General features: G+C 53.9%; 18 protein-coding genes across 18 annotated transcripts; 8 read left to right on the forward strand and 10 right to left on the reverse strand.

Moving 5' to 3' along the window:
* Nucleotides 1-6,239: 6,239 nt before the first annotated feature.
* On the reverse strand, nucleotides 6,240-6,755 carry MYCGRDRAFT_97795 (uncharacterized protein; the record flags this gene model as incomplete). Its single annotated transcript, XM_003847158.1, has 1 exon — nucleotides 6,240-6,755. The coding sequence occupies one exon, from the start codon at nucleotides 6,753-6,755 to the stop codon at nucleotides 6,240-6,242; it is 516 nt and encodes a 171-aa protein (XP_003847206.1).
* A 2,731-nt stretch (nucleotides 6,756-9,486) lies between these two features.
* On the forward strand, nucleotides 9,487-10,246 carry MYCGRDRAFT_97796 (uncharacterized protein; the record flags this gene model as incomplete). Its single annotated transcript, XM_003847098.1, has 3 exons — nucleotides 9,487-9,980; nucleotides 10,069-10,155; nucleotides 10,240-10,246. The coding sequence occupies 3 exons, from the start codon at nucleotides 9,487-9,489 to the stop codon at nucleotides 10,244-10,246; spliced, it is 588 nt and encodes a 195-aa protein (XP_003847146.1).
* A 1,794-nt stretch (nucleotides 10,247-12,040) lies between these two features.
* MYCGRDRAFT_97797 (uncharacterized protein) lies at nucleotides 12,041-12,592 on the forward strand (the record flags this gene model as incomplete). The annotated part of the gene is made up of 2 exons (XM_003847099.1): nucleotides 12,041-12,045; nucleotides 12,148-12,592. 2 exons carry the CDS (start codon nucleotides 12,041-12,043, stop codon nucleotides 12,590-12,592), a joined length of 450 nt encoding a protein of 149 aa, XP_003847147.1.
* Nucleotides 12,593-19,692: 7,100 nt separating this feature from the next.
* On the reverse strand, nucleotides 19,693-21,022 carry MYCGRDRAFT_97798 (uncharacterized protein; the record flags this gene model as incomplete). The annotated part of the gene is made up of 4 exons (XM_003847157.1): nucleotides 19,693-19,850; nucleotides 20,191-20,237; nucleotides 20,526-20,538; nucleotides 20,920-21,022. The coding sequence occupies 4 exons, from the start codon at nucleotides 21,020-21,022 to the stop codon at nucleotides 19,693-19,695; spliced, it is 321 nt and encodes a 106-aa protein (XP_003847205.1).
* A 468-nt stretch (nucleotides 21,023-21,490) lies between these two features.
* MYCGRDRAFT_97799 (uncharacterized protein) lies at nucleotides 21,491-22,453 on the forward strand (the record flags this gene model as incomplete). The annotated part of the gene is made up of 4 exons (XM_003847100.1): nucleotides 21,491-21,504; nucleotides 21,561-21,620; nucleotides 21,785-22,021; nucleotides 22,201-22,453. 4 exons carry the CDS (start codon nucleotides 21,491-21,493, stop codon nucleotides 22,451-22,453), a joined length of 564 nt encoding a protein of 187 aa, XP_003847148.1.
* A 2,642-nt stretch (nucleotides 22,454-25,095) lies between these two features.
* On the reverse strand, nucleotides 25,096-25,795 carry MYCGRDRAFT_97800 (uncharacterized protein; the record flags this gene model as incomplete). Its single annotated transcript, XM_003847156.1, has 3 exons — nucleotides 25,096-25,336; nucleotides 25,585-25,626; nucleotides 25,683-25,795. 3 exons carry the CDS (start codon nucleotides 25,793-25,795, stop codon nucleotides 25,096-25,098), a joined length of 396 nt encoding a protein of 131 aa, XP_003847204.1.
* Nucleotides 25,796-28,532: 2,737 nt separating this feature from the next.
* Nucleotides 28,533-30,163, forward strand: MYCGRDRAFT_97801 (uncharacterized protein; the record flags this gene model as incomplete). Its single annotated transcript, XM_003847101.1, has 3 exons — nucleotides 28,533-28,964; nucleotides 29,432-29,493; nucleotides 29,839-30,163. The coding sequence occupies 3 exons, from the start codon at nucleotides 28,533-28,535 to the stop codon at nucleotides 30,161-30,163; spliced, it is 819 nt and encodes a 272-aa protein (XP_003847149.1).
* A 5,634-nt stretch (nucleotides 30,164-35,797) lies between these two features.
* On the reverse strand, nucleotides 35,798-36,280 carry MYCGRDRAFT_97802 (uncharacterized protein; the record flags this gene model as incomplete). The annotated part of the gene is made up of 2 exons (XM_003847155.1): nucleotides 35,798-36,147; nucleotides 36,238-36,280. 2 exons carry the CDS (start codon nucleotides 36,278-36,280, stop codon nucleotides 35,798-35,800), a joined length of 393 nt encoding a protein of 130 aa, XP_003847203.1.
* A 5,838-nt stretch (nucleotides 36,281-42,118) lies between these two features.
* Nucleotides 42,119-42,892, reverse strand: MYCGRDRAFT_97803 (uncharacterized protein; the record flags this gene model as incomplete). The annotated part of the gene is made up of 2 exons (XM_003847154.1): nucleotides 42,119-42,468; nucleotides 42,535-42,892. 2 exons carry the CDS (start codon nucleotides 42,890-42,892, stop codon nucleotides 42,119-42,121), a joined length of 708 nt encoding a protein of 235 aa, XP_003847202.1.
* A 1,023-nt stretch (nucleotides 42,893-43,915) lies between these two features.
* MYCGRDRAFT_29565 (uncharacterized protein) lies at nucleotides 43,916-44,122 on the reverse strand (the record flags this gene model as incomplete). Its single annotated transcript, XM_003847153.1, has 1 exon — nucleotides 43,916-44,122. A coding segment is annotated over one exon (207 nt), but the record flags the coding sequence as incomplete, so codon positions are not given.
* A 631-nt stretch (nucleotides 44,123-44,753) lies between these two features.
* MYCGRDRAFT_97804 (uncharacterized protein) lies at nucleotides 44,754-46,823 on the reverse strand (the record flags this gene model as incomplete). The annotated part of the gene is made up of 4 exons (XM_003847152.1): nucleotides 44,754-45,086; nucleotides 45,389-45,423; nucleotides 45,551-45,599; nucleotides 46,581-46,823. 4 exons carry the CDS (start codon nucleotides 46,821-46,823, stop codon nucleotides 44,754-44,756), a joined length of 660 nt encoding a protein of 219 aa, XP_003847200.1.
* A 13,444-nt stretch (nucleotides 46,824-60,267) lies between these two features.
* MYCGRDRAFT_97805 (uncharacterized protein) lies at nucleotides 60,268-62,322 on the forward strand (the record flags this gene model as incomplete). Its single annotated transcript, XM_003847102.1, has 1 exon — nucleotides 60,268-62,322. One exon carries the CDS (start codon nucleotides 60,268-60,270, stop codon nucleotides 62,320-62,322), a length of 2,055 nt encoding a protein of 684 aa, XP_003847150.1.
* Nucleotides 62,323-64,843: 2,521 nt separating this feature from the next.
* MYCGRDRAFT_97806 (uncharacterized protein) lies at nucleotides 64,844-66,032 on the reverse strand (the record flags this gene model as incomplete). The annotated part of the gene is made up of 4 exons (XM_003847151.1): nucleotides 64,844-65,047; nucleotides 65,266-65,576; nucleotides 65,627-65,810; nucleotides 65,970-66,032. The coding sequence occupies 4 exons, from the start codon at nucleotides 66,030-66,032 to the stop codon at nucleotides 64,844-64,846; spliced, it is 762 nt and encodes a 253-aa protein (XP_003847199.1).
* A 1,099-nt stretch (nucleotides 66,033-67,131) lies between these two features.
* Nucleotides 67,132-67,596, forward strand: MYCGRDRAFT_97807 (uncharacterized protein; the record flags this gene model as incomplete). Its single annotated transcript, XM_003847103.1, has 1 exon — nucleotides 67,132-67,596. One exon carries the CDS (start codon nucleotides 67,132-67,134, stop codon nucleotides 67,594-67,596), a length of 465 nt encoding a protein of 154 aa, XP_003847151.1.
* Nucleotides 67,597-72,219: 4,623 nt separating this feature from the next.
* MYCGRDRAFT_97808 (uncharacterized protein) lies at nucleotides 72,220-72,741 on the reverse strand (the record flags this gene model as incomplete). The annotated part of the gene is made up of 2 exons (XM_003847150.1): nucleotides 72,220-72,385; nucleotides 72,473-72,741. 2 exons carry the CDS (start codon nucleotides 72,739-72,741, stop codon nucleotides 72,220-72,222), a joined length of 435 nt encoding a protein of 144 aa, XP_003847198.1.
* A 1,448-nt stretch (nucleotides 72,742-74,189) lies between these two features.
* On the forward strand, nucleotides 74,190-75,200 carry MYCGRDRAFT_97809 (uncharacterized protein; the record flags this gene model as incomplete). The annotated part of the gene is made up of 1 exon (XM_003847104.1): nucleotides 74,190-75,200. One exon carries the CDS (start codon nucleotides 74,190-74,192, stop codon nucleotides 75,198-75,200), a length of 1,011 nt encoding a protein of 336 aa, XP_003847152.1.
* Nucleotides 75,201-78,510: 3,310 nt separating this feature from the next.
* On the reverse strand, nucleotides 78,511-80,039 carry MYCGRDRAFT_97810 (uncharacterized protein; the record flags this gene model as incomplete). The annotated part of the gene is made up of 2 exons (XM_003847149.1): nucleotides 78,511-79,686; nucleotides 79,836-80,039. The coding sequence occupies 2 exons, from the start codon at nucleotides 80,037-80,039 to the stop codon at nucleotides 78,511-78,513; spliced, it is 1,380 nt and encodes a 459-aa protein (XP_003847197.1).
* Nucleotides 80,040-88,850: 8,811 nt separating this feature from the next.
* Nucleotides 88,851-90,708, forward strand: MYCGRDRAFT_83174 (uncharacterized protein; the record flags this gene model as incomplete). Its single annotated transcript, XM_003847105.1, has 2 exons — nucleotides 88,851-89,222; nucleotides 90,467-90,708. The coding sequence occupies one exon, from the start codon at nucleotides 88,982-88,984 to the stop codon at nucleotides 89,138-89,140; it is 159 nt and encodes a 52-aa protein (XP_003847153.1).
* Between the last annotated feature and the right edge of the window lie 10,409 nt (nucleotides 90,709-101,117).

Here is a 101,117-nt window from a genome sequence, read left to right on the forward strand (position 1 = left end):
TGTTTGTGAGGTTTCTTGCTGCCGGTGCTTTCCCAAAATCAGCTGTAGACTGATGAACATGAACTGGTATTTCGATTGGTGGCGGGCATATCACCATCCTCTCCAAGAGAGAGAGATCTTTGACCGTCAGGGAAGAATATGTGGATCGTGCTGTGCCGTGCGTGTGGGATGGAAGTCAACGAAAATCCGTGTAAAAGATCTCGCAAAGCGGAGGGAGTAAAGTGCATGGAGAAGGGAAGCCTAGCAGAACCAACCAGGAAGATCACTGCCCGGTCATAAAGACCTTGTTTTTGCTGCGACCTGCCAGTCCGTACTTTGCGAGTCGGCATACGCGGCCAGTGTCTAGCGGTCAACGGAACATGTCTCACTTTGGCCCGCCGGCTGGGATTGGGAGCTGTGATGATCACGAAAAACATCGGAGCCCTCGGATAGTACTTGCTGCAAAGGCTGAAGATCTGGTTCGCCTCGCGCGGTGTGGAGAGAAAGACAAATGTACATGTGAGGTAATTGATGGCTTGCGGCGACCAGACGGTGCTGAATTTGCCAGTCCAGGCGTGCGTGTCGCTCTCCATCCACCTCATCGCTTGCTCTGCAGCAGGCAAACCTGCCCAGGCGGTGAATCTCATCGATGTCAGTCCTAAGATATTAGTGCAGAAGCAGTATCGTAATGGTGCTTCATATTTTCCCGAAGCGAGTAAAGCTTTCCGCCATTCCCGCCATTAGGTCTCGCTTCTTCAAGGGGTCAACCCCGTCGGAGATGGAGTAAGACGGACGTAGCTGGTTTGCCTATCTCGAAAGTTGTCATGACGGGCAAAGTCTCTCCTGAATCGGATTGGAGTGGTCGGAAGGTGGTGAGAGACGTCGTGGGCATGGGTTTCTATCACTTGAATCGACTCGGTATCATAGTTTCAAGCCCGTGTATCCGCCTGAAGACGACCCTGCGGACTTCTCTCTCGACCACGATGTAGGGCAACATGTCCGGCTGGCAGAGTTATTTACTGAGTCCACCATTCACCTTAGTCCGCTGTACCGGTATCTGAAGGGAGGAATATGATCTGACGGTGACGTTGTTGAGTGAGATTGACGACGATCATGTCAGAGCTTGGAGAAGCAGTATGATCGGGCTGGATCCAGCAAAGAGTTGACATCCGAGCGACTTCGAAGTTGTGCTGCTCCCAATTGCAGGTATCGGTGGTGCCGGTGGGGACCTTGGAGAGCGTGGCGGCGATAGTGAGAGCTTGGAGATGTCCTAGGTCCGCGAGCGCAGTAAATAGGGACTCGTTGCACGCTTTCATTGAATGTAATATACTGACAAGTAGTGTAGCCGCACCATCGGGCCCAGTTCGCCGCTCAATCTGTACGATCGTCAGCCATCGCGATGTGGTACTGTTTTCTTCTGACGTAGCTCTCTCGATGACTCTCACGACCGTCGACGGCAAGCAGCTCGCCTGCAGGGATACGGACGCCTCGAGTACATGTCCCATCTCGAGGTTTCGTGTTAGTTCAAGCTAATCCGTCGAAGCACATCAACCCACAATGGAGCAGCTGCAAGAGCAGTCGCTGGCTCTGCGCAAGTTCTCTGGGAGATGCAAGAAGCGGTCAGTAAAGATCTAGTCTTGCAACGAACTCATGACCTGACACGGCAATCCCAACAGGCAGATAGAGCAAATGCTGTGCTCTGCGCAGATCCTGCGCGAGTCAGAAGAATCAGTACATCTCAATTCGCCTTTGTCGCTCTCGTTTTCCGAACCTGCTTCTGACCACGCCTGTAGATCAAATAGATCAACAAGAACTCGTCTCCCGCCGCATCGCCATGTTCTCCTCCGCATCGCCATGTCCTCCTCCGCATCGCCATGTCCTCCTCCGCATCGCCATGTTTTCCCCCGCATCGCCACGATCGTGTCCTTCGTCGTGCGCTGTATCGTCCGAAACGTCTTGCCGATGTCGTCCGAAGCGTCTTGCCGATGTCGTTCGAAACGTCTCGCGAATATCATTCGAGATGTCTTGTCCTATACCGATTTGCAAGAGTCGCGGTCGCATCGCATAAGGCTCGGAGGTCGGGGTCGCATCGCTGTAGGAGTTGCTAACAATGTCTGTAGGGTGTAATAGCGGGAGAATGTTAGCGGAAAGGTAACCGTGTAGGAGAGATCTGGCCACTCAGAGAGAAGAGCATCAAGGAGCAATCGTGCGCAAGGCAGACACCTCACCTCGAGTAGTTCGGAGGTTCGCTGCACCCTAGATGCCAAGACCGTCAAAGCGAATGACATTCTGCAAGCATTCCAGAGTGACATTTTGCAAGCATTCTAGCGAATGATTCTAGCGAATGACATTAAGCACTCCAGGATGAAATTTTGCAAGCATTCTAGCGAATGACATTTTGCAAGCAAAGCTTCGGAATGGCATTTTGCAAGCAAACATTGGATCCTACCAGCACCAATTCATCCGGGAGCAGGCGACGAGTGATAAGCTTTGTCTTTCCGGAGCAGCTGCTTGTTCTCTGTGTTCAACGCACTTGGAGACTCGGTAGGTCTTTGTCGAAGATGTATGTGGCTGACACGTTGGGCGACTGCAAGGAAGCGCAAATTCACGCCGCACGTGGTGGGAGCCGGACATGTCGATTCCAAGACAAAATGGCAAATCGTTCTCGTGACGCTGAAGTTTGAAGATTGCGAAGCATGCTCATCTGACGCTTTCCGTCGGTGCTGTGGGAGCAGGCATGGAATGCGAACGCGCAGTACCACGCCTGTCAGCTTGACAGGCCCGAAACTGTCGACACCGCTTCCGCCAGCCGCCGCTCATATTCAGAGACCGTTGGCGAGGAACTCAGCACCTGCACCTCCCCAACAAAAGTCAGATTACTATACCATTGCTGCCTTTGCGAGGCGAATGACCCACCGCATACTCAACACGTTCATTAACTCCCCACCAGAATGTATCCTGGAGAAATCGACTATACGACAACCTTCGCCGGATGAACGCCTTCGGCGACTTGAGCCGCAGCACTTGCTCGCCTGCCTTCTAGGCCGAGTTGGCGTATGCTCTGCTACTTCCAGAAGCTGCCAGTCACGGGAGTGATTGCGGGATGCTCTGTCATGTCGCAGGTCAACGCGACTCAGCAGACTTTCAAGGCTCGTCATTGCACTGATGCTTCTCAAGTCAACTTGCTACGACCGCACGATAGATCCGTGCACTTTCTCGCATCAACACTGCGAAGACTATCCCGTTCAACTCGCAAGCAAATCACGAGAAGGCTGCGTGGTATGGCTTTTTGGAAGCTCTATGTGTAAGACAGCGCTTCTGTCTAGAACGACGAATGCTGCAGCTCACCCGCTTGCACAGGGAAAATGCGTAATAGCAAAGCTGACTCGTCCGGACTTGCCACAGCGGTTCTTCAATTGACTCATACTCCGGTCATCAACTACAAACGGCTTATCACGCCCTTGCCCGCTGCGATACGTCTTGCAGGCCAACGATGAGAGACGGCCAGTGTTGCCTTGAGCCAACTACATGCTGCCCGAAACTATGCATGTTGTCGATAATCCCCGGCCTTCCTATCCCCCCGCCTACGCTTACGAGTTGCTCATCAAATGCGAAGTTCTGATGGCACCCATCCCTCTGGACTCGCAGAAAACATTTCCGACGGTTTCATACCTCAGCCACGTCCACCGATTAACATTCCATCCCAGGGAGAACTCCAAGATAGCGATCGCGCCTACAGTGTCTTATTTACGATAGCGCCTTACCTATGCATCTTCCCTTCTTCTTTTGTTCTCACCAGCCATCTACTAACTGATAGACAGAGCTCCAGTCGAAGACGATGGCATCAGCGAGGACGGCGATGATAACGAGACCGAGCCTGGCATCTACTAGGATAGCGGCGATGATAGCTTTCGAGGTGCGACCGGATGGTGGGGCACACCGGCGAGTCTTTGGAGCCGATGGTTGTCGGCGATGGGATCGCTGGAGGTGCTAACAATGGAGCAGTTGTCGAGGATTGTGAGGATGGAGCAGGCTCTCGTGAGCGTGCTCTCCAATCGTTCTTGGGGCACGAGCCATGGAAGCTGCAACGGCTACGTTAGCGACCGCCGGTTGAAGCAGTCAGTACCCTCTCCGTGATGCTTTGCTTTAAGCTCCTTCGGCTTCTTCACTCGCCCAGTGTGACATGGCACTGGCATTCTGAGCTCGAATGGGTCCTTTGGTGGGAGGCGAAAGTGCAATGGGGTCCTACTGAGGAGCAATTGTGTGCAAGGTCCATTAAAACAAAGCCCTCCTAGGCAGTCCCGAAGTTCCACTTACCTTAGAGCTGGTCTTAATTAGGATTAACTGACTGGTCAGAGGCCCTTCTTCCCGACAATTAACTAGCCAGCCAATACCGCGCACGAACAACATCACGTCCGATCCCTTCCCCCGTCCACCGCTAATCTCTCCACCTCGACATCTTCCGCCTCCAAACCTTCGGGTCACAGTACACACTTCACGAGCTGTGAAAGAAAGTGAGAGGTCGATGACGCTCACGTTGGTGGAATTGGTTGAAGTGGAGGAGGGGAAGTTTTGATAGCATGGAGTTTGCTAGCGATCGGCGAGGAGGTTTGGGGTATACGACTTTCCGAAATGTCATTTTGCAATGTTGTTCCAGCAGAATGTCATTCTGGGATGACATTCTGAACCTTAGCAAAAGACCAAGAAGCGACCGGCTACGACGCACTCGACAATCCGTCCAGCTTGGGAACATCAGATCGGCCGTCAACCACACAGGAGTCCTCATTATTTCCAGCCGCCAGTCCGATCTCATTAGCCAAGCCCGTTCTCTCTTCCCAAGCTCGTCGTATGCAGCCCCTCTCAGCAGCCATCGAGTCTCGGCAGGATGTCTTCTTTCTTGCCCTAGCCAACCCATGGTGCTGATGAAGAACAATCGCCGTGGCTCGCATCGACGCCGCCTTTCAAGCTCATCGCGCTTTCGCTGCGCGCAAAAATGCCGATCGCTCCCGCCGCGGGCACGAATCTCCACAGATTCGTTCCTCATCACGACTAACGTCTTTGAAGAATGGAAAACTGCTCTTTGGCCTAGTCGTTCCTCCAAACACCCTACTCGGCTTCGACTTAAACATCCGAGACACCCATCGAACGTTACGAGAAGCTTGCAGGAAATGTTACCGATGAAATAAGAGCCTTGAGCTGCGCCAGCGCACGGCGACGATGGCGGCGGGGACCCGCGTGCAGGACCATCTACAGCATGACGACATCGCTCCAGTCAAAGAAGGACAAATACCGAACAGAAAGTAACGAGAGAGACTGACGATGTCTTTACAGCGTTACACCTGAGCGCATCGGATCACACGTCTGATTTTACATCGCATTGTACGCATACTCTGAAACTCTGGAGCCTTCAAATGTCCAGCTCCGTTGTTGTTGCTGAATGGACAGCTTTCTGGTGATCAGATCCTTGGCCGCACACAGCGCCATCAGCCGGCAACTCTTTCGCGATAGCTCGCCGCGCAAATTCGAAGCAACTCAACTTCTCGAACGATTCGCGATCATGCCAGGACTTTTCCGTAGCACGAACGACAACGCCACCGGCTTTGGAGGGAGCCAAACGTCTCGGCTGGAGGCCCGATCACGGCTACGTCCACCTCCGTGCCAATCAATACCGAGTTCGACGCAAGATCTGCTGGAGGACCCGGTGCACCAGTCTCGATGGGTATCAAGGGTCGTGGGGCCACCACCACCACCACATTATCGACGGGACGTGAATGTGGGTTCGGGAGAATTGAAGCTGATGCGTAGACCGGAGAAGAGAGCGTAGAGTTGTGGGAAACATCTATACTCGACCCCTTGCGGATGGTGACAAGTTTGTCAGCCTTGACAAACTCTTTCCTGGCCAGCGATCCGAGCCGAAAGCTACCTGATTCACTACCTCTTTCACTGATATGATTCATTATGCGGTGGTTTGCGTTATTGCTATCCACCGACATTCAACAGACGAAGCGGGCAATCCAACTTGCCCCTTGCACACGTTACATCACCTTGAAGCGTCGAGGAATTCTCAACCCTCTGTCTTGGCGTTGAATTGTGAGGACACACTCGCCTCGGATTCCGTCTTCGCATCGTTATTGGTCTGAGATATTCCGGCGACCAACCAACGGGTTCATGTCCGGGGCGTGGACGACTCGGCCAGGAACAAGAATGGGGAGACATGATGTGTGAGATTCCTGTGAAAACGATAGTGATGCCGGTGAATCTTAATACATGCCCGCGACCCGGCCTCTGCGACTTTGCTTCTTGGAATTAATGAAGCCAGGAGCCCTGGTGGTGTCCAAGGACTGTGCAATTTTGTCCGCCTGCTGTGGCTCTCTGGGCAGCTTCTGCATCTCCTCTAGCAGAAGCTGACAGCTGCCAGCCTCCTCGCCCATCGCCCATCGCCCATTTGTTGGCGACGCATTGCTTTGAAGCACGCGTCCGAAGTATGTTGTGAAAAACTCCATGCCGCTGTCATGGACCAGCTTCCTGATCTTGTCCGGCCGGAATGGCTTGCAGCACAATTCGTACCTCTGCTGCTCCGCTGCCGCTGTCGGTCGTGCTGAGTGGAGGCGAATTCGGAGGATCTCAGAAGTCGCACCAGCACCTTTGCTCCGGGTGAGCTTATGAGGAACGATGCAAAATCCCTGCAGCTTTGCGGCTTCGCAGTCCGTCGAGCATTGCCGCAGCCTACATGTGCCTGCTGCAAATGCTTTGCAGACGCGGGAATGCACACACATTTTGCCCCATCGATCGATATCGGTACGCTGCATCGAAGCAACACGACACCAGTGACCTCGGATCTCGAGATTTCAGGGAGGGTTCAGGTATCACCACAACGCCCTGCGTTGTCACGCGCACTTTGTGCAGGATCTGAGGGCGTTGCGGAATCCGAGTGTCACGACACGGCGCGATGGCCAGCGGCCCACAGACTACTTCAGCGCCGCACCATCAATGATTGTAGGAGCGGGCTTCAGATCCGCCCGTGTGATCGGACGAACGAGCTTGGTAACGTTGAAAGTAAGGAATGATCTTGGATGTCGGCGTACTCATCTCGCACGAGATTCGAGGCATACTGGCGATTCTCGCTGGCGACGGAGGTGATAACAATCGTGTGTGATTGACGCCGATGTCCGGAGATCCATGCTTGCTAGGAAGCAGATCGAAGTTGGGTCAAACCGGCATGTTGTGTTTGGGATGTAGCCACGCTTCCCATTCAACATGGACCGCAGTGGACAAGAAGTTGCGGTAGAGCAAGTCGTGAGGTGACACACCGCCACAAGCTGACGAGTGAGAGTCGGGCAGGGCAGGTGTCTGAGGACAGGACACGGAGCCATATGCCGTGACTCCGCCGTGTAACGCTCGAGGCTGATGTAGTCAACGTCAGAAGGACGAAGACGAAGTGAATCAGCACTTACTCCCATGCCCGCTCATCTTCACCCGTGATCCCACTATCCTCCTCCTCATATCCCTTTATATTACACTCCTCCCATCCTCTCACACTCTCGTCCTCCCTCGCCTCTCGACTGCTTGTAACCTCCACCTCCGACTATCGTCTCGACTCTTCACTCTGTCCTCTTCCTCGCGCCTTTCCGGCTGATTCGTCTGTAGAGACGAACAACCTCTATCCGTTTCCTCTCAGCAGATGAGTTCGCCGTTTCCACCACGGGCTTGTGGAACAGGTCTCGATCGAGGCGCTTGTGTATCCCTTTAAAGATCATGCCCAGTGCCGGCTGGATCCTGGATAGCACGGCCGTGGACATCAATGATGGCAAGAAGGAAGCGGTGGAGGTGTATCCGTGAGGGTATTCCAGATTCAATCTTGCCGCGATGTTTGCTGGGCGCCCGCCGCCCGGAGCTGCTCGTCCAGCACGACATATTGATCACTTTGGAGTCGCTGGCGGTCGGTGGTGAGAGAATTGAGGCCGGCGGAGCTTCTCGCAAGCCTTGACTCAGGCAGGTGCTTAGAACTAGTCATTGCGGAATTTCCACCACCTGCACGATCCAACGAAGATTCATGTCGACCGCCATAAAGATGTGCAATCTGCACGCGAGCAATGCTTGAAGGAGCCGACCCGAATATCGATGACACGATCAAATCGATGCCGGAGAGTACAGGTAAGCGGTCTGGAAGTCTTTTACTTTGCTTTCATGGCGGTTTGCAAGTGGGACTCTGAAGTTTTGTGTGGATGACCGATGGAGTTTAGGATGTATGTAAGAAGGATAGAGGCCGCGGGATCTAACGAAAGTCAGCTAGGACTGCGTCCTTTGGCAAATCGTTCTCGGCATAGACAGGCATTCCTTCATACCGATGATCGACTCGAACGGACCGCTTCTCGCGCATCCATTCGCCATCTACTTCCGCTGTGAAATGAGGCAGTGCCGGACCAGGACAATTCCGGATGCGATCCGACTAGTATCACCGAACAGCGAAATGTATTACTCAAGGCTTGTGTGCGCGTGGTTGATGCCCCCGGAGTCGAAATGACCACCTTGCAGACCAGCTGGACAATTCTTTCTCCGAGTTATTGAATCTCCGGACTCGGATAGATGCTACTACCTAGCAGCATTGTGACTAAGAGAAGGCGACGGCAATTGCTATTCAACATCGTTGTGTTGAAGAGGCACTTGCGAACTTAACATACTCTGACTCTAATTAGAATCGCGACGAACAACAATACCTCGAGGAGGAACTCTACCGAGCACAATCCACTATCCGCTGCTAAGCGGCCAATCTCTCCACGCTCTATGTCGACAAAGACGAATGGTCGGATGCCATTCGTCGACTTCCAATGAGAATGGTCACAAGCTGAATCTCACCTCGCCCTTATCGCCTATCGCCTATAATAGCACGGTAACGCCAAGCCCACACGCGAAGAAGACGGCGCAGCTGGAGGATAAGTTGTTGAAGTTCTTAGCAAGCGGTACCAAGCCATCGGCTACGCCATCATCAACGACCCTTACTGAGATGATGAACACAGCGACATTGAACCACAGCTTCGGGACAGCAAGCTCTACCAGCCAATCCTTGCCAATTTCAATCAAGCTGACGCCAAGAACGGCTGTCCTACTGTTGTTTGCTGGAATATGGTGCTCCTGCTGCGGCGATCCGTGCCTGAACGAAGGAGAATGGTGCTTCGAAGGAGTCTTTGCCTCTACCAGAGCAACTTTGCGACCTTGTTCGGATTTTGAGTGTTGAAGCGCATCTTGAGCTTCGTCTACAACCATATCTCGAATCCAAAGCTGCCCTGTTGTTGGGCATTCTCTCCTTCACAGACATCACTGTTGCCCTCACGGTCTCCATGCTGGCGCGGCAGGGCGTCTGTGACACCAAACACGAGTGAGTGTGGAATAAGACTTGTTCAAGCTGAGGAGGGATCACTAATGTTGTTACATAGAACAATCTCGACCACTCAATCACCCTACTTGTCCCTGCCCTATATACCGGAAGCCCTCGGGGCAAAGTCCAACATGGAGAAGTCCGACGGAGTGCACAGCGAAGCCAGCAAGTCGGACGATATTGCTGTGTCACCCGCGGAGGCCTATGTCAATAGCAAATCCACCTCTATTGCTACGTACGTCGCCAACAACGATGCTTGTCTCGAGCGCACCAAGGCCAAGCTCGGCTCCCTGACCAACAAGACTTCACAGTGTACCACTGACGACGATAGTCGCGCTGTTGGGAAGAAGTCCATTGTAGCCACCATCGTCCACCACTACGACAATAAATTTCGGGACATGGCCGATACAGCACATGGACAGCAGAAGTACTTGCGCAAGCACTCCAAAGCGGTCAGCGACAACTGCATAGCCTTCGACGAGCACACCACCCGTCTGGAGAAATGCCCACGATTCCGTCTTATATCTTATCTTCACCCCTTCTTACCATGCGGAAAGGATAAGCCAAATGTGCATCCATGGCGGAGTCACGAACCCGAAGATCGCGAATGTCAACGACCACGGCGGTACATGAACCTTGATACGCTGATACCCTCAAGCCGGTCTTCCTTGTCCTTTCTATGAAGCTACTTTGAAGTTCTTCCGATCATCCAGCTCTTCACGCAACCCTTTATACAACGCCCGACTTGCCGACACCCGGAAGCTGGATCCTCTCAAACCCAGCAAAACCTGCTTGTATGGGTGCGTGCAGATGATGCTGTTGGACTTGCTAGCTAGACACCGCCAATCACAAACGCCAAATGACTGCTACGAGCAATTGACCAGACCATAGTAGCTTGGACCATTCCACTACCGTGCTCCGGACGGTTTCGACCAGAGATCTGTGTTGTCCGAATGATGTTGCGATGAAAACCAGGGGCCAGTGGCGGCGTGCAGGGATCATTGCAGGGATTATTGCCGGAAGTGTTGGTCCGTGCACAAATTCCCCGCATTTCCCCGGCTCCGACCAAATCGCAGTGCACGGCCGAGGGAGGCCCACAACCGGAAGACAATCGGATGGTTATCCATTGACGATTTGTACATATGAGCTCCAGTTGGACTTGATCCAGAGGAGGTGGTCTGGCTTCTCTCCTCAAAGATAGCTTTCAAGCAGCTGCGACCTCAAGCTCCCACAAGACAAGTCGAGTCCAGAGTTTCTTGAAACCGCCGCACCTCTCAACTATCCTCGCTCCAACACTTAGACGACCGGATCCGTTACTAACGCCAATGACAGTGCCACATACTCAGTACTACTGGAGAAGGTGATTGGCTGAGCCGGCGGTGCCATCGGGTCAGAGGGAAAGCTGGACTTGGTGGTTCGGGCTCGGCGGACCAGGTGCTATTGGGCACGCTTCGTGGCAGAATCTACGCCACATCGCCTCCTGAATTCCGGTCGAGTTCATGATGTCGAAGTCGTACTTGGAAGAGTTGTCGTATTCTTGCTCGAACGTGATTAAGAAGGTGGTCGGTAGCGATCGGTCCATAGATTGAGGAGCGGCAACTGCACATAATCGCCGACTTGTCGAGGCCGAGCCTGAGAACTCGGTCGGGATGTGACTGCCATCGAAACGCCGCGATTGCATTGGCGTCGCTCGACAGTCCGCATGTGTTGATCATCATGTGTATCGGAGTCTCGGGCATCCTTCGCAGTTTGAGCTGAAGGAGCAGTTGCGGCGAAGAATAAGATGTTTGAATATACTCGTAGACGAGCCGCCTACGAAGTCCTGCAGGTTCGATGCGTCTCCGTCAATCGGGTAGATGGATGTCATCCATTTGACAAGGCATTTCATGTACGCGTCAAATGCCGGCAGATGCTCCAAGTAGCGGACGGTGTGATTCTTATGATGACGAAGATGGATGAGGAGCGTGAACGAATTGAAGGAACACCCGGCTTGATGACATCGAGCACTTGAAGCTCAGCTATGTGAAAGCGTGGTATATCGTACAGTGTTGCTTATCATGCTCTCGATCCCGTCGTATTTCATGGAGAACGACTTGCATCTGTTCCTCTCGCCTTGAAAACTGTGAAGGTATTCTTCATCATTCGACCTTGACTGTTGTGCACATGTAGGTCTCCTTGAACTTCAGAGCTCTCCTCCTTTGTCCTTGGTGTTCCTTGAACTTCAGAGCTCTCCTCCTTTGTCCTTGCTGTCCCGATCGCGCAGCAGCTCCCGCAGCTCTGCCTTAACAGCTGAACCCACGTCTGGGCGCATAAGAGCCTCGACCGGTTCGAAGGTATGCTTCCAGGTGACGGTGCGGAGACCCTGCTTGTCCTTCTTCTTCACGACCCGATCCACCTGCTTCTTGTACTTCAGATACTCTTGGTTGCTAATCGTGGAGGACTCCTAGTCGACTCTGACGCGCGATCCGTGGAGGCTGACTAGACGGCGGACTTGGAACGTGTCTCCGGAGGGAGTGTCCGTGGATGGGTGTTCGAGGTCAGACTTGGAGGTGCGCGCGCCGCTGCTCGAGTGTTCGTGTTGGTCGTCATGGCTGGTGCTGCTCGGGCTGCTGCTGTAGACGTTGGTTAGGGGTTCAACCTCGGTGCGCGGGTGGAGGCATCACATACGGAAGGTTCTTAGCCATGATGTGGTGAGTTAGTTGTGGTGTGATGCTGTGTCGTGTGGTGCGGCGTGGTCAATGTCGTAGGCGAGGACAGATTGGAAGACAGCTAGAGACGAACTCTCGGTCCAGCCCGCAGAGCCGCATCAGTCTTGGCGTGAACTTGTCGATGAATCAAGCTTCAATTCCTGAATGGACTTATCAAAGTGAAGAGCTTCCGAGAGCATTCGAAATCCTGCCGAGGAGCCAACCACTGAGGTACCTGGATCTGAGTGATGAGGGACGGGATTTTGCTGCAGTGATCTTTCCGAAGACGACCCTTGGAGCCAACGAACCCTCGATACTCCCGTCCAGTTCCACTGCGCAAGCACATGGCAAACCCATCGAGGCGCTCCGATCTCCCGTCATCGACGATCGCGCCCTCCTCATAACGTACTCATCATCTTCGCCTCGCACCCACCACTGGAGCGCTTCTGTGAAGCAGAGCCAAGGTCGGATTGGCAAGATTGAGGGTCTTGGGATCGAGAACATGGAGGGTGGGCTGAGGAAGATGCAAGTGAAAAATACGATGAAATAGAATACCGACATACAGAGAGAGTGACCACTTCACCCCACATCAACAAACGGATCATCCTCCATTTCGTCGACAACCAGCAACTGCAGATCTCACTGAAGTAACGGCTCGAGTACCGACAGGGTATCGCACATCATATTTCCGGCAGCGCTTGATAATGCGGAACCCCATCGTTGGAACAGTGTGCTAGCGGTGTCAAACCGGTATGACTGTCGTCAAAGATCTCCGACTCTGTCGTCCAACTCTACCTTGTTCGTCCATCAGCCCGTTGCGGCCTTCTGCACGGAGATGAGGCTTTGCATGTGCACAAAACTGTCATCGCGGACGACCTCGAAGTTCCAGCATGCTTTTATGATTTTTTTCACAGGGTAATATCGCGCGCCTCCAACGATCTTACCGCTTGTTGTCTGCAGATCGCAAGCTCAACATCACATATCAAGCCATTCGATGATCCTCCTTGCAGAACATCGTCTCGAGGTTTCTCCAGATATTCAGCCTTCTTCTCTCAAGAGTGCAACTTCCTAGACTCATGCTTCGCGCCTTGCAAAGGAGCCGGAGGATATACTGACTCCGTGGCTCACGGGCACGTGACACGAGAGCGTACATGACACGAGAGCAGACTTAGCAAGCTAGTATCCGAGATGCAGTGCTTCGATGCCACTCCACTGATTTGAAAGCTCGGAACATCACTACCGGGAAACTGGCATCAGATGCAGCAAGTGATGCATGTTCGATTGATGTACCATTTCGCAACCAGCTGTATCGAAAGGTAATTCTCTCCGCCGCCGCAACCACGCCAGTGAGTACTACTCTATGACTACAATGCTTTGGCCCTGTCATCTCTACCTGTTCTCTCCGCTATCCCAACGAACCAAGACGGCGGTTCAGACTCATATTGGTCTGCAGCTCCAACTTGGCGTCCATGCCCGACGGCAGATGCGTAAACCGAGCAGATCTATATTCCTTTGAGTCTCCACTCGGGCGCCCGTGGTGACGAGAAGTGCACACGCCGAGCACAGGTGGCAGCAGCAAGACCCTTCCCATGCCACGACCTACGGCACACCTTGGCGTTGGTTCCGGTAGAAGGTGTCGGTATCCAACCGCCCCCGGAAACCCCGTCCTAAGAATCACCTATGCACTTCGGCGGCTCTGGCTCGGAGGTTTCATAAGAATTGTCGCTGTTCTACGATTGATCCTGCGCCTTGCAGTGGTGAAATGTTGTTTCTCGTCACAGCGGTGGCGGATCAGGCCAGAATCATGCTTTGCGGAAATTTCCACCTGCAGGCTACCGGCATGTGAGTCATGCTGTGGTTTAGTGTGCACAAACGACGGATGCGATGGGCAGCGAGATTGCTGTAATGCTTCTGCTTCTTTTCGCTCCGCCTTCACCGTTGATCGATTACTTCCTGCTTGCTTTCGAACCACATTACTGCGGAAAATACTTACCGCCCCAGAAACGATAACAAGTAGGCTGAGTAGCTGCCAGAAGATGCTACACGGCATAGCTAACAGATGTGCAGCCTCGTCATAATGGACGCTGCAAACACCACCTCAGTGCTTTCGCTCTTCGCTGCCGGTGCCGGGCAGCAAGCCGTGGATCTTGTTGGTCACGTCTCTTTGGCTCCCGTCAACTATACTCACACGCTGGCTACGACCAAAATCGCCGCCGCCGAGAAAGCCGGCAACGACTAGCAAGCCCTCTAGAAGGCCATCAATAACCTTACAGCCTACGCCTTCGCCTATCGCGAATACCCTAATGCGCTGCAGCTGAACTTGATCGCTGCGATCCAGTGCGCTTACGAGCCCTGGGTGGCGATAATCGACGATCGGGTGGTCTTTGCTTTTATGCTGGTTCTTACGGGCATTATGCTCCTCGTTATCTTGTTCTAAACACTGCCAGCGGGTATAGAACCGGTCCCTTACACACACTCTCTCTCCGAGCTCTTCTAACATGCCTCGCAGCTATTAGGGCGCGCCGATCTAGCTACGCTCTCAGCCTTGTTCGTCATCGGAAAAGCAAGCTGGTCAGCATCGCGTCTGTGGGAAAGTGAAGCATCGCGTTTGTTGGAAAGTGCAAATTGAACGGAAGAGAGCGGGAATCGAATCAAGCAGGAGGTCGACAGGGATGAGACAGCTGGACGTCGCTAGTTCTTCCAAGACGAGCAAATGTTTTGGACTCTCCAAATTCTCCCAATTCTCCACAGAAGCCCTCATCCACAAAAGTCTTCAAGCCTCCTCCCAACGAGACCTCCTTCTCCTCCACAAAGGTCGTCATTTCTGCGAAGCCTGGTAGAGTCGTGCATTGAGACGGTACTCATCGGCGTCGTCAACATATGCGTCTTTGAACTTCGTAGCGACAGGTTAGGGCTTTATAGGCGAGGTGTCCATGGGTTGTCCGGAAACAGCTGGGGCTCGGTGAATGCCCGCCTGGCGTAGGATGGCGGCGCAAGCTCCGAGGCCGCGAGTGTGAGACTAAGAAGATACCGGCGAACCTCGACCGGAGGAGATGGCCAGGGACTGGGGAGCGAGAATACTCATTGACGACGCAGTGGGCAACGAGACCATTGCTGTTGGTACATGACCGGTATCTGCAGCACATTGAGGGTGCAATCGTAACACTTTAGGCGTGAGTGCCAGTCTCGGGTTCAATCAGCTAAGAGTGAGCCGTGCGAGTCACTCATACAAGAATGGGCTCGAGGGCAAAGAAGTAGGCCGGAACGAAATGGACTGCCATCTTTACCAAAAGTTATCAGACGAAAGCATTAACGATAACAGTTGAAATTCAATACCGCACGCAATCGCCACCCGCTGCACAAGTCAACATTTGAGCCTTCCACCTGAGGTCAAACATGTCTCTGCCTCGGGGCAATCATCCTCATCCTTACAGCTGCGCCCATATTCTTTCGCGCATGCAGTGTATGAACCTTCTCGGCAAGAGCCCGTCCGTGGTACTCCTCTTCCGTCAAACCAATCCGACTCTTGGCTCGTCGCGGCGTAGTGTCCGGTTTGGTGCCGTGAAGTATCGCTGAGAATCGTTGCTGAGAATCGTCGCTAAGGACCAAGTCAGTCGGGAGCGTGCGAGAAACCACAGACAACAGGCCGCGATGGTGTGGAGGTTATGGTCTACTCTCGTAGGAATGTCCGGCTCCAGTAGATGCCGACCAGTTTCGGGACGAAGGGGTTTGGAGCGGACATGGTGGAGAATGGCGCGGTGTGGTCGGATGGCGGTAGGCTCTGACGAGTCGTTCAGCTCGATCGTACGGAAGAAAGCAAGTCGTTTAAGTGACGTAAACCCTGAAGCCTAAGGCAGGTATCGTCAACTTTTTGTGGCCGTTTTAACTGGCAGCACCTGCAGCGAGGTAGGGTACTGCCACATTGCTTCCCGATGACTTACACCAAACCCAAAAGCAACGCCATGTATTGTAGAGGTTCCGGGTCAGGTGTCGCCGTCGCAGGTGTTGTGAGGTATCGCTACTCTTGCTCTTGACGGCAACATCTGGAGACAGTGTCATGCCCTCAATCTTGTCCTGTTCGCCTTCAAAGTCGCTAGCAGTCTGCTCTGGAGTGAGCTGCCCGGTCTAATTATCGCGGGAGGCAATGCTAGCCGTATCGTGATCGTCCGTGGAGATATCGGATAAGTCGTGGAGCATGTCGTATTAAGAGACTGCGAATGGCGCTCCAGATTCGGTTGGATTGTCCATCTTAGCTCTAGCTCCGAGAGTACTAAGAGCGGCAGGTGGTGTAGGAGATACTGGATAGTGGTAAGACGGATTGGAGGAGCCTCCGTGATCCAAATCACCGACTGACCGCGCACCTTCCTCGATGTTCTCATCATTACCGGCGTCAACGAATACGTCCGTATTGCCACCGCGACTACATTGACTGCTTCTCTGACTCTTCGTCTGCTCAACCATGCGCCTCACCGCTCTGTGGCCATCACAGAAATAACTTCTCCCACCGCTCGTACGGCGGCGACGGCGACTGAAGGGTTGAGAGCGCTGGTGCCATTGTCATTGTGCCAGGCGAGTCTCACCTGCACGTGTCCTGCGCTGCTTGGGGTGTGAAGGCGACTTGGGCGGACAACTCTGTGAGTGATTGCGATAGCAAGTCCGCTACGGCGGCAATCAAGAATCACTCCATTGCCGTTGTGGTTGTATCGTCCTTGATGTCTCGGATCTTGCGCTGCACATGTATTCTCCTACAAGAGATTCCCTGCCACATTTCGCCGCGATCGTGCTCCATGCTCCATGCTCCTTGCAATGTCCTCCTGCGGTGAGGATAAGATCCAGAGGTGAGCCTTTCGATGAGATTCTGAGGTGAGGGTCTGAGATATCCTCTGCAACGGGATGGGGTCGAGGCTTGGAAGATGAAATCCAGGCGGGAGGACGGAGGAGGAGGAGTCGTGGCGGGAGGATGGAGAAGGATTCTCGGCGGAGAGATGCAGTCGAGAAGGGAGATGTTTGATTTCGCCCTTAAAGTTTTGCTGATTGTCGTTCAGCGCGAGGATCGATCGAGGGAGCGCATGTCATCCGGTAGTGGACCCTGAACTTCCGGCTCGGAGGCGCCGATGAGAAGTCAAAATCTCTATTTCCACCGCACACGATCCCACTTGACTATCTTACGACGTTAACGACGGAAGCGACGACAAATTTCATGTTCTCTGTCCTCGACGACTCCGTCCCTCAGCGCGAGCGCCAGCCTCTCGATGGCCGCGACGAGACTCTGCATGGGAGCGCATCGGTGGACGGCAACTTCGCTGCCTGCGAGGCTGCTGCTCATCGGCACAGTTTGAGTCATGGATACGAGCTCGTGAAAGACTGTAAGAAGAGATACAATGGAGCAGAAGGGGCGCCAGACCGCCGAAGAAGCCCGACAAAGGGCACAAAGAAGCCAGGCTGCGCGTTCAGTGTGAGCTGACTTGTCGTGCTTCAAGGACAAGCTCGCCGAGAGCCAAGTACCCGAGCCTGGCTATGCGGACAACAACGCCGAGATCGACGGCGACTTCTCCGATGACGAATTCTACAAATGCTGGGCACGATATGGAACACGGCGCCGATGCGTATTGGCATGTCGGACCACCTGTTGCACACGACAAGAAAGCTGGGGTGAAGAGGAGATGAGCGAATCAAAGAAGAATGAGAGCTTGGTTAACAAGAGGAGAATGATGAGAGCCAGTGTCCTCCAACTGAACTTGGTCGAGGCGCAAACAATCGGGTGCTTTTAGATGAGGACTATTCTTCCGACGAGGACTTCCATCCCGCTCATCAATCAGGCCCTCAGGCAAGTTCGAGCGGAAGAGAAAGGACAGTACTTCGAAGGTGGATATGAGAGGATTATCGATACTCGCACAGTCCCCGGTAGAGCCTGCTGGAGAAGTGGCGCCTTTGATACTTCGGACCGGCGCAAAGAAGAAGCTTGCAGATCGAGACGTATCTGGAGAGCGAGCTATGAAGCCACCATCCCAAAACGACTTTACGTTCAGCCAGAGACCTGCTGCAGATCTGACTCGGTGCGAGAAAAATTCTTGCTGCTGCGTAGAGCGAACGAGCTGGAAGTCTTGTGGCGGGAGCCGGGCTCAACCTCTGGTCTCGGTAATAGTCGTGCGGTGACTATTAAGCCATGGACGGGGGAATGCAGGTGCCATGTCCATATCAGCAAAGGGCTTCGCTTTCGAGACCTTCTCCAACCCGTTCTCACCCGCCTTCGCATGGCTTCAACGCACGCACGCAATCCTCGCTCCTGGGGGACAAAAAAAGCGGATTAGCCAAGCAAGCCCTCTACAACTCGATTCGTTGAATACCCCCTCCAGCAGTTGAGAATAACTTTCAAAAAAAGCCAGACGACTCTCACAACAGTATCCTATATTGTGATCGAAAAATATACGTTGTTTTAGAGGGGTTTCGTAGTAGTAAATGGACTGTGAAGCCGATCTTGCTTCTGCAGCTAATTCGCTTTTTCTGTTACCCAGGAGCCTCGCGGCTTCACAACGCAAGGACTCCACCCCTTGCTCGATCCTCATTCCGACCCTCAGAAAGCATTCGACGACCCCCTTGCCTCGCAACGCTCCACAATGCCTTCGAAGGTCCAGACCAAGGCTCACGCAAGAGCTTGTCGCCGCTAGTACACGCATCAAGAGATACAAGATTGGACTGGCTCGTGCCTAGGCAGTCCTTCCATCTTCACCACTAGCATCTCCGCTGGAGGATACAGCTACTAAGCTGCAGTACTTCGAGCCTCTCTCTCAAGAGCAGAAGGACCACTATTTGGCTGAACATCTGCTTCCGTTGTCGCCAACATAGCCACTCGAGCTTCCATAGCTCGTGCGCGAACATCGACTAGCGTGCGCGTTCACGAGAACCACAGTCGTCAACACCAGCGACCGCTTAGTCGTCTCAACTTCCGGCATCGCCAACTCCAGCGACTGCTTAGTTATCGATACCCTCAGCAGTTCCAGCTTATTAACACCTCCGGCTTCTGCTCCGGCATCAAAGCCTCGCCGCTCTAACGCTTCACCGACCGGTCGCACTACTTTGAAGTCTCAGCTGGCTGCGCCGACTTCTTAATTTACCGCTCTCGAAGATCAGCTCGTTGCGAAGGCAGTCCTGCCTTCCAAGACTCCAATGCTCGATAACATTCGACAACGGCTGGATGCCATCCTTCCGCCAGCTCCACCAGTGCCAGTCGACGCCTCTCCGAGCCTTCCACCGACTTCGTCACCAGCCGCGGTTTCAACTCCACCAGTTGCGGTCTTACCGGATGTCGCTCCCTCGAGCACTCCACCATTGGTCACCGTCTCACCGAGCGCCGTTCTACTAGCGGCCGCTCGACCTGCACGAACTCTCCGCTCTCGACAACGCACTAACCCTAAGCACCTCCAAGCCCTCGCTCTGTCTATCACTTCTGCCGGTCGACAGCGCTCGATCATGCCACCAGGCTACAAGCCAAACTAGACACGCTTATCACCCACCACACAGCCGTCATAGGCAACACGGCACCACAGTCTCCTCGTCCACGGACAGGAGCACCCTTCAGGATGACATCTCCCTTGAAACAACACCGACACTGATCTACCTGTGTATGTCCAACGTCTCGAGAATACACCGTCACCGAACGCGCACACGAGCGCTGACCACACCGACATCCGCAGCTCCATCAACGACTGCGCTGGACTCCGTCTTCACCGCACGCACGACCGCCCCATCGATCCAACGCACGCGAACGCCTCTATCGGTACCGACAGCAGCCGAATCTGCTTCAACAACTTCTCGCAAGATAGCGCACTCAAACGCTCATGACCACTCTCAACCGCAGCTCCTTTACGATTGCGCTGAATTACATCCTCCACAACATCTGTAGCTCTATTACGACTGCGCCGGATTTACGACTTCACCGTTAGTCTAGGATTTACGACTTCACCGTCAGTCATTTCTACGACTACGCGGACACCGTCCCTTATCAATTGCGCGACTACTAGCTTCACGGCTCCGCACGACCGCACGACCGCTTTACCCTACGTAAGCACCTCTACTAGCGACGACCGCTCTACTAGCGACGAACGCGCCATTACTAGCGCCTTAAAAGCCTCGAACCCCTTCGCTTACGCCAGCGCATTAACCTCGACAGCTTCACACGCTCGCTGCCATCCTTACTAAACAGAAGCAAGAGCAGCATAACCAACAACACCGCGGTTTTACTACATCCGCTCCCTCTTCGCTCTCATTATTGTCGCCGACTTCGTCTTACCTTCTACCCTGAACATGCCGACGACATCTACTTGTCTTTGAAGCTAAAAGAGCTTCGGAGCATTCCTCCTCTTACGCCGAAGGCCTCCCCTTCGTCCCCCGCCGCATCGACTACTCCCGTAAACACGATATCGGCTACCTTCCCTCTAAGGGCATAGTCGGCTACATTTTTAACGCCTCCCCTCGCCGCTTACCTTAACTCCAACCCTAATCTATAAGAGGCAGATAAGTCCTTCCTCCGCAGGCGAAGTCGAAAGCTACTAGAGCCGCTGGTCGGTCGTACATTTAAGACATGCGAAGTATTTTCGAGGCTATCACTCGGCGGCGAGGAGAGCATTTAAGGTCGTGCGATCGAGACTAGCATGGCAGACATAGCATTATCCTGCTAAATTCCTCCTTTGCTGCGATGAAAGTATCCTATGTCTGACCCGTCTAACTGCTGCATTCTTCTGACACTCTTTTTATCCCTTGTATGTCTTGAGCGACCTGACGAAGTTGTAGACGGGAGTACAGGCATACCTAACGCAGGAGTTGAGGTGTTGTCCGGAATCTTGCCTGTAAGATGAAGTTAACATGGCAACGACACACTTCGTGCGGACAAGTTAGGTCTCAGTAGACTATCGGATAATGTGGTGGTCGGGTTGCGCGTGCGGACCTCGCGATGCAAGGGTAGGAGGCACAATGCCTGCATTTTGACATACGGTAGCGGGAGATGCGGTTCATAGACGATATTAACACAGGTTGCATGCCGACACCTACTTGCCGTCGAACTATTGCATACAACGGAAACATGCCTAGCTTAAGGAAAGCGGTCTATTGCAACTCGGAAGGCTGTAGGTATGTTTCCCGTATTGGCTGACGTCTGTCAGGATGAGCGACATGGGGTTGATCCGTCCTCCAAACAGGTTCGCGTGCTGGGTCTTCTCCCGCCAGAGTGTTCAGAGGCGACCGGCAAGCAAACAGCAGCAATGAAACACGTATGTAGTATGCCGGCACCTTGGGCACAGCACCACAAACGCGCCACGGCCTGTCAAAAGGTCCGTCTTCCCAGGCGGAATCTTCTCCTTTCTCCATTCTCCGTGCAGTATAGCCTAGTACCCGCCAGAGCACCTTCGTTCATCAGAACTGCCCATTCAACTTTACCAACGACATCTCAAAAATGGAAGCTCTAGCGTAAGGTGGCCCTGAGAAGCGACAGACCAGCGAATCAACTGATCGACGTACTCCAGACATGACGATGGCCGCCTCCAAGCAGGAACAACTCTACGAGGAAATTCTCCATTCGGAAGGTCGGTCTTCTTGCATTACAGCGAGGTCTCTGATGCTACCTCGGATACACTACCGCCTGGATCATCGCGAGCCTCGAGTAGCGAAGCTGAAGAAGGAGCCGTGACTACAGCCTTGTAGCAGCAGATTGCCGCGCTGGACGGTGCGTGGCTCGATACTAAGGAAGCTCTGGCCGAGGAGACTCTGGCCGAGGAGCGGGAGACTGTCCGTCGAATCGATCTCTGGAAGGATTAGTTCTGCATGGGCAAAATGGGCTGCACGTCGAAGACCTTGCCAGCCAGCGAGCCATTGTGGAGGCGCAGCAGACAACCATTCGTCTGCGGGCCGATTTGGTGGAGGTGCAGCGGGTGGACGATCTTCAGCAGGCCGCGAATACCCACGCAACGGAGATGTTCAACGCGGTGTGCGCGGAGAAAGATGTCCTCCAAGCTAGATTGGCGAAGTCGGAACAGGCGCCTATGACGATGGATCAAGCGATTTCTCTTCCCTTTGATGGTGTGGCAACAATCCTCGACTGGAACAACATGCCCTCCACGCTAGATTGATGGAGATGATCGAGGCGTACATTGCGATGATTGATAGGCCTTCTTTCTCGTTCTACAGCCGTGGCAGCGCCTCATCCGAGCCTGAGGATGAGGGTGGCCGGAAGCGCGAATCCGAACTGATGAGCTCCGACAATGGGCGCGATGTGCCGTTACAGACGGCGCAGAAGGATGCTCTCGCCGGCATAAAGAAGGGAATCAAGCGGTTGCAGGCCAGAGCCGCTTCGGGAGACCGCTCGACCAGGCAGACGGCGCTACAACAGCGGAAACTTGCGCTTATCAAAGGAAAATGAAGAAATTCGACATGTCACTGCCCGAGCTCATTCGCACGTGCTGTGAAGACTCGATGGTGAATGTGTCCCGCGGCGAGGCTGACGGAATTGTTGCCTCTTAGTACATCGCAGGATGGATGAAGAGTCTGCACTCAAGCATGGCAATGCCGGGAAGATAGCTTTCTCTTCTCCAGATGCTCTTCGTGGATAAATGGCAAAGGCTGTACAAGGGCGATCTAGCAGATCGCAGGGCTCACATAGCGAGCGAAGGGCGGGCGAAGTGGTTGGAAAGCGCACAGATGGGGACGAGGATAGGGATAAGGACGAGGATAAGGACGAGGAGGATGGTGACGATATTGAGATCAGGATGAGGTTTGCGGACGCAGCGAATGACGGCTCAGGATGAGTACTTAATAAAGGCATTTCACCCGCTGGCCGAGCAACTGATGCTTATATGCGAGGCGCTGCAATTTACGGAATGCGGTTGATGATCTGCTTAAAGTCGATGGACTGCTCACGGTCCATAAAGAGGAAGTAGATATTCTGTTCACGGGAGTGCCAGAGCTAGTGTTAGATGGCCGCGACTTAGTAACGAGCGAGTTTAGACAACGACTCAAGGGAGGTGTTGTTAGACATTCTGGAGGAGCTCGTGTTAGTCGGGAAAAGTAAGCTTGGGGGTGCAATACAATATGCACCTCATGCTCAGAAATTCGCGTGGTCTTGCAGACAAAAGCTATAGTACCCCTCTCCGTCTTGGTCTTGCAAGACGGCTCGGCGGATGCCATCAAGTACCTACACAAGCTCGCCTTAATTATTACAAATATTGTCTTTGGGTTTGTCGTTCGCTCGAATGGCTCCGACTGCTTCAGCTCGGTCGCATATTTGCCGGCGGTACGATCGATATCGCCGTCTCGGTCGGACATGGTGGATCTGGTGGCAGAGATTGCTAGGGGGAGATGATGGAAGTAGAGCGTGCTGAACGGCCAAGCAAGAAATGGGCTGGACTGTACTTCAGTGTCCTCGGCCTGAGCTTGGCCAAGAAGGATGTGAGCACGGTTGTACTCGCGAAGGGATTCGGTTGGTCCGTAGGTAAGGCGCTCGAGCTCTGCGAGCAAATCGGTAGGTTGTTCGTCGTCGGTCCCTAGCAGTCTAAGAAGATCTTCTGAGCGGCCTTCCAGTCTTCGTCGGTCGGGTCATCGTTGTCAAGCAATTCCTTCCACTTCTGGCTGTTCTTCGCCCAAGCGATGAATTGGAAGCCACCGAGTCCAGCGTTGAGCTCCTGGATCAGAGCCTATGGCTCCGGGGTGTTGCGGCGGCGGAATCTACCCTAAGTACGGGTTATTGCCGTATAGGAGATGGCAAGACCAGCTTCCGAAGCATACCTTGATCGGTAGCGCCGTCTTCATGGCAATCCTTCGTACAAGTAACCGAGGATTTGAACCGTATCGGGGATAGAGTGGTGCGAGCTGCGTTGAGGTCACCAGGAGAAGAGCGCACAAAAGGTGACTTTGCTCACTATCGTGACCGTGAGGCATCAACGACTTGCCGGGTCCGAATCGAACATGGCTCCGCCTGTATATTCTGCTCAGTACATCGTGCCATCATAACACAATAATCTTTGCAACCTATTTCTTCCCATATCATGCTATGACTATATGCTCCTCTCCTCCAGAACTGCTCTTGCCAAATGCCGTCGCAATATGCTCTTTGGACGTCTACTGTGTGCTCAAATATCATTCTCCTTCGTCCAGACTCTTGTTCTCCGCCGTCTGATCGTAAGGCGTGCTGCTAGCGTAATGTGGTCGTCGAAACGTGAAAATCCGCAGTCCATCCTGCGGAGGGGTAGCTCGTGGGATCGCGTAGTTGGCGTCGATGACATCCTATCGGAGGATGTGGCGAGAGGTTGATCGGCAAACGTAGGCGACGACGCGGTGTCTGAAGCTTGCCAGAGTTGTGGAGCCCAGGTGAAGTGGACACGGAGTGGAACGAGGCGGTGCAGCTAATATTATGGGCATAAAGTGGTCGAGGGAAGTGACCAGTACGGACGCGACGCCGTAATGGCGCAAGCTGAGGTAATGCGCATTTTAAGAGCTCGTATGAAGGATTGTACAGTAAATTGAATCGTCGTTGGTTGTTTGGGGCCTAGGATGATGTCGCGCTCGGATCATCTCCACCCCCGCGGAGCTAGTCTAGCACTAGCGGCCGATCAGGTGCAAGCCCCCGATGGGGCTTAGCGGAGAAACTGAGGGGAACGCGACGCGATGACATTCTACCCGGCTGGACCGTATCTATGCGAAGGAGATGGCGCCAACTCCTTAGAAGTGGCGATGATTGGAAAGCTACTATGATACCCAACACAATCTGGCTGAAGACAGTGCATTCGATTATTGATGGCTCCAGATTACGCTCCGTCCACCCCTTCCCAACGACTTATCAAGTTCAAGTACTGCCGCACGCACCAATTCACATCCTCAGCGATAGTGCACTCATTACTCCATAGAGTCAATGGTCCCAACATCCCCAAGAACTGCGCTCGCAATTTCCCGCTCAACATCCCCGCCCAGCCCGGCCTTTTGAAACACCAGCATGATCTCGACCATCGCAACCAGTCGTGTAAGCAGCTGGTGTTGCCGAGCGAGTACATCTTCCGACATGCTCTTTACCTAGTGCTGTTTTCCCAGAAGATCTCGGTCAATCAAGCTCCACAGCGACTTCATATCAGAGTAATTCGTCATCGTTGGGACACGGCCCGCCAAAGAAGCGGAGCGATAGAAGACCGGCTCTTCGTGCTTGACCGCACCGTAGTTGGAGCACCCGGCGAGGAAAAGCATAACGCAGACGCAGATAACCACACGCTTCACGAGTGTTGGGGTGATCGTATTCTTCTCCTTCTTGTGAGGTCCGCTGGCAGACTCAATCGTATGTAAGTGACGGCTATGATTCTCTCCTTGCTCCTCGGGTGGCGAAATGTCTCGACAAAGCTCCGACTGCTGCTGCTGCGGATGGGCGGGCCCAGAGTCCAGGGACTAGGCTCGCTTTGTGGCTGTATCGTCTCGCTCGAACTTGGACCTCTTGCGTTGAAATTCCTCGGACATAGCACCCTTGCTAGGAGCAGAAGCAGCATCTCCAAGATAAACCTGAAGTCGACGTACCTTCTTGCCTCACGCAGAGAAGCTTCATAGTGCACTCTCCTTCTGATATAGAGACGCATCTTTATCCTCCAAAGCATTGTCTTGCTCCGCTATCGCACTCTTCTCCGTATCTTGCTCCGCTACCGCCCTCTCCTCCAAAGCAGTCTCTCGCTCCGCTACCGCCCTCTCCTCGCAATTTCTCAACGATCTGCCATTCGTCAAAGTCATCCATTTCGCCGGCTCCTCTGGGTCGTTAATAAAAGATATGCGCCGTCTCTAAATTTGTTGGGTCGCCTGAGAAGACGTCGAAGAACGACACCCGTCTTGGACGCCTCTAGTTGCGTGTGAAGTAATCCATTGTGACTGCGAAGATAGTGCACAATAGTCGACACCGCTTGTGGTATTGCCAAGTGACAAGTTCGCAATGTGCTTTAGCACAATGTCCCTTCTATCCTCGTGTTCCTGAACCTCTTTCGCGGTCTGACACTGCCTTGGTTGTACTGAGCTTAGCAGCGTTTTGTCGTGCTACAGAGACTGCAGAGAATCATGCGCGCGGTCCTCGATGCCGTTGATAATGTATCTTTGTGAAGCCGCTCGCGCGCGGGAAAAGGTGAGAATTCGTGGATTGTAGCGAGCCGGGTGCTGGGTATGCGCTTGAGGAGAACGGTGGGCATCAAAGAGAGGCTCCGATGCTTCAGATCTGGAGAAGAGATATGTGAAGTTCAGATCTCAAGGAGAATCTATACGGTATGTTTATGTTTGGTAAGACTTTGAGACTTTTCGTACCTAAGAATTCGGCACACCCCCGCCGAAGCCTCTTCCTTGCAAGTCCGAGTCCAGGATGACATCATTTCTGCACTCCCTCCTTGACATTTGGTTCTAATACCTCGTAGAGAGTCTTCTCTGCCCGCTCGAAGGAACTTCCCTACCTATAAGGTACTCACCTCTCCGGCGCGACCGCTCCGCTCGTTCCCACTCTACGCTTATGCAAGCGTCGTACCGACAACGTTCCATACGTGTGGCCCGCCGGTCTCGTCGGCGGACGAACAGGCGGAGCGACGTGCAGAGAACGCTCGTGGTCGTTTGATGCTCAATGCGCGAGAGGAACGGGCCATGAGAGAGGGATTGGCGACCTCGAGGCAAGGGAGGATGTGAACTGATGATGAAAGAGATGGAGATCATGAATCACATTGGATCATTGGATATTGCCGACTGTGCAGCATAGCGTTCAATGATATCCTGCATCCGGCGTTCGGAGAATCGCTCATACCAGAAGCTCCAAGCATATGGACACTGCGTACTTCTATGCGAGGCGGAGCAGCTGCGTCTATGAGTACTAGCGTATCTTTCAGGCATGCTGGACAGCTTCCGACGCGACCAGAGCGCAGATTTTGCTCGAGCGGCCATCAACGAGCTGGTCGAGATATAGAGTTACAGTACTCCCAGTTCGGAGAATCGTTGGGTGGAGAAGTGCACAAGCTGTAAGTCACAAGCCTACATATCGAGGGAGGATATTCTGACATTCTGATCTTGTGCATTTTCCTATTTGGGACTGATCGCGGGATGAGGTCCGTCGTCGTTGTCATCACTTCTTCTTGGAAGCCCATCTGCTTCTTCTTCCACCACGCACCCTCGTCTGGAGACGTGTTCTACGGAAATGGATTGGAAAGAGCCAATTGCTGCCGAAGGTTCGCCGCAGACCAAACTCGCTTCATTTACCAAGAGCCACCCGTGGACACGGTCGACCCGAACGACGAATCCGCGAACCTGTGAACTGTTCCATAAACCACGAAACCATCGGATTCCAAGATGCGACCAACCGATCCATGTAGTCCGCCAGGTGGTCTCTGCCTGCGACGGCTATCTCGGCCCCGACGTGGCTTGCCCTGTCCTCCGAACAGGTCGTCACCGGGTCTCGTCCTTTCAATTCCCATCGGGAGTGCTGCTACTGCTGGGTCGACACAGTGAGGAATCGCCAACCACCGCGAGTTCGCGTGCGGCTACCAATCTCGCCAGATCGGTCCCAAAGTCCCGGGTTGGGTTTGGCGGAAGAGGGCTTTCCTGCACCGCACTGCAATGCACGTCTGCATCGACCTTTCCGTCGTGTCCATTTGCTTCAGCGTTTGCCTCCCGACCCACTCTTGCGGAAAATGACACTCTAACCGCACGACCCCATGCGAACTGGCGTTCCCCAAGGTGCGAGAGTTTCGATTTACGCAGTCGCTCCGCCTCCAGCTGACAATGCCAATGCCAATGCCAATGCCAATACCAATGCCAATGGTATGGAAGTCGTCTCCGGCAGACTCGTTCTTTCTTCCTTCGCTATCATCACTCTCCGATGGATGTGTTTCAAATCTCGTCGACGGCGATAATTCCCTGGTCTCTGAACCCCAGCAACGCAACGGAACTTCTTATTCTCGCCTGCAATCTCCTCCATCTAGGATCTATCCTGCACCTTCCCGTGGAGGCGGGTGCCATGGCAGCTATCTTTGTTTCGACTCAGCGCCGGGAATCTGGATGCCCTGTGAGCAGCATCGCTGTGAGGAGGAGCATTCCTAACTGAAGTCCTGTCAATGGAGTCTGGGACCTGCGGGCTTCAGAGCAATCGTCCGTCGACTTCTTCCTCTTTCCTTATGCCTTCAAGGTCCTGCGGGTTAGTGTTCCATTATCAACAACACATATATTGTAAGTCCATCATCCTTCGGCCCCATCTCGCTCTCCTCTTACTGACTCTCCCTCTTGCTAGACCAACTATCTATTGGAAATCCTTTCGTTCTATCGGGTTCAATTCGATATTACAATACCAACAACACATTCATTGTGATTTTTTTTCCCTCACTACGTCCACTTATTTCAACTATTTCCTCTAGACAACTTGGGCCGACCAACGCCGCTCGAGCTTACATTTGGAATACGCTCGTTTTCCCCTTTCCACTTCTGCGCCATTACGAGACGAGCTGATAACCACAATGAATCCATATAGTCTCTCCGCTATTCACTCCAGAAACTGGCACCTCCGTTCTCCCGCTTTACTCAGAAGACAGCGACCCTACCTGATCACCTCGCCGCAGCCGCAAAGCAAATTCACCATCTTATCTGGACCCATTCCACCCTCGGAGCAGCAAGCTGGCACTGGGAAGGCTCTGGTCCTCCTGCCAACCAGTCCGCCTCTTCCTCTTACACTCCCAAGGAACAACTCGAAGGCGCCCTGCTCTCCGCCGGTCGATGTCACCGATCAAGAAGATTACGCGGGCTTCCTCGCGACCGGCGAAAGATGGGAGGACTATCGATGTCGCATGATCTCCCAAGAAGACGGACAGGATGTAAAGCAATCTTGGCTGAGTGGGTACAAGGGCGGTTCGAGCGTAGAAGAGGGTTTGGCAAGTGCGGCTCGAGGACTGGTATGAGGACGGAGCTGAAGGTCTGGCGAAGGTGATGTTGCCGGAGCGTGATGCGAAGAGGACCGGTGCAAGGGGTTGTGGACGAGATGGCAGATGATATTTTCGTATTCTCATCGCCGCGTGATGCAGGACTACGCTTGATTTCACCAGTCCGCGTCAGACCGTCGAGAAGCGGTGTTGAGACGTTTTCGAGTTTATCCAGCGAGTGCGATTTTTGACTAACAACAGGCTGTCCTGTGCAAGAGCGCGAGACCAAGAACTTTTCAACGATAAGATCAGTGCACGGCACGATCTCAGAAAATACCTCCGAACAGCGAATGCCAGACAATCAGACAGAACATCGAACGACAGCTTGTGTAACGACAGTGCAGAGATTTCACAGACGACTCAAGACGACTACAGTAACCGACGCAGACGATTAGGCCTCCGAGAGGCAATTGCCATATTACCGAAGATCAACAAAGCAGGCATCGTATCTGTATCCCGGAAAGACGCTCTCGGCGCTGCACAAAACTCAACCCTTCCAGCGGTACGCAGTGGACGACTTCGGAAGCATTCATTAGACACATATCATCTGTCAGTCGATGACGTCCGTCAAGCCAACGCTCTCATACCACCGGTGCCAACGAACCACCCGGCGCGGGCGCCAACGCCAACGTTCTTCGAGCTCTCACGAGACGAGCAGTCTACACGCAGCCGCTCTCACCGACCAAGAGACCTTCCGCACCGAGCCGGCCGACGGACGGACCGACTACTGCCCCAGATACAAACGACTCCATCACCATTCCGAGCCTCGGAAGGCATTGCAACAGAAGCAAGAGCCGAAGAAATGGCATGATACGCAGACTTGAGGGACATGATTAGTCCTTCAAAGGAACTCTCAAGAGGTTGACGCGAGAAGATGGCCGAGCGTCTTCGACAGACAGCAGATGATCGCACACTCCACACCATGGAGATGGCTGGAAGACTTTGACATGTTGAAAGCTGGAGCCGCAGCCGACTGCTCACATGACGAGCCGCAGGCGTACGTTGAAGCCGATCAAGTCACGGAGGCTATGCTCGAAACTGTGAGATCCCTCTCTATGAGGAAGTGCAAACGGTCTGCTACAGCTGTCGACGCAAAATTAGCCATCCAGCAGATCAACAATCTCGCACAAGCAGATGATGAGAAGATCAGCGAGAGTCGCGGAGATAGATAGAGGTAGCAATGCGCATCTTATTTGGGAAGGCTTGTTAAAAAGGCGAATAGGACCGGGTGGAGGATGTGAATAAAATTCCTGGGAAACGGCGACGGAACGTGCTAATAATACATGAGGCATTTTTGCCGAGATGTCCGAGATCTGGGAGACTGCTTTTCGCGAAATTAATCCAGGTCCAACTAATTTGGTAGCTCTCCATATGATTAGGAACGTACGACTTACCTAGGTTGTCAATTACGAGAGGTTTACAGCCTAGTCTGTTGTCGAGAGGAGTCCAGGTATTCGTACGGTGCTGCTAAAAGAATGGCAGCAGCATTAGACACGGCCCTATCGAAAGCTCGCCAGCATGGTGGAGTATCGACTGGGCAATCGCCTTGGATGTCGACTGTCGATGCGGTGGTAAGCCTTGACTGGGATGCCACATAGGCAGTGGAAGTAATGGAGTGATTGATGGCCTTACTTTGATAGTAGATCTGTACCCAAGTCGGTGGAATGAATTGCGTGCCAATCTGCAGGAGTCCAGCTTTTGTCTAACTGGCGCGGATGGAGCTTGATTGAGCTTTGAGACCTCTTCATCTGGCATTCGAAGCTCGCATTCCGGTTGACAGATTATGCTCTCTGGATTGGCAAGAGGACATCGATATAGGAGAAGCTGAACGACGGCCTCATCAAGTTGCTCAAGCCTCTACCAGTCCTGCTTGGAGGGACGGAAGATATGCACTCCAACGTGGAGGACCTTCAGATCTCAGGAAGGGCACATGAACCTCCGCAAATCGAAAGATCCGAATTGGCAGGGCATAGTTTTTCGTATAGCGGGTAGCAAGGAAGCTGTGGAATTGGCTAATCTTACTCATATTAACGACGGGCAAGGCCAGACAGGTTGGAACGGCTTACGTAGCATCGAGAAGACCACTTTTGGCGATGCTTTGTTGATGTGGTTGCAAAGTTGCGGCGTTACGGCGGGGGTTTTGTCAGAGGCTTGCTGAGTCGTTGTATACCCGATTCCATACTATTGATGAGGGCTGCTGGCTGCAAATCTCCCGGGCAAGCCTTGTGGCGTGACACCTCACTGGGATCATTCACCTGGAATAGTGCATCGATTTTGGAAGCGACGAATGACATACTTCTGGGCTAGAATAAGCTCCTTGAGAACGGCGCTCAGCGTGTGCGCCTAGTCTTGGGGGACCTACGCATGCAGGCTCGATCGCAGACCGATCTTGGAATTCCCGGTCGCATTCTCCGCTCTGGACGCATCCTCTCGGTTTCAACGCCTGGAGGGAATATCGCTGTGGAGCGTGATAGTCAAGATGGTTGCTAGTCCTCGATCACGGCTATCAACGATGACGCCTTGTGAGATCTCTCCATCTGCGTCTCCTCCACGCCGCATTTCGCGGCGACGAGGCGGAATCCTTCTGGCGAAAGGGCGGTATTCTGTTTGGCTTGACGCCGTCGGTTACCATGTCTGGGTTGTAGGATAGATGGACGTCCGATGGGAAACTCCATGCTTTCATCTCGAGGCGGATACAAGGCCCGGCCCGGTCTCTCAGGGTGTGCTTGCAAGCTTCCATAGGTGTTGATTCGATCGTCGAATGGATTCGTAGTCGTCCATTGCTCCGGCGATAATGGCGATTCATCTTTCGGAGAACGGCGAAACAGACGTGTTTCGACGCTAAATTGGATGCGATCTCGGACATCGCCCAAAGATCACGACTCACGGAGACCAGTTGGTCGTTGAAGCGAAACCCTCGAGCTTCTGTGTTGATGTCTTGCTTCTGCAGTCTTGCAGAGCATGAGTGAAACCAAGGATGAAGCCTGGCACTTTCCCAAGCCTGCAATGCTATCGTACGAAGCATCGCTGCCTTTGTCGTCGAAATTTTCGCCTGGCGAGTGCCAGCCGCCACTGCGGCTTTGCAGGTATCGGTAAGATGTTGTCGTCCTTGTTACGGGTCCGTGGAACGTGATGTGCTTGACATCTCCAGTCTGCGCGCTGCACTGCTGCATTTTGCGGGTGCATTTTGCAGGTCCAGGTCGCGTCCACCTGTGGTGGGCGAGTTGAGCAGCTCGAAACGGTAGGTGTTCTTCGGTGATAACAAACTTCCAACACTGTAGGCGACGAGGACAATGGTGACTGACGATGCATGAGTTGCAGAAGCAAATGTCGAAGCGTTGAAGTGCGCGTTCGAGATAAATTCGTAATTGTTCTTGATGCTCAAGGCGAGAGAGCTGTGAGGGAATAGGCAACAGACGGAGTTTGGAGCCAGTCGCCGTAGTCTAGGTTGCAGGTCGAGGCATGGCGGGAATTGCGATATCACGAATGTTGACAATGGACGTTGTCTTGCTCCGTGCTTCCATTTCTTCCTTTGCCTGGTCCAAAACTGTTATTCCACGAACTCGTAAACCCGAACTCGCAAACCCGTGGAATGTTCTCTTCGACTCTGTGGAGTGAGAACTGGCATATCGAACCTGCAGCACCCCGTGACATGCTAGCGGGACCTGCGCCATGTCGTCGAAGCTCGAAACTTTGTCTCTCGGACACTGTCACTTTTCAGGCGAAGAGAACAACCCAGCAATACGGGCGAAAGACACAGCACACTCCAGCACCAGAAAGGACGGTGACACGGTGCGGATTCCTTTGTCTTGAAAATTTCCAAGTGGTTCGCGCGCGTGGCTGGTGCACTCTTGATTGGCATTTCACTGTGGCGTCTCCCTTGCAGAGCAGGAGCAGCGTAACTTGCCGGCTTTCTAGCAAACTCCTCGATTTGTTCTGACACAGGTCCACTCTGAATCGCCTTCACCTGGTCCTTCAGCTCACCCAGCACCGTCCATGCCTTCCGAGTCGGAGCGGCATCCACCTCCGGGCGCAGCTTCTTCGGCACTCTGCTGTACTCTCCAAGGCTGCTTTCAACATGCTCTATACTCCATGCGCCTTGGTACTCCGTTCTTGTTCACTCACCAACGTACGTGTTTCGCTCCGCAATCATCTGGCGAAGCTGCTTGTCCTGTTCGGTTTCCATGGAGGTTGTTCCACTCTCCACCTCTCGTGCTTTCTGGGCAGGGTGCGAAGTACATGTAGTCTTCTAGAGCTGGCATGAATGACCATTGTGAATTGGGATGCGGATGTGATGTCCAGGTCGTGGACTGAACATTCTGTGAAAGCCGACATCATACTGCGTGCTCAACTCTTGGTCGTTATTAACTTCGTTGGCCCTGGCTTCGTGTCTTGTCTTTCCAAGTCGTTCTCCTCCCACATAGACATGCTCGTCTTTCCAAGTCGTTCTCCTCCCTCACAGTTATGCTCGTCCTTTAAAGTCACTCTCCTCCCTCACAGTTGTTCTCCCTAGTCGTTCTCCTCAGGTCAACGTCGGTCTCGGGGTGGAGGAATGTTAACGGATGCGGGCGATTCTTCGGTTGTTGAAGGCCGTGGAATCGTAGATTCGCGCCGTCCACGAGAGACAGGTCGTTATTTACTGGACGGTAGCAGGCGTGGTCTGGGATGCCTCTTTAAGTCATCCTTAACAGGCTTCCCTTTCATCGGCTCGGCTTTTCTAGGCGACATGTTGATACCCTTGTCGCCCAACGGTTCATGAGTGGAGGAAGCGATGTAGTTAATGGAGGAAAGGCTGCGAATAATCTCGAAGATGCCGCCGTTGATACTGTATTGCTGCTTTCTTTCGAAAGTGGGGGTATGCTTTCGATTTCGGATTCGGTAAGGAATGTGATGGTGGCCAGTGAAGTGGCTGTGTAGACATCCGCGTAGCCATGCCGAGGAAAGATACGGTACCAACGGCATTTTCAACGCGCAGGCCCGTCAGAATGAGGGTTGTTTGGCATGATGCATCGCGATCCACCGTATGCGAGGCCTTGGCTGGCTGACTCCTGCGAAGGGAGTTTGGAAGTTGAATTCGCGTATTGAGCATTCTCTTAGTACAGCCTGTACCGCTCCGTGGACTGGTCGTTGGTAGAGATTGACGGCGTTGGACCTGGAGCGAGGCGTCGTGGCATAGACAATGGCTGTCATAACGATCGCGATCGCGGTAATGGCACTGGCCACGTGGGTTAACGTTCTCCCCGGGCATGGCTTTTCAGCTCCAAGCGCGGCACGGGATGCAGGGGCATTCTTCATACAGCTGCAAAGTGTATGCTCCGATGACCTGGCTCCACGGTGGTTAGTCCGTCCTGAAGCACACGAAGAATGCTCTTGCGCTTGTCGAAACTCCTTTAATCCAGCCGTTTGCGGCCAGGTACCACCCTCTCCTTCGCGTCCACACGCTTGCCCATCTCCAACATGGCACTCACTCTCCAGTCACCCAAATCTGATCTTCAGACTATCCCGATCCTATGCGTTATACAGAAATTCGCCGCCTGGTGCACAACCCTTTTTGTTTCTTGCAGTGTTGGTTCTACGGTCGAAAGCAGCGCCGCTTCGGCAGGAGAGACCAGACTATTTGCTTCCAGGGTTGGGATCGGTGTGGGTGGGTTACGTGAGGCGAATGTTGATGGAGGGGAGGTGAAGGCATGCGGTAGTCTTCTGCCACGGCGAAGCCAATGAGTGACAATCAGGTGGTATCAAAGCCCAGTAGCTGCGAATCGCAGGCGACGGTCGTTCGTACAAAAGAGCCCTGTGGGGTTGGCACCTGTGAGGCGCTCTCGTTCCAAATATCCAGAATCAAGGACGCTAAGGATCGCCTCTGGTGAAGCACTCCCATTGGAGGGCCCTTCAGAACCCGACTGTGGCCAGCAAATATTAGGGATACCGATGTTCGAAGTTGCACATTCTATCGCAGCGGTGTTATTCTCGATCTGATCGCCTCCTGCACAGCGACGAGATGCTGCAGGCCTTGTCGAGTTAAAGAGTCTTGTTGCCGAGACCAGGGTTTTCTTCGGGATTTGATTGAGTGCGAGGATTAGCCTCGCAGCTTGTTCGACGACTACTCCTCGGTGACAATAGATCCCGTGATCTTGATTTGTTCGCAAAGGTTCTCGGAAAGTGCATGGCGAAGTTCCTCGACCACGCATTATCTAGACAGAACCTGACGATCCAGGACGAAAGCGTACACGTCTGGCTGGGTCAGACGATCTTCACAGCTGCCATTCCCGTCACGACATCCCTGATCCTCTGTAGCTACCACGCCCATCTGTCTGAACGTCTCGGTCCGGAACTGCGACGAGAGTCCTAACATTTGGATGGTCGGCGGACGCCCTCCGATCTCGCCGGGATGTCTTTGTCTTTTATCCGTCCGCCGCCGTACCGTCTGCGCTTCAAACTTCGTGCTTTGTCTCTTGCTGTACGTCGCGCAAGGCGTTGTTTAGCCGAGGACTTCGTTGCGACTGCACGAGGTTGATCGAACCGACCAGAGCATCGATGCTCGAAACTAGGCCGAGGTGTGCATGCGCAGTGGTGAAGCTAGTGATGTGATCGGATGAAGGTCACCGGCCGGGTCGATAAAGCCACTGCGCAGTGTCATTCCTTTTCACATTCATTCTGATCCGTCTTCATACGCTAGACGAGCCGCCTAAGTGTCTTCGCGATGCTTTGATGAACATGAATAGCCGCCATGACCCCGTGCGGTTCCTCGATGTGACGATCCAGCGGGAGAATCCATCTCCTTTGATTGCAAAGGCTGGGGGCCCAATTTAGTAGCGGGCGTGCGGGCCTCGGGTGGCGCGGGTCGCAGTAATGTCTTGCCCGGCGAGCCAGTGATTGATGATGGCGGCAGCAGGCAAAGATTCCTTGCGAATTTGAGGTTGCTTTAGCTCAGCCTCCTCGGCACAGGCTGCTTCTCCATCCTTGATGTCGACGTCCTCCTGCTCCACAACTTCTGTATGCCTCTGGTTTCCAGCCACTCGAACCGCGAGCTCGACCAAGGCTGCTCCAGACCGGTACGGACTATTAGCCGGGACTCTCAAAGACAAGCTCTGCACATCGCGTTGGAAGAAGCGGGCGGCGACGGCTTGTCTGGCGATCAGGTGGAGGGAGTGTGGAGCTGGAGGACGTCGTCGTCCAAGGCTCGAGAGGAGCAGAAGTAGAACTACGGACCGAAGTCCGGCCGTGAGAAGTCTTGCTGTGAGCTGACCAGACCAAGGCGAAGACCAATCCAGTCCAATCGACAGTTGCATTTCTGGACCAGCTTTGATACGAGCGTTAACGGTTATAGCATAGTATAGACGTTCTACGTATATTGCTTAGTCTGCTCTATAGCTATACTAATACCGGATTAGGTCCTAATAGCGGTAGTAAAGGCATAAAGTGAAAACGAGCTCTAACCCGCCGTAAGTTCAGGCCGGGCAGCGAGCTTTCTTTGGCGGATAGGAATAAGTATAAGTTTCGCTCTCCGGATCGCTAGCTATCCTACGACTATTATCTGCCCGAGGATATGCTCTAAACTCTACTTAGCATCGAGTAACAAGTTTTCTACTAGACAATAGGGTCCTTAAGTCTCGTAGCATAAGCACTTACGGCAATACTACCGTTCGTCTAGGTACCGTCTTCCTACCTCGTATTAGCTACTCGGAGTATCCCGTCGCGAGATCGTATAAATAGTTTAAGGGCAGAAGTCCCTACATAGAAGACCGACCTCGGAGTCTATACGGCTCTAACAGCGGTAGTCTATATAGCCTTAGCAACTCTCCGGACTTACCTCTTATCGTTAAGACCTTTCGCCTACGACGCCGAACTAGACCTCGACGACCTCCTACTACTACTATCTGCACCGGTCTAAGGTCTTAGCTCGCCTAGATGTCCTCTTAAGTTAAGATGCTATAGCAACTCGTTATAGAGGGTCCAATCCTTCCTCGTTTTCGAGGTCTACCGGCTATCGACTCTCTCGATAGCTTCGTTGATCCTACGCCACTAGTCGTCTCGCTAGTTGTTACATTAGCACCGAGGGGAGCTAGTTTCGTAAACTGCTACGCCTGTCGTAATAGCCGCTACGTTGTACGATAAGACGGTAGATGTAGACGACGCTGTTTAACAAAACGACATAGAACGGACGAGCTCTCGTAGCGCCGTTAGCTATCGACTACCTTGTTATCTGCCGGAAGAAGCTAGATCCTACTATAAGCGGCGCTACTTATTTGATATGCGCCGCCGGGAGGTAAGACTACTACTTAGCGTAGGAAGAGTAGATGCAAGTGCAGGTAGACCAGACGGTAGTCGAAGCCGAGTAGGAAGACTGTAGCGCTAGATTATAGATATAGACTCGGACCTAGAGCTATGAAGTAGAAGTTATCCTTTAGCACCGAATTAACTTACTAACGAATTCCGATGTACTCGTTTGTTTAACCAAAAGAAGCAGCTGACGTGTACGACGGTTCGCGATGATACCTAAGTAACGAATAGCCGTAGTAACAAGACCCGAAAAGCCCACCTCTAGTAGTGTGCGACGGGGATAGAAGGCGTGCAAAAAGTGGACGATGTTAAGGAAGCATTCTCCCTAGACCGAGTGCAGCTTTCGACTATGCTTGAATTTGAACTCCTTCGTTTGCCGAGTATATGCGGGCGAATCTGCGCTTGCCTGGCCCCATGATCTAAACCCTTTCTAACTCCAACATCTAGTTAGAAGATTTTAACAACTGACTAAGATCCGCAATGCGTCTATGGTCAATTCAAGCCATGCAAGTGTTTTCCTTGCATGTAGTCCAACCCTTCACTTGTCCGGCCAGCTCCTATGAAGGCTGCTAGTCCGGCTCTGGACCATGTTCGTCCTGCGTTGCATCACAACCGAGGTCACGCGGGTGACTGCTGGCACCGTCCTGAGGGAAAACGGTGAAGCCAAGGAATCGGTATCAATGTGCAGCTGGTGAAGTGGTCGTTGAGATCGAGTAGACGAAGCTAGGCGATGGTACGGCGGTGCACTGAACACGATGGCAGTTGTCCAGCTCCCATGCCCCGAGACCAATCTCTGCGCAGATGAGAGCGGATGAATGGAACGGTCTTGTTCTCTTCGTCGGAGCCAAAGTGTGCCTATTGGTGCTGAGTGGCAATTTCCTGCATCGGAGGCGCTCCATCTTGTCAAGAGGGATGGCTTAGGGGTATCGCCGGGAAGATTGTCCGTAGGATGACTCGACGAAGAGCCACTGAGTGAAGCCGACGCGTTGAACCACCTAAAACCTCATTCTCTGCAGCGAGCTTCCGCTCAGCAATTAAGCTGTTGTCACATCTCTTCCATGCGGGATGTCCTTTCTCTTCCGCTCCAAGCATGATTTCAGGCAGTGATGCCAGGCATTGTGACATTGTCGGTGGGACCTCGATGGTGTGTAGATGCGGGCGAGGGCTGAGCCATAAGCTCATCGATAGGAGGAGGAGGAGTACGTGGACCATCTGACGACGATTTTCATGCTCGGGTCGTCGTGCCACAAGCGGTGTAGCGAGGTGAGGTGAGGTAATGAAGGAGAGAGCGTTCACCCTTGGCAGTCGCCTCTGGTCTCGTTGCATGTGAGAACTTCGCCAAAGCGTAGCACATGTCGATGGACATGGTGGCTGGTGTTGTGAAGGTGAGCGCTGGGAAATGCTTTGAAAGATCAAGATACGCGGCAATGTCGGCAGGCTTCTGATGAGATGTCAAATCGTGCAGCTGAAGCAATACCGCATTTCATCTCTCACCAGACAAGTTGTTTCTTGGACGATAGTCATGGCAAGAGGTGCAGTGCCGTGGATGGAGCTGTGCCCCTTGAGGATCACGAGCATGTTGTCGGCAATGATGTCGGGTGGTTCCATGGACCCTTGGCAGTCGCCTCTGGTCTCGTCATATGTGAGAACTTCGCAAAAGCGAAGCACATGTCGATGGCCGTAGTGGCTAGTATCGTGCCAAAGCCAAGCAAATGTCAATGGCTATAGTGGCTGGTGTCGTAAAGGTCAGCGCTGATAGATTAGTGATTGTAGCAAATAGACCTTCGAAAGGCCGAGCAAGAAGACCCGACGTGTCGGTGATGCCGACTTTCTTGCATCTCACTGTCAATTGTGAAAGTGAAGGTCGTGAATGTGATCTTTGTAGTAGAAGAGCGACGCTTGCAAGCGTGGTCGTGGGCGACGGGAGAGTCGGCGGGGAAGTGAGGGATGCCCCGGTGGACTTGATAGATGTGTGAGACTCCTCAATGAACTCTGCACCAAGAAGATCCAGCCAAACTCCTCGAACAAACACTAATAGCTTCGCCGACTGCGAGCACTGTGGTTGCGACAATCACGCCTCAGCCAATTGCTGGACAAAGGTTCCCCAATAAGGGGCCGGCGCGTGGCACTCAAGCCCTTCGACGGAGAAGAAGCAGAGTCAAGTCGAGCGTCACGGTCAAGACTGGAACCAGAAGACGATGACGATCCTTAAAGGCCGCGATGCCAAGGACTCCGCTTGCGGGCTATGAACCGCCATTTCCAGGATGTCGAGTCGAGCTTCCCACCGGAGACAACAGCGGCGCCAGCGGTCGAGAAGCAGAAACCTCCAGGAGCGGATGACACATACTCGGAATTGGCACAACTCCCGAGCGTGCAAAGCGGTGCAGAAGATGAAGAGGAGCGTAAGGAAAGCAGTTAAGCGGACACACAAGCACCAGCAGGAAGATACCAGACTACTGCGGCCGAGCGATTCGATGATGGCCACGGTGAAGATGCCACATGAGAGCATCCTTCGTCGCCGGCGGCTGCGGCAGCGGAGAGGACACATGCGCGGACTGCGAGCTCTGCGAAGCTCACAGGGACTCGGCTTACATCTATCACCATCGACTCGAAACTGCCCACTGTGGAACCCTTTCGCGCCTTAAAGAGACCACTACCACGCCTGGTCTAACTTCTGAACCGGTCTCCTCGGCACACGAAGCTATGCAGTCCGTCGACGTCGATCACAAATTAAGAGAAAGCCATCATGTCGTTTCACGGATACAAGACCTCGAGTGGTCAGACTCGGACAACGCTGGACAACAGAGCAGTCATGGCGCATGCTTGGCAATGCCGAAGTCTACAGTCAAAGCACTCCATGCGGCCGCCATCACTAATCTTCGTAGCAGATTCTTTCGCAGTCCCTAGGAAGCTACCTCACTCTGCCGTTTTCCTACGTGGCGATGGGCTGAGAGGGAGGATGACAGTCGGCTTCTCGCTCCGCCAGTCGTCGGATGCGCGACATGCTTGGCGTTGGAGCTCAATGGACGATCCGATGTGGGTTTCGAGTGCAGCAATGGGTGCGCTTGCGGGACGACGTTAGGGACGACAGTTGAGATGCAAAGGACTTGAGAGGGTATAGCACCGGGACGTAGTGGACATATCGCGTGCCTGAGCTTCCTTCAGACGCCAGAGGTCGAGAACAGTGGCGCGAACACGGTTTCGCCTGGGTTGTGTAGATGCTATGTCCGTGGTCAAGCTGCCACGGTTGGAGAAGAAGGACCTGGTTCATAAAGAGTCTATAGGTACCGTTGAGGAACGAGACCAGCATTCCAGCCGGAATCATCTCTGTCAGAAGAGTCCAACCTCAGCGAACAGCAGGATTCCCACTTTCCACCCTTTCCCGAGGAATATAAATTCAGTCACCGGATCAAGCTCCCGGAGCTGTTCCAAGCATGCAGCGACCGGATCTGTCGATGCGCACAGAGAACTCTTAACAGACTCCAGGCAAGTCTTGTAACTAATAGCCTTCCTATCCTTAGCACCAGATGCCTTTCCAAACACCTTTCGGGCAGTTTCGGGTCACATGCGGGCATCACCGGTGAGGAGTTTAAGGTCGACTCTGACCGCGACATCGCACGTGAGGTGAGCCCAGACCGATTAGGTGCACATCTTTATTCGGCGTGTGGGCTGGTGGCGATGCTGAGAGGGCAGATGGTCGGCCATCGTTGGAGTCGCAACGACCTTTGGCGGAATAGCTACTCGATATAGTCGCCCGCACCAGCCTCTTCCTTCCTGTGCGGTTTAGCCATATTGACCACGGCGTGATGCATGGGAACTAATGTCTCCTCGCAGCAACAGAGAGCCTTAGTTCCGCACCCGTGGTCCAAGGTGTTAGCTGGGAACGGTCCTCAGCTTCGACTTCTCCGGCGACGGGTCGAGGTGTTGCCAACCAAGGTGGTCAGAGTGAAGGGCAGTCTCGGGCTAATCGACTCCAACAGGCTGGATCACCGGCCATCCTGCGAGCGGTCTTCGGGGACATCTTGCTGCATCCGCCCGCTGCACGACGCCTCGCTGAGCGTACACATTCTGGAGCAAATCACAAGCCGATGGGCCACTCGCACCAGGTCGTGTTCCTACGGAGCATTACATCCAACATCCAGAAGGCATTTTCTTCATCGCGGAGGGCAAGTCTCCTGCGCTCGCACGTCGCCTACTTGCTTTTCAACATAGTTGCATGGGCCTTTGCAACGTATTTGGCATCCAAGCCAAAACAGCGATTTCTGCCATAGTAAATTTGCATGGTGCACCCGCCAAATATGAGAATCTCACCCGTCAAATATCAGGTTCCAGCTGGGACCATCGAGCGAATGACATTCTGCAAGCATTCCCGCGAATGACATTCTGTAAGCATTCCAGAATGACATTTCGCAAGCATTCCAGAATGCCATTTTGCAAGCATTCCAGAATGACATTTTGCAAGCAAAGCTACGAACTGACATTTGAGCGATTCGGTACCTGGGTATCGTCTCGAAGTGCTGCCACTGCGATGTGTGGGCTTATCCGTCCGACTCGATCGGGACAGGCAAGATAACAGTAGGCGATGAGTCGGTGGAGTGGTGTGGGAGTTCGGAGATGCAAATGCTAATGTCTTGTCCATTGTAAGTTATCGATCTGGACTCGAATATGGCTCCGTCTTCCATTCATTACAATGTCTTCGATTCTGTCCGTCGCTCTCTGCCCCTCGATGCTATTCGATCTCAATTGCCCTGTGCCCTGCATCCGAATTTCCATGCTTCGTAAAAGCATTGTTAATCTCCATACCGCCGTGAGTTGGCGGTGGGTTGATCTTGCCAGCTTGGGAATGCTCATGAAGGGAATTGATGTATCCCACCTTGCCCTCCAACAAGATGCGAAAGGCCGCCTCGACACTGTTCGCACGCTTGGTCTGCTTGATGGCATCCGAGCATCCCGCGTTTGCGCCTCGGAATTGAGATGCACAAATGGGCCTGCGGAAATTGGTCGCATCGCTCCATAATGCTGGCCGCCTGCTGTCGGATGGCATCGATGGCATCCACACTCCTTTGCACGAGTGACCGTACACCCTCGTCCAGTCGCTGCAGAGAAGTTGAGATCCTAGCGTCTGCCTCGGCCACGATGTTCTTGGTCTGCTTCATCTGCCCATCCATTTGCTCAAGTTCAGACCGAAACTTGCGCACTGCGGTTCGCACGTCGTCGTAGGAAGTCGCTTAGCTCGCTACCGAGCTTTAGTCCAAGGTCTCACCTAAGCGTGCCAGCTCGGTCAGGGCTGTACTAGTGTCGTTTCGCGCCATGTCATCTTGAATGCGGGCTATAATGTAGCGGAAAGTCTGAAGTGTTGTGATTCTGGTGGAAAGAGGTCCCTCCTTGCTTTCGAGTAAGGCAGGGTAGGCGAACATGTCGTGTGGTCGCGCCATACTGCCCGGCTGTTCGTCGGAGCCAAGGTCGATCACAGCGTCTGGAGCCGAATTCTTTTGTCCATGTTTAATAGCAAGGATCGTAGCAAAGACATGCCGCAGAATTCGACAATCGATGGTGCTCGGGAGCGTTTCGCCGTACATGGCGCAGAGCGCAAAAGTCGTAATGTACACACCGCAATTCATTTTGTCCTTCTGTATTAAGTTTGTCCCTACAGTCTGGTACTTCCAAGACCCGTCGGCCGATGGCAACAACGGTGTGAACTATTCGACTGCTCTTCTCGAAGCTGTAAGATACGCTTGCTGCCCTAGCGGGTCGTACAGATCGACAGTTCTTTAAGCCGGACGCACCATCACAATTGTCCAGTGGGATTGGCCTTACCATATTGGTACCGCAAAGCCGTCGGCCTGGTGCTTCAGGTGTCGATATGCACGAAGTTCTTCCACTCGACTAGGAGACACAAGGCCTGTACCGACGCAATTCCATTACCGCGGTGCCATTAGTGAAAGGCACAAGGTGACGGTCTCTCCAGAGATCCACGTTTCGCGGGTGAGGATGTCAATCGCAGCAGCTGGCGTCATTAGTGGGAGTGCACGTGGAGTGATCTGTCGGATACGATGCGCAGGTGTGGTGAGGAGCTTGGCGACATCTTCAGTCTTTTGGATGCGGGCGGCGCGCAGGTGTCGTTGTCCAAAGTTAAGGAGGAATTTTCGTCTCGCGCCTGCCGTGGCAGTGACACACCCGTCGCAGTCGGGGTGCAGGCTGGTGAGTAATTGGTGGTTTCGGTGACCAGGAGAGGATTGGGCGGCGTCAAATAATCATTGATGGCGTCACCAAAGCTGTCCGACCCGGTATAGGGACCGGCGGCACAATACTCAGAGGCGCGCGACGGAGAATTCAACGAGGGCCGTAAGTCGGGTAAGCCTGCTCTGCCACGTACTTCGTCGCGTTCATCGTCCGTACCTCATTCCCAGGGCGAGCTATCGCGTGTCATGGACTATGGCGAACGGGGCATCGTGCAGAAGCTTCGTCACAGTGAATGCAAGGGCTGGATCGATCCGACAAAGGAGCAGAACCATGCCGACCCATCTCCACCTCCGGTTCGCCTTCGTTACGGGTCTCCTCGGTATCACCTATGAAGTGCTCTTCAACGTCTCGGTCGACAGTCTGCCCTTCCGGCCTTCAATCGCTGCGTTGCCGAGCTCGCGTTTCTTCTCTTGAAGTTCAAGAATCCGCTCTTCGACGCTGTTACGGATTTTCAAGCGGAAGACTTTGACGTCGATAGTCTGATTAAGGCGGTGGACGCGGTTGATCGCTTGTTCTTCGACGAACGGGGTGCTAGGCGGCTCGACAATGACGACGCTGACGACGCGGGAGGCAGCTGTCAAGTTGAGGCCGAGACTGCCGCACTTGAGCGAGCAGAGCAGGATGCGGGGAAGACACTCCGGCGTCCGCAAGTTCTTAGTCGCCCGATTATTGGTAACAATGTCAGAGACTCTTGTGCTGCCTAGATAAAGGTGCTGCAGGTAGCAAGGTGAATTGCTAGCAGACACGGACCCGGGCGGAATTGAGATCCCGGAGCGCTAGGCGTTTGTTGCTCTTATGTTTCTTTCGATGGCCGTCTTTATCAACTTCACATGTTTGGCTTCGCCCGTCTGCAGACTCGAGGATATGTGGCATAACCTTGAACCCAGGGATCGGCAGGCCATGCTAATCCTGCGGAATCGACGCAGCTAGTTAGACCGCAAGTAACCTCGGGTGTTTCAGAAAGTCGCACGATAGCGCTCGCTCCCCGAGGTCGCGGTAAATCTAGTAAGGACGGAGCGCCCAGTGACAGCTCTGTACCCCCTTGAGCCTCTTCTCGATCTCGGTCTGCGGTCTCTTCTTGCTGCCCTTTGGGCCTCTCCCTTTTCCTGTTCGTCGTCTTGCGCAAGAGAGCTCTGTCGCTCTTACTCGTACTACGCCGTCCAGATGTGCGAGTAAGGGTTCGGCAATAGCCATAGCGGCATACGGGTCTTCGTTGTCTGGCTGGTACGCTGGCGAGTTTCAGTATGCCTGTAAAAGGTCGTCGTAAGCTTGAAGGATATTGCCGTCGAGATCTGGACTGCGAATTGCGAGGAAGTCCTTGCGTGCTCGTTTTTCGACGGGATCTGGAGGCTCGTAGGATTGACCACCATAGCCGCGCATTAGCGCCATTTCGTCTTTCGTAGGCGACTGAGGCCTGATGATTCCATGTGAACGCATTCCAAAGGACCAGTACAGAGCGTTGTGAAGTAATTCCAAGCAGGTGCGGAAGGTGACGGGGAGGGAGAATAACGGTGAGGCCTCGGGATTCCAGACGTAAAGTTCGAAAGCGGGTTGAAAATTTGTCCCGCTCCACTAGCAGGTGAAGCAGCGGGAGAAGTCATAAAGAAGAAAGATCGGATCGAGGCCGGGGAGTGGTTGTCGCCGGCACTGTCGCTGGCACCGTTAGTGGCCCTGGCGGTACCTTGTCATTGCCATAGTCATTGCCTGCTGTCCACCCCTCATCGCTCGAGTCTCGTCCATTGCAGGGCACCGAGGAGACGGAAGATACCAGAATGAACACAACTGGAAACAATCATTCGTCAAGCTTCGACTAACTTTGAGAATCTCTTGCCCGATGTCTGGAGTTTCGCGGGCTACGGCATGCCTCCACGCACCTCGCCGTCATCTTCGCGTCGGCCTTCGTCGTCTTCTGGACAATCGCAGTCTTGCACCTCCTGAACATTATCTTCCGGCCTCCAGTCTCCCTCCTCTCGCCCGCCGACGTCCTCGTCGTGGTCTGGGATGGCCGTCAGTCCTCACTGCCGCCGGCAACCCACGTCTGGCTCTCGCCTCCCCGCCCACCTCGCCGCCATGCAGCGTATCGGCCTGCCGCGTCTGGTGCAGCAGATTCAGACTGTCAAAATCTTGTCCGCCTCGCGAACGCCAACCATCAAGCCACGAGGAATCTTCTCGCTAACACCAAACGACCTATGATGGATTCGGGGTCCGCCAGCGCAGGCAGCGACTTCCGCCTGCACCGCAAAACGAAGGCGTGGACCTCGTATCGCCGGCCGCTGTCCGTCAAACCTGGTTGATGGTCGTGCGCGGATGGTCACGAGGCTTTCCCCGTCAATAAAGATCGATCGAAACCTCGTGTCGGAGAGACATGTATCGCTGGCTGATGTTCTTGAAGGTCTGCTCGAAGTGATCTATGTCGTGTAGCACGGAGTCGTCGATGTCTTCTTCCTCCTCGTCGTGGACATGGTACCACCGCTTTCGTCCAGTCCTGGGTATCGTCCACGGTGCTGTTGCTCTCGCGATACCTCATGCCATCGTCTTCGTGCACTACCACAGCCTCGTGCGAGCGCCTGGTGGACAGCGCCACAATTGCCGAGGAGGGTTTCGCTTCTGTTCGTGGCGCGATTCCTGCCAGAGTGACTCTAATAGATAATCGCGCAGAGGACAAGAACCAGGACAAAAAGGAGGAGGAGGAGGAGGAGGAAAGGCATAGAGCGGATCATGAGAACCTTCCACAATCGCCATCTCTTCGCGCTACCCCAAGTCTCCGGTTGGTGATGCAAGTGCAAGTATCCAGTCCTCTTATCCAGGGTATATTGCTCCATCTCTTCATCTAATTCCCTTAGCTTGTCCGCCAGCCTTCTGTTGCTTCCTTCGAGCATTTTCTCACAGCCCTCCACGTTCAAAATGCGGGAGACTTCGACAAGAGTATAATCGGGTAGGTACTCCTGGCGCGATCTTCGACTTGCTAGCAGCGCGGCTTTACGCCTCGAGAGTTGCGAGAGTAGGCGAGAGGTGTCGTCGCGCTGGTCGTGGAGGAGCTGGGAGACGTCGTAGAGGTGCTGATACCTCGAGATAAGGCGGCGTTAAGTATCGAGGACGGCAGGGGAGGGAGGCATTTTTGCGGTCAGGGTGAGAGGCGCTGGCGGTGGCTTGCGAAGCGTTCGTTGGGATATTCCGATTGCGGCAGGAGACATTCCAGGGAGGGTGGATTAAACAAATGCGGTTGTCCGTCAAGCTGATCTTTGTTGAACGTGGCTCGGCTCGACTTGCTGTTTCGCACACAAACATGGTCTTGCTCCAAGAATCCATTGTGGTTGGTTGTGGACCGTGGTGTGATGTGTGGGACATGTCAACAGGATTCAGAAGGAGGACTTGGGACGATGCGACGAGTGAAGAACGCAATACCCGCCGAGCACGAATTGCCGCATTTGCTTCTTTCCATGTGTTCCTTTTTTGCGCTCTTTTTTTGTGTTGTTGTTTGTGTTGTTTCTTTTGTGTTCTCGTCGGAGCCGATGTGAACGCTGGTCTTGTGATGGTGCTCGGGGCGAGATATTGTGAGTAGGTAGGTGGAACGGGACTTGTTTGCGAGCTCGAACTACCTGATCCAGCCCGAGGCAGCAATGTCGTGACGAAGCGCCAAAGCGGCCAAGTCCGGAAGTTCGGAAATCTCGTTAGCGCAAAATCGCAAAATCGCATTAGCGCAAAATATGTCGAAGTGTTATATTTTGTAAGTCTCTAGATAGCTATATATGTCCCTAGGCTATACGAGGGCTATATAGAGTAAGGATAGAATATATAGAAATGCCGGACCGAGCAATATTGCGTATTTTAGTTATCGCGATATAGCAATATTGCGTATTTTAGTTATCGCGATATAGCGAAGATGCGACCTTTTTTTTTCCGCATTTTCGCTATGTCGAATTCTTGCCAAAAGTTATAGTATCGACAAAAGTCTTAGTCGTAAACTCTAAATTTCGAAGCTCGAAGTTCGAGATTCGAGATTCGAGATTCGAGATTTAAGATTTAAGATTCGAGATTCGAGATTTCGATAACGTACCTCCCTCGAGGCATATCTTTATTAATAACGAAGAAAGATAGCTACCTATATAGCGAGTACTTCTACGCCTTATAAAGTATATAGAAGAGTAGAATACGTCGTAGAAGGCCGGCCTCCTATATAGGAAGAGGCTGCCTTTCGAAGTAGGCATTTCTTAGAGGAGAAGGTATTTTGCGCTAATGCGATTTTGCGATTTTACGCTAACAGAATTTCCGAACTTCCGGACTTGGCCACTTAGGGCCTACCTAGTCGTCAACAATTGACGACGGTCGTCAAAAGTCGACGACACCAGTCCCGCGGCAGCCACGTCGTTCCTTCGCCTGTTCGACGCTGTGTTGAAATCATGGACTAGTTCCTGGCGGGCCTGTCAGTCCACGGCTTCATGTATCCGAATGGGTTTATGACCTTCAGCAGAACCCAAATGGCACTTCTTTCGTTCGCGTGTGCACCTCCATCATCGCGCCGCGCGGTTGCGTATTGTCTCCCACTTTTCCACGGCCGTGCGTGCTGTCAATCTAGTAAAGCAACTCCTCCAATTTTTCATGTGTCACCGAGTAACAAGCGTGAGTGGCGTATGTCGGGGAGGTAATGGCAACTGCGATGCGGATAGCGATCGAGGTAGCCTCGTGAGCGCGGTTGACCGGAGTAGTGATGTGGATGATGAAGTGCTTCGAGGTCGGCAGCACGGACGAGGACCGAGGCGAATTGTCCAGTGCTGGCAAAGGTGATTGCGGGAGCAGCGGCGCGGAGGATGGATTGGATCGAAGTTTGAGCCAGGTCGTGAACCCGGCAGAGCTCGGACATGGGGCAGGCAATGTGAATGCGCACTCCAGCAACCATACGAGCTCTTCGTCTCTGCACTGGACTGCACAGTAGCGAAACCGTAGGCAAAATCGCCACGAGCGCACAAGTCATACTTGGATTCATCGCGGGATTTGTACAAAGATCCGAAAAGTATAGACAGATCCTGCCTATTTTCATTATCCAGGACAGTTCGCTCCACCGTCACCGTAGAAGAGAAGTGTTATTGTATCCTTTCTCAAAGTACCGCTTGACTAGTTATTGTCCATCATTTCTACTCCATCATCCTGCCCAGCTTGCCAACAGATTTTACCCCGCGAATCGTTGATCGGACGCAAAGTTGTACTTGGAATCGGGGACGGAATCAAGATCGCGGCGGCTCGTGTCGTGTGGCAGGCGATACGGGTCAGGGAGGGTGAAAGCGAGAGCATGGCTTCGCCGGCGGAGAAGGGCGTGGATGAACCATCACAATAAAGAAGCACCAACCGACGGCTCAGCGAGCGATGTGATGTGCGACATAAATGCGAGAGGTTGAAGCTTTGTAGGTGATGCGGTGGTAGTTTGGGCAGAGTTTGAGCCGGTGTGTCCGTCTTTGGAACATTTCACCCTGAGGGAAACGGTCGTCAACTTTTGACGCCCATTTCAGCCTGAGGCAACCATATCGTCAACTTTTTGGACCATCGTCAACTTCGGCCAGCTCAACGACACATTTACGACACAACTTTCTGCATACTAAACAAGATATCTTCTAGTGAGCATCATATCGAATCGGCAAAATATGAAATCTTGCTGCCCTCCTCAAGATGCGTCTTCGTCCATCCGGATTTAAGCCCTCGCCGCCACCCCGACGCGACCGAGGAAGTCGCAAGAGTGAGAAGCGCCGTGTCGCCTGTACCATCAGGGTCAAGTTGTTGGAAGCGGCATGTTCTCGATGCTTGCGTGAATGCGAACTAATTGTGAAGATGACGCGGACGGGCAGCAGCGAATCAGCACCAAACGAGTTCATCAGGAGCAGCGCATTCTATGCGACTGGAGCTGGACAATTCTTCTACCCATCCTTTCCATCTCGACTTCGTCCCGCGACTCCGGCTCACCGCCGAACGCCAAAAATACCGAGTAGACATTCTCCATCGATCCACGACCATCTCATCTCCCTCGCTCACCACCGTGCTGCACAGCGCGCGAACGAAGCCATCGAAGCAAGAGTCGGCAGGAGAAAGCACGCGAGGAGAAAGAAAGCACGCAAAAAGGACGACGCAACAGCAGAAATGGGGACAGACAGCCGTAGATGTCCTGGGGTGACGCGAACAGCAGGGACAAATGCAGGTAGATACTGTAGCGTACGAGAACAAGTCAGAGCAGTACCCGCTGTGCCCAGTGTACTCCTAGTACTGGTCTTCCACTTTTCACTAGGTCGTCAAATGTTGACGAGATGCTGCAGTCACAACCGAGCAAGGATCGACATCACGGAACCGAGAGAGAGCGTCTGGGGCGAGCTTCGAAAGAGGTAGGACAGTTCCGCGCTCACGCTCATCAGCTCAAGCACTACCTGTAGCGAACGCGTTGTTCATATTCAGACTTTTTGGTTTTCTGATGCATACATGCACCCTGCTGATAACCTGCCGGCATTGAGGCATGAAACTTGCCAACGAACTTTCCCGCATTGCAGCATCTCGACGACATCTCACACAAGACCAAGATGCGACTCCAGCGTACAGAACTCGAGGCGAAGGTGGGACTGGTAGGAAAGCGGAAAGACCGTCTCTTATGAGCGCAATGCATCCGGTTCTGTTTGGAATGCTATGCCATCAGCATTGTTCGGACCGACACGGGAAGCTCAAGGAATCGAAGAACTCGGCGAACTTCCCATGCTCGGGCAGAATCTAATCAAATGCACTCGCCAAGCATGCGAGGACGAAAGTGTGAGCGCTGCAGAATGCCACCAAGATCAAGGCCGAGTGTGAAGCGTCTTTCCCTGTCCTTAGCTGAACGGCAAAATGCACCAGCCCAATCATTACACTTCCGCCCAGGATCTCAACATCCTTTCGCCCCACTTAACGGAAACACAACCGGAGAAGACGACGACATTGATCGAATCCCAAGGCTCCGATCCTTCCTCGCGGCGATGTGAAAGAGCGACGAATCGGGCGCCGATGTCGGTGTAGGTTGTTTGGCGCTTTGTGTCTTCAATCGTTCGCGGATTATTCTGGCGTTGCAAGTCGATCTCACGGTAAGAGACTCGGATTGTACAAGGTACAGTCGCTTGTCACGCTTCTAGCACCGCGAGAAGTGGAGCCGTCCGGGGTGGAGATCTCACGCTCAATCGAATACAGCGTTAACTCTGATTTCACTCGTGGTCGATCCTGGACAATGCCATTCATCCGGATGATGAGAGCAAGTTCGAGCTTTTCTAAGAGCTGCAAAACGCAGACCCATGCTTATCCTCAGGGAATCGAAGGCAACCGAGGAAAGACTCGGGATAGCAGATGCCCCCACGGCGCCTAGATCGGCATTCTGCAGCGCGATTTCGCCCTCGGCATCGACCTGTCCCTTCTACCTGACACGGTATAGCTTGGCTTTTGAACGCATTGCTGGACTTTTCTCGCTCGCCTATGGACTTGCAGACGTAGCGACGCAATCAGCCTGCGGGATATATCGGGACGTAGGAAAGTCATCGAGAAATGTTCACCCACTCCCCGGTTCTCGGGCGCGACGTCTCCCCAGTTCTAATCCGTCGCTACGAAGAAGAAGCTCGTTTTGAGGCCACTTACGAATCATCTACAAACTAACCCTGGCTAGCAAGAAAAGTCTTGGTTGGAACTGGAATCCTAGCATTGCACGTATCCGAGGAGGATCGAAAACGTTTATGCAGCACGCTTTAGCGTATCTCGCTAGGGAGACTAGTTTGTCTTCGACCGAGTAGTGCGTTTGGCTGGACAGGCGCGGACCTGTTCCGAGGATGGCTTGCGCCGCCAAGGATACACCTCCCGCGCTGTTTGTGCCTGTGGATAACGCCGCCGTCGCCGTCGGCGACGTTCCCGAGAACAACACTCTAGACTCGACCGCCGAGCATCGACTTCGACATCTCCGCAATTACCGCAGAAAGCGTCGATGTTGGTAACAGGTGGAAGGAAATGGGCGGAGATGGAGTTGTACGAGTTGAGGGACTCCTGTTCGCCAGGATTGGAGGGCGAGATACAACAGCAGGAGCGAAGTCAAAGACAGTTGGGGTGGGGAGATGGCACTCTTCGGCCGTGAAGGAGGGTAGACTGAGGCGCTGCGTAACCTGCAGCTGCCGGTGCTACTAGCTCGTTAGGGAGGGATGAGGGGAGGCGACATCCATCGGTGGTGAATGAGGGTAGGCTGAGGCGCTGCTCGATCTGCCGCTGCTGGTACTGCTCGTCAGGGAAGAATAAGAAGGGACGACATTATCGGTTATGAAAGAGGCTGGACAGGGCGCTGCGTGACACGGCTGCTGCTGCTGCTGCTAGCTCGCTGTTGGGGAAGAACGAGGGGTGGAGGAGAGACCGGCCGGGAGGAGGAGGAGGAGTATGATGATTTGATGAGGGGTAGAGCTCCGGTCGTCCCATCAATAGACAGATCACAGGCTGCACACGACGATGACGCCGACGGTGATGCCTCCGAGCTGGATACACACACGAGCCGGACGACAACCGCAATCAGGACGGTCAGAACTGCCAGCAGAGGACAAAGCTACTTGAAACGCCTCCGAATGCAACAAAGCGAGTCGCGACTTCTTTCTGCGTTCGATGAACTCGAAGAAAGTACACTTCCAGGACCCCGACTATGGCATATTGCTCAACCATTGTCTAACCGTCGAGCAGATTCCGGATCGCAGCCACCAAATTTTGCATAGTCGACGCCAAGCAAATCTTCGTCGTCAGCTTTATGGCTACTATCCCGGTCCTCTGCTCCACATACTACATAGCGAAGGCATTCGGAGTCCTCATGTCGGGTTGACGTTCAGGGAGCGTAGTTTGATAAAGCTCCTGGTGGTTCGCCATGGCCACGTAGTTACTCTCCCGCGGAAAACCATTACAGAAATGTATCCCGGCAGTCCCCGTCGCACCCGGAGTCCTCTTGATCCGAGGCAGCAAGCTCCTGGGCGGCCGTGGCAGCAGCAAAAGACCTGCTCGTCCGTCCTTGGGTCTAGAGAGGATCGCGAGTCCTCTGCATAGCGAGGTTACCTCCGATCCTTGCTACCTCTACTGTGGCTTCCCTCTTCCTCTAGCACGTCTAGAATTAACTTGTCACGGCCTAGAGAACGACAGTCGCAATCGATCATAACGACTCGCTTACCTCCGTGCCCTTGAACGAATCTAGAGCATTACCGCCGCGCGACTGCAGTGAACGACCGTCGAGGCTACCAGCCTCTCCGTCGCCTGTCAAACCTATCTTTAATCTGACCGATGTCATAATTTTGCCCTTCTATACCCTCGCTACTACCGGAAGCAACAAGCGCCGCAACGACATATCACAAACGAGAAGAGAATGTGGGCCGTCGGAGGAGAGGAGTAGGTGGCGCCTCTGTGGTTCAAGAAACGCCCGAGGAGTCTTTCGTTGCGTCGCCTTGTCCAAACACATCCTACGGAAGGGAAGCTCGCAGCTGTGCGTGACAAGAAACACACGCCGCAGATACGAAACGAGCCTGCGTTCTTGTATGAGAACTCGGAATCGATTCATACAGTATACGGCAAAGGTACTGCAAGCGCCAATCGTTGAACGGTGTGTTCCGTAAGATATTGCAGAGTCTAATAGCAATAATGCAGATGGTAACGCCTATCCGCATGTATGTGGAAGATCAACAGCATAGGCGGAGGAACAAGGAGGCGGCGGCGGCGGCGGAAGTCTTGCCTTTGTGATCCCTCTAGAGTCGGTTGGCGATCGGACTTTGATGCAGAGTTTAGCGTTCTCAATGATCCTGGTTGATATCTATCCGGTGCATGCGTCAGACCGATCGTTTTGGCATGCTCCTAACAAGCTTGCAGATGCGCGAGAAAGCCCGGGACGGACGTCCAGAAGCTCGCCGGAATCCTGCCAGACTTCCTTCGCCTATCCGAAAGCGGCCAGAAGCAGCTACGGAATAAGGCCGACGCCTCTTTTAGACAAGGATCGAGACAAGGTCACTTCAGATTCAACAATGTCCGCGACAATTTCCAATCCTGACAGCTGGGAGGAGATGGAATAAATTCCATCTACAAAGGACTGGCCTCGCCTAGACGCAATCATGATGCAGGAAGACTTTACTTCTGGGCCACGACGCATACTATCAAGAGAACAAGTGTTCAGGAGCTGCTTCTCACTATCAACGAGGTCCAGAGCTCGATGTCTCCTCTTGCTTGACTCGCGAAATCAGCCTCCATCCTCGATCGATCATCCTCCCGTGGCTTGATCCAACCCAGCCGCTCGCGAATGTAAAGCTACCCCATCGTTGTTGGACATGGCCTCCGCGGTCTCACCGCTTATCAAGCAACCTGGGCTCACAATGCCTGAACCTCCAGATCGATCTCTTCTCCGCGCTCGTGGTGCCCGGGCCGGAAAAGCGTGAGGCCGGGTGAATGGGGGACGTGAAGCGTGTGCGCAGCTCCTCGCAGACACGGCTTAAAGTCGCCGCAGCTTGCGATGCGAGCGGAGAGGATTGTGAAGATTGTTTCCACGTTGACGTCTTGGTCCAGGCGAGGAGCTTCCTTTGCGGGTGACTTGTGTTCGAGTTCCCCGTTCAAGTCGAAGATGGAGTTAGAAAAGTTGTGTCATGTCCTTTTTTCGCTGCGATGATGTCAAGCAAGGGGACGGATTGTCGACTACATCCCGTTTCGATGACCGGGAGCTGATGCTGATCGGAGCAGGTGCGTACATGGTCGTTTTTCCTGCCGAATCCGATGCCAGAATTGTGGCGGCTTGAAGGGCTGGAAACTGGACGTCTTTGCCGGGCTGCGAAGCATGGAAGAGATTCCCACCAGGAGTTCCATCACTACGAGTCGTATCGGCACCGCCGACAGTCTGCCCACGCGATACCCCTCTCGGGATCGTGCGATCTCTCTTCCGACACTTTCCTTCAGCGACAACAGCTCCCCTCTGTGGTTCTTCGCTCGGAAATCTTCTTACTCACCGCTACGCTCCTCCACCTCATCGAACTCAAACAGACCCACAACTCGCGTCCAACTGTCCGCGTTGTACCATTGAGCTGAGACCGGCCCGCTTAGAATACGCCTCTCTAACGTCTGCAGTGGAGAATTGGCACACCACACAATGATAGTTTCTACGGAAGCGCTCAACGGCAACCTGACGCACACGGGTAGCTTGCTTTCCTTCCATCAGCATGACGAAAGACCAACATACAATAGACTCCTGGGCTGATCTTCAATGTCAAGCTTCCGCATCAACTCGAAGACAGCATTGCCAAAGTCTTCTCTTTTCAAGCAATGAACGGCAACGGCAGATCTTCCCCAGTCTATCGGGATGGACGCTGGAGAATGTAACGGACGAAAGACAGGCTTGGAATACCCACACCCATCACCACCAAGTCCATCACCAAAATGCATCACCAGGCATTAGCAAAGCCAAGAGCCACGGGCTACCGGCTAGCCTGGGCGTCATCTGCAAGCAGGCATCGTCTCGAAAACAGCTTCGCCCAAGACCTCTCGTGCGACGCCTTGAACAAGGCGGAGAGGAGTCTTACCTTACTGCCATCTCGTCGCCGCCGTGTTGGACTAGCAGTGAAGAGATGCACACGAGAATGAAGAAGATCGAATAGACCTCTGCTCTGAACGGGCGTCAACTTTTGACGCCCATTATGTAAGCAATCCAAACTGTCGTCAACTAAACCGGGTAGGTACCAGGAATGGGCGTCAAGTTTTGACGCCCGTTTCTGTTTCTGCCTCAGGCATATGCAGTGTATCAAGCAACGTACCCTCTGCTTATCATGACGCGGTTATGCCGCCTAGATCGGGATCCGGAAGCGTTAAATGCAGGATCTTAGGCTTGCCCTAACGAGGTAGCCTGCGTTTGGCGTCTCGAACGAGGTAACAATGTTTTCGATCTGGCCGCGGACTTCGTCCAGCCCGTCCGAATTCATCGCGGGCTCGCCGCTTCTACCAACTTGACAGAGATTAATGCGTCCACCGAAGGAGTTCAGGAACAACGCAGACGACCCGCCCGGAGGGCCAGAAACATCGTCTAAAGGACGTGGACGATGAGACGAACGATCGAGGTGGCTTGAGCGCGGCTCCAAGGCGCTAGACTTCACGGTCCTTTGCCGCGTCCTCGAATGATCGACAGATTGGTCTTCTTCGACTTTCTTGGATGGTGCGAGAGTGTACGCTGGTCCTGCACGTCTTCGATTTTACACGCCCATCCACGACAAGATACTCTCCTTGCTGATATCAGTGAATCCATTGTTGATCTGGCGCCAACAGATTCGATAACGACAGCTCTCGCGATGTATCTGGCTCGGCGAGATTCCGCAATCCCTCTCGACGATTCCCTTACCCACCGCGCAAGCATCAGAACTTCTCGCGCCCGGCCCCATCCTATGCCATCCTTTCGCATCCGGTGCTTTGACAGTACCTTGGCCATCTGGCTCTTCATTGACCTCGTCTACGCCTCCTCCAAGTGTGTCATGCGATGCGTGGTGAAGAGACCAGAGTCTTTGCTGAAACCTTGAGGTTGCTCCGACTAAGCCAATGCAGCTCTGATACACTGTTAGTGCCAGGGCGGGTGCCGTTCTTGGCAGTCTTGGTACCGAGCATGACGACGTCTCAGGAAAAGAGGGAACCACCCCTTGCTAGTGCAGCCAGTCTCATCGTCGAGCTGCAGTTCTGGAGGCAGGACAATGACCCTGAATCTCTCGACACTGTACCACTCGACACCGAATCACTCCAGTGATGTCGCCCCAACACTTAAGTTTAGCTGCCAAAACAGCTGTTAGAGTTGCTACGACTCTTCAATGCGAGCAGAAAAATGCAGGAAGGCCAGTGGATACGTGGATCACGATTTGATGGAGACAGCAAGTTGCAGACATTGGGCAGTCTGCTGCTGGTCACTTTACTAATCATGGGCGTACTGGCGCGGTCCAGGGTGAGGACGATGAGGGAAAAGTCGATAACAACGGGAGTATCCACATTCGAAGTCACAACCATGGTTGACCCTTCAGATCGAACACCCAGAAGACATGAAACACTTAGGCATGGGATATCGCTCCTTCATGCAAGCCATCGCCGGCATTCCGGTCGGTTGCGAGTGCGGCGATGTACGACGTCATATCGGTCCAGACTACGAGAGAGCTGCAGTCTTTGGGATTCAGAAGGCCTCTCCGAGGAGTATGAAGTTGACGCCGCCGCTGTGCAGTCCGTTACTACCGAATCATCCTGATGCGGATGAGACTCGAACTTGCTGGTTGCTCCGCAGAGCTCGTTCCGCAGAAGCGACGTTGCCCTTGATCCAGGAGCAGCTCATTGGAAGATAAGGAGGTAAATAAAGCAGAGATCTCGTGGCCGCCGTCTAATAACCCTTAAGAACGAATGGAAGATTCTTACAGACACACATGCATCGACAAGACCCCTCGGTCGTCGCCAGTTCCCTTTGGATTCCTAGCAAGCAGAACGCTTGGTCTGGGTCGTCCTGGATGCTGACGATCCAGGGAAATACCTTCCGTATTGGCGATGAACCCAAGCTTGTCCATGAGATGCAGCTGGACAGCGACAGGCCGTGGAAGCATCGTCTGGGCCATCATCGAAAGGACGCTCACCAGCACAAATCATGTTCCCTTGCTGAGGTCGAGAACGCGCTTCAAGATCCCCGGCGGCATCATGTCCGTGTCTGTGCCGATGGGCGTACGGGAAGAAGGAGACGGACTGGCAGACTATGTCTCATCGACTGCCGCATCGAGTCTGCGGTGGATACATTGAGCAGAACTCTCATGCTGCGTTACGCACTTGGTATGCAAAAGAATCGAAGACTTCTCCTTGGAAGTGCTCAAGCGGACCCGAAGCTCCCGACATAAACTTCCTTGTCAGCCAACAGTACCGTCCTGTCCGAAGTTCTGAAGCAAGCCTCCTGCTTTCTCCATGTCTGTCTCTTCGCCGGGCAGCTATCCGCCACCGATCACAGCGGATGACCCACCACTATGCGCCACACTTCGACGACTGCTTCTTATCCACATCATTGACATGGGGGTCAAAGTCTGGAGCTGATGAACAAATCTGCTCAACTTTTCCTGCTGTTGCCTGCTCGCCCACGGTATTCACAGCATCTGCAGCCGACGAACAAATCTACCGAGCGATCGAGCTCGCACAGGACACTCGAAATCAACACCAGCACATTCGACGCAGAGAATTCCAAGCCCAAATCACGGAGAACAGCGCGACCTCGCCGCAGAACTCGACGGTGAGCCTGGCAAGAAAACTTGAAATGCTCGACGATGACAGCTAGCACGGGAAGGGCCTCTTCTTCCAAAGATTAGAGCCTCCATCGGAATGCTCCTGGCTTCCTACGCATCACATCTCGGTCGGATTGTCATTATATCCACATCTCCACATGTTTTGACTCCCCACTGTATGGGTTGTGCTTGATCGATCGGCCATGAACACCCATGGGGCGATGCGAAGCCCGCATCATCAGCAGCGACGGATCTCCGACGGCGGAAGATCAAGCATCCCATTCCTTCTTCAGGGTTCCCACATCACACATTCGACTCCGCCCGGCTCCCACTACTCCTGCATCTCGAAGTCCTCGCACTCGTCTGCTTTAACTAGCACCAGTACCACGATGCAGAACACAAGTCCGCCCGGACACCACTGGCGATGCTACCGACAGAGACTTTTCCTTGCACGGTACTTACCAAGTGACCCGTCGGTCCAGAGCTTCGCTCTGCGCCTCTCCAACTATCCTTCGCTCGATCATCTCACGTTGAATGGCCGTGCTTCTCCTTTTATTAGCCTGAACGATACCGAGTCGTTCAACCGGACTCAACTGTTCAGCAGCGTTGAGCTGCCCGATAAATCTACAAATCTACTTCGGAGTAAAACGTTGTCTTCCCTCACTCCCACGATATCCCGAACTTCACACCGCTGTCCTGCACCTCGCTCTGTGCGTCAACAGCCGCGCCTTCTCCGCTAGAGATGGCATCGTTACGGGATAGTCGTGCTGCTGCAATGACGTCTGGCGAGCTGCACACCGAAACGCTGTTTTCCCTGACCAGCGACTTCAGCACTCGCAGTGTCGGTACCCGCGACTATACACTAGTCATCTAGGCAGGGCCCTGTCGCCGTATTATAAGCAAGACCTCCGACCACAGAGTTCTTCGCCGAGTCGAAAGAAGCCACATACATGTATCGACACCATCTCACGTGTGTTCTCCTACGTCTTGCGCATGCACTGCGTATCCTCGACCTCCTAACGACCCTTCCGCAGCCGTTCCGCCTCTGGGACCCGCCAACTAAGCTCTGCCTGGTTGTCTTCTTCTTAAATCTCCGCTCGCAGACATCACTTCTAGTGATTTGTCCCTCCCGGTACGACGAACACGAAGCTAAAGCTGAAGAGAAGCTCTGCAAAGCTGCCACGTCAATGCATACTATAGCTCACACAACACACCACCACTACCCGGAAGCCCTGAACTTTATCCCTGTATCGTTATCTGCGAGTACTCGCGGATCTGCTCCCAGGCAAAACATTTATCATGGCACCTTTTTGATTCTCGGTATTCTCATCACTCTACAGTCCACACCCTAGAAGTGCAATCGCTTCCCTAAAGCTCATCGCTGAATCTACAGCTCTCGCAGGTCTCCGTACCGATGACGAGGACGACTCCGGACACGAGCAAAGAGAACCGGTCGCAATTCCGATCACTCAAAGCATATCCGCGAGACCTCCGGTCCGGCGTGTGAAATTAGCCGCATGATAGCTTTCTCCTCCTCGACGACATGGACACCCGAGGCACTCTGCGCCACGTACCGTATCCGGCGAAGAGGAAGATAGCACGTTTGTACAGCGATCACAAGGAGGTGAAGACAATATAGACCGACCGGCGCGAAGTCTCCTTCTAGGGAGAACGGCAGGCTGACGGGGAATCGTCAGTATTAGCGATACAACCGACGAGGATGGCGAAGTGGAGGGCGGAGAGAGTGGAGCTGGTGTCTTTGGCTTGTCACCAGACAGGTAGGTCCGGTCTGCGAGGAGGCCAAGTCAACGTCACAAAGCCAAGGGGGTACAGCACCCACTCTCGCACTTTGTGATGAAAGCATCATGTAGGTTGGAATCTTCATCTCCCGAGCGTGCAACAGTGTATCCTTTAACAGCTAATCGAGGTCCAGTCACGGCGATGGCACGAGCTTAATACGGCGCTTGCGGAGCAGTTGATTCATTACAGGGTACTGCTAGCGATGCAGTTGTCCTCCTGCAGACTTCCGTCTTCGACGATTCCGAGCCAGAAATCTCAACAGACACGGAGCTGGTCTCGGTGGGCCGTGGGATAAGTGCTGCGTGATTATCATGCATCGTGAAAAAGCACCCACATCTCCATGTCTGCATAGGAGATATGCAGGATGTGGGCGGGAGGTATAAAGGAGGTGCTGAACGGCCGTTGTGGGTGCAGGCTGTGATCAAGTGGAAACGGGCGTCAACTTTTGACGCCCGTTTTTGACGCCCAATTTAATCATGCCTGAGGCAGGAGCAAAAACGAGCGTCAAAAGTTGACGCCCAATTTTGGGCGTCAAAAACGGGCGTCAAAATTTGACGCCCGTTGCAGCCGTGTTGCATCGAACCGCCCAGCACTCACCACGCTTCCGCCGGCCGCGGCCCTGCAAACATTGACACGAATGCACAACTCCTTCGCCATTCCATCTTCTTCATCCCGCGTCCTCTTTCGGGTCGGTCGTAATGGCGAAATTGCGCCGCAGTCCGAACAGCAGGCAGAATGAAACTACTGGAACACGAGATCCTGAACAGCCTTTACTTTCCGAACAAAACGAACGAAGCACAGGTGAGGATGTCAATACCGCGACGACGGGATCTATGCTACAGGTCGTGGACCTCGTCCGCGACGCTACCGAGCACTCCATGGACAAAGCTCTTCGTGCCTGGGTGGCCGTCTACCTCGAGCAGCCCGTAGCTTCGAAACCAGCTTTCGCATCAGATTTCCTCGCCTCGTATCCTACTGATCACAAAGCTCTCACCAAGGCTATCGAATACGGCCCTCGATGCGGGACACTTGTCCGCTGGTTCGGTAGGAGCAGTTGGAAGATGCAGGCGCTGGAGGTGTTCGCTATCTTTGGGACGCGGTACGAGAAGCGTCTCAAGCAAGCCAAGATGATTGCTGGCATGTGCGAGAGAGAGAGGGGAGTACAGTTGGTACTGGAGATGGAGAAGAAGAGCGTCGGGAGCTACAAGGCGGTGGTCTCGATACTTGAGAAGGAGGGTTGCCACAGAGCAGAACAGAGGGAAAAGAGGAATGGCGTGCGGAAGGGTCAGAAAAGGGAGTCGGCTACAGAACGGAGGGTGGAAGAGCAGAGCGAGCAAGACATTGGAAAGCGGAGTGATGTAGACGTTAGCGGGCACAGTGATGGAGACGACAGCGATGAAGACGATGGAGGACATATTGATGGAGACGACGGAGTGCACGTTGATGGAGCCGTGGGAGGGCACAGCGATGAAGACGTTCAAGAGCAGGACGAGGACAGCCCCGAGCGTGGGCGTGGACGTCCAGAAGACTTGGACGATCTAAGTAGCGTTGGAGGCGACGGAGGTGACGGAGGTTTGGAAACTTCAGATGATGGGATTGATGGGAACGACTACTACGGCGAATATGCGCAGGGTTTCGGTTTCGTCGGTGGCAGTAGTGAAACGCAAAGCGCGATTTTCAAGCTGTCACCTTTGGTCTTCCCGCCGGCCGACGAGAAAGCTCATCATCATGACCAACAACACCTTGCGCAACACCACTCGCGAGCTTCAAGTCTGCCTCATCTACCTCGACCATCTCTTTCGTCTCTCCCATCGTTGCCTCCATCAAGGCTGCACGTCACATCAAGGCTGCACGTCACATACATTCACGCGCAGACACAAACAACACCAGACTCGTCTCCCACCACGACCTCGCCTCACATTACCACCGGCCCTACTATCACCAGGACGATGTCTCCCACCTCCACCATCTCCGGCCCGCCCGCTCGGCCAGGCCTCCCTTTGGCAGCCCCAGCAGCTAAGCGTCAGCGCACCGGCGCTTCACCTAAAGACGATGAAGTCCTTGTCGCTCTTGCTGGACTCCTCCAAAGCACCGGAATGGAAGAGGCGTATGCCAAGATCGCAGAGCTGGACGGTGGTGGCACACAACATCTGGCCCGGAATTGGGCCTTGAAAGGCGTCATCGAAAAAATACAAGCTGGTGAATCGCCTTCCACACCATCGTGTACACACACGCCCGACGGCTTGATACGGCAGCTGGAGACCGAGATTGCACGCGATAGCGAGGTTGACGGGAAAGACCGGGAGGCAAGCGTTCCACAAATAGCCAACGGTGCGGTGCGCAGAATGAAATGTCGAGTCGCCAAGCTCGAGGCGGCGCACCAAGCGCTTCAAGTCGTCCACAAAGTACAGTTCGAGATCCAGCAAATCCTGAAACCAGATGTTATTTCAATGGACCGCGAGGAGACGAGATTGGAGCAGCATTGTCGGAACTTAAGGCAAGGACTAACAGATCACGTCGGACAAGAAGACGGCGAGGTCGCTGCGACGGTCGCTGCGACGCTTAGAGGCGCGCTGAAAGAGGGAGAAGACAAACTCGCGGCGACTCGTCAAACACGGGAGAGAAATCGTCAGCTGTGGGAATTCGTTCGCGGTCAGCGTGATGAGTACGAAGACGCTGCTCGCCGCTGCGAAGCAACACTAAGCGTGGAGACGAAGCTACTGAGAAAATTCGAAGCAGTGCACGAAGAGTGAAATGTTATTCCTCGCCTCTCTGACGACTCGGCTGAACGGGACGAAAGATTAAGATCATGAGCGGAATGATGTAGATCAGCAACTATGATAGCATCTTCCATACTCTATGCTCCTCCCCTGCTTGCTGAACCCATCATAGCTGCTATTTTTCCCTGCGAAATGACGACTGGCATGTACATTGTCACAGGTGCTGGGTTCGATGTGTAGCAGATGGGTTTTCTTTGTCCCATGCAGCAGAATCAAAAGTGAAGCTTTGACATCCGGACCACCTTTAAGGCATCCTTTGGCCTCCACCATGTTATCCTTGATCTTGAACACGGGCAATCGGTAGGAACGCCGGAGTGACCGTGACAGCGCACCGTCAGGGCATTAAGGCTCGCCAAAGTACGAACCTGCCCATTAGAGAAGTTTGACGGCATCGGCACTGGAAAAGGCCTTGGGCAACCTCGAGCACCGCGTTGCGAGCCCGACGACCAGCGAAAAACGCCGGACCTCGCGAGCAACGCCATTCGACAGCAACAAGACCGGACAAATTCAGATGCGTTGAACCTCGACTTTTTTTGGGAGAGCATGGCCCGATTGGTACAAGCAGGATTAAGGTAGTGTCTGCTTGGATTTCCAACGAGTTTGCTAGCAAATTTCCGGCATCGCCGCGCTGAAAGAGCTTGGATGGAATGATGGCTCGGTCGAGAATCGGCCAGAGAATGATGTCGGAGGTTGAAATCGATGGGTAATGAGAGTCGCAGTTCCTAATACGCTTCCTTGAGGACAACTGTGAGGTAGCCCTTGCAAATGTTTGCTGCCTGTGGGTAACTGGTCGTCAGCAACGTTAAAGTTGCCGGGTCCATTTGGTATACGGCGAGATTCGATGGCAGACCCGTCGTATAGCAGCAGCATTCTTTCAATCGTGGATCAACGAGATTGTCTACGTAAGAAGTCAGATGCAGGTGGGGCGGAGAATGTTTGTTGCAATGCCCCCGAGGTCCGAAAATACAATCATCTAGAGAGCAGAGGAGCGACGAAACTCTCTAGCAGATGGGGCATAATACGATGCCGACGCCAAGGGACTGCTACGACGCTGACAGTTAATGCGTAGAACATTTCAAAATGTGTAGCGGTGTTACTCCTCTACCGCCGACTAATCTAAGACTTAGATCTCTCTCGTTTTAGCATCTTACTCGGAAAGCCGGATTACGGAATAGGTAGACTTTCTCTCGAAGCTAAGTCCTAGACAGATAGCATAGGTAACAGATACTACGAGTCGATGTAGTTCAACCTAGGCGTTAGCTCGCACCTCGTTACGAGCCTGGTCTTCCCTACACCCTAAGCGGCCGCTCTACTTATCGAGGTCCTTCTCCTTAACTCGCGTAATATTATACTAGAGCGTACATAACGTAAGTATTTTGTATACGACGGGGTTCATCGACTATAATTAAGAATTAGAGGCGGAATGGCGACTATCGAAGAAGAGGCATAAGATGTAGTCGAGACAGACTTTTTTTTTTTTAATAGCTGAACTATAAGCGAGCAGACGTATAGGATCGAACTAGCTAGCAGCGAAACTTCTACTTGCTCGTACCCCTATAAGACTAGAGTCTATGTGCTTTTAATTAACAAAGGCGCATGAGGTCTGTGTGATCTGCCCTGCGCACCGAGAGATCCAGGGCGCTTCCGGAAAAAAGGCTGATGATCTGGGACTGTCTGTCGTCCTTCTCGCGAGGCCACCGACAGATGTGTTGTTGCTCTCCTTTTAACCGCGCTGCTTGCTCTTCAAATCAGCACTTTTATCCCAGCCTCGAAACTGACATTAATATCGGAAAGCCGTGTCGACTAGTTTAATGCCCGGCTGCAGGGCTGACTTTCAGGTCGGTGGGAGTCGAAGTCTGGTTTTGTTCCGCCTGAGAGGTTGCGGTCAGGGCGGCAGAGGTCTCGAAGACGCCTCTATCGTTTTTTTTTATTGCAATGCAGGTGTCCTCAACCTTACGGAGCATGACCATCGACGAGATCTCTGCTCAAGGAGAGGTTATTCTGCCATTCTGATGACGGGTAATCGTAGCCCTCTTTGACCAGCGCATCAATAACAGCTTTTTTCGTCGAAAGCTATCAATATGTACGACAAGGAGTACGGAGAGGACTTGAGCAAGGAGAAGTAAGACATTGGCCTTAAGGTTGCCGTTAATGCTACAACAACATTGCTACTCGAGTCTACTGTCGTAGGGTCTTACTCTCCAAGGCCTCGATCGTTGCTTTGTGGGCAGGTACTCCGGTATAAGCAGCTAGTGTTCACCTGCTCGGAGGATAGCTTTCGGCGGCCGACTTTAACCTTGCCGATTGCTCCTTCGATCGGCGGCGGCGTTCGGCGAGCAAACAGAAGAAGTCTCTTAACGGACAATGGTCGCACCGCGATGCTCGGTTCTTCGCGCGGGTTGGAGTGCCTCGATCGGTCACGATGTTGTTAGTGACCGGCATCGTAGCTTTCCAGGCGTGGATGATGCGACTGCTGTGACCTCGAAACACCCCTTTAGCGTGGTGCATTAGGATAGAACCACGCATCCTGGCCTGCTGTGGACGGGTGAGGAGAGCCGAGAGGCACCCCGGATCCCTTCATGGGCGGAGCTTGAAGTAGGTGTAAGACGCGGCTAGTCGTTTGATGTTTGTCGATGCCGAGGAGGAAGAGGAGACCGAGAGCTCCACGGGCGTGGTGATTCCGCCGTCTTCTCCTCCTCTATCAAGAGGTATAGCTTCCATAGGCGTATTTGATCTCTGCCTCGATCTCTGCCCCCATCTCTGCCTCGATCTCTGCCTCCATCTCTGCCTCCCAGTCCTTTTCCACCACGTCCCAGCAGTCCACGCCACACAGGACGAGACGCGAATAATCCCACAACCCACCAAAGCCACATCCCATCAAGCCAGAAGATGAACCCCAGACCCCATCAAACCTACGTCCCTCGCAGCCAGAACATCGACAGTACGTAGCCGCCCTGCCCGATACACGATCCATTCTCCTCCTACGTCTTGTTCGATCCCTTGCCCACTTTGGAGAGGATGGCGGTAGATTTTGACGTTGTTGAGAATATACACGTCGGTTATATCTATTCCGGTCGGATCCCTGTGGACTCTGATGCTTTGTAGCCGGAAGGTGATCGGGTTGCGGAGGAGGAGGAGGTGGACGAGGAGGTGGAGCATAGCCATCTCGATTAGGTTGATTTTGTAATGTCGATATCGATAGCAACTGAACGCGGTCTTGTCTTTTTCTACTACATGATCATTTCTCGTTTCATCCCATCTTCCCTTTCCATCGCACTCTTCTTCTTCATGCCATTCTCCTTCTCCCTCTTCGTCGATGATATTGTCGGCGCGGAAGAGGATGCATGTTTGGAAGTTTTGACTAGGAGCTGATCAACCCAGTTGGCGTAGTGCCGGAGGAGAGGTCGGAGGTGCGAGCGAGGGGTGTCGAGGGTGTTGTGGATGTAGAGGATAAAGTTTACCTATTAGATCGTATGTTAGGAGGCGCTGGGTGTTGAATCTGTTCGAGGCAAAGGACGACGATGTAGGATGATTTGTTGTAGCACAGCATACGCACCGAAATGAAGGAGACGTTGTGGCTGTGGCTGTGCTGGAATGTACGGAGCTATGCCGAGACTTACTTGGTCTATCCAGTGTGGGCCACCAAGGGCAGGCGCCTCAAGCCTGTATGCTGACAACAACATCTTGCCCGGCCCACTTCAATCAAAAGAAGATGAAATCCTCTCAGTCCGGAACGACTTTGTAGCATTTCTAACATGTCCTCGAGCATGGACCGTGTCTTCTGGCGTCCCCTGACCCCACCCGAGAGAGATCTGTGCTCGTTAAGGTTCAGTTCCTTTGAATCCGCCGAGCTTAACCAGACTTCCTCTCTCCGACCGACTTCATCTCTCCACCAGACATCATCTCTCCGCCGGACATCATCTCTCCACCAGACATCATCTCTCCGCCGGACATCATCTCTCCACCGAACATCCTCTCTCCACCGAACATCCTCTCTCCGCCGAACATCCTCTCTCCACCGAGACATCATCTCTCCACCGAAACATCCTCTCTTCACCAGAAGTCCTCTCTTCACCAGACGTCCTCTCTTCACCAGACGTCCTCTCTTCACCAGACGTCATCTCTACACCAGACATCATCTCTACACCAGACATCATCATCTCTGCACACAGACGTCCCCTCTTCACACAGACGTCATCTCGTTTCCAGCCATGACAACTTTGAGGAGGAGAAGATCGAATTTCCGTGCGGCGAAACCTGGAGGAACCTGGAACATGGGTGACCTATACGATAGGCATTTTGGAAGGGGATGGATGGGGTGTTGGACAGGAGGAATGCTTGCGGGCGCAATATTCTCCCCGTTGCAGGATCTTTTTGTCGCACCATCTTTTTGCTCGCAGCATTGTTGTTACGGGATTTCTTCTGGCACCGAAAGGAGTACTGTCGGCGCAGAATTTGCTGTTACCAACTTTCTCTCGGGACTGCACAGCACATCTCCCAAACAACAATGGCGACATATATATATGGATATGCAACATCTGACGTCCGTCCTCGACCCTTGGAATCTTCATGGACCTTTATAATTATCCCTCTCGATTCTTGCCAATTCGCCACCAAGATTCTCTCACAGATCCCACCACCAGGAAATGTCCTCTCACCCACCACCCCGCCGCCCACAGTCCCCCCCGAGAACCACCATCCACGGTTTAATCCTCTCCAACTCCTGGCCTAGCTTCTCTACCCGAGGCACCCGACCACTACTACCAACTAATCGTCCCTACTATGGCCGAACCTCCATCGCCGACAAGCCCCAATCCTCCTACAACCTTGGACGACCGAAGCGCTACTGTCCCTCCACTCCATCCTTCGGACGATAGATTCGACAGTCCGCTCGGGCCATCCTCCGCTCTCTCCCAGTCTGATGACTCGCCTTTTCCCACCTCCTCAACCTCTCGCCCAGCTTCGCCTGCGCTCGACGGCATCATCACCGCCGCGACTAGCGCCGTCCCATTCCACGTCCGAGGCAAGGACTTTTTCGATGAGATTGAATGTCGATTGGCGGCGGCCAAGGTTCGGGCGGAGGTGACCGAGGATAAGGATTTGCTGTTAGGGATTGCGGAGGAGATTGCGGTGTTGCAGGAGCAGCTTGGAGGGCGGGATGATAATAGGGAGGGTGATGGGGAGGGTCGTAGTACGGATGGTGATAGAGAGGATGATGCGGGGGTTCGAAGGAAGGACGGCGCCTAGGATCTGAAGACGTCTCTGATGCATCACACCCCCAAGAACTACCGATTCGTCCAAACCGCCGATTGCGTCGTCAAAGAGTACCCTGAACAGTTGAGCCGAAGACCCCATTCTTGCCCACGACAGAAGTGGACCGCGAATTTCCTCCATGGCGAGTCCTCGCAGCACTTAGGACACCCCGACACACCTGAACTAACCCGTGCTGTCGCAGGGACCGAGCGAGACTAAATGCGATCGTCTAGCAGTTCTAATCTAGTCCGTCAGACGCACCGCGAAAGGTCTACGCTAGATGCGCCATCGAAGGAGTGCCGAGGCGACAACGATGAATCGATCAAGGACTACACAATCTCAAGCGCGCCCAAAACTTTAGTCTTGCGAGGACTCTAGCACCGCGGAGTGACTTAACAAGGCCGGAGAGAAACGAGAAGGCGCGGATACAAAGTGGGGGGAGTCGAGAGCAGAGAGCAGAGAGCAGAGGAGTGTGGACAGGAGCCGTTGCGCGCGGGCTGGCGGACATCACCACTGCACAGGGCTGTCTGCAAGGTCTCCTGCTGCTCCGGTCTCCATCGACCCTGCACTCGGAAACTGGCATGGCAATGGAGAATGGAGACACGCTCGCGCGGCTTCCCGTGAACTGATTTCATCGCACAAACGGCACCCGTCCGCCAATCTGCGGCGTGCACCGACCGAACCATTGAATTCCCAATACAACCAGTTTATACAGGCGAGACGCTGTTAGCCCCCGACGACGTCTCTACCAATCGGCCTGTACTCGCAACGCTCTCGTCAGACCCGGCTGTCTGGTGCGACCCGTGCGTAAGGCGAACTGAACCTGCCCAATGGTATCGCTCAGCTTCAACATCGCAGGTCTGTCCAATGCCAATGCTCGTGCATAAAAAGTATTTCCTGCGTCCTCTTTCCTGTCTCAGTTCCAAACATCTGCTTTATCGGGTGGAGTCTCTTCAATCTCCAACCTGTTTTGCACCTTCTTATAGCGGCATTTCGTTAGGCAACACTCTGCGAGAGGCCGACAGTACTGCTCGAGACAGCGTTGCTGGCAGCAGGTGTTCAACTTGTCCATCGCCGTCGAGCGGAGGCTTTTGGAGTACCAGAACGATGGCCTCAGGATCCTCCCTTGCTAATCTGTTCGGCATCTTTGACACCTCCTCCTTGACTTCTTCCACAACACTGCAGCCAGTGTGTCGTTACCAGAAACCGCAGCTCCCAGCCATTTCCATCATCAACTCGACCCTTCTATTCCTTCCTCACCCTCCACTAGACCTCGCCATGTCACGCGTCGTTCCTATGGACGCTCTGCACAACCACTATAGCGGCCAGCTCGGCATGCCGGGCTCCTTACACAGCACCCGAGTCATCGCCTGCCCCGTCGTGACGTATCCCCAAGGATAAGAAGGCAAAGTTTTCGCATACAAATACCCGCTTGGTGCTCTCCGAAGCACGCGCATCAAGAACCTGTTCGAAGACTTGCACTCTCACAAGTCTCGAAAATGGGTACAGCTTCGAAGGACCATGCCACGGTCTGCATCGCGTGCGTCGCCAGGCTCATCGCCAAATTCCACCTTTTGCTCCAAGCACGAATTACAGAAGCATAAAGCGGAACTGCCCGATTGTTGTCCTCTTTGCCGCCGAAGGCGAAGATTACAACAGCATAGAGCGCACTTCCCGGATGCTGCATACGATCGCCCCGCGAACTCCTTGCTAAGCCGAAGCGTGCTCGCGAGGAGGAGATCTTGCTTAGCTGCCAGCACTACGGCGAGCTCGTCCCTCCCGCGAGGGTTTCGACCCGCAGCGATTCCACCTACTCTGGTCGCCCAGGACCTTTGACGCCACCGGCGAATCGCAAGGATGTTTCACCGTCGGTGGACGACTTTCGTCTCGGGGGACATGGTCTCGGAGGAGACGAAGGTCACGGCGGTCACGGCGAAGCGGACCTCGTTTCATTCAGCAAAATTGTCCCTATTAGCAGCAGCAGCAGCCCGCACTTCGAACCCGACTCGGTTTCTGCCACCGCCAACGACACCTTGCCCTCTAGCACCTAGGCGGACACCCCTGACCTTGCCCGACCATCGATTCTGCCATCTCCGTTCCCCGCCGCCGCTTACCTGCCCTCCTCTCCCCTCCTGCAACGACAACCCCTCGTAGTCCGCTATAATAACTCCTCCTCAGCAAACGCAGGCCGTTAAACACGACCTCCTCCTCCCGTAGCAGCAGTACATCGACAGCTACTCCTCCTCGGTGGCGTCCTCGCCTACGCCGTGCCAGGACGAACAGAAGGGTTCCGCAGTGAGGAGACGTTCCCGTCGTTCCCTTTCTTTCGATGACTTGGACGGTTTGTATAAGATTCCGGTAGATCGGTAAGAGAGGACTGGAGAGGACGGGACGGGACATAAGGATAGGAAAGAAGGGACCACAACGGTTCGCCGGCTGGAAGGAAAAAAAAGGAAAGCTATGACGGAAGTAGGTAGAGGATGGTGATTATAGTGTCAAAGTAAGCAAGCAGGTAAGCAAGCAGGTAAGAAAATGCTCACTATCGGCTCGCTGAATGCTGCTCGTTACACTCTTATCGTCGATCCGCCAACGCCGTTCCCCATCAGCCTGCCATATTCTCCATCCTTGGGCTGAGACCTACGTCCGCAGGCCAACAAGTCTTCGCCAGAACCGGCAGTTTGACCATCCTATACAGAGGAGGCGCGTACATATGCGACTTTCATCGCAGGTGGAACTGACGTCTCCTGCCAAAACGACTGTTTGGTATCCGGAGTATGGGCCAAGGTCGCTGTAATGAAGAGTATCTCGAAGACGGGATTGTCTTGCAGCCCATATCTCGGTCCGTACCTACTACTACCTTAAACGAGTCTGTCAATAGGCAGCATAGTCGACATCTCGAGCCGCGAAGACAACGGCGCGAGCATCAGAGACCACCGAGAAACCCGAACAAGCCACAGCAATGCTTGCGAAGAAAGCGGCTTTGGCTGAGATTCCGGACATAATACTGGCCGTTGCTGTCGGAAGCATGAGAACTACAGGCTCGGGTATAGGGACGCAAAGCCCGGGATACACTGCTCCATGATCCGACCAAGGCCCCTGCCCTGCTCCAAAGTCTCGAGATGGCGGTGAGCTCTCGGTCGGCTTCTGAACCTGCGACAAACAATCAACTGACCGCAACCGAGACTCTACTTCGCATGTTTCTCCTCCTTGGGTAAACCAATTTACAGCGCGAGCAAATTCAATGCCACATAGAATGTGATGCAACTGGAACGTTCCCGCCGACATGAGCCCAAACAACCACGGTTCCCTGCTACGCGGCGTGTGCTGAATCAGGGCTCGGGTAAAGTCTGAGATCGACATGGTGGGATTCCCGAAGGAGATGATCAAAAAGGACTACCAGTGCATGTCGAGTTGGGTCGAGCAGCAAAGCTGTATAGGGGTAAGTGACAAGCTTCGGCGATGAATGGAACGACAAGACTGCAAGCGCGTGGCGCAGACAGCACGGTTTGGCTAGTGCCGAATGCACGGTATAGCTAGTGCGCGTGTATCTGATGGGTGGGAAGATTGAATCGGACAGAGGAGCGCGGCGCGGAAAAGACTTCATCATCCCCCGCCTTGGAACTCCGTTTTTGCTCCAAGGCTGATTTGCTGCCACTCGTCGAAACTATCCTTCGCTCACTCTCCGCCCCTCGATTCACCTTCCACTTGTCCTGCGAAGGTCCACCGCCCTGCGAAGCTCTTCTGCTCGCGCAACTCCTTCAACGGCATGCTCGCGACTGGTGATCTCAAGGCTTGGAAAGAGCGGCCGCATGTTGGGCATTATAGAGGAGGAATTAAGCATTACGTTCCAGCGAGACATGTGGGACGTCGATGAAGAAGATGCAGTAGGAGAGCGATTTTGAACACAAATACGATTTAATCATTGCCAGAATCCATTCTTCGCCGGCGCGAGCAAGTGTATGCAGCGTGGAAAGCCGCTATACGTCCTGCCAATCGAGAGGGCTCGGAGTTCCTTTATTGCTCATGACCCAGGAAGTCGTGTTGTATGTGCCTCTGCGCTCGGCGCGTGTGGTGTTGGTCGTGGTGTTCGTGCAGCTCGTGAAGCTCGTGCATGGAAATCCCGCTAGCAAATGAGGTACAAGGTGTGAGAGTCATGCTCTGGTATTGAGCTCACTTGGACAGTGAGAGAGAGAGAGAGAGAGAGGGTCTTCTTGATTAGCTTCCATGTACGCAGTCGATGGGTTCGATCCCGAGATGACTGACACTGATGGTGGTGGTGGAAGTCCTCTCCCGCCCGCCATTTCAAGTCAAAGCTCCGGGGAATCGTGGAGCCTGCGCCTGGCTGGTGAACGGAGACCGCGCAACCGCCTGCGGAATGATCTCTTTCTCGTTGTCGTTTCCGGCGGGCTGAAGAATGAAGAGCGCATCCCAGGGGACAGGACTTGGCTCAAACTCGACACGACGTTTCCGTGCGTCTCGGCCTTCTTTCAACCGCCAACGCTTCTTTTCTCGGCTCTTCTTCCGGCACTGTAGTCACATCCGACCACCCATCCGTCCTCGCCACCGCCCCGCCGACTCTCTATTTCTGCTCCTGCGAAAAGCGCGACTAGCTGCAGTCTAGCCGCGTGCTGCGAGGATTAGGAAGAGGAAGGAGGGGTGGACGATCACGAGCGATGGGAGAGGTGGGACGAGAGGTGGAGGAGGTGGGATACTCAGACCACGATGCGTGTACACCCAGCATGGAGCGAGCGACGATCCGAACCAGTCGCAGATAGAAAGCGGGCTGAAGGGGCGTGGTAATGACAAAGGTCGGAGTGCGAAAGGTGCAAAGTCCCGGACTCGATGCGATGATCGTCAGGACGGATCGGACGAGAAGAGAGTAAGATTGATGTGACGGTGGACGTGCGCGATGGAAGAGATGCGACTGACAATGATGACAATGATAATAATTGTGATGATGGTGATGATAATGTCTGGTTCGCTGGCGGTTCCTGGCAGAGGGAGGTGCTGTAGATTGTCGAGGACCTTTAGACCAGGAGTTGAGCGATCCCTCGGCACGGCCGGTGTTGGACTTTCCATGCAGGTTGGAACCCTGGTACTTTCGCAGTCGCTGAGGTAGAGAGGTAATAGGATGGACATGATCGACCGCTCGTTCGCTCGCCTGCCAACCTGCTTCCTCGGGTGGAACCGGCTATAGAGATTCTGTTCGAGGGTATTGCGCGCGAGTTGCTGCGTACCGGGGGGAAAACTGTTGCTGTTAGGCTGGACAGCGGAGTGAGAATGATGCATTGGTTTGAATATGGTCAGCTCGGACACACGTTCACCGTCCTTGTAGATGGCAGATGAACTGGTGACATGAACTATTCCCCAGTCGATCGTGATGGCGAAATCGAGACAATGCTCGCTTTGTTATTCGGGCTGCGGGGAACAGGTTTGTAGGAGTGATCAAGGCGAAGGCATAAAGGTGAAGGCGCGCGGTGGGCTCTTCGTTTGTTGTGATTCTGACAAGAGATGAAGCGAAATTTGTAAAACTGAAGCATAGCTGGAGCCTCGAGAGGTTTAGCTGATGGGCATATCAGCTCGTGGTTTGAGATGAGCAGGGGAGCAGAATTGCGGCGATGGAATCATGCTGCTGCGGAGTGAGTGCCGTGCCACAGTTCGTCCTATACCACGCGCTGGGCATTTATGCTGAAGCAATGATCCACGCTGAGCATGCATGCAATGCGTCGACTGTTTAGCATTCGCGCTGGGTGCTGAGCATTCACGCCGAGCAGGTTGTACTCAAAATTGTTCGTCAGAGTGGGCAATATGGATATTTTCAGTACGTAGCTCGTCATATTTCATCTCGTCGTGCTGTAATATACATAACACACACACAATGAAAGGTGGATCTGATCCGTAACAGTACCCTCCGGAGAGCCGAGCAACATCTCGGTGCGATTGCTTTCATTGGACGAGCGGAGAAATTCGGCGCGGACGATGAGGGCGGCGGTGACGAAGTGGAGGGAGGGTGGGCAGAAAGAGCGGATAGCCGAGTCGTAACGGCGCCGCTGCCGGTATTGGCGTGCGGTGCATTGGTGTAGCGGCGGAACGCGTGAGAGCATCGGACATGACAACATATATCCAAGATACCAATCAAAAGGTATTCTTCCTCTCAGCTTGAATCCAATCACAACATTGGCGACAGCAAACGCCCGCGCCCGCGAATCCGGTTTGACTGGGCCGTTGATCCGTCAAGACGGCAGTCGAGTGTTTCATATCCCACCCCCTGGCCAACGACACTGAGCATCCATGTTCTTCGCCGGCTTCCTGCACCTTTCCGTGCATCAGCCATGGCTACGTTGTTGCTGAGAGCACTGCTGGCATTGCTCCTGCTCAGCAGCATTATTGCTCGGTAGCTCGTCCTACGATGCTGGCGTGCAATCTCCGTCCTACCACGGCTACTGCCACGGCGACAGCCTTTGCATATATAACATCTGTCGACCAGCGTGACGGTGAGCAGCATTGCGGCAAGGAATTCCTCTCTTCTCTTGCCCTCTTGACTTCCTCCATTGTCATTCCAAACCCCTCCCCCCGAGAACCTCACAATGCCGGATCACGGCCATGTCTACTACAGCGACGAGCTGAACATTTCCGACGCCGTGTTCCCCCTTCAAACCACTCAAACCACTCGCGTGATGCACCTGCTCGAAGACCTGCATTTCTTCAAGTCGCAAAAGATCGCCTCCAACCTGGACTCCAATGCCCACGCCTACTTCACCATGAACATCGAGCGCATCGCCTGGCTCATCGCCCAAAACTCCTTCTGCGCCGAGTACGATTCCGACAAGCACGAGGCTGAGTTGAACGCGCACTTCGACGCCATCTACCACAAAGCTCTCCACTGCCCTCTCTTTCATCCTCGCCCGGAGACGACAGTCCAGCATCAATCATTCCAGCCCTTTCCCCCGCCGCTACCGCCATCACCAGCCGTCGACCCTCCTTACACCCCTCCGGACCTGAAGCGTGCTCAGGACAACGACAGCGACACCCCTCCGCAGCCGCCGCCAGTCCCAAAACGCTCTTGTCGTCGCATCCGCACCGACATGCCGTACGTCTTCGATCGATCCGACGACGACGTTTTCTGGAGGATGCTCAACGTCGGCGACGCCGGCAACACCGCTGAGCCCAACGAGCCCTCTATCGTCCTACCCATCCCTAATGCCTCTCTCGCCACCCCTGGTTTCATCACGCCCGTCTCTGACGCCGTCCACGACTCCGACTCCGACACCATCTGGTCGCCCGCCGCCATCTACCGCGCCAACGACATGCTCCTCCGCGCCCTCTTCCCCGAACAATTCACCGACATTCCCCTCCCCCCGCACCCATCTCCATCTCCATCTCCAAACCCCTCAACGACCAGCCTTCCTAGCATCTTCAAAGTCGACGGCTCAACTTCTCCGGCCTTCCCTCTCAACCAGCCTACATCTACTATCAACGCTGCAGCTACGGACGATGAGGAGGTGGAGACGGAGCATACGAGCGCCGCTCCGCCGTGGGATGGGGACTGGGAGGGCGATTGGACTTCTTTCTTTGAAGAGGCGTTCTTCCGTGTTTGAGGGGAGAGAATGATGATTCTCACGTTGGGGTGGAGGAGGAGAAGGCAGTGTATGTAATGCAAGCAAACCCATCGAGCTTAGCGTCTTCGTCCACGAACAGTGTTTTCTATACCTTTGGATTCTGTCTGGTAGGTTTTGAAGATTATCTCGGAAATGTCCAGCGTACCTTACGGTTGGTTATTCTGCGTCGGACACTTTTTCTCATATGGGCCGCCGTAGAAGCATTTCTCCCTCATCATTCTACGTCCATCTCCACATCCACGTGACGCACCACAACTATCACTCCCGTCCCACTCCTCCATCTCCAGTCCTCCGATCGGACGAGACGATATCTTCCCGCCACTCCACTGCAACCTCAACCTCCGTCTACATCACCACCGCCTTGCGCTCCGACCATCATTGATCAACGCCTCCAAGCCAGCGAGTCACCGCTTCCCTCACCGCGAGACTTGACGCCGACGACGACGACGACGATGACAGCAACACCGCCACCACCAGGAAGACCGTAATGTCCAAAAAAACCACTTCTCCCGTTCGCAAAATTCACGACCACTTCGCCTGGCCTGCCGCTGCTACAGGAAGGGAAGGGCGTAAGTCAGGCTTCGGAAGAATGCTCGCAGCATCGTTCTTTCGAGATCATTTGCGTACAAACCGATATCATGCACTTCATCGGCGAGGCATGCAGCAAAAGCGAGGTTATGCCTGGCTGGACATGTCACAAGTTGAACAACGGCAATCGAGGCGGTGGCAGCCCAGCGCTGCAGCGGCAGTTCTGTAGAACGCAACGCACGACCCGACATCCTTCTCCCAGGACGCCATCGTCGAGAACTTCAACCCAGAAGAGACCGTTCGATTGGACGAGTTCCGGAATATCGGCATCGCAGCATATATCGATTTGGGCAAGACTACAACCTACTGAGCGAGTCCTCTTCTACACTGCTCGAATCAAGGACGTTGACGAAGTTCGTGGCAAAGATGCGATCGGCGCAAAGCTGAACAGCATGGACTTGGAGAGGGGAAAGAGTATTACAATTCAATCTGCTGCGACGTTCTGTGATTGGGACAAGAAGACTTGACGAACCTGCATTCACGCAGACGATGTGAAAACTGCCGCCATCCGGAGACAATCGACGATGCGGCTGAACAGCTGACGAAAGAAGCACTTGGCGCTGCATTGGCACATCTCTCGAGATCTTAATCTCGGCGGATGCAGCGAGGCACAGCTTTGTAGCGACAACAACACATGCATTCCGGTTAAGATCTCGTACACCACACTACGCCTCTTCGCCAAGCACCCGTGGCGGCGGTTGGCCTCTCGCCGTTGTGGGCGTCAAAGGAACTGCGCACGAGGCGATTGCCGCCGCAGAAGACGGTGTGGTGACGACGCCGCGTCCGCTGGGCGGAGAGGTGGAGTGTTTGGTACGACGGCCCTATACATCTGCTCGGTCTCCGCCTACTGGCTAATGATGCACCAAGCGCCGGCTCAGAACGGAGGTGCACGGCGTGGCGGAGATCACTGGCACCTTGTATTGCCTTTCTAGAGACTGTTGGAGGAACAGACAGCAAAGGGATGTTGCTTCTGAGAGAGCGTCAATCGATCTTTCCTCTTCGGACTTTCAAATTACGGCAGCATTCGTTCTCCATTCTCACAACTTGGACGACACTCCTCGAAATCAGACTTCACGTGCCAAGTCGTTTGACCTGGACTTCCACAGGACTGCATTCACTCGCATTATGGCCAAGTTCTGGATGTCATGTTAACGTTGAACCGCTGCGAAGCTATCTCTTGCCCCGTCTCGCTATCCTCAACCCACGAGGCCACCCCGTGCCAAAACCCAATCGTCCTATCGTCCACTTGCTCAAAGGACTTCCAGTTCTTTAAGACCCAAATCGATGGCCAGGAACCCCTCCACGTCGAGCGCACCGCGAACCCAATCGCCAAATTCTCGTTTCGTCCGCACCATCCGGTGGAGGAATACCTGACGGAGCTGGAGCGTCGGACGGCTTTCCTCTTTACCAAGGCTCGCACCTCCGACGTCTACTAGCCCCCTCGCAATCCTCTCCCTGGAAACCACGATTACTAAACAGCGATCGACGAGCTGATCATCCAATTCCGCCGTCGCTCACGACATGCCGAACAAATCCAAGCGTGCTCGTAAGGAGGAGGGTGGCGGCCGTAGACGACGAGCTCGACGGGATCGCCATGTCGCCCCTACTACCACCACTACCACCACTACTACGCAAGCCGCCTCGGATCCTCCTTTCCATCGAGCTCCCTTCCGATTATAATGGTTTCCTCCCGACCAACGAAGACCCTTCCCGCCCGTATTCGACGTTGCGCACAGAGAGCTGGGTGTGGGATGGTGACCAGGCCGGTCAGGAGCTGTAGAACGACTTGACAGGGTGTGATGGCGCTCGTTCCCTGCGCCGGACGCAGTCATACAATCACCGTCGGCGGAGAAGCTACCTCTGATATCATCGTATTCGTTGGCATCGGCATCCGCGGCAGTTTGCGAAGTGAGCGCTAAATTTTGGACGGGCTGTCGTCGAAGCTGGGACCTCACGTATGTCGCTATCGAGGAGGAGGAGGTGCTGAGTTTCGCGAATCGTTATTGCTGCGCAGGGATGGATTTGTACTCGTATGTTTGTGTGTGTGTGTGTGCGTCTTTTGGATCTAAGTTTTTCTATGGAAAATGGAACATTGTACCCCACTGTCGCTGACCGCTCGCATCACAGTCCCTGTCCTTCTCTGCTTAATCAACGCGCTCTCTCCGTGTTGGAATCTTCGTGGCGGGAGGATTTCGGACGGCAATCATTATTGTGGAGCCACCCGCTTGAGATTCCACACTCTCCAGGGATCCTCACTTTGCCCTGGCCATTGTGGTCGTCAACTTTTCGGTCGTCAACGATAGGTAATAGTCCAGTGAGCCGTACGAGCGAGATTATGGCGTTGATGATGTTTCGATTAAAAGGGTGTGGACGGTCGTGGGGGACAGTACAGGCAAGAGGCTTAAGAATACGACGAAGAAAGCAGGTAGCTTCTTGAAGACCCAGATGAGATACTTGTGCACCAAGGACTCGCGAGACATTTTCTCCCAGCCCATATTTTACCTGGAGGCGCCGCTCAAGGTGGGTTGGACAAGATATACATGATCAAGCAAGACCTTTTGCAAACCCCTCCTCCCGCTGCCAACTATCCCATTCACCGCTTGCCGTCTTACTCGGCCTTTCACAACTCGACACGGTCGAATCCCGACCTCCAGAACCCGTGTATCTACACGTCCAACTCCTATTCCGGAACCCGCAGACATTAGAGCTCCGGTGCATCATACCCATCGCCCTCCTCCTCCTCCGCATCCGCCATCGCCCTCGCGTAAGCCGCATCCGCGACCTCTCTAGCATGCGCCCTCTCCTCCCAGGCCACCCTGCCGGCCTCGCTGCGCGGGACTGAAAGCACGATGCATCGGCAGAAGACGCACGGAAGGTTGAGAACCGACGGCTCGGCATGCGATGTAGCTTCCTGGTTGAGGTCCTCGAAGGCGGCGTATTGGTCGAAACAGGTCCGGTGGATGACGTTGCTGCACTGAAAGCAGGCCTTTTCATTCGCAGGGGAGGAGATGGAGTCGGCGCAGATTATGCAGGGCGTGTCGTCGTCGTGGGAGGTTGAAGGAGGGGTTCGGGTGATGTCGATAAGGGCTGGTTGAGGGCGGAGCTGGCCGGTTGCTAGGTCGTCCCTTCGGGCCAGCATAGCGAGGACGTGCCGTAGCTCTCGCACCCACTCTAGAGCGATTCGTTGCTTGCCGGAGTTTATCGTCTTGGAAGAGAAGCATTTGCGGCACATCCAGTCCATTGCGATCGGGCGGAGGTATGTAAGGAGTCGGCGTTGGGACATGACCCGAAGTCGGAGGAGGGTCAACTTGGACATGGCGACAAGGGCTTTGGAGGAGGGTGGAGCGGCTCGGTGGCGATGACGGTTGCCTTGGCAGTAGGGACAGCGGACACGGTACTTGTGTAGGAGATGCGTGATAGCAAGGTGTGTACGAGTTAATGTAGGAGTAGAGAGGAAGAGAGGTGGGGCTCTCGTCTCCAAGAGGGAGAGGTAATGGAGGAGGTCTTCGTCTTCCGGCAAGGGCGGGCACGATGTGTTCGACATGGTCTTTCTAGTGGCCTTTTTCTCGAATGTCGGATGGAGGAGATATAGAGCCGGGTATTTAAGCACGTGAATTGAACATGCATACTGGTGGACGGAATGCGAGGCATGCCCGGCGAGAGAGAGGAAGGAGTACCGTCTAGAGGGATAGTGGCCGGCATAAGTCTTGCTGGGAGGCTTTTCAGCAGGATTATTGCTGAACGAACAGCCTTGCTGCCACGGGTACCAGCATACCGCACGGACGAGTGAATCTGCGAACATTGATCGGTTCGCTGCGACATCTGCGTGGGGCTTACCGTTGCCATAGAAGCGCCCAGTGGATGGAGTTGATAGATGCTGGATCTCGTCGTGTGCTTTGTGCTCCATCATGAGTGGTAGTTGACTTGCTTGCCTCTTGAATTCTTGATGGTCAGGAGGTCGCGCGCCCGACAGCCAGATCCATTTCCGGATGCGAATGCGAATCCGAATCCGAATCCGAATCATACCACCTCCCACCCGGAGCGGCGGACCAAGAAGCCGCGCTGCAGGAGTGCGTTAGAGTCGGCGGACTGAGCGGAAGATGCGAGGACGGTGGCGGGGTGAGCGTTGATTCTCTCCGTGCTTGCGCTGGCGATTGTGGTGTGGGGAGTTGCTGACTTGATCCATGACTGCGTTCGGAAGTCGTATTGTGGTTGGATGAAGCCGTCCATGTCTCGTCTGTCGGGAAGGGAGTGACGGATCGCTGGCAGACTTGGAGCTCGCGGCTTACTGTCCGGTGACTGCAAAGTAGTGGAAACAGTAGTAGTGGTCAAGAGCGGTAAGAAGTGGTGGTCATAGAGAGACGGCGGTGTTGCAGATCTACATAACGGAACACTCTTGATTGTCCTGTTCGCAGGCCAAGCCGGTGCGATACTTAGTGTCCTCAACTATCGCATCGCATCGCTACGCCGAGCAATGTCGACTTGCTCTTGCTGTTCTCCTTCGGCCTACTCGTCTCGTCCGAGCTAGCGGTCTTCTTCACTTGCAAAAGCCTACGCCTCCTCCCTCTCGAATTCCCTGTCCACTATATCCACTAGCTCGGATCTCACCGCCCAGCTAAGACCTCGGGCGGAAATTGCTTACGCAGGGAAGTTGTCGTACACTCGGGAGTCTAGTTATGTCTGAGACGGTAAGGCAGAGGGTAAGGGTAAGGGTAAGGGTTAGGGTAAGGGTAAGGATATTAGCGATAGGGATGCGGCTCTACGGACAGCGCCGAGAATGCGGGGGAGCCTAATGCGCTCGAGGGCTGTTAAGTGTTAACCTCCCCTCCCGCCCCGCAGCCCTACGATGGCGTACTATACGTAAGTTTCCCTTACTACGGCGAATTTGTAACTTCGCGATTCCCGGTATAGAGAAAGGCTCTCTCGGATCTATCTATATAAGCCTCGCCGATACGCATAACTACTCTTACGTGCTCTTAGGTAGGCTACCTATATAATACCGCTAGTTTTCTATTGTCGCCGCCGGTATGTTGCCGCCGCCGCGCTATTACAAAATGTATATAGGAATTTCGACTCGGTGCTATGTTATCGTCCGCCGGAATTCTGGCCTAGTATAAAGTCTACGCCGGAGTGCCTTAATATACCGCACTCCCGACGACGACGGCGACCGACGAGGAGTGTCTTATATCGCCTATCCCTAGGATAGAATATTATCTATATGTATACGAACATATTTAGCAACCTTGAAGGCTACGTAGACATACAAAACTCGACAGCGAGCACTTTATATATGTCGAAATAGTAAAGATGTCGTAGTAAGGGAAACTTATGTTTAGTACACCATCCTACCCTAGAGATTAGCTTGTCCTTTTGCCGACATAGATTAATACTCCGAGCGGTCGAGTTCGCTAACTAGATCCTGGGAGGCACGGATTATATCCTTCGCCGGAGTCCGCAAATGGTATAGAAAGCTAACTCGTTAACACCGCCTAGTCTAGTCTCCTAGTAAGACCTCTCCTACTACCTCTCCTACGCTCCGCCATTGCGACCACACCTACAACCTTCTACCGTCGCACCTCGAGCACCGTTAGACGCCGCGGGGCCACGATTAGTCCACTACTGACGCACGAACAACGGAGATTAACTACGGCAAGCACGGAGCGAGGAAGAGATCGCGAAACGACGAGGATCCGCCTGGGAGACAGGAGGGAGGTGTGAAATTAGGAGAGGAAGACGGTTTGTTATATAAGGAGGAGACTTCGATAGATTACTCGATGGACATGGATGGCGAGGGCGGCGCGGTGCTTGTTACACAGCCGGCGGCGGATAGGTCTGTTCGATCTAGGTCGACGGAATGGTGCCTCCTGCCGCGCGTATATTATACCATACTGGATGGTCCATACTTCAGCCGCCCTAGGAACGTTGGACCGGGAACGTAGGAATTCGCGCCGTGGAGGATGGGCGAGGGTGACGACGGTGAGGCGGAGGGTGAGGGAGGTTTCCTGGTGTTCGTCGGCGATGTCTTGGTTTCTTTCTCGAGGCGACGGTAGAATGGGAGGATGTATAGGAGGATGGATGGATGGATAGATGGATAGATGGATGGATAGATGGATATATATATATATATATATATATAGATAATGTACGCTCACACCTCGGGAAGGGCTGGAATTGTGCGGTCGATTCGGGGTTTGAATGCTTGAAATGCCCGTCACGGTAGGGTTGTCCAGGTCGTAGGCGTCGAAGGATCGGTAATTCTCGTAGTGGGTATCGGATGAAAGTTGCGCGTACGAGAGGGAGATGTGTTGTTGTATGGAGTGTTTGGTTTGCAAGAACCGCATTCGAGAAGACCTACACGGCAAACAGGGTTGGAATGCTGCAACCGACCGACAGCAGGTGATGATGGGTCCGCAAAATGAGACCCACGCTTTGCACTCGCACTTGCCGACAGAGAGCCCATCCACCTCTCGGAATAACTCGCGGCTATGGCTTGACCTATGGTAATCCCATCGATCTATCCATCCTTCATCCTCTCCGATACTCCCCGAGGGTATACCAACAAAAGAAAACCATCTTACAACCCGCCCGACTCTTCCCTTCCTCCTCGAACTGGAGCGCCTTTCTTTCCGCCTTCAACAGTGAGCCTTTCTTTCTCCGTCGACATGCATCCTCTTTCTCTCCTCAACCACCAGCCAGGCTGTGTGTGCTACTTGCGAAAAAGCTCCGCGAGCAGAGCATCGGCAAGTGCGTCTCCCACCAAGCCGGAAGTGCTGGTCTGCGACGACGAAGACGACGAAGACGCCGACGGCGATGAGTGGCGCTGCGGGTCACTGCGGATGACGCATTCGAACTGCTGGCAACGTTTGCCTCAAGAGGTTGCTGCTTCGATGGGTCGTCCGATTGCAGACCCAGTGGATTGAGCCAGGTGTCGTTGAAGGTCATGAAGGTCATGTCGTGGAAGGGCATGTCGCCCAGGGTTCCCGCATCACTGGCCTGATGGTTGACGTTTCCTCCCACCGCATCTCCACCATGCAGTGAGTCGGCGACGTCGAAGTTGTTCCCCGTCGACGACGGAGAACCACCGGCACGGGCAGTAATACGAGCCAGTCTCTCCACCGAAGGAGACAACTGATGAACACCGTCCTGCGGAAGAAGTTGCTGCTTCGACATGTCGTCCGTCTGCAAGGGAAGGGCAGCAAGCCACCAGTTGTTCTCGAGGCTCGGCGCAGTACTCGCCTGATGGCCGTGGTTTCCTTGAACCGTATCTCCCTGCAGCAAGACGGCGGTGTTGACGTCGACCAAGGGCTGCTGAAGGACATCTTTCGTCTCCGGCCAGGAAAGGTTCGCCCAGGATGGATCGTCGCTCGACGGCCAGCCAAGGTCTTCCCCGGTTGACTCGTCCAACGCAACGGCGCAAGACTCATCCCATCCACTACTTCCCAGATGAGGCCTCTTCGATGCCGACGGCTGAACCATGTCGTCGTCGTGCTCCTCTTGTCGAGCGTGCTTCGCCTTGCAATGGGCAGGAGTCTTCGCATCGTGCGCCTGCAACATCCGCGTAATGCCTTCAAAGTCGTGATCTCCATCTCTCGCCTTCGGACACGCGAAGATAACACAGTCCAGGGCTTTCGCGTAGATGCGGTCGAACTGGGCTTTGGAATCCGCCTTGTACTACTCCGGTTTGTGCTTGTAGCAGAATGTGGCCTTTATGATCAGAGAACTAATGCGCGCGATAGGGGCGGGATTGTTTAACGCCGTGTCGCGGATTATCGATTTGTGGAAGTGCAGGTCTTCAGGGAGGTGGAGAATGCGATCTGTTCGGATTGGGCCGATGCGGCCTTTGCAAGCATTGTGTGCGCCGTAAACCTATAGCCGGACTGGGCAGGAGGTGGCGTTAAATGCGCGGAAAGCCACCGAGATGTCTAGCTCTTTGCTATAGTAGAGGTGGATAGGCTCTGCAACGGCGTTGCGGACCATTGTGTGATTTTCTGCTGTAATGCTCTGGGAGCGGCCGGCTCGGTGTGTCCGATTTTGGAAAAGACGACTTCGGAGTTGACGAACGGGAGTGGTGATAGCTGAGTAGTGGGCTCGCGGCGCTGACGGATCTGGTTGATGGTGAGTGAATGTGCTAGAGACATGAGCTTAGGCGGGTACCTTGTTAAGACGCGTCCGGCGTTGAGCGAAGACGAGCCTGGCAGCGAGTAGACAGCGGCGGACGAGGCAGATTAGCTTGCTCCGAGACGTCGGAGAGAGAGAGAGAGAGAGAGACGAAAGAAGCTGAGCGAGAGCCTACAGGATAATAGTCGGCTCACAATTGACTTGACTCGGAACAGCGAAGGATCGCCCTGTCGCCGTTGGCAGACACTGTATTGTCTTCTGTAAAGAAGTTAGGATTTACAAGGCCTCTGCCGGACAACAACAGAGCCACGCTCCTGACACGACTGTTGCCAGTAGCGTTACTGAACGAGAGGGCTCTCGCTGCGCCGAAACAAGCATGTTGCTATAGCGCGACCGTCGCCGCCACGGGAAGGTGCAGAACAGGACAAGACATTAGTGGAGTACATTGCGCTGATCGTGCAGTAGAGCTCCTCGCAGCCCGCGACGCTGCTAACGAGCACGAGGCACGCTGCTGCTTCGAAACACGAGCGCTGCCGAGACAAAGACAAGAAGCCGCAGCGAGGCACGAAGGAAGACATAGAAGGACTGCATCCGACAAGGAAGAAGATCCTGTCGGCTCAAGACAAGACCCGAGCGTAGGAACTGTCGTCCGGATGGGTTCGTGCGAATGTCGTGTCGAGCGACGCCGACCGCGCGGGTCGATACCGGGACCGCTGGAACACGATTTCCCTGCGGACGTGCTCGTCGATTCGTGATGGATGAGGAGGACGTGGCAGATGACCGTGGGCCACGGACGAGCCAGATCCAGTAGATTGACCGCTGCCGGAGGGTAAATCACTGCTTGTCCATCGTGAGTGCTTGTGGGGGATGTGATGGCGCAAAAGAGAGTCGCGTGCGCTTGCCCATGTCGCATACCGAGAGCGCGGGTCTCTGCAAGTTTCAGCGTTGAAACGGATATTCAAGGTGAGTTTGATATCGTTCATGCAAGGAAAGGCAAGCCAATGATATGACTGATGAGGATGGGTGACGGCCGTACCATCCATCATGCCCGCATGATCGAACCGGTAGCACGGGACAACCCTTCGTTTGTACGTGGAGAGGAGAGAAGAGAACCGTGCTGAGATGAGGAATCCGGACAGACGGGATCTTGCAGTCGTGGCGGGCGGATATGTCTCGATGAAATTGATGGATGCTAGGGGAGGAGGGGTGGAGCGGGAATGATGAGGGAGGGAGGAGGAGGGAGGAGAAAAGCCCAGGTGTACCATCGCGCGGCTCAGACTCGCCGTGTGTAAACACTCGGAGCGAAAGAACACATACTTGCGGTAGACCATTCCCACATGCCTCCCAAAGGTCTGCAACAGGAAATCACACAAGGTAATCGCAGGTCAGAAAAGGGAAGTACATGCAACAGGCAGCCATAAAGAACGACCGATCACCGATAAGATCACTAATAACAGGGCGCACATCCTGTCGAGACGATCTTGTGTAAATGCCTCTCGGTGGAAGCCGACCGCGTAGTCTGGCTGCGGCCTCATGGGAATGCAAAGGCTCCAGCCTTCGTTGACGCTCTTAACAAGGTCCCGTAGGTGAGAAGCACCACATGTGGTGAGTGTTTCTGCTGAAGGGACTATCAACCTGGTCATGTCCTGGGATCGCCCTGGCTTCATTCTCGTCCTGCATCTTTCTGCAGTCTGCAGGTAGCTCTGAAGCGATCGTCGTCGAACAAGGAGCCATTGAATATCTCGCCTCATGTTGCAGCCGTGGCTGATGCCATGGTTGGTTGTCGAGCGACATGTCCATCTTTCCCCGCCGCCTGGTGGATCTCTTATCAGGACTGGTCTATGGTTCTTTGTTCGCGTGCGGTCCGAAAACTTCGCCAGGGGCTTGACTGTGAGCTGGATTGTGAGCAGTGCTGTGGGTGCTGGCGAGGAACTTTGAATGGGCGGAGCTCAAAGCCCTGCTAGCGAGAGTGAATGCATGTAAGGACAGCTTGAGGGACTGTGATAGGATAAGATTTACCTCGAGGACGGGGCGAGTGAACAGCAGGAGTGTTGGTCGGGGCAGAGTTCCCGGAGTAGCATGTCGTTGGCGCCAGTGAGGCCGATGATGGAGCCAGTAAGGCCTCTAAAATGTATGGATCGGGCCAGTTACTCCGAACGGCCTGCCGGTGCCGTTTCTCCAACTGAGAAGTCGCTATTCTTGTGATCTTGCTTGCCGTCATGGTGTTGATGAGGAGAAGCGCGTGAGAGGGTAAGATGCCTGGGTCCGTTCGCGAGTGGACAGAGATAGGAAATGAAGCGGACGAAGTGTTTTGTAACCGAATGCTTTAAGGCTCAGGTTAACGAGTCGTACAGCAGCAGTAGAGATTGCTTACGAGAGACGACGTCCAGCACTTTCTCCCACTTGATCACTTGCTCGTCCTCGACAAGGCGTTTCTTCCCTTCCACTACCCGCATGCATTAGCATCGCCTCCATCGCCGCTGCACATGCCCGCCGCGCAAAAACAAAGTCTCCTCCCAGGATGTGCCATGATGTGTACCTCGACATCCGCGCGCGGACATTAGGAGAATTGTGTTAACTTATCCACCTTTTCTCCCTTCTTAGCCGCCCTTCCATCCTCACGAGTCGCTCCAATCGGCGTGCCGACTCTCCACGGCTCGTCGAGATCGTCGGTCGTCGCGGCGGGCGAGCATTACTGCTATCGAATGCGGAGTCGAATGTTTGGTACGATACCGCTGCTGTGTCGGGAACTCGGATCGAACATCCCTCCTCTTCGGGTGAATCTTCATGTGTTTGAATCCTGTTCCATTACTTTTTTTATCGAAGCTTCCGTGTCAAAACGCGAGGCTGTCTTTAGCTGTCCTCGACTCCTCGCCTCCAACCCAACCCAATCCACCGCTTGGTGACATGACCGACAAGCAGCCTCTTCAACGCAAGGCGAAGAAGCCAGACTCCGGATCCACGGCAAGATGTGCACTTCTACCAAGTCTAGGAAATCGGTCAACAGCTCGTGCGAATCCAAAGCAGTTGCCAGTCGCTTCCATTGCTTCCGTAGCCCGAAGAGTGTCCCGCGGCCTTCCACCCTCCGCAGTCGAATTGCGCTGCACACAGCGTCTCATGTTGCTTTGCCTATACCAGTCACGCACGCACGCACGCACGCACGTACAAGACTTATCCTTCTGGACACGATCTCCACCTCAGTCCCCACTTGACCTGTGCAACAACCGACTGTCGAGAAAATGGCAGAGGGTAAATAAAGGTATAGACAAGATCGTGATGCTGGTGCATCTTGATGCATGCCCATGACCTGGCCGCTGCGAGCTCACATAGAATCGACGAAGCCAAGATCCGACCGGAATCGCTCGTGCTGCCGCGATCGCCGTAGATCGTGCTGAATAGAAACGAAGTCGGACGACCGCAGAGTTTGCGAGCGTGAGAGCGCCTTCACACCATCACCTTTGCTCCAGATAATGGACGGGCTCGCCACCATGGTTCCACCGCAGTGCGGGCTTCGTCGTACGTACCCTCGAGCATGGTGCAGCCTGCAAGGGGAGCATGAATCTGCTGCGAATGCGCACGCATTCGTCCCATCGATCGACATCGGTACGCTGCATCGGGGCCAGGTATCAAATTGTGTGGAGTCAACACAACATTCTGATCCGAACGAGAAGAGCTCACCTGCACCGGAGTAGATACTGCACTACATTGCTCGGAGCGACCAGCAGGATAGTTATCTTGGAATCACTTGTCTGCATCCCACGCTCTCTTCTCCCTTTGCTTCGTCCAGACCAAGTCATTCACGTTCCTTTCTCCTTCCGCGGCGCTTCCTTGCAGCTTTGTGCCACCCCCTTGCCAATTCAGCACCTCCTGCTCGGATATCGAGACTTCAGGTACCACATTGTCATGCGCACTTTTGACGGGATCTGGGGGGTGCTGTGGAACCCGAGCGGCGCAATACCGCGCGCATCTGTGCCGCCATAAAGGTGGGAGCCCAAGCTTCCTTCGTGTTCTTTCACCATCACAAGTCGCCCTCGTACTAATCCCAATCTTACCTGTCATTCCCCACACTGAACCTTCCTCGCGACTCAACATGCCACACTGTCTCGAAGACTCGCCATCGGCTCCAAGGCAGTTCCCGGACTGCTCGCCCGAATTGCGGCACTTCGCAGAATTCGGCGTCAACATCCGCGCGATCGAGGCGTCGAACGCCAAAGTCGGCTCCCTGGCCTCCTGGATCGTGCTGAAGATGTTCTACCCCGAGAGTCGCGAGAGCAATCCGCTGCGGCTGGTGCTTGTAACGGACAAGCCGCTCGACTTTGTCGTCCTGTGAGAATTCCATCCATCCATCCTTCCTTCCTTCCACCCCTCGCGATGACCTACTAACAATACCCGACATCAGCCTCGCGAACGAGGTCGCGGAGAAGACCCCACGCTCCAACCCCGACGGCCACCAGGAATTCTTGTTCGTCTCCCAGCGCGACGAGATTCACATTCCCGTGTGCCTCTCCGAGCACGGTCACGAGCACTTGCGGTCGGCACTCGAACGCTCGCTGGAGAGATATCGCCAGCTGCCAACGGAGGAGAGGGGTCCGATTGTCCAGGTACACAAGTCGCACTGTTATGCACGTCCGGTCTTAATCTGACGACAAGAATAGTGGTCCGATTACAGTTGGAGTTAGCTCTAGTGGAGGCTCTCTCGCTGGCTCGAGTGTCGCGGAGTGGCGGACGGTTAATAGGTTCAACCTAAGCTTTTGACATAAGGCTGCTGCCGGCGCTCTCAACTTCGTTGGATGGGGTTGGAGGATGATCCTGGAGTCGGCCGAGAGGGCGCAGCGAGAGACCTGCCGTCGGCGCTCTCAACTTCGTAGTTGGGTGGGACTGGAGGATAATCCTAAAGTTGAACGAGAGTGTACGATGAGAGACTGCTGTCTGCTGATGCCGCTGTCAGCTTCGCAGTTTACTTCGATCGTAAAACTTCGGGTATTCATTACCGCTGAGTTGCCGAGTGCTCAGGTGGTGAACGACGTGATCGAGTGGAAGTAGGCGGACAAGTAATGAAGTCCGACGAGCACGCCCCCAACTTGTCAAGCGATCAGATATTGGCATTCGAAGACGTGGAGCGAATTCCAGAGATTGTTGCGTCCAACGGCTTCCCATCCGGCAAGAGTGAACCGCAGCGCCTTGAATCGTCGTCTTGCGGAGGGTGCTCTTAGATCCGGTAGGGAGGTAGGAATCTCTCATTTATTGAGACACAAGATCTGGAGGCTGCAAGGGTGTGCTTCTCTTTGTGGCTGGAAAGCGTTGAACGCCAATGAGTCTTGAAATGAGTCTTCTTTCAACCATGAGCATGCATCCCACGTGGCATTCCGCCTTCGTTTCTTCGCATCGGGGAGCGATATTCCTTCTTCATTCATCGGAATGTTAATTCAAGTGAAGTGTGATGGGGTGGCAGGAAATCATGGCGGACCCTGAGGCTCCAAGTCCGACATTTCGGCACATTTCAATGCCGACCACCGCTACGATGAAGCTACAGCACGTCGAGGGACTAACAGTCAACTTGAGTGTAGACGGGACTTGCCTCCAGGAAATCCGCCATCATGGCAGCTCCGATGGCGACAAACTTTCGTGTGTCATTGAGGAGCGCTACCAAGACCGTTAAGAGGAGGCGCTCCGCCGCACAGAGCTTCGGGCGGATCAAGAAGGCCAAGACTGCCGCTGCTCACAGCAACAGACGTGTCGTTGGCAAGCAGGGAACTGACGGATGCCGCACCCAAGTTCAAGGACAGCCACACTCCCCGAGTTCGAAGAGCTCCGCGAGGCATGGCAACAACGGCGCCATCCCCATCGCCTATGCCTTGTTACCCTATCTATGCTCATTGCGAACGGCCGTATCAACTTCACTTTCTCCCAACCAAACTCATCACCCCATGCTCTTTGCCAACACCATGGCACCCAGACACTTCAAAGCATATTGCTCACGCCACCGTGCCCTTCATCGGAGATGCTCCTTCTCCTTGCTATGCGAAACCCGACTCGTCACAGGTCCAATCAACGCCCAGCGAAGCACCGTGCGTCGGCCCAGGTCGATAGTGTCCGAATGGCAGCAGGAAGAGTAAAAGCCGTCTGGTGGTTGCGTCGTGTCACCACGGTGGCAGTCAGTTCGATGGTCCGTTTTGCTCGTGTAAGCTCATGCCGGAATTGGTCGAGTCCGACAGTCATGTACGTGGGAGCGATCGCATCATCTCTTTCACGCACAAGGTGGTTTCTCACATCCATCTTCCGGTAGACGTGATGGGATGTCCTGCGAGACTGAACGAAGCGGAGATGGAGCATCCTTTTGCGAGCACGACATCACCTGGGGCTCAAGACCCGTTCTCTCTCGATCACCTCCCTCTCGAAGCTGATATCTGGTGTGCTATCCTCATCCAGCTCTTCGACCACGCCGCTCAATTTCGCCAGCTTGGGTCGTAGATCCGCCTTCACCCGCTACATCGCTGCATCAAAGGCTTGCCGCCTCGCGCTCTGCAGTCCATTCTCCAATCCCGGCACTCGTTCCTGTAGTTCCAACTTGCTCGATGGTAGCTCGCTCATCTCCAGAGACTCCTGATCTGAAGGTGACTGCGCCGCGAGAAGTCAAAAGGAAATCGCGGTGCTGGCGTCCTTTGACTTGATCAAAATCAGCGGCTGACTTCTCTCACGGTGTTGCGCCTTGGTCAAAATAGGTGGCTGACTTCTCGCATTGCTGCCGGATGGGGCGTCGTTTGACTTGGTCAAAATCGGGAGATGAAGCGTCGTTTTCATTCGTCGGATTCGGTGGCTGGCTGACTTCTCTCGAGGTTCTCGTGATGATCAGGTGATGACGTCGCTGTCTCGCTCGTGGTCAAGGTGGAAGCCGACGTAGTCGTTGTCATGCTGCAGCTCATGCAAGTCAAGACAACTCCGACAACTCACGGTGCCGCATTCCTGAACCGGGAATTTCCGGACCGGAATATTCTAAGCTGATTCCGGTTCATCCCGCCGTTGAAGTTCGGGCAGGGCAGTCTTGATAGTACAACGAATTCGCCGAGACGATTCGAAGTGAATGAACCTCAGAGGACGTCCGACAGCAAGATCGAAAGCATCCACTACAGCGACAACATGGCGCAGACAGCCGACCCACGCTGAGAACCATTTCGACGCACAGCGAATGTGTCACTCACGGAGGATCCGCACGACGACGCCAGCCAACTGGACGGCAATAACACGAGGAAGCTTGGAGGTTTGGAGGCATGGCCAACAGCGAGGTGGAAGCATTGACGACAGTGATGCTCGTACAACAAATCCACGCTTAGAGCCCTTTGCGCGCCGTGACTGCGAATTCTCCCCGAACTACCCACCGGAGAGCATGATTTCCTGCAGCAGTCTCAAGATGCGCCGACCTTCCTGAGACCGAAGAAAATCACCACGACTGCGACGAGCGGGCCATGAACCGCCATTTCCAGGAAGTCGAGTCGAAGCGAGCTTCTTGCAAGGGAGTGACCATAGCTTCGACGAGCGAGCCACGAACCGCCATTTCCAGGACGTCGAGTCAAGCCTCTTGCCAGAGACCACAGCGCCGCCAGCTGTGGAGGAGGAACACTCAGGAGCAGATGACACATACTTAGAACTAGCGCGCCTGCCGAGCGTACTAAGTAGTGCGAAAAGTAAAGAGGAGGTAGCGGAGAGCAGTAGAGCGGACATCCTAGTAGGAGGAGACTAGACGACCACGACCACGTCTACGGCTACGGCTAGGCGCAGGTGGTCACCAATACCTTCCCTTCCAAAGACGTCTTCCCAATTGAACTAGGCTGTTTCCCTCCGATGTCTGGCTCGATTCTCCTTGCCATGCTAAATGAAGCAGTACAACAATCCACCTCACTCTTCGAGCCAACCACCACCGCCGCCGAGGAAGGAGAGCTGTGTAGCTGTCGTGCTTTGGGTAGAGGACAAGTTGGAGGACAAGCGGAGCAAAAGCAAGAGAGAATCCCCTTGGAAACCCAACTAGCTCGATTTACACTCCCATAGCTTCCGGGAAGAAGCTTGCAGCCGTGCGTGAGAAGAAGCCGACGCCGCAGACGCAGAACGAATGTGCGAAACAAGACAGCCTGAGAAAAGACATTCTGGAATCGAATCGACAATGGCAGAGACACTACAACCGCCAATATCAAACTTGGTCTTCTACTCCGATCCGGACCTTGGACGCCCCCTTGCCTTGCTCAAAAACCTCCAACTCTCGACATCTCCTCGGCATCTCCTCGAGCAGATTTCGTCCGAATGGAGCCAAATTAAGACAGTCGAGCCCAGTGCCGCAATAAGCTGACTCGAGGAGCGCATGGAGCTCGTACCACAGATTGATGGCCTAACGAGCCTCCGTCGGCATCATCGCATCGTCCTCGCACGCACAAAGAGAATGCTGTGGGCAGGTCTTCACGGACTTAGGCCGACTTCGACGCTCGGGCATGCGTACTTAGAGGAGGAGGAGAAGATTACTTTTCAAGGCCGATGAAGACCAAGCGCTTGAACGAGGAGGAGCGGAGGATGCAGTGGTACAAGATTTGAAGAGTTGCGCAGTGTCTCGCCTCATAACCTCGCCATCGAGCTTGAATCAAATGCATGTGGTTTTCCGACAAGTATTCGTTCACTTGTCGTCAACATTTTCTAGCTGTCCCGCTGACTGTGTTCTTTGGTTGGATCAGAAGCATGTCCTTTAGGTTATTAAAGCCGTCAGCTTCGTCACCTAAGTGCCGCTGTTTTGCGAAGCGCTGACCAGCGCTCTGGATTCAGCAGCGGGATCTGGCGGGATTATGTTCAGATGCTGTCGGGTGCTCAAATGGCGGCGGCATCGTGAGGCTACGGAGCAATCTCCACCCGTCCGGCATGTGCGCCTGTTAGTCCATTGGAATCGGACCAGGTTTCTGTCCAGCTGCAAAATGCTGAACAGTACGCACTCTGATCTCACCTTCTTCGGCATAGTCGACAACGACGGAATACTTTCTCCAAAATCTCCCAGACAAATCGTGCAGACGCGTTGAAGAGGGAGAGAGCTCCGCGGATTCGCCGGTCCGCCGTGCGGGACGCGAGCCCAAACCGAGCAGGAAGCACGAAGACTATCTGACCAGCCGATCAAATGTAGCAACTCGCCGGAGCCGACGTATCAGCATGCTCCGTCTCTCTCCGTTGCTTCAGCGAGGACCTGCGCACACAACGGATGGTGTAGGTGCACAAGAGCGTCGTCCTCGGCACGTGGTTAATGGCATGGATGCGAACGCGAATATGGCGTGATCAGGCTCGATTTTGCCTGCGGGCGCTCAAACGGAAATGCTGTGGCGCTTGTGCTGCCCGAAGACGCTGGTGAAAGTCAGTGTTAGCCTCCGATCTTCTGCAAAGACCCGCCAGGTTCCCGATCGCCGGCCATTGAACATGCATGTCTTGGGTGAATCATTGTGGGTCGTGCCGCGGGAACTATCTACCAGCCATCGAAGATGCATGGTCTGCTTGCCTTTCCGAGCACAACTGAAGCATTTTTGAACATTGACGGACAGAGCGCCAGCGTACGGTCTCCTTAAAGCCGTAGACTATCGTTTACGATGACAGGCTCAACGCCTCCTCCTCCGAGCGTCGACCGGACCGTCTGAACCAAGTGTCTGCAAACCTGCAACAGATTCCCCTGAACCAGTCTCTTGCTCTTCTCTGCACGGCGACAAGTCGGCTTCAACCAGCCTACGAGCGGGAAGAGGTTCTCGAATATCTCGCTTTGGATCTTGTGGGTAAATATGGCAAGGACAAATTTTCGGGAGCGTTGCACGACGAGAAGCTTGCTAGGGACGCCTTGTGGCTATGTGTACCAACAGATCACAACGAGAAGCAGAGAGCAATTCTATGTATTGCGCAATGCGAAGCATGGCGTCCACACCATGACCACGCATGGATTTGTGGGGCGAGGGTGTCTTTCGTGGCCAAGCGCGGCGCCGCTCCGCAGCTCCTGATTGCACACCTCAACATTTGCACTATCATGATGATCGTATCCGGAGTCCGAGGATCTCGACGAAGTAGGGATCTCCGACCGACAAAGACCGACCTTGAAGCTTTCGGTCAGATTGAAAAGGTTGGAAAGGGAACATGCTATCAAATGCGACCTCACTTTGCCTGTACCTGGGAAGACTGTGAGAACCGGACAATCTGGCTTGTTGCAATTCGATGGTGACGGCTGCACGGGTTTTCAAAACAAGACGACGCTGGAATTCATGAGGCCAAGGTCGACCAAGTTCGAAGTCAACGATCTCGTAGATTACGTCGCAAGGCTTGCTTCACAACGGCAGAAGCAGGGAAAGACCAAACAGTCTAGCAAGCGGCCGAATTCGGCGCTTTCGAAATCTCTGGTAGGAGATGGAGACCTTCTTCAGAACCCGAAGCCGAGAGCCCATCCAGCGGCGAGTACGGCGGAGGAGGAATCGACAGACACTTAGCCATTTCGAGTGGTGATCCTTGGGACAACGACACACCCGTGCTTTTCAGTCCATCTCAAGGCAGCGAGAAGAGACCTGGCCAGGCTTTGATGGCTCTGGAAAATGTCTATTCGAACTGCCATACCAACGGATACTAGGCAAGGTTCGTTGCAGAGGAATTCGCGCACATACGGCCAGCACAGCAGCCCATCGACATTCTCTACTGCTGCACCAAGTCCATTTGCCAACAGCGGAGGAGCACGAATAATTCAACATCCCTCATCATCGTCGCCAGCGCGACAGGCTTTAGGCACGATCAGCGACTCCTTTCATCTGCACAAAGCTTCCCTGCGGCCTCTCCTAACGGTCTTGGAGGCTTTCAAGATTCCGAAGGGCTCTCTCTTTCTGAAGTTGTCCTCCTAGCCACCGCTCAGGCTCATATGTATGGGCAATCGACAAGTGCGGTTTCACTAGCAACCGCGTTACAAGTCTCTCCGGGTACTGTAGAGGCTTCGAAGAGTTATACTGTCCAAGTTGTGGGGACTGTGGAGGCCGGACATACACTCAACGTCCTGCCCGAGCTTCCCCACACCCCTGAGAGTTTACTGACTACTGGTGTATTTTCGGGCGCAAATGAGGACACCGCCGCCCACTCATTCGACTCCTAGCACATTTGGCCGGACCAGAAGATCAGACACGGGCACGCCTTCGCACGCGCAAAGCAGATCGATGCACGCCGGGTCCTCAATATCTTGACCTCCTCCTCGAATCCACACGAAAACGCCGGAAGAGTCGAAGGTCTCGCAGCATCTTGTGAACATCCGACAAGCCCACGCATGCAGCATCCGACTCTTCTCACTACCGCGCAGGACTGGTGTCGACGACATCCTGAGAGGAGCGGAACGCAAAAATTCCCAATCATGGAGTTATTCTTCGCAGCGAAACACTCCCGAGTCTCGTGACTCGTCGCTGGAAGAGGGGGCATGCTCTGGTCCCGAGACTGGTGTTCTGACCGGACAGTGGATCAAATACATCTCGGGAGCTATACCAGTCGCCATCGAGACCTCCCATGTCGTCGCAGATAATATAGGCGCCGCGGTAACCCCAAGCAGCGTCAATGGGCAGAGTCAACACGACAGAGGAGCTTGCGTAGTCCTGAGGCCAGGCGACACGCTCCATCTACCTGCGGGTCAAATATACAGATGCACAACGACGGCCATAGAGCAGACTCTCGTACACCACGGAAATCAGTGGTCCGAGGTCGAGCTCTTCAGTATCCTTTCGATCCTGTACGAGACACTGCCACGGCGCATGGATTATACAGGATCTCTGGTATTCTAGCAGATTGTCTCAACATTGCTAGCGTTAGAGTGCTATTTCCTATCATTAACGACCGAAACAGATACGCAACACTTCCGCGATACAATCGCACGATTCGATTCGGCCACGCTGGGTCAATTACTTCGGGACAAGTTCGATGCCCTGCAAGAGGCTTCCCCACCCACCGGTGGCGGACGAGAGATTGCGCCAAATTTGACCTCACTTTCTGAAGTCTTGCTTTGAGTCTTGAGAGTTTAGCGAGACTTAAACAGCTGGATGGTGTGGCTCTCACCCCCTTGGCGGCCGCTCACGGAATGGCACGCTTGACCGCGATTGATGCAACGAACGTCGATCACTGCTTCTGCGTTGATCCAGGTTCTGCCACATCTATGCAGGTTCCCGGCCACTACTATACGCTTTTGCTGCGCTTTCCTTGCTTATGTGCTGGGCGGGAGCCGGCACCGCCGATCAACATTCGACGAGCTTAAGACTGGATGACAACGTCTTAGCACCATGACACTTCCCCCAGACCACCGATGCGCCTTTCACAGCCTGATTCACTCGTCACTGTCCCAAGCTCTGTTCCGTCCGCCTTGACGTCCGTGAAAGCCAGCTACCATCCGATACGCAATGGCACTTGTCACGGGGACCACTGCCAGGTATCCCACCAAGAGGCTCCTTTTGTTGCCATTTTTGCGGTCGGTATGGATGGAAATGCAACGAGAATACCAGGCTCAACAGTGGGTCCCATCTCCTCATGTGCTGTCGCTCGGTAAGTTGAAAGCGTTCAACTTGACCAGACTGGCAGAAAGGACTGGACCCCAAATCACGGAGCCTGGACGAACGACGGTCAGCTTGTGGGACGGTCAGCTTATGGAAAAGTTGGGCGAGATCATCAGTTATCACCCGAAATTTCCAAGAGTGGACGAAGAAATAGGAAGACATCTGCGACGCTGTGTACGGAGCGCTCGACGCTGATGTTTTCCTAGACCTACAGCATAAACCTGATCTGGAGCACTTCTGGAGGATCGTTATCGAGACAGAGGCAAACCATTCTAATCCCAAGATGAATATTGTCGCTCTCACCAAGCTAATCGCATGGCAACTGTACCCCTTTCGTCAGGCAGCCCCACCCCGACCTCCGCCTTCAAACTTCGCAAGTCAGTGGGCTCTGGCTTCTCCGAGCGACAGGTCCTCCTCAACCTGAATGTTTGCACCATATACAGGCTTCTTGCAGGGCATGATATACCTGGACTCCAAAATACGTCCCACAGTACACCTCCTGCTAGTCTTCTGCCGACGTTGTGGAATCCATGAGTTACTTTGCTTGTTCGCCGCGGTGGCCATCAACTCACTTGGTGATGGGGGTTGACTACGGCATCGGCCCATTGGGCCCGGTGCGACGTGAACACGAAGCTGATCCTCCGCCTCACCATGCCTCATGCCTCTCGGAGACCACGGCATAGCAGCATGAAAACGACCATGACCATCCGAGCAAAGTTTTGATGGAGGGACCGCGACCCAGAGTCCGCAATATATTAGCAATTGAGGGCCCCATCGTGGAAACCAATCAACCCGCCGATGAGCGCAGTACACAGCAAACTTCAGTGAGGGTGACAGAGCAGCACACAGTCCGGTCAGGTCTCCTACGACCAGATCTCCGAGAAGCAGTCCTCTTACAAGCAGTTCTCCCGCTGCTGCCATTGCCCCGACCACTGCTACTGAGCCCGCTTCTGAGACATTCGCCGATGTCAGTCCTGGCGACGTTACTGCTCGGATTACTCGCAACCACAGCGATGATGTTCTCCTCCGTTGTACTGGATGAAGAGCTTCGAATAAGCTCGACAATGCGAGTACTCGCTCGAACCAGAACGACTCTGCGTCCACTCACCCGGAATCAAATGTCATCGACGAAGATGAAGGCGCTCCTCTCAGACTTGATCCCGAGAACTGAGACAACACTACGAGCCCACAGGCAGCCGACACGAGCCACGAGATCACCGACTTGCCGGGAAAAGATGCTGAAGTCAGATCAGACACAGTGCTGTTTCCGGCCTGAACGCAGCCAAAGCCACCACCAGTAATTCACTGCATGATAACATTGGGAGCCTTGAGGCCGAGAACAACGCTGCCGTCAGATCGCTGCTCATCGACGCCACTTTATCTGCGCCTACAAATGAGAACTCTCGTTGCTATCACTGCGTCTGAGGCGGTTGAACCTGCAGGAGAACCCGACGTCGAGAATGGGCCCGCACTCAATCCGCAAAACCGTCTTGATGCCGCGCTCCGGTCAGAACCGAACGCCGCCTCTTCTCCCATATTGACGGACGAGGGTTTCTATTCTGACGTCAAGGATGGTGCTGCTATCAGCTTCGATGCGCAGGAGCCTGCTACAATGCTCGACCCTGATGACGATAGCAAGATCAGCTCGCACGCGGCAGACGCTGTTGCCGTGTCACATGTCAAAAGGCCCGTTAATCACGCCAACTGCGGAGGACTATGATTTTGCTAGTCCGGGCATCGATGAGGCTGTTCCATCCCAGCTGCTCGAGAACGATTCGTCTAGAGAGGAGGGTCCAGGAAATTCTTCCCCCACGACACCAACCAGTCCAGCCTTGTGCCGTGGTCGATGTCAAGTTGAGTCTACATGTCAGGGCGGTACTGTTCAGGGATGTGTTTCCAACAAGGCATCGACGATATCCGACGGCCTGTGTTGCATCCACCCATCTTATTTCCGTTGGCTGTACCTTCACACACCGTTTCCCCCAAGGAAACAACTGCCATATACCTAGGCTCCCAATATCTCCTGCGGAGGAGCAGGACCAGGCATCGAGCTTCAGCACAGATAAGACCGCGGCTACCATTCCCGCAGAGGCGAGTACTCTGATTAATGGCGGTATCGTCATTCCGGACAGTGCCATCGCCGCTACGTCTAGCTTGTACGGTCCCTCGAGGGCCATTGAGAGCTCCAGATGTGCCGACACCACCGATCAAATCATCGCAACCACCCCGAAAGGAACAATGGCCGCAGCAGCGATCAGCCCAGTTGTATCGATTTATGCTAGACCAGCCGTTACTGCCACATCGCCGATCGGGGTTAGGACCACTATTACCGCTGCTGCTGAGAGCGTCGCTACTGCAAAGCCTCACGAGCTAGTCTCCAGCAGAAATGACGGTACTGTTACCGCCAGCTCCAGTGGAGACCACGACATCCCGAATGAAGATACCGCCTCTATCGCTGTGTCGGCGATGCTTGTTGGCTTTACAACCTCGTATCCCTCATTACTGCAGATTGCCATTCCCTCGACAATTTCCTCGGCCCAACTATCTTGACCGCTCCAATCAGTTGCCTCCTCATCAGCGCCAGGATCCACTGTCTCCTCGCCACCAGCTATCCTTCTTTCGTCGTCGAACGCTACAGGCCTTTCATCACCGCGAGTCGCAAGTCTCTTATGGTTGACAATTGCAGCTGATCCAGTGCCAGAAGCGTCGCAGATGCGTCCTTTAAGAATATCGCTTCCTGGCTCGCTATCCGTATCATCCACACCATCGTCCATCGCTGGGTCGACGAGTGCCACAACTTCGAGATGTTATACGGACAAAGCTCACGTTAACAAAAGCGCCACGGCTAAATTTAGCCCGGCATCTGCATCGAGTGCCATATTAGTTACCGAGGATGCACCAGACCGGTGTGGAGGAGTAGATCGCCTCGCGTCCGGACGATAACAGCTCTTGCTCCTCGAGTATTAAAGAAGCGGTCTGCGCTGATCTTTCCACACAACAGGTCATCGATCGAATCCATCGGAGATCTCCACAGAACATCTTAATAAAACCCACCTGCTATCAGCCAGACCCCATATAATACTTGCGCGGAGTCGTTCGACAGCTCTCTAGCAAAAGCGCGAAAAGGAACCTCTCCGACCTCTATCATGCTTGCTAAATATCGGGAAGCCGCCAAAATCCCTCTAGCCGACTTCCTTAGTCAAACTTAAGAACGGGTGTCGGCTCGGCTCTGTCAAGTCTTGCATCTACTAGATTCCAAAGTGGCCCGAAACGCAATTAACAAAGTCGTAATTTGCGACTACCCGTACGATCGAAGCAGGAGACGACGATTTAACAACTTCTCGAGCACTCACTTAGATCCAACGTCGCTGCGACAAATCAGTTCGGATCGGACCGAATACCGCACAATAGAGCACAAATAATAGAAGCTTCTCCGCCTAACAGTAAGACAGAGTCCGGGAGCCCTTAACCTGGCCGTACCAAGCATGTGCTAGGTGCCATAAGCGAGACGTCTCCGCTACGAGCAGTATCTTAATCATACAACACCCCCTTCGACATCTTTGTTTCCTAGGGCATAGTGCGCTACCACTTACGAGAGCAGGGGTATAAGCAGTCGATTCCGAGGCTAGGGCGAAAAGACCCGCGTTTAGGGCGGCTGAGCGAGCGCTACAGCTTCTGGAGGGCATGCATTCAATCTTGTCATCTGTCTTAGGACCGCACACACACGCTAATATCTTTGAAGAGAAGTCTCAGCTCTTGGCCCAGTTCTCAGACACCGAGCATACGGAGAGAAGCAACTATAGCAGCTTGGCCACAGTAGCGGGCATGGATATGCATGCTATGAATGGCATGACTGTTCAAGAGCCATGACCGACAACCCATGACGACGTTAAGATGGCTATTATACAAATGCGAGCGGCAGCATTCGAATGTCAAGATGATGAGATCCTCCCTGCCGTGCAGACGCCACGAAGGAAAGAATTGAGCTCAAAGCTTGCAATTCATAGCTTCCAGATCCGCTTCCAGGCGTCATTTGGAACTTCTGGACCCTGATAGATGCCTCTCCTATCAGCCACGGGGGCCGCAAGTGTCATTGAAGGGCTCGAGTGTACCAGATTTGCTTGACTTTCCGGCGTTAGAAGACCGTTGTTGTCTGGAACTCGCTGACCATCCGGAGTAATAGGACTGTGAACACCTCATGCCATGACCTGCACGTGCGGGAAAGTTGCTTCCAGGACGCTGGCGGTTGTGCCGTCGTGCTTTGAGATTGCCCCTCGCTGTGAGGACCAGGCCGGGTTGAACAATCGTTGTCAGGTCTGCCAGGACTTGGCGATGCTCCAGAGCGAGCGAGACGACCTATCGCTGTCGCAATCTCGTTCTTTGCCTACTGCCGATGAGCGTTTGTGTTTGGTTGTTTCATGAGATTCCAGACTTACTGCTCGATCTTGCGGTAGAGAAGATAGCTCAGCTTACAATTCTTTGTCGCGAACAATGCTTTCAATCAATTGAAGTAACTTCATCTTGATGTCAATGGTATGAGTGATGCGAAGACTTTGCTAGGGCTACTGGCAATCATATACCCTTGGCTTGCAGAATTGTTTGCTCACCAACAGAGCTAAGGGCA

The sequence above is a fragment of the Zymoseptoria tritici genome, chromosome 17 (genome assembly GCF_000219625.1).
Source record: "Zymoseptoria tritici IPO323 chromosome 17, whole genome shotgun sequence".
Classification (NCBI taxonomy): domain Eukaryota; kingdom Fungi; phylum Ascomycota; class Dothideomycetes; order Mycosphaerellales; family Mycosphaerellaceae; genus Zymoseptoria; species Zymoseptoria tritici.